The following is a 142,024-nucleotide window of genomic DNA, read 5'->3' on the forward strand; positions in this document are numbered from 1 at the left end:
AGTTTAAAGCAGGTGTTCATGATTCCTCTTTGCTGCATTCTATCAGGACTCTTTTTGGTGCCAACAACGCAGCTCCATTTCAAAACTGCTCAGACTGCGATTCACCGACAGAAACCGATCACATATCTGTATGGTTTTTCAGGGATATCTTTACTACATGTATTTCTGGTACATGCTTGGTGGACAGAGGGATCGAAGTGAGGTTAGGGGAATACATCGTACAAGTCAAACATTTCAAGAAAGACAGGGGCAAAGTCTTGGATTTATATTTATTAGTAACTGACTTTCACGTGGTAAAGAGGAGGGAGCATGAAGAGCCTAGGAAATAAAACTAGGATTATGGACAACCATTACTGCTTAGGGTTGCGATTGATTTAGTAAATCAGTGATCGTTGTCACAACATCCTACAGCACTGTGTTGGATCATCTCATGTCATGTCATGTCCAACCAAGCGTCCACAACCTGGGACATCGAGTGGAAACCACAGTTTGAGACGAAGAAAAGCAGAAAATTATTATATTTGAGAAGATATAGGCCAGCAAATGTTTCACATTTTTGTGACTAATTGACTTATTGCAGTCTGTCAAGGTGCCCCAAGGTAAAAATATGCTGCTCCCCCCCCCCCTCCAAAGCTTCCAGTAAGTCCTGTCCAACCAAACCTCCCATGCTGCAATAATACCTAGTACATCTTAGTCTGTGGTGATTTGACTAAACACAAACTTTATTTGGCACCATGTTCTACTTGAGAACAGTATAAACTAAAATAACGAGGTTCTTACAATTAGTTTGACCCAGGGCGCCACCACAAGACCAGACTTAGTTGATATTATATTTTAATGGTGAACACAACATAAGACATTAATACCTAATCAAACTGATTTAGACATGACCTATGGATCTGAGACAGTAGCCCACTCTGTCTGTTGGTAGTCCAGCCCTGAAAGTAGCATGGGCATTTCACCTCTGAGAGGTGCTTATAGGGATCCCCTTTATATTTACAATGAGGTGTCCCTTAGGAGGCATTGGCAGCTATTTTCCATCTTTGAAGCCACTGTTTGAAAGTCATTCCTCCTTTACTGGCTTCAGGGAGGACATGCTGGACTGGTTGATCCCACCTACATGTATAAACACACAAAAAAGAGAGTTAGGCAGAAAGCTAGACCATAGACTCCTAAGTAAAAATAAAAACACTAAAATAGAAAGAATGTGATGAAAATAAAAAAAGTTTGTACTTAAGTTTAATTTTTTTTAACAATTCATATGTCAAGGTGTAATTATCTTATATTTGGTCATTATTACTGTCATTTTACTCAACACATTTTAACAAGAGCATTTTGATGTTGAAATATGCCAAATAAATACAAAATCACATGGAAAAAATTTACACTGAATTCAATGTACTGAGTTCCACTGTTACACCATAAAAATAAAAATTGAAGTTGGTTGTATGGTACAAAATAGCAGCACTGAACAACATTTTGTTAAACAATGCAACCATATATTCATATATAATCAAAGTATAATTTTAGTGAGCTCATTGTTGCACAGTGATTTTGTCTTTTAGGTTGTCGGACACATCGGCTGGTTCCACAGTAAACAGCTCAATGAATATTTTCACTTACTTTTAATGATCTGTAATATAACACCAAATTGTTCTGGCACAGTCGGAAAATAGTAGGGTTTGGACAAATTGCACACTTTTACTTTTTCCGGTTCTAGCAGCTGTCCAGCAACAACAAGGCTCCTTCACATTCTCCTGAATGAGGTTTGAGCTTCTTAGCTGTTAACTTACTCACCACAAATCTTGCCTGCATAACATTGCCTCTGTCAGAATGTGATCTTATGAAAGCTGCTTGTTGGGAACATAAACAGTGGTGAAACTATGACAATAGACCCCAGTTGAATTCTCCTCTCCAGACATTTCTGACTGCCATAACAATGCTAAATGCGATGGATCCATTGGTATAAAACTTCAGAAATGTGCCTCACCAGTATGAGATGGCGGTTTTGACTTGGTCTCCATAAGAAATCCCCTGTGCACAACGTTGGGTGAGGCCTCGGACTCTTGGTACCAGACTCTTCAGAAGCTTCTGATCCTCCTGTACAACTCTGGACAGCAAGGCTAAGAGACACAATGAGGACAGACAGCAGATTTGTTGTTACTAAAATGGATCACAGTTCCTAAACCTTCTTTTTGCCAAGATTACATAAATTCTTCATCAAGAAGTACATGTACAAACAAAAACTGCACTTGAGTATGACAGAAAAATATTCTCTGTAGATAAGTTCCTCTGATTACCTTTTTGATCAGATGCATGCAACATTTCTGTTTCCTTCTGTATTTTCTGAAGAGTAGCAGAGTGAAGTTGCAATAACTGACGGAGGAAACGTAACTCAAGCTGCTGAGAGCGAGCGTGTGAACACAAATCCTCTGGAGCCTAAAGGGCAAGAAGGAGATACATTAGTCGGGGTCAAAGAACAAGACAAGATACATTGAATTCCATTACAAATAAAATGTACATTAGATCAAATCAAAACTTATACAATTGTTTGGTAAACTAGAAGACGCTCTCTAGAAGCAAAGTCACAGTGGCCTAGAGTAAACAGGTTTCCACTACCAAACATTAAATGCAAAGTTATGCAGCAAAATTTCATTAAGATGGAAAGTAAAATGCTGAGTTCAAGTGTTTTGTTACAATGTTAGAATTTGAGGAATGATAATGACACTGGAGCCAAAAGATACAAGTAACTGAGCCATAAGTTCTATAATGATGAGCTGGTTCCAAAGATGTAAAATAAGAACGAGTACAACATTCAATCTATGAAACTGAATGGTTTAATGTCACAACTAATGGATGGGGGGAGCTGTTCAACAGAGCCATAAGTAGCAATAACCACAGACACACTTCCTTTCAAAAGAAAAACTGAGACTGAATGTATTGTGTTGGGGGACATAATTAGAACAATACTAACAGAAGTGGTATTTTGCTGTTTTGTTACATTTAGTATAAATGTTGTTCAGTCTTAAGGAGACCTTGCTGATATATTATACGTCAACACTCACCTTGTACAGGGGGAAGGCCAGGCTCTGACACATGCTACTGAAGGATGAGGACTGCAGGCGATGTATGGACAGGCATGATGCAGGGATTCTCTGCATTCTGAAACCGGGAGATTTTAAATGTTCAATTTTTCTTCCACAGTTGTCACCACTTGATGAAAAATAACTTTTCTTGTGCACTCTACTCTAAAGTCAAATGCTTTAGACGACTACAGGTGGAGCCATGTGCGTACCACTGTTGAAATAAGGTATTTTACTGACAGATGTTTTTGCTCTGCCTTTCTCCTCCCCCTCCCTCCATGAAATTGTAGTTTAAAACCAAATCAAAGTAATACGGATTTCCTCAGTTTCTTTGTTAGTTTAGGAAACTTTTTTGTGCAATAAAAATAAAATGTAATTGTTTATGTGCTGCTGATCTGAATGAAGTTTAGCCCTTTCAGTAGCAGACTGCTTTCTCTTACCCTTCAACAGTCCTGCGGTCCAGAGCAAAGAGGGAAACCATTCCAAACTGTCTGGCATCTTTTGAAATAGAGTTCCTTAGACTGTTGGCTGCAGCAGTGACGTCATCAAACTGTGGCACCAGTTGATTCTGGAGGAAATCCTGTAACTGAAAGATAACGGAGGGATAGACATCTTCAAAATATATAAAGAAATTTGATTCTTCGTGACAAGTATTGAACGCTAAAAGAGAACAAAACATTTCCTTTTATCGCAGCATGGAACAAATTCTATAAACAATCCGTCTACTTAGTTGTCACAGATGAAGAACATCCTCACCTCTCTGTGCAGATGGATGACCTCTTTCTTGGCTGTGGAGTTCCCTTTAATCAGACCTCTGATCTCCTCCTGTCTGAGAACCTGCAGAGACACAGCCCAACAACAACTTTGATGATTTACGTTTCACACATATCGACAGCTCTGCATTTCAAGATGATGAAAATCTGGTTAATCAAGATGCACCTCTCATCACACAAGAGTGCTAACAGAGTGAGATTTTTATAGCATGATAACCGTCTCAAAAAATATCACAGTAACACGCTATCTGGTATTTCACAATTATCATGAGTTATAATGACCCTTAAAAGGAATGAAAACAGAAGCGTTATCGATTGACCATATTTGTTGCCATGTTACCAGAAGTGCAGGAGGAAGTAGTCACATCCTTTGCTTAAGTAAAACTAACTATAGCTCACTGTAAGAGTTACTCTGTTACAGTTATAATTTTTCATACTGAACAAAATGCTTGATTCAATAGTGACGTTAAAAGGCTACATGAGAAGTCTTATACTGTCAATTGTGACTCACCACTAGCTGTCTGAAGTCCAGAATGCTTTGCCACTGGCTGCGGAGGTTTCTGAGAGCCTCCTGGCGGCTTCTAGCGTGTTGGTCCAGTTGGATACAGCGATCTCTGATGTGATCTCTGGCTGCTGCCTTCATCACACCCTGGAGTTCCAGCTCTACAACGGACCTGACAACAACACAGATCAAATCAATCTTTAATTTGAGTTATTCTTGCAAATGGTAACACAAATAATTCCAGGAATTTTTATAAACAGAGGAAAAACAAATAATGAGACTAGGTTACACTTTAAGGAGAGTTATGAGGACTATTTTACCCTAAACTATACTACATTTATTTGACAGCAAACACCTGCTGCTATCGTGGGCTCAAATCCAAAATCCCCCTGTCCCGGTGTCTTTAGAGGGAGGCAGCAGTTTTGGGGAAAGATATGAAGCTGGGCCCGACGTCCAAGTCAGATTTCAGGCCCAGTAGATGCAATGTTAAGTTCATCATTTTAACCTCTTAGAGATAGATTATTACTATTAAATCCACGCAGCGCCTTGGATCATGTAGAGTTCAGTCACCTAAAAGTCAATATTAAGTTACCTATGATATTATGGGCTGATGTGTTGTCATATTTCTTGTCAAAGGTGTTTGATTGACTATTACTAATGGACTAGAAAAGAATAGAAAATGTTTCAAGTGATTTTTAAATCTTTGAATATATCGTTTCTGGAATGTATGACCTGGTCAATAAACTGCAGTGAGTGGACTCACATCGCCAAAGTGTCATTGTTGAGTTCATCAGCAATACAAGACACTTCCAGCTCAGCCTCCTTCTTGCGGGCCTGCAGTTGATTTTTGAGCTGCTGGACTCTGGAGCGAGTCTGGGCCAGTTCCACCAAACTCTGCTCTACATCCTCCCAAGCATCCTGGAAAAGCACAGAAAAATATTTTACTCAGAAATGTCAAAAACACATGAGCATGTGTTGTTTTAGTCTGAACTTTCTGAATATTAATTGTATGCTAGTGTTTAAATTAAAAACCTGTAAGAGGCTCTTAACCGGGGGCAACTCATTATCCTCTTCTGCTGACATGTCCAGCAATTGATTGCTGTCATAGCGGAACCTGCAATAAACAGGCCAAAAAGGTACTGTAGTAAAAAAAAACATTTAATTAAATAATCTGAAAACATGACATTAATATGGTGGTGTTTCTTACCGCAGAGCTGTCACATCCCGAGTCACATCCAGAGAAGCCAGTTTGTCCTCCAGTTCCTTCTGTTCTCTGGAAGCCAAATATTGTAATGCTGACAGAACATGGTTTGGAGGGTAACCACCCAACACGTTCTGATGCAAAGACAAGAAACAACATGGTCATTCAAAGTGAAAATCAAAGACAGATCACACACAAGTACCAAATTACGTACAGAAAAATAACAAAAAACACACCAACCTCCACAGCACTCAACCAGTACTGAAACATGGCAATCCTCTGTTCACGAGTCATACTGAGACAGAAAGAGGAAATAAGCAATTAATTTAAAAAAAAGTTGAACATATTGTAAAAGCAAAAGGAATTGATTTCTCAAATACTGTTATCCACTGTAGTCCTTACTGTTTGGCTGCTGAGTGCCCCGTTTTCAGTTCACTCTCTTGTAAAGACTGATAGAAGTGGACCCTGTCGTCACACAGCTCTCTGACTTCACGCTGACAGAAGAAAATAAAATTAATTATGAGAAATTTCCTTCTATCAGCAGCTGATGTGGTACAGACATTGCGATCAGATGTCTCAGATGTTTGTCTTGACCATCTTTTCTTTTCTAAGTATCTAAGTGAAAAGACCAGCAGTCATTTTTAGCTTTTTCGTCATTCTGATTTGTCTCTTACGTCCACACATACTATTTATTTTAACACTGCACCTGTTAGATAAACTTCACTTTAAACTCTACTCAGTAAAATACAGAACAAATTTAGGCAGCTCTCACCATGACTTGCGCTTCCGAGGTGGATTTGGAGTTGAGGTTGTCACCATCACTGCTACTTGAAGACTTATCAAACAGAACCTCAATCTCTGCTTTCCTACAACACACAATGCAGACCATTTTTTTATTAAATATGAACTACCATCTGATTTACATGCAGTTGTATAAATTTACTAATTTCCATATGGCTTCAACTTAAATTTTCCCTGCCTCACCTGGCCATCTGTTCCAGTGCCTGACAGTGCACACTGATCTTTTGTGTATCATCAGATAGCACATTGCAGCCCAGGACACAGCGCTGCCTGAAGGCCTGGAGAAGCAGCTCTCTGCGCCGACTATCCTCCACCTGGGACCAGGTACGACTGATAGATTGTTCTGTTGAACAATGACAGAATTAACAGTCTAATGCAAAGTCACTTAGTTTATTTTACATTTGTGAAATAGATAAATATTTATATTTTACATGCACACAATTTATTTAAAGCATATAGCATTATTTAAATACTGTCAAAACATATGACCCACTTCCACAGCATGTAATGGACTAACCTTGTGTGGCCAGCTGTTCCTCGGTTCCACTGATCTGTGAATCCAGGTGACTGATCTCAGCCTTCATCTGCTCTATCTTCCTCTGAAGCTCTCTTTGCTTTGCAGCCTCACTCTGGCCCTCAGTCTGCTTTAGCTGCACATGTGAAAAACAACACCAGTAGGTTAAAGCACATATCATTTAACTAATAGCTTTAACACAGCAATTCAAAATATCCACATTGTATATCATTCAGAGTGTGACTACTAGTGAGAAATGAAGAGGGAAAGAAAACAAGTTGTGGCCTACCTCTTTGTCCTGAAGAACTTTGTACCTTGAAAATCAAAATGTCAAGGAATTTACCAGACAACCGCTGAACTGATAGTGGTCCCAGCTGCATAGGGAAATTCAGTGTCTGAACGTTTGAAGTTTTCATTATAGAGTACTAATACAAGCTTGAAAATGTTTTTTTTGTGTGCCCTTAAATCAGGTTTTCTAAAAATGTATGGGCAAAAGGATGTTTTACAGATAACATATATATATCTATATTGGTGCTATACAAACTACAGAGTTGTGACACTGTTTTAAAACGGTGCTGTACTTCCCTTTCTTATCACTTATCGGCTGAAACACCGGCCAATACAATATACCTAGTATGAGATAATATTGACAGATGTATCATCCAGGTGAAATTACCAGTCTGGATCTGAGTAACATGGACATTATACTGACGGTGGACGGTTTGAGTCTGAAAGGATACCATTGCAGATTCCCACGCATGATCCTCGCGTTCCTGGAAAAGCAGAAACAGGCATTAACCTACAATCAAGTGTAAATAGGGATGATATTCAATTTATTTTAGGGACTAAGATATTTATCAGATGCTATATAGATTATATATAGAGAGATAAAGAGAGAGAGAGAGAGAGAGAGAGAGAGAGAGAGAGAGAGAGAGAGAGAGAGATTATGAGAAGGGATACAATAAAGCAACACTAATCTAATAATAAATAAATGATCCATAGGATAAAGAACCGGACAGTGTTCAGACTGACCTCTGATGGAAGACGTGTTCGATGGCATATTTCCATATTGACTTCCCTGTCCCAACACAGAGCCTAGAAAACAAATGACCAGCGTTACTTCAACTCTGGAAAGCAGGTGTTGCCTGTAACAACCTCTGCTCTTCAGTGTCAGGTACAGTGGGAGATCAGGAGACAGGTGGATACACACGTTTTGAAGTAGCTGTCATTTGGCAGACTGTCCGGGGGCAGGTTGAACTCTTCTGTCGCCCATCGCCTCAGCTCCTGGACGAGACTCCTGTCCGCCATCACAACAACAAGCTAGCTGCTGCAGCTAACTCTCAGTTGGTCTGAACGAGCCACTGATACCTGGTGTAACGTTGTTAATCACAATCCTCTGTCTGTCGCTGCCCTTAAATAAAACATGTCTCTCAGTTAATAAACCTACTTTCACCCGGTTATTGGTTATATATTTCTGAAATAATCAAACTTTCAACTTCCCGCCGGTTGTCCCTATTTCCGGTGACGAATGGTCATATCCGCGGACACAGCGCCGCCGCTGGTGGAAGTTGGTTATTGTCGAATGTTGTTGAGCAGTGTAAACAGTTGTTTTTCCATTCTGACTCCAAACGTAACCATTAGCTGAACCCAGAACAGTTTAGACACGAACCAAAAGTTATGTACTTTTCAACATACAATTGTTGAAGCTGCTTCAGGTGTAGTTATTTAACTTTACCACATTATGTTGGCGGCTGTATTTCTGTTCGACTGACTCACATTATAGAGATGTTGTTTGTCCTTTTCAGTCTGCCCTCATTGGTATAGGTAAAATGGTTCAAGAAAAATAAGACCTCAACTGAAATTTATTTACATTACTGTATCAATGATATGTAAGATTCATTGCAGGTTCAGTTTTTGTCAATTAATCTAAATTATAGCACTGAAATTTATCATGAAAACACGTTTTCATATTATGTAAATGAGCTGCATTTGTATTCCGGCTACAAAATTATAGTTGTTAACCACTATAAAACATAATCTAACAATATAATTTCAACTAAATTAAATCAAGTTTGAGAAAATAAAATAAATGAAAAAAAGGAACTAAACACAAAGTCACACCTTGTTTTATTTCGTCCTTAACTACAAAGAATCAATCATGTAGTGTACGTCTCAATGCACAGCATTAGACTTTCAAAACACAGGAGGAAACTGCATAATTTCAACCAACTACTTTTCAAGCTTAGTAGTCGCAGGATCACGGTAAACATGGTGCACACACTGTAGAAGGCTTAGGAGGTGATTCTGTTTAGTTTGTATGTTTAAGTCCTATTTTTCTCCATTGAATCTAATTTCTCCAATACAGATGATTCATACACTGAATGTTGACCATATAACAAGTGCATTAAATAAATTAAACCTGAGTTAAACAAAACCTAAAAATGCTCTCCCCACATTTAAAGTCCGAAGTATGGAAAACATTATCACAACATTTTTAAGGCCCATGATTATTTGTTACAAAAAATACAAAATGGAAAATAACCTATATTTTTTAAAAGTAAAGAAAAATTACAATCATAGTGAGAGCATACGTGTCAAAAAGAATTTCCCAAACAAATGTTAGTGTCAAAAATATATATCTCAGTTGTTGCTGATGCCTTTTCCTCGGTGAAAAATGTCCCGAGATGCCTCAGATTGTAATGTCTGTCCTTAGCACCATGTTTATGAATAGTCCATTGATGACGCTGTGATCCACTCAATGTTGAATTTCTAAACAGCGATTTGAAGTTAACGTATTCTGGTGAAGAGATTTAAAACTGATACAGATTCCTGAAACAAAAGAAACAGAAACTCAGATAATTATTTTGCAGATTCACGGAAAGTACTGAATATTATTCCAACATAAAGTGCTTTCTCACCTTCGTTGACCTTGTTTTGTTGAAAACATTCCAGAAGCGTAGGGTCTCATCTCCAGCTCCTGTCACTATCGCCTCGCCATCCGGGGACATCGCCTGAAAACATTAAACATTTATGAGACCTGCTGCCAGATTTTCTGGCAAAGATGGCTGGCTTTTAGAATTAATGTGACCAGCACCGAAATCTCATACATATACTGACCAGGTAGAGGACTCTATACGAGTGTCCTGTGAGCTTGGCCACCTGCGTGAGAGCCGGATATTTCCACACCAAGATTTGGTTCTGAGAATAGCCATGGGTGCTCACCTGAAAAGAGATACATAATTATAATCCATGGTGCTGTGAAATCTGTGCTGTGTGTAAAATGATATCTGTTAAACATAACACCATTCAGTTAGAAACTATTGAATTACTGCAAACCAAAAGACCCCTATTGTATACAGATAGTTGTGCTCAACAATGCATCCTACACTGTGTGAGAGTGAAAGGGCATGCTTCCCCCAGAGCAAAGTATTCACAGTATCACAACCGTATACTAAGAACACCATTGATGTCTACGATCCTCGGTTAAGGATGCAAAAGAATAAAGATGTAATTGGCGATACAACACGCCCTATAATGGTTTCATGTTTGAATATAAATGTGCCTTGATATCCACAGTAACAGTGATGGTGACTTTAAGAGTTTATAGAGAGTTTTATTCTAAAATTAAGCAGTGTAAGTAAAAAGACTGATCTTTACAAATTCATATGAATCAGGTACAAATAGAAATAGAAAAAGACAAAATAATCAATTGCATAAGTATTTTCCTCATTTGCTTACTACAAATGTGTCCAGTGTGTATCTAGAGTCACTCACCAGCTCATTAGCATGCTTGGACCAGGCCAGGTTGCAAACCTGTGAGCCTGTGTCCATACATTGCAGCGGCTGCGACGTCAGAGTGTTCCAAAATCGGATGCAGCGGTCGGCAGTGCCGCCTCCAGACGCCAGCAGGCCGTGCTGATGGGGGGACCAGGCGATGGCTTTAACTGCGGCCAGGTGATCCATGTAGGTCTGCACTGGGCTCAGCGAGGAGTGGTTCCACACCAGCAACTGACGTGACGAAATGACAAATCAAACCTTTATTAATGAGTAACTCAAAATAAAACAGATAAATAAAGACAGAGACAGGATTATAAATATATATATATAAATATAAATATAAATATATCAACTGCACCTTGTTGTCATTTCCACCAGAAGCGAGCAGCTGATGGTCAGTGCTCCACTTTAACCCACACACTTCCTGTCTGTGTCCCTGCAGCCGCCTCTCTGACTGCAGTGGAGGCGTCCGTATGTCTCTTTGAAGAATCATACGATCACGGCTTCCTGAAGACAACTGGTCTGCATTCCACGCTAAAGCTCCTTTAGAGAGAGCAACATGATCACACTTTCAACATATGACTAAAAACCTAATTTTCAAAAGACATCTATCAATTATGAAGAATATCGGGTATTTATTTGACCTACTGCTTTTTTATTTAAAATAATTTGTTTGTATTGTGTCTTTAAGATTCCTGTTGAGTCATTCTATGACCCTCACTTTGTGTCTGTAAACACAGAAACTGTTCATACCAACTCTGGCGGTGTGTCCTTCCAAGGCAAAGAGTTTCTTCCCAGCGCCAGCATCCCAGATCTGAACATATCCTTTGTGAGTTCCCACTGCGACCAAGTTACCCTAAAAACATAAAGAATCATTTGACAAACAAAAACTATTTGTACCAAACGTTCTGATGGCAGTCAGCTGTGTATTTACCCTTTCAGACCAACCAACTGATGTGACCGAGTCTCCCTCCACTGACAGATCACACAACCTTGTTACCTGAGGAAAAGCCAGATTAACTATTGTACAGCAAAATAATGAATTCTTCTAAAAATACAAATATATTTTTATAAATAATCTTACAGTTTAAGACCAAGTTTAAAACACAGTGTATTACCTGGCTGGTACAGGCACTCCACAGGTAAACACATGTGCCCAGCCCGACACTGAGGACGTTGAGGGAGGACCAATCCACTAAGTTGAGATAAAAGTCATCCTGCAGCTCCGGAGCATCGAGCACCTTAAAGGGGATCTTTGAGAACTTGCGTGTTGGCTTCCTTGGCGAACGTAACAATTTTTGACTGAAGCGGAAAAAGTTGGACACGATGAAATCCTGATGCTAAAATGTATCTGTTTCTCTTTACAATGCAATCCACAAAAACCATTACCTTTTGTTGCTGACAGGTGATAAGGAGTATGGCGAGATGTTCGTGCCATTGTCAAGAGACGTTGTTTCGGTGTTGAGTGAATACTGTAAAGAATACAAAGGCAGACATTATATTTTCTACCAGCTTCATTGTTCTACTCAATGATTTTGTAGTTCTGCTCCTGTTTAGGACTCCAAGAGCGTATTCCATTTGTCTCTGTTCTGATGTGATAAATGTGCCACATAATTCAGTATATACAGTATGTGAGATGTTCATACAGTGAAGAGACTCCTCGTTTCAGGGGTGGATGGCTGCAGACGTCTGTCCTCCGTCTGCGGGTCCTGGATCCTTTCTATTCCTGCTCCCAGCAGCTCATTCTTCAGCAAAGCAGAATAGGCCAGCCCATCTGCTGCACGCACAAAAATATAATGAAATTCATTTATAGTCTAAAAACAAATATAATACCACAATCTTAGCTGTATATAGGAAACTAACAGAATTTCCAAAACAACCTTTAAAATGTTTACCTTTGACGTTATCAGTAGTGGCATCTTTAGATTTTCTGCTCTGAATTGGTGACTTTTCGTTTTCCTAATTAAAAAGCCATTGATGTCATTGATTTGAGGTAGACATAACATCCAACTGTATCAACTTCTCCCAGACACACTGTTACCGTTTTGAAATGTGTAATATACATGAAAACAAAATGTTCCCTGACAAAAGTCCAGATAACAAGAGATCAATAACTTCCCCCACAGCATGTTCTTACATTTATCCTGTGGAAGTTGATATTCCAGTTGGCCCCTGCTCTGGTGGGTATAAACCTGTCTCCAAGCTTACTGGGCGAGGATAATGGGGAACCAGTGGGTGTCCGACGATGGAGACCGCGTGTCGATTTCTGCAAAACAAACACATTATAATAAAGTGTTTTTACTTCTTTAAGATTGGCCCATTTTTTTTAAATTCTAATATACAGTTCAGTGTAAAGGTCTTAGGCACTTAAGATGATCTCATTTTCATCCATCAGTCATCAGAGAGGCCTCTGATCAGCCCTACATACAAATATCTTCGAGGCAAAAAGGGGTCCTGCAACAGATTTTATGGCCCAGACAGAATCTTGAGACAGAAGACATTGACTGAGAGCCTAAAGAAACAGAACAACTGAGGCCAGCTCTGCAAGATGCTTCAAGCAATTTAACTGCTATCTACCTTGAAAAAGTGCAGTGTTACAAATTTAACTGATAATGTTTCAAAGGAAAAAATATAGATTTTGTTGTTTTGTTATACTGCAGATTGTATGAAGTTACCCGGCAAATCGTGATCTATTCATGGAAATATATTTTGAAACATCCTCACAGTTATGTTCAATACTGATTATTATCCAACACAACACTGACAAAGGTTTAGTGTAGGTCTGAAAACTTTTGGATGATTAATGGCAACAAGAAATGGAAAGAGCAAAGAAAATAAATATTGGACTTACAGCAGGACTCAAGTTGTCATTTTGAATGTTAATTTGGCGGAAGAGGCGATGTTCATATTCTGGATCCATCTTAGACACTGATCCTACAGCCATAGAATGGGAAAACAATCCTGGCAAATACAAGAATGAAAACACGTTCAAAAATAGGTCTGGATCAGTGTTACTGCTCTCGGATCTTTGACCTTTTCTCTATCGACTGACATATATAAATAAACTTATAAACAGTATAATGCTTATGAGTCATGCAAGAATAGTGAGAAGGTTTAACACATAATTGATTGAAGTCAGATTCGTTTTGGTGTTTATCAGGTGTTTGCTATTCTCTGTTCTGTTCAAATCAGTCTTTAAGCTTAAAAGAAATATTAATATGACTTTTATCGTGATTATTATCGATATCAACAGGCATGATTATTTTTAACTTGATATAAATACCGACCTTATCGCCCACCCCTAGTATCTTATATTGAAGAATTACAAAAGGAATCCAAATGATTTAGCAGTATCCTGATTTCAATCTGTTAAACCAATATTTGTGGACTTACAATCCAACATGAAATAAAGACATTAGGATATTTTGAAGACATCTATTTGAGATTTAGCTTGATAATAACGCTTCATTAAACCATTAAACCCTCATAGGAAGCTTAATATTAGAGAAAGTGATGACATGAAGTCTGTATGACTTAATATTTCACTCAAACGCTTCCAAAAAGCAGAATCACTAAGTCAACCAGTGCCTTTGAACCAGTTCGAATTAAAAGCTCGATAATGTCGTGAGAAGGACTGTGTCAACATTTCTATCTTCAGTCATGCTTCTATTTAAAAACTCCCAGGCCAACTAGCTTTAGCAAACTTAGCTCACGGCTAATTTGGCTAGTGGCTAACTTAGCAAGTGGTCGTGTTCACTTTGCTGCAGGAAACGTACCAGAGCCGCCGCGCAGCGCCGCCCACAGACCGGACACCGACCCAGACCGGACACCGACACAGGACTGAGATGTGGTGGATCACAGCAACAACTGATGATAATACAAGTTTTTCACTGTCAGAGGAAGGTTTGTGTTTACTTCTGTTTATTGATGACGTGAAGAGGTGCATTATGGGATGTTTCAAACACACCCTTCCATCCGGTGACGTGACGTTTACGTCATGAATCAAAACAAGGAAGAACAACTTATTTTTGTTATCAGTGTACGTTCTACAGTATAATGGCAATTCATTAATGTCATATATAGAAACACACAATTTAGACAACTCAAAAACGTGGATACTAACAAGAAGATCAATGAAATGAGATTAAAAATCAAATCAAATATATATTTATGAGGCTACTTTTAATCATAAGGCATCCAGGATTCTTAGTAGACTAATAGTGATGACCGTAAAATGGAGGCTGTGTTCTGTGTGTCATGGTGTGTTTCATGCTGTGTTTTTTATTCAGGATTCCTCAGTGCTTTAAATTTTTTCATTGAAACTGAAGTGTCATGGCAGAGTTTCAAACATAGGGGGCGTAGTAGTTCCATTCTTAAACTCTCCAGGCACGTTGGTGTGTAGACTGAACAAACTTTAAGCCTCGTGTACAGATGAACTTATCTTTACCAGCCCTTCTCTTACAGGCTAAAGCTTCACGTATTGAAATAAAACACATATGGGTGAATTCTGACCACCAACAACAGCACATTAAGATGATTATGATTTGTGTGCAAAAAACAAAGTGAAAGAATATGACCTGATGACCAAGAGGAGGAATTCACCTTCCACATCGTTCAGTACGAAACGTGTTTTCTGCAGCGTGTAATTTAATGTCTTGCTCTATGACACTTCCATAAGGTGGATGCCTGCTGTCCATGGGATGATAGAATAATATTCCTATCCCAGCCTCAAAACTATTTTTATTTTGCCATTAAATTAAAGAGAATCAGCATCAGTATCAGAATTATTTTCTTGGCCAAGTATATTTTCCACATACAGGATTTTGACATGGTGTGGTTGGTGCATAGGATATAAAATAACAATATATATCAGTAGACAAAGCATTAACTGAAAATTGGCAAAAGAGCAAATATTAACATATAGCGAAAAATAAAAATAAGAGACCAATGTTTTATGAAATAGAACAACAAGTTATTTGGGCAAGTGCGGTACTAAGGTGCAACGATTTGTAATTAGGGACACAATAAAAGACACTGCTTAGACAACACAGAACACTCCATGTGTTGGACAAAATCACAGTAGATCACCATTTTGTTTGAAGTGTTAATTTGAAGCTGGAATTTCTAAAATATGTATCTTCTTTGGAGATCCAGGACAGTTTCAGTCGGTCTGCCGGAGTAGTAGTCATTCAATTGGGCAGAAGCTGATGAACATGAGCTGATGAACTTTAGCAAGATAATGGGTCAGTGATAAATCTCCTACTTTAACACATTAATACAGAGACATTGTGAGTTGTTCCAATGGAAAAAATGAGTGCCAAATTAAAAGGAAATGATAAAAACTTTATGGATCTAAACATGGAGAGCCACTTCATGCTTAAATTAAACTAGAGCAACTGTCTCACTGACAACTTTGTGTGCAACTTTATTATGACTTGTTTACCCTTACCGCCATCCCATGAGCCCTTGCATCCCTGAGGGTCAACAACACAGGGCTTCTTAGTGTAACCTGCTAAATATTTATAAAGATAATATTTACCAAAATAATAATAACAAAATACCACACATCTCAGAAGCAGATTAGCTTGCACACGGTGGTAATGTATGTAGCCCACACCAACACAATGGTCACACTGGGATCTATATTTTACAAACAAAAAGTCATGATAAAAACGTACAATTTAGAAAAACAGAGGACAGTGAGATTAGTGAGATTCAGTGAGATTGTAACTGTGCTGTGTTAAAAAGCTGCAGACTTGTGATGAGATGTGTGATGATCTCATCACCTGTGCAGCCTGGTTTTTGGTTCCTGACAGTTCGGTTGTATTTTTAGATTTGATGGCTTGGCCCTCTTCCTTCTTTAGATTATTCTGTAACAGGATTATCGATTCACTGTGTGTGTGTGTGTGTGTGTGTGTGTGTGTGTGTGTGTGTGTGTGTGTGTGTGTGTGTGTGTGTTTGTGTGTGTGTGTCAGTGTCCATGTGTGTGTGTGCATGTGTATGTGTGCCATACTGTGTATGTGTGCATGCATGTGTGATAAATGTTTTGAGTTTGTTTACACATTTTTTGTTGTGCTCATCCCAAACCAACCCCCCCCACCCACTCCTGAATGTACTCTCCTCTCACCAGCCTCGTCTGCACAATGGAGTGGTCTCTGAGTTTTGCTGCTAATGACCATGTAGCTGTAACAAAAGACTGAGCTCTGTGCCTTTAATGTTGTCAAGTGTAGTGATAATAATCACACACGGAGCGCAAAGGGCCCCCCCCCCCCCCCGTGAACTTCAATGTGTGTCTGAGCGAGCCTATAGAAATGTAGCACATCAGACACACAACATAGTTCTGCAAGTGTGAAGGAAGCACCCCCTCCACCACACACACACACACACACACACACACACACACACACACACACACACACACACACACACACACACACACACACACACACACACACACACACACACTTTGTCTGTCTGTCTATCTGTCTCCTTCACACAGACACACCCACATAAGACTGGCGCCAACGACCAAATCCCCCCTCATGCCCCCCCTTTAACTGACCTCTAATTATGTCATGCGAAAAAGCTGTGTCCCATTGAAAAGCTCTCTTAATCAAACCCAATTAATTCCGCTGTTTTCCCTTATTATCCTTTGCAAGGAACGCGTCTTTCCAATAAGACTGTTAACTCCAGCCTTGGCCCTTTCAGATCTACTGGGGTGCAGGAGCGAAATAATAGACTGCACAATTAATCAATTAGTCAGTACGGCCTCAGTTGTTCTTATTGAACACAGGAACCGTGGAGCAGAGCGGTGCAGTGGCTCTGGGCTCCCTCCAAATCTTCCTTAGCTACTTTTAACTTGAAATACGTGCATCCTCAACTCTGTGACCTTTAGAGTTAGACTATATGGGAAATTATACTAGAGTTGCTCACCTCATGATATTGCATCATTATTGATCAGTTTCTTTTCTGCTCTTATGATTCTCCTATAATTCCTATAGGCACCTGTAAATGTCTCCACTTTCTTGCAGAATTGTGTTCAGTGTCGTGGGGCTGGTCTAAGGTCAGTGATTGTCATCAGATTTCATGATGATTAAAAAACAAATTCAGAGTAACAGAGAATAGAGTAGCTTACACAAATGATACATGGTGCAGAAGTGCAGGAGAACATGCATTTTTTATAACAATAATAATAAATAAAGTGTCTCATATCAGACCAAATCTTTAGGTCATCAAGCTTCATTCAATCTCAAGTAAAGTGCAGTCAAGGTACATTTGCTGAAGAAGGGTATATAGATTCAGCCAAAATCTGCAGGAATAGCTGAATAGCCACATGTTGAGTTCAGAATATTTATCACATTTACTCCAGTATGTTCCAGGGTCAAGAACAATTTCAATGTGCAAGTGTCAAGGCTTTACTCTGCATATGTTTTGATTATGTGTAGCCTTATGCCTCTGGTACCTGAAAGGCTCAAGGTTGGTTCTGCTTAATGCAACAATCACCTCATTGTGATGTTAAGAGAAAGAATAAGGTTGAGTATCAGACTTTTGCATTTTATCCCCTAATAACTCTGTATTTTTCCCAACCATTTTTATTCAACAAGAAACTGATTGACTTGCTGCACAGTACAGATTTCCACATAAAATCTGGTAATGTTTTGGAAGAGCACATGGAGAGTTGAAGGAATCAGCTTCGGGACTTGTTAGAGACTGACTTTTAAAAATGCCTCTTCAATTGTATGTGGTTCATGTTTGAATCCATTTTTGATTGTGTCTCCATCAGAACTTCTCTTTCAACTTGACGTGCTGTTGCTCTTTTTCCCATGCTTTTCATTGTGCCCTGCACTCTGGCTCAACGCATGCCTACCCCGGCCCCTGGCTGTGGCCATAGCCCCGACTTGGCCCCGACTGAGCAGTGCCAAGCTGTCCAGCAGTTAGTTAGTGTCTCTTCAGGCCCAGCTCGGCCCGGCCTGGCCTGGGTACTAATCCCCGGGGCTGTCAGAGGACCCCGCTCTGAACTCATCCTGCAACACAGGAAAACGCTCTAATTGGGGGATTTTCTACATCATTAACCCTGATGAGCAGCCACCCCACCCTCCCTCCCTCTCTCTCTCTCTCTCTCTCTCTCTCTCTTCCTCTCCACTCTTACTTCTCCTTGCTCTCCCATTCCGTCTCCCTCACTTTACTGCAGCTTAATCTCTCTCTTAATGTTTCTCTTTTTACTTTCTCTCACTCTGACTTCCTCACATTCTCTGTCTCTCCTTTCATCTTCACAACTCCAGAGCATTTTTTTCTTTATCCTACAGTGGTAGAGTTGTTGAAAACACCAGGGAAGATACAACCTCATCAACTTGAATCAACATGTAAAAGTATTGAAGGGCCAAAAGTTTCTATGATTATCCCTGGGATGTAAGTTCCAATATTTCTTTCTTGTTGTCCTCCTTCTCAAATCAAGTTCTGTCTTGTGAGTCATAACTGATTTTATTTTTGTTTCATGTCAACACCTGCCCTCAATATAGCACCGATACATTTAACTCAAAATAACTACTTGTGAGTGTTGAAAACCCATAAAAAGCTCATTTAAACATTTGCCTAAATGATAAAAGACTCTTTTAACCATTTTTATGAAAGAATATTCTGTCCACACAAGATAAAGGTACAGGTTGCTGGAAGTGTCTTTACAAAATATGTTATTGTGTACGAAAATATTGAAAAAAATCTATAGATGCCAAATTAAATGATTGGAAGAATAGACTCAACTTGAGAAACAAGGTATTCGAGAGGCAATTTGGGAATCAGCATAATAATCTCTCATCCAGATGTTTAGAAGAGGTGTCTTTGGCATCTAGAAATGACTCCAGATCATTGCTGTTGTTTATTCAACTTCTGTGCTTTGTTTTGGGTATTTATGTTTGGGATATAATTGGATGCTCAGCTCTCCATCTCAAATTGTAAAACTGGAGCTCAACAACAACAACACAACACTGACAAAATATGTCTCTGTTATTTCCACTACAGCTTCTCCATATGGTCCCAGAAGTGAGGTACGTCCATCTGTCCAGGAAAGTGATTCACACGCTGAGGAGAGCAGCCAGCACGGCGGCACCGGTCACTCTGTGAACATGTGTTGCAGCGGCTCAGCCTGCCGGCCTGCCCGCCTGCCTGGGGGCAATTAGGGAGCCGGGCCCTGTGGTCAGAGGCCCCCCTGGGAAGCGCTGATTGATTGGAGTCTCATCTTCCTAACAGGCTGGCACCCTGCCACCAAACCATGGAAAAGCAGGGAGGATTGGGAGGGGTAGAAAAAAGAAAGAGCTCTTATACGACAGAGAGACGAAGTACAAGTAGGAAAAGAGAGAAAAATGTCTCTGCCCGTGCATGTCAGATGATAACGATTATATTGTAGTAATCTTGGATTGCTCTTTAGACTTAGTGAGGTGAAGAAAAAAAACAGTGACCACGTGGGAATGGGTGCACAGGTCAACATGAAAGCACTGCAGTGAGAAAACAGAGATACGGCTTCTATCAAACTATATTTATTTTCAGATTGTCATTCTTTCCAGAATATGGACATCGATGATCCAGAAAAAATCCAAAAAGAAAGAAAATAATGAAATCACTAAGACAGATATAACTACGACATGTAAGAAAACAACCATAGGAAACAATATTCTGTGCATTTTCACATAAAAAAAAACAAATCAAAACTGGGATCTAGTGCAGTTTTGTCCATTATCTAAACTTTGGCTTATTCTTTGTCCAAAAATCACATATGTAGCATCCTAGAGAAGCTCTTAGTGTGCAAGGTAATCCTTATTTCCTCCGGGGTCCTGGCATCTTCAAGCAGGGGGTCTAAACATCACTAACAAACAACAATAAACAACAAACAAACTACATGATGACTGATCATGAGCAGCCGATGTAAGGCTGTGTTTTCCCTCTCTAAACAGGACTTTTCAATCAACCAGAAATGACCAAATGTTGTTTTCTTTGTCGCTGCATTCACGACTTCCCGTCAGAACAATTTTCAAATCATATTAAAGTGAAATATCACAACCATATAATGGGAATTTATGGGGGGAATGGGTCTCCTTTAAAAACTATACATATCAAAAATAAAGAGGATTCTGAAATTGCACTTTAAGATGAAGGAGTCTCTCCTTCTCTTCCAAATCCAAGTCGAAAAAGTTACCGATCAACTTTTCTTGGCATGTTCAGTTCTGTGAGACGCTCTGAATCATAAACATCCTGATACATTGAGCTCAAAAGAAACAAACTGTGTCTGTACCTTGAGCATAATTAGAGGTTATGTCTGTAACAGATGGTCCACAACCAATATAGTGTCACTAATGAGCGTAGCAGCTACGATCCATGTTTCTCCTCCTGTGATTGAGAGAGAACCATTTTCCATGAAAAATGGTTACAAGGGCCTATTTAGTGCAGCCTGAGACCGTTTCCAACCCCCCCCTCCTCATTTTCAGACAAAGAGGATGCACTTGGATCAATTGTGCTGAACAAAGACGAAACTATGTGGGGTGACGCATCACACAGGGCTCTTTCTGCTGCCCCGCACGTACACGCAGCCACCCAACTCTGAACTGCCAACAGGTTTTCTCCTCCAACAGCCACTCAAGCAAAAAAAAAGAGGGTTGCTCCTCTCACCAGCCTCCCTCTTTTCCTTCCTTCCTCCCCTCGTTCATTAAAGCATCTCGGCAGAAAAAGATTATCATCGTGCAGGATTGTTTCTTTTCTTTTTTTTTTGGTATATTATCTGCAGCTCTGGTCCTCTGTAGAAGGAGGCATCAGATCTCTGATTCTTGTTTCCTGCCACACAAATATGTTTTTTAGACTTAATGGCGCCGTGAATGGCGTCCCTGTACATTGAGAACTATGAGCTGTCATTTTCCTCCAGTCATACCAGGGTATCTATGAGCTTCAGGTTCAAATACCTAAACCATACTGTAAGTGGGAGATGAACTGAAAACCAGTCAAATAGCTGCTAGAAATCAACAGTTCACTTGCAGTCACAGTCATGTGTCTCAGTGTGTGGATTTTCCTGAAAAAGCTGCTCTCGCATTAAAATGAGACTGAAAGTTCATTCACAAAATTCGCAGAGACTCTGATCAGCTGACCCATGAAAATTCGACAATTGGATTAATTAGTAAAAACACAAACTGGCTGATGAAAATGGGAAAAGTAAAGAAGGTATGACAGAATGTGATGCGTTGTCCCACTCAGTCAATCTGAGGGTTGAAAATGATCTCAGAAAGAGTGCTGAGAAGAATTTAAACAACTACAGCAGTGCCTCGTTTAGGAGATTTTCATATTTTGACATGTCTTACATATAAGTTCAAAGTATGATTTCCCCACCGGCCAATATCAGCATACAAACTGAGTATGGGTCGACCATTGAGGTGGAGCATGTCTGTAGTTTCTTATAAAACATGGTTGATATGGAAATAAAATTGCGCAGGGTGCAAATTTCGTTTTGAGAAACTGCCACGAAGAAGACATTTGCCGACAATTTACAGCACCCAAAGCATCAGTAACTCCTCTGCTTCATGTCCTTGAGATGAGAAAAACTGAAAAACAATATAAGAAAGTTCAAACTAAACGTCTCAAAGTCTTCAGAGCTCAAAATCCTTTTCATCTGCTCTGTGGGTGACACCTTTCCAACACTGTACTCAATGTTTGTCACCCTGATACCCAAGAATTGTTTTTATTAATCATCTCCTTTTCCCAGTGTCTCTCACACAGGTTGCCAGGTTTGTTGGTCACATGGGTTGCCAGGTCTTGTCCATAGACTGGATGTGTTCTTTTGCTTTCATTCTCAGTACAGCGATGCTCGAGCTGCGCTGCTCCACGTCCTCCAGAGGGTATTTCTCGGGGTACTGTGCTTGACACTGGTAAGGAGGCGGAGCCATACTCTGCATCCCCTGACCCATGGATGGATGAGGATGAGAGTGCGGATGAGAGTGAGGATGAGAGTGAGGATGAGGATGAGGAGGATGGGGATTGGAGTTGAGGAAGCCGTGGCTGGGGTAGCTGGGCTGGAGGCCTTGAGGTGGACCCATGAACCCGGGGATGCTGTGGACCGGCGTGGCACTGGACAGGGGAGAGGTCAGCCAGGGGTCCAAGGGGAGGGAGTTGGCCATCGGACCCATGCTGTGAACTGGTGCTTGGCGGTTGAAGGACAGCATGGGAGAGTCGTGGAGCTTCATAGTGCTGGCGTCCATTTTTTCCTGCCGACGCCACTTAGCTCTGCGGTTCTGGAACCAGACCTGGACCAGGACAAAATCAAAATGATATTACCATGATAGAAAGGAGAAATGCATTCTGGGTGTCATGGAAGGACAGTCAGTATGTGTTTAAATATGTTCTCAATAAATAAGTTTGTTGTTGGAAGCCAGCCGCAGGTGCATCCACGCTATTGTCCAATATAGTGTTAAATAAAAACATCCTCTGACATTATTGGACTTTTTTGTTCACACATTGTTTCTGTTTCGTATGTGACGCAATCCCCATAACAACTGACCAAACCACAACCCCCATGATCACATGGTGATTTGGCTGGAAGGTCAGGGAATTTTCAGTGGGTAAACTCTCCTTTTGTTCTGCTTTGTATTTAGTTTCTACCGTCCATCATCAGTTGCAGTTGCTGTGTGCCAGTCTTTAAGATGCCATTCAGTCTTAAGCCTTAGGTAATCTAAAGAGGGCCCTGCCTGCAGTTGAGCCCTGCACCTACTTGGCTATTCACCTCCATGACATCAGGACTATGTATGTTTTAAACACTTGGAAACACTCATTGAAGTTACGTAACTTCTAGTGCAATCTCCTCACCGGAACTATGACCAACCAAAGCCCAACGGCTTTCCACTTTACGTAAGAGCACCTCACATTATTAAACACCACTTTAACTCTTATGATAAACTGTCAACTGTCAACATAGTGCAATAGAACCCTCATATAAGAGAAAACAATATAAAAATGAAATTCAACCTTAAAAATAGGCCGTGAATATTATAAATGTAAATAAAAAAAATAATTGTGTTTATGAATGAAAAGAGGTTAATAATTCTCCGGCCAAATGATCTCTGTGATGTTGACCGTGAAAACTTAAAACTTGCTGTATACACTCTGATGTGGTGGTTTCTCGTACCTGAACTCGGACCTCAGGCAGGTTCACCTTCATGGCCAGCTCCTCTCGGCTGTACACGTCTGGGTAGTGGGACTTCTCGAAGGCACGCTCCAGCTCATGCAGCTGGTAAGTGGTGAATGTGGTGCGGTTGCGCCTGTGCTTCTTCTTGGGCTGCTCTTCCTTGCAGAGCTCCGGAGACTTGCCGTCGTCACTGTCGACGCTCTTCCTCGCCTCACTCAGTTCGTCATCGCACTTATTTGTGAATAAGCCAGTGTCTGTTCAGCAAAGGAGACAAATAAATCAGGAGTGGGTATTTCATTTATATGTAGTTTTTAACAATCTACCCAGTATTCTTTATTTGTAGGTGCTAAAATCCAGAGGAAAGTAAAAACTGAATGGGTAGTTAATATTAAGAACGTAGTGCCCACTTTCCAGTAGAGCAAACATTAGTTTGACACCTGCAACAATAGGCTACTGTAGGTCAGTGAAGCAAGCAATCCCCTGAACTTCAATGAAGCTCAAAAACATTCCTAATCGGATTAAAGAAAAAGAAAAGAAGAAAAAGTGTTTTCCAGGGTTTATCTTCTGAAACAGTAAACTGTGTTTAGAAAGACATTCAAAAACATTTAAAAAGAGTTCTTTGAACTCACCGGCAAATCACATTGTTATAATAAACTACTTCAGTAAGATGTATAGTTTTAGTTCAAGTGCAAGTGAAACCCGTCACCATGTGATGGCACCAGCCAGTGACAAGCAACTGTCCACGGATGCTACAACACTTTTACTGCAACTCAACTCCTCATCATCATTCCAGGAAAAAAACTCCCTCAGACGTCTGTTCTATTTCTCCCATGAATATCTAACCTTCAATAACATCTTTTGTATATCAAGATGTGTGACACTTTACATCAAGATATCACCACCTTTGGTGTTAAACACAGCCAAATTATTTTTGATTTGGAGTTGTGCATCTGTCCACCCGTTGAATCAAAGTTCAATAGTCACTCTCTTTTAGCTCTGGGTTTGTTCTCCATCTTTAAAATAAACCCACTAGTTGCTAAGTTGGTTCGTAGCTTGATGCCTAGCAGGGGCTGTGTGGTGGGGTTTTACACTTTCGCTGAAAGCAGCTGCCTGATGATAGTCAAAACTGATGCTACGACTTCAGTTCAAATGCATCGGGGGAAAAAAAGTTGTAGTTTTTATGTTTGCATCAAGTTACTGCTCCTACAGTCGATGATGAACCTACATGTTTGACCAGAGTAAGGTTAAAGGTCAAACTACTCATTATGGTCGTTGGTAGGTGAGGTTTTGTCCTCATCATTGTTCCCTGCATGTTGACGAGACCTTCGGACCTTCACTGTCCTTTCACTGCTGCAGCGAAACAACTGCCAGTGTATGTATGTAAATGTGAGCTTGTTTCTGTTAATAGGATGTGGTGAAGGAGAGAAAGGAGGGGGTCACTGTGGCCTTTCAACTGGCAAACGGGAGCAGAGGCGAAGGCAGAGCAGGGATTTTCGGGGGTTCATTTATCCACCTCTCATTAAGCAGCTATGACAAAGGCCAGGCTCTGACAAAGGCAGAGGTCAGGTCTGGTTCAGTGACCAGCTCTTGGCCTGTCAGCCCATCACAGTCGCCAGTCTGAAGGCTGCCCACTGTTTATCAGCCAGCAGAACATCTCAGTACAGAGAGGGGGGGGCGACTGACACCGAACTCTGAAAAGTTGCTCATTCGGGGGGAACTGGGCTGACTTCACTGGATAGCTACACACAAAAGGGTGATGTCATCGGTGTTGATGTACCTTAATAATCAAGTAAACTAACATCCGCCTGGATCCAGCTACTCATTTTAATCACTCATGTCCATCTCCGGCCGATGGACATTATCAGATTTTTCTTGTTCCTGCCACAAAATCACCAACCCACTGCCAGGTTCTGCATTTGGAAATATTTTCTGATTAAACGCGATAAATTTGATCCTGAGATGGAATGATAACAACAGCACCCGAATGAACTACTGTACAATCTAATCTGCACGGAAGAGAAGATTAGGGGAATTCCACAAGGGGATGGGATTGTGCTCTGGGACATAAACCCCCCTACACCATCTTGTTCTGTGATTTATCTCTCAATCTCAGCCGGCCGCACTTCACACAGCAAATGCAACCGGCTCTGCCTGGCAACAGTGTGTAACGCATGGATCCTGAATCTGACGGTTCGAGCTTTGAAATGGATGCAAATGGCATGGAAATGCTCCACCAACATACAAAATACAACTGTACTGGAAGTGCTGCATTTAAATGGGTCAGATTTTTTAAATTTATTAGTTGCACTGTCTAACAAACAAAGGCTAAAGCAATAAATGAAAATGTGTATCTGCATTTCTGGGTGATTTATGGATACTGCTCAATCTGTTTTTGTTTCATCTATAAGTTTTAAAGAAAGTTTTTAAATGTGTGCTGAACCTGTTTTACATGCAGTCTGATACCTTTCCTCATCTTTTTGTGAAGAAGCATCAGGGCCTAGATATTTAAGTTTATATGATTTAAGATGACCGACACATTCGGGTTCTTGCTTGCACCATTAAAAACTGAATCTGTGGTTTAGTCAGTGGTCCAAGTTTTTTTAGGATTTATGATCTTTGCTCATAAGTTTCAATAACTTGCTTTGTTGCAGTAAAATTATTTAAATCTCACCCGGCTTTCAAAGACCAGAGGGGCCCCTGTATGATCAATACTCTGAACCATTGCCAATGACTTGGATTGAAACTAATAAGTGTCCTATAGAAAACTCTGCTTTGTCCGAATGGAAGTCAGCATCATCCTCATCCTCAGCCTGACTCACCGTGGTACTGCTGCTGCTCTGTGCTGCCATTTCTCAAAGAGACCAGGTGCCCGCTGTAGGACGGGTGTGATGAGGGTTCCTGCAGCTTCCCATTGGACTCCACCAGGCCCTCTATGTCCACTTTATGGGGTCCAGGGGCCCCAGCAGGACTGAGCAGGGGGTCCTGGTCTTTGCTGAAACCGAGAATGACATCGATGCTGTGGACGCGGCCCCCTGCAGCGAAGCCCCCACCTTTGCCCATCTCGTGGAAGTTGCTGGGCGAGAGGCAGCTGTCGTCCACCATGCTCATGGTATCCAGGGATAAATGCATCAGAGCGTCTGGGCACTCACCTGGCCTGAGGTCAGAGGAAAGGGGCTTAAATGAAAGACTGAACGTACTGTAAAAGGTCAGCAACAGCCAGGTCACCTGGGATGACTGTTCATGCTTCCATCTATCTGAACCTGTTTAAACCCAGCATAATCGCAGGGGGTCGAGAGGCTCTCTCTCAGACTCAGTCAGTGTGTAATTCAAAATGTGCTGAAGGAAACTAAACGCACACGAGTTACAAATGAATTATCACTTTTGTATTGAGCGGTCACTGCAGCTTTAAATATTAATGTGAGTTAACTTCATTATTAGACATAAACTTTTTAATTTTCCTAGAGTAAAACCAAAACCCTACTACACATAAAAGCAAACACAGATGCAATATTCTTGAGTCTCTCTATTAGAATGTTATTGTAAATAATTTATTTGATTATTATACTAATAGTATCGCTTATTTCTATCACTTTTCATGCTGTGAACTTGTAACAAATATAATTAGGATCCAAATCTTTTTGGGAACAGCAACTATGGAGTTATCTGCAGTTATTTAGTTTCATATGCATTTCATTCACAGCTAATGTTAACTTTGAATAAATTAGTTTCTGAAACAATACATTACGAAAAAATAGGAGAAAATTAACTGCAGAGGAAAATTCTGGCACACTAGGTGCATTTTGCTGATGTTAATTAAGATGCACTGTCTCTAATTGATGAACATTATATATAGCGAGTAAGTGAAGTAAATGAAGGAGTTGGAATTGCAAAGATTGTGCACAGAATAGATTCAGTAATAATTTATGTATTAATTGTGTTCCGTCATGCTCATTCTAAGAGCAGCAGGAGTATTTGGAGTTGTAGTAAAAAGCCCTAAAGTCCTGAGCATCAGTGTTTGTATGTTAAGTCCAGTTTCCCTGATTTGCTTGCTGAGCTCATTTTTCCGGATGCAAGCATCTTCAGTATGTACATGCAAACACAGTTGAACTCCAGCTTGAGTGAAAGTAGAATAAAAACAGATCCTACCTCTTGGAAGTAAATACGCTGAAGTATTGAAGCTGCTGGTGCCAGTCCTCCACCTGTTCCCCCTCCAACTTCACTCCTCCACAGATCCGCTATGCGCTCCGCTCACCTTGCATCTCTCTCTAAATAATTTCTCTGTATTGGACAAACAGTCCTGACGACAACATCAACAACAACAACAAAAAAACCACACTGCAATAAAGTGCAGGTAAATCAAAGCAGCCCACTGCAGAGGACGGTCAACACACGAGCCGAGCACTCCAGCTCAGAGAGGAGAGAGAAAGAGGAGGCAGACACAGAGGGAGAGGTGGACAAAGCTGAGGGGGGGCGTAGGAGGTGAAACGAGGGGATTAGGAAAGGGTTGTTAATTGGGATCCTTCCCCTTTAAGAGTGATTGGCAGCTGTTTTCTGCTCAAGTAATTGTTTTAAATGTCGTTTTCCATTCACCCCCACAGGAGGAGGCCCGGCCTAATGATTCCCCGACAAGACTTCCTTTCATAATTTTTTGTTTGGTTGTAAAGACAAAAAGAAAAAAAAACATTGGGGTTTTCACCGAGCAAAGCAAACCTCCCGGTGTTATTGTGTGGAACTACATGAAAAGGGAAACTTTGTAATGATAATACATGAGCTGAAATCCAGTCTAAAAATACGGATTATCTTCATATAACAAGCTGATGAAAGACCTGTTGATTTAAAAGGGCAACGAATATATGTGATTGAACCGATCCAGGAAAAGGTTTTGTTCTTAAATGTAGTTCCTTTAATAATAAAACAAGTTACAGAGGGAGAATGACATCTATCTTCAGAAATGTTTTATTTTGTGTTACACTTTTGCATGAAATGTCTGGATTGAATCTCTGTCTACTCTGACATGACACAATGCCATAGTGAGGAATCTTGTTTGTCAACTGCAAACTTGTTATCAACAAGTCAATTGTTGAGGTGTAGAAGAGAATACAAAACGATTAAATAGATATTCGCTTTGAAATGATTGACTTAACAAACTACGTTTGAAAGAAAAAGTATGAATCCTCATCTCTGCTTGAGATCAAACTACATGAGACGATACTAGCTCAACGAAGTTGAATCTCCAACCAAACCAAAGTAGTGGTGATGCATTGTGGATAATGTAGGCACCAGGTTTTAAGAAGAAATAAGATTTTGTGGAATGATAACAGACTGATTCTGATTCTGGTCCTGCCAAGTAAATTTTACACCTTTTATTATTTAATTCTTCTTGGGTCTAAAGAAGAATTAAACTGAGATAAACTGAGTTAAATCATTTTATTACTCTCAACCATTGAAAAACCACTGTGCGTCCATATCCAGGCCAGTATATAAAGACACATTGTGTTTTTTAACTGGTGGGCTGGTGTATACTGTCACTGAAGTACTGCCACAGTAGCTCGTAGTTATTTTAATAGAAGAGAGTGAAAGAAAGTACTTGGAGGATATGTTGTCAGGTTGTAACAGAGGAAAATCTTATCAGAGTCACGATTTGCATAGTACAATAAATTGACTCAATTGTCTTTTGTTTAGTTAAATAATTTAATTTAATTACCACCTGAATTTCAAAGGTGAAAACCAGTGTGTAATACAATATGAACACACAATATAGTGCCAATGACCGACAGTCTTGTTAAAGATGACTCTTGTAGTCAACAAGCTTAGGGAGTAATGATCACTCATTCACCCCCTCATGATCGTGTTAATACATTTCTGTCCCTCAGCTCTGCCTCTGTTTTTATAATTGAGCATAAATTGGTTAAAAAGGAGCAGTGTAGTTATCAAGCTGCTTAGTTTTATCAGATGACAATGTAAGTCCCCCTGATCCTATTAGCGGTAAAAAGCCGCTAATGTGTAAATGCGCAGTGTCAGCTTACTGAGGGAGGTGAAGGGGGCGGAGGGAGGGAGGGAGAAAAAGAAAAGGAAGAGGGGAGGAGAGAGGAAGAGAGGGGGAGAAAAAAAAGGTGAGGTGGAGGGAAGAGTGAGGTGGTGTTACAGGGAAGGTATTCATGTGATTTACTGGCTCTCTGTCATGGAAAAGCACACACATACATACATACACACAGGCATCTCTCCTCTGTGATTGGTTCCTCTGCTGGGTGAGGCCGTGAATAAAAGTGTTGGAATTCTTTTAACATTGACGTTTGATATCACTGATGCCACCCTGCCTCCAAAGACATGTGAACGAACTGTTGGCAGAAAGGCCATGAACGCACCGCTGCTGACATCCAAATAAAAACCGTCCTACCAGTTCCAAGTTTCAAGTTTTGTTTGTCATATGCAGATCACACAGAGGAAACCTGTCAGCTCAGCAGGGCAATAGTTCAATACAATTTAAATAAAAGCAAGGTAAAAAAGGGCTTACTCTAAAAATGTCAAATGCCATACAATACAAACTAAGAATATATACATTCGAAGGTGCTTGAACTGTATGGACTTTGTGTGAATAGTTATTGCAGCATGTGTGTGCATCAGTTCACATTTCAAAATAAAGTGCAAACAGGCAGGAAGTAGCTTGTGCTATAGAAGCCTTTTCTATTGTTAAAGCCTAGAATTAAATTAAAAGGAATCAATAAATCCTCTTGTTTAACAAAGTTAAATCAACATTTTTGACTCAGTTGACAGAAAAACACCCTCATGCACACTCTAAACGTACAAATGCAAACATTTCCCTTTTAAAAACATTGTGATTCCAATTTTACTGTCAGACGTTTAACGTTTCAATTTGGTGGAGTCGAAGGCAGGGGTACCAGTTCATCACAGGGGGGACAAACAATCCTTCACTCTTACATTCACACATCAGGGTCAGTGTAGAGAGGCTAACATTAACACTGAGCACCTGGAGAAAACCTGGACAGACACTGGGAGAACAGGGTAATCAGATCCTCCATCATGGCTTAGAGGTCATGGACTAAGTTCTATGATGACCCTATGGTTAGCTCTTTAAAGCTAATGGCATCTCATGACTAAAGCCCCAAGTTTGGGAAAATATTGTTTGTGAGGTGAGTACTTACTAACAAGTTAAATGACAGCAGACAGAGATGAATCCTTCTATTTCAATTGAAGCGGACATATAGAGTTAAAGTAGTGTCCCTCTGTGAGGCAGGCACCTTGGATTAGAGAGACAGGTGGCTGCTCTTTACCTTGGTTTCATGAGTTAAAGTGCCCCCCCCCCCGCGTTCTGTACAAAGTAGCAGCTTGCCATGATCATCCTTTCTTATCCTATCAGCTGATAATATGACAGCATTGTGAAAGATCTTTGCCTTGGTAAAGCTGGATCTTCCTGTTGTTGCATTATAGGAACCAGCCCACAATCAGATTATTGTACTTTGCATATTGGGTCGTTTGGAACAACCAGTGGATGACAAGGAGTTTGAATTTCCAACAGTGAAAGAGACGAGATGAGGTGAAAACTGGTCTTTTCTCTGTAATCTGCCGTAATTCCACTCTTGGTCTTGTACGGTCAGAGCTGTTCACTTGTAAGAGCCATGATGTACACTGCGTGGAGCCTGACCTACTAACCTACTGGACAGTATGTCCTGGGCTTAACATATTTCACACATAGTCCTTCATACGCTCATCCGATTGACTTCCGACTTGGCAGATGTTCTGCTGAAGATCTGAAGAAGAGCTGTCTCGACTGTGAGGGTCTCGGGATAAGTTATAACCTAGAGCCTAACTGTAACTTTCCATTTATTTTTAAGTGCACTCTTCTGTCATCATGGTGACAATCACAACCATTTGATGCATCACTTGGATTATTTATAATAATGTCACAAACCCACAGACACATTTTGAAGAGGCAATACGTAGGTGATGGGCGACACAGGAAATAAAGATGTTATATGAAAGCAGCATGTTAATGTCAGAGCTAATTTAGTCAACTTTCACTGAAGAAAAGGTGCAGATAAATAAATTATATTTCTATAAGTTAATTGCCATCACCATTGAATAAGGTATAGTACTTATTGTTTCTGACACAGAAGAAAGCATCTTCCCAGGAATGATCATCTACTCAGACCCAGCAGTATTTTAGGAAGAGCACATTATGTACTTAGGCTCAGAGAGCATGTTTTTTTCTTAACCTCAGACCTCCTTGGTTCTTAGCCTCAGACCACAATCTACTTAAAACTATAGCCACGGTAAGTGACGGTGACAGAAGAAGAATTCAATGAAAGCGGGTGAGTTTAAGGGAAAAGGTCACTTCAGCAAACTCTTGCTTGTTTTTGATATCGAATAGTTTCACGCAGGATTTCTTCCCTCCATCATTCCCAGCCTCCTGCGTGGAGTCCTCAGGACAAACTCTGTTATTCACTTACAATAAATCCTTTGCTAATCATCTCCATTCTCTTAATCTGTGTTCACATCTTGGACCTGAATCTGAATGGTTATATTCATCTCATACAGGAATGCGAGGCATTATTTATGCAAGCTTACAAAACAATATATACATTGGTTCAAAGAAGCTGCCCACATGAATATGTAGGACCCATCGAGTTGCTACCTCATAAATAAGCTTTGTTAATAAATTTAAAGGCTTGAGAATAAAAAAATTGAGCATAAAGGAGGAAGATCATAATAAATCATTCAAAGAAACATATTAATCAATCCAAGAACAAATCCCACTTTAACCTCATAGTTATTGTTTCATTGAATCTTTGTCAGACATCATAAATGCTTTTCACTCCTTCCACTGCATGGCCAGCTCTGACCTTCCCTCTAAATCTTGTCTCTCCTTAGGAGCAGCTGAAAGCAACAGCTGACGGCTCACTCTCTGTTTACCTCTGCCAGTGGATCAGCAGATTAAGTCTCACTAAGTATTAATCGAGTGAACACCTTAGACCCACTAAGAAAATCATCCCTGCTCCCCCATTAACATATGGGTACTGGTACAAAAAGCAGATCCCTACATCAGTGCTCCAAAAACACACGACAAGCAAGGAGGGGGAAAAAAAAAATCCTCCACCAAATAACGTATAACTCATCCCCTTTAAAGACAGCAAATCTTTTATTATGTATTTTATTTTATTTTTTACATTTGCCCCCTTAATAAATCCTTGTGCAGGAAATTGCTGCTCATCCCATTAGAGAGCTTCAGGGAAACCCAGCAGCTTGAACAAATTGCGGAGCCACGTCAGCGCTGCATGATAACAGCAGATAAAGGATCAAGCCTCAATTTGGGGTCCATCCCCTGGGGCACAGACTAAAAACCAGGCTTAAACAGACTTAAAGTGAAATGACATCTTTAATTTAGTCTTGTGACGTGACAATAATCCAAAAAAGGAGGTTTCGAATGTGGCATGTGATGAGCTTGAAAAGTGTATTAATCTTACATTTCATTGCATGTCTATTAGATGTGAAATTAGTGATATATGTCTTCTAATAAATATAATAATTTAACTTTATATGTAAAATAATAAAACTCCAGTCGAACAATAAGAAAGCATGAAACATTCTGTACCCGCAAAAGTCCCAAGAGCTCCCTAGAGATGAGGGAAGTGGAAAGCAGATAACACGAGGTCGTTCCTAATCTCAAAATCCAAATACAGACGGAACAGAAATGAGTAACAAATAACGAATTTCCTTTAGATTAAGTCTGACAAAACAAATTCAGTTTAAATTCGCTGAATTAAAATTGAAAGAAATGAATCAAAGTAATCCCCTCTATTGTCCTAACCAGTGGAGTGTGGAGCACAAAGTGGCAACAACAGGTTTGGTTTCTTAGATGAGTTAATATTAAACATCTGTCATTCACAGAAGTCAAATAGCTACTGTATTGAGCAAAGGACTAAAGAGTATTTGCTGAAAATGAGCAGCCACACTTCTCCCAATCATCTAGCAAAAACATTATCTTTTTTTTAAGACCAACTTTACTTGTTATCGACCAGAAATGACATCAAATATGTGTCGTACTAAGCCCTGAGGCCGTGAGCCTAATGCTGGGGATACAAGCAGATTGTAGTGATCTGGGGATTAAACCCAGGATGAGCATTTGTCTTCTTTCGTCATTTCATCTATTTTCTGACATCTCTCCCTGACATTACCTGCAATTACCACTTTCTACTCCACATTTTAGACCTGACATTCAAACAAGGGACATATCATCATGAGATTTAAAATCAATATAAAAATGTTTCAAAAAACATTACAAGACTCGACTGTATAATCATGATGCTTTACAATATTTCCTAAGGGTGATACTGGTGCTTTGGGTTTTTCTTACTGTCAAGAAATCCCAAGAAAAGACAATAAATCCACACTGTAAGGACGCGTCTTCACTCACAATCCGGAAAAGAAGGATTATATCCTGGATACGAAAATCGAGTGCATTCAGAGTCTGCGCAGTAGCAGTCGCTCAACGCTCAACCAATTGGGAGTCAGTCTCAGCTGTCAATCATTTCATATTTTTATAGCATCAAATGACTAAATAAAATAAAATTAACATTTTGACATAAATCGTTGTGATAAGATAGAGCTAAAATGACAAAAAACATAATTTATGTGTGACTTTTGAGTTTGGCTCATATCACATCTGCTACCAGGGAGGGGGCGGGATCTATGATATGTACTGCAGCCAACCACCAGGTGGTGATCAAGCCGCTTTGGCTTCACTTTTAGAGATCTTTCATTTTGTCCATCTTTATATATAGTCCATGGCTTCAAAGGTATTAAGCCAAAAAAGTGAACATTAGAATTAATCGTGTGTGCACGTTTTCATGGCAATCCATCCAGTGGTTGAGATCTTTAAGACGATTGGGATTTATCCTCTGAGGAGGAGGATTATCTGTCTCATGAAAATCCATCCAACAGCCTCAGTACTAAAATGACCACGTCAGGATATGATTCAACCATTTTTGCTTTGCTCAGACCCACTGAAACAAAGTTATTATGTTCAAGCCTCCAACTACAAAATCTTTTCTGGCATTACATCAGACCAGAATCATTGTCTTGTCATATCCAAAGGAATCCCGTTAGACTGTTGGGTGCAAAGGAACATTTACGCTGGATCTTTTTGTGTGATGCACAATGAGCAGGTTAGTTGTTTCCACCATTGTGAGTTAAAGACCAGGATCAGCATCCCGAGCCAGACTGGATCCCATCCCGACGCTCTGACCCAGGGCCCGGGCTGTGTGTCCCCATCACCCGCTCAAGTTTCTCCCTCAGTTTGTGGAAGGCAGGTCTTCTGCGCGGCTCCTGCTCCCAGCAAATGGTCATTAGGGAGTAAACGCCAGGAGGACAATCTTCGGGAGCCTCCATCCGATAACCTCCCTCCACTCTTTCCTTTACCTCCTTCAAAGACTGCATGATCAGGGAGCAACAAGGAAGGAGGAAGGAAGTGGGGGTAGAGAGGGAGGAGTGGAAGGTGTGGTGACATCAGTAAATAATACGAAACAAGCTCAATAAACATTTGTGTGGCTGCACAGCAATTACAAAAAAAGCCTTGCAATTCTTTTTGCAAACAGAAAGTTAGGTTTCTTCTGGCACTGTGCGGGAGAGTATTTTGAAATCACAGATACTAAACACACACACACACACACACATACACACAAACTTCCTCTTTGTCATTTTGACGCTGGTCCCTCAGTTTGTCTTCTCTGCCAGATAACAGCAGATAACAAATTACCAGGTGCTGAGTTTAATTGAGGGTACAATAAACTTGACTCAAATGAATTAACCTGTTGAGCAGACAGTGATTAGGAGATAATCATCTACATTTAAAAGGACACCACCACCTTATGTATTGTGCAAAAGAGACATCAAGGCCTCAGTGTGCCAACTGTCCCTTCCTTTAATGCTGCCTGATCCTGCCGTCCTCGCTGAACCATTGGCCAAGACACAAATCACCTGTAGTCAGGGAGCAGGGATTAAAAGACAGAGCAGAGCAAACAGGGCCCTGTTTAAGTAGCACACTTCCTTTTCAGTCTCTCCATTAAAGTTTCAACATGATCCCTGTTGGGTCAACCTGTTGTCTCTTACACCAAGAGTCCTCTGACCTCTGTGACACCGGTAAAGATTAAGCTCTTCTTCCTACCAACACAAAGATTTTATAAAAGTAGATTAGACTACCTAAGAAAAAAGCGATTATTCCACCATGTTGCCCTTTCACAATGTACTGTAACAGTAGAGGCTCCCCTGTGAAGTCTCTCTGATAAACCTCTCTCCTTGGTGACGCGGGACAATGATGTCAATGACCTGAGGCGATTTCCTGCTCAGACATGCTAAGTCAATCCCGTGATGACGTCCTAGTGACCAATCTGACCACTCGGCTTGGCTTCTTTTCAACTGACACACCTTCTGTGTGATAAGACATGAATCCTGACATGACATGGTACAGGAGTTAGGTAACAAGCCTGCTACTCCTTCCTGCTGCTGTGGGCTCAGAGGGGAGTCAGTTCATATTCCCGTCATCATCTCTGTTCTATTAGAGCCGAGTTGTCAAAACCCAGAGGGATTAGGAGATGACTTTACGCCGCCGGCACACACAAAACAAATCAGATTATTTGGTGCCTTCCCAGTAAACTGAGGTTGTAAACATTGTAACGGCTGATTTTAGATCATTTTCAGATTAGAATGATCATATAAATACAGCAGGACATGCTTATAACAAGTTTTAACTTTTTTAAATGTTATCATCCCTCCAGTTTGTCATTAGTGTTTATTTAATGTCAGATATTGAGTATTGAGTGATTCTGTAATTCATTGCCAGGGATAACAGGTAAATCCCTGCATATCTATACACTGCAAACAAAACGGTGTCTGGCATCTTGTTACTTACTGGGGAAAAGTTGAGTAGCTTTGGCAAAATCAAACTTGTTGCTGTTGAAATGTGGGATAAATAATAATCTCAAGAAATCCAAAATATCCAAAAGCACCACTTCATTACCTGATTATTATTACTGTGACATTTCGTACAAAATGTACATATGGTTTGCAAGTTTTAATAAGGAAACAAAATCTACTCTTAATTCAAATTTCTTGAAAAACAAAACATCCTGAAAGACGGACATACTGATCACTGTGAATAATAATATAAAATAATATAATAGGGGTTGGATGATAACTGTCCTATGTCACCGAGGATCAGCAAGCAATGGTCCATATGTTCTGGTCATGTGACTCAATGTTGGAAGTGTATTCATCTATATGCAACAAAACAATATACCCCGATCCATGCATGGTGAAATTTGCTGTTTCTCTATCCCGACAAACATAGCATCACGTCATACCAGTCAAATACTGTGACATGTAGTTCAGTGACAGTATTATAATTATTCCTGATTAGATAAAAGCCTGATGCTGTGGATCAAACCAGTTATGCTGTGTCTCCTCCACTCTGATCATCACTTAAATGACATAGAAGAAGCTGGTTTCCCTGTTTTGATCATGTGGTGAGGCTGTTCATCTGACCTGATTTTGTTTTTCTCTTTTTCTCGAGTGCAAACATTCTGCACACACCCTTCGTACACCCTGCACTGTGCAGCTGCTGTTGTCCCCCCCCCCCCCCCCCCCACTGCTTCTGTCCTTCAGTATCCCTGCGTGACTTTACAGCTGCTACTGAAACAGTCCATCACCAAACAACTGTACAGTACGACAAACTGCTTCTGCCACTCAAATATTATACGTTATATACAAAGGGAGTCTGTGCTTCTACAGCTGTCTAACTTTCCTGTACTTGTCTCTGCTTGTACTTTTGGAGGGGTTGTTTTGAGTCTGTTGTTATTGTTGATATCGTAATTTGTTTTTGCTGAATCAAGGAAATCTGAGTGTATAAAGTGTTCGGGATTTATCATGAGTAGATCCTTGTAGATGTCATATAGGGGTGACCTCTCAATATCAACTTTTGTCATTCATAAGCACAGACACCTGAGATGGGGGAGTGCAGTTTCTCAGACACATATTTGATGATGTAAACACACACACACACACACACACACACACACACACACACACACACACACACACACACACACACACACACACACACACACACCAACAGTGACATTTATTAGTGCTACATACCATCTTCGGGTACGGCAGGCGACCGTATGAGAAGATCTCCCACAGAAGAACACCGTAACTCCAGACATCTGACTTTGTGGAGAATTTCTGCACGATGAGATAAACAGTTTGTACTTTCTGTATGTAGACACTTTATAAAAGGAACTACTTAGTAAAGGGATTATGAGGGGGGGGGGGGGGGGGGGTTAACCTAGCAAGTATTCAAAGTCTGAAATCCTGATAAAAGACAAGATACACTGAAGAAAGATTTGCAAAGGGTCCTCACACCAACCTGGTCTTACTTCATGGATTAACATGGATTATCGGGATTTAATGAATGATTTTTTAATAGGGTTATATATATATTTTAAAAAGTGATTCATGGCCACCCTTCTTTTATGCTTCATTTTAATCTAAATTCTCTATAAACACACACAACAGGATGTAATGATATAGGTTCATAAACAGATACGGAATGTTAACGTTATAAGTAGTAGTAGTAGTAGCAAAATTAATGATAATAATAATAATAATAATAATAATAATAATAATAATAATAATAATAATAATAATAATAATAATAATAATAATAATTAATAACTAATAACGGGGAAAAGGAAAGCTCTTCACACCTCTTTCTTCAGAGCTTCGGGGGCGGTCCATTTGACCGGCAGCTTGATGTTGTCTGACACCTTGGAGTCCAGCTTGGTCAGACCGAAGTCGCTGACCTTGGCCACGCTGTCGTCAGAGACCAGGACGTTGCGAGCTGCCAAGTCTCTGTGAACCAGCTTCTTAGACTCCAGGTACTCCATCCCTTCACACACGTCACTGCAGCAGCAAAACACGCAAAGCCACACAAACAGGTCTCAGGTGACCTTCATGAAGCACACTGTTCAAACACTGTACGCTGCCCATCTGTCCACACTGTGTACACTCTGCACACAGTGTGCTATTTGCTATGGAGAACACCCACAGAATCAAAATGATCATTTTAAAATTCTCGCTCGAACTCACAGTGCAAAGTGGAGCAGCTGAGCGTAGGTGACAACCGAGCGTCCCCTTGTCCTGAGAAAATTAACGAGGTTTCCCTGCAACACAAAATCAAACGATACAACACATCAGTAATGTTCCGTAAGAGGAGTTCTCTACACACTGCAAGCTGGGGGCAACTATTGGATGCTCCAGTATATCTGAATATTAACTGCTTTCTATCTAACATATCACATAACTCCACTTTGATTTCTATTTCAGTTACTCTACATTGTTATCTGTTCTTATTGTGAGAATGCTGATATGGAGAAACCACTGACAGACATGTTAACTGTACCTTGCTCATGAGCTCTGTGACGATATGGAGGCCTTTGTGAGGAATGACGCCCAACAGACGCACCAGGTTCTTATGCTGGAGCTTCCTGGGAAACACAAATTCACAAAGTAAGTACAGTAATGGAAACACAGAGTTGATTGTGGTGATTCATTCTTCACACGGTTTTGGCAGGAGCTGAATATTTTAGAGTGCTGAAATGTTCTCACGTCATAACTGCTGTCTCCTGCAGGAAGGCCTGGGCTGTGACGTCACATTTTATGGTCTTTACTGCCACCTTCTGGCCCATGTACTCTCCTTCATGTACAGCTGCGGTGACAGTGACACATTATTTACCCCTCATAGATCTTCTGTATGACAGCACTTTACTTCTCTTGAGAAACATGCTCTAAATCTACTTCCGCTGCAAACCCTGTGAGGCCACAGAGATTATAAAACCACTAAGAGGGAACAAAATAAAATAAAAATCTCACCACCAAACTCCCCCTCTCCGATATTCTCCCCCAGTGTGAGCTTTGCGATGTCCAGCAGCCATCCACCTGAGGAGGAGAGACACATGAATCTAAACCTGCCTCTCTCTTTTACTTTCTCTTTTTGGTCATCGCTGTGAATATTTGATATTCTAAAAAGGACTGCTGATGATTAATTCAAATCATTTCAGGGGTAAACCCACTTTTTTCAGTCCTTCTGACGAAAGGCACTCTTGCTCCAATACCATTTTCTTTGGACACAGTTTTAAATATGAGACTTACTTTTGGACAGCTCCAACTCAGCCGACTTGGCTCCTTGTTTTGGTCTGGGCTTGAGAAGAGTCGTAGCAATGGAGCCTTTGTATTTCGAGTAGAACTGCAGAGACGGAAACACAACAGCAGATATTCATCACACACATCTGTGGGCATGTGACACATCAGGGCTGGGCCGCAGCTTTCACCGGGGCCACAAACTTATGAAAGGAGACTACTTCAAGAAGTCGCTGCACAATGTGTTTTGAAAGCATATTTGTTAGTTTGTATAATCGTTAGTATCTGTTCAAATATGATTATTGTCTATATTCATTATAGACATTCAGTTATTTATACGATTTTTTTTTATTTAGAACGTCTGTGATTTCCTCTCCATGTTCATACTTGTCATTAAAATGTTACCACAATAACACATTTATTGCTTTCTCTCGCTTAAAATAATAATCACAAGCTCATTGAATCATTGGCACAGAGAGTTTGAGCTGTGCGTCAGTACACTCAGTACTCAGGAAGCCATATGATCACTGTGGTCAGGACTGCGGCCTGATGAGGAAACAATGCTCAACATTAACCTAGAAAGTAAGACACACTGCACCACAGGAAATGTGTCGAGATACTGGTCGGTGTCTAAAGGTAGAAGTATAGTATATAAATTGGAGTTCATGCAGAGCGACACATTAAAGTCTGGTTTGGTACAGTCAGCCGTCTGCAGGCACAGGGTCACAGAAGTTACAGGAGGACATGATTCAGCCTGAATATTGACGCAGACCGTCGTTGCAACGTCTTCACAGGAACTTGTCGGCCACTCTGACTCAGACCTGACGCCATCTGTGGCCCGCTGATAAGGTGCTGCAGCTAACTGTGGGAAGTGGGTCTCTGAACCTCACTGCAGCTGAGCTTACAGTGCAACCCCCATGAGGTTTCCGGTATGTGTTTTAGGCTGACACATGAAGTGAAAGTTGACACTGGTGGGGTTTAGGCCCACTATGGCTTACAATGATCAGACATCTGTGTGTGATCCAGATTATGGCCTTTGTGTTAACATGAGAGTGAGCATGAGACACGTTTCCCTACAGATGCTTTCAGTCTGTTGTGCCAGCACTTCAGTCTCAATTTAAATATTCCACGGCTTTGGGAGTCCTCAGACTTTTGTGTTTTAATGAATGGATTAAATTGAATCAACAGGAAATTTGGCTCACAGATACGTTTCCTCCAGTGCTATCATGGGGGTCGATTTTATATTAAAAAATCTGATTAAAAATATTAAATTTTATGAAAAAAAATTTAAATCTTTCTGTTAATCATCTGATGGCCCATCACATGGCCCATCACAGCCCCGGGTTAGAACCTGCATGCCTAGGGGATTCAACTAAATGTATTAATCGATAATTGATGCTGCTGTCCCAATTGTGAAGAGGTCAAAACTCCTGGAGCCACAGGCCACAAGGCAAACAGCTCTGCCCTCACACAAAATTATTTTTTACTGCAAACTTATTTGCTTCTCTGTATACACCTCAGAAGTAGATGGATTTGTGCCTGGAAGCCCTTCACTGAAGTCCGTTACATGAGAGTGACTTTTTGAATAATGCACATCGAGTCCTCAGGCAATACAATTTACAATTCTCCTCACAGATGTCGTGAACACTGCAGCTGGACTTGTTCAAGTCTTTTTTCCCACTTCATCTTCTCTCACCTCGATCATGTCGATAAGGTTGTAGAAAAACTGCGTGTTGTCGATAGTCAGCTGTTTGTCCTGATAAATCACTCGGTAGTGGACGACCGCTCCAGAGACGCTGACGCACAGGACGTAGTCACCGGGATGGCGGATCGACTCTCGCACCAGGAACAGGCCGTCCTCAGCCGGCTGCAGCTTACTCACCGCCTCTGGACCAGAGATCTTCCCATGGAACCAGCTGATGAAAGACAGCACAGGGTGAATCATGCTGATACTGTTTCTGTTTGGGTTCAAACAGGAGGTGATTGCATTGGACCAGTAGTTGATTTTTGTAGGGGAGGACATCGCCTTTAAATGAAAAATACAAAACATCCCTCCCACTCAACTCATCCCCTCTCAGTCATAGTGCGGCATGTTCGGATAGAGAGTTAATTTGTGTGTGCAGGTAAACTTCTTATAGTCTGTAGGTGCTCCTAAAGTAATCACAGGATCGCCATTGTATTTGTAAAAGTTGAAACCGAATGGCAACAAAAATCCGCCCTCTCCCACACAAACACACTGAGGATCCGTCAGATTGACCATCAGCATCACCAGGAGTGATACAATTATATTGGTACAACAGTGCCTTAAAACATCCATAAAGACGTTGCAGTCTTTGGTAGATACCACATTCCCTGTTACTCTCCCAAGTAAAATTCACACCAAGTTTGGTTAATGTGGGGTGAGGATTTTTTGACTGATCACTTACTGCACAGGACTAACCAACATTTGGCAGCTAACTCATTAAAATGGGATGTTAGAGTGATTAATACTCCTAATACTCAGGGTTTGTTTGCACCTCCAAAGGCAACCCACACAGAGTGGTCACAAGATTGGTTTTCCTGTGAGAAGCTTGAAGAGAAACACTTGCAATATTCACAAGATGAAGCTTACGGCATGAGGCTGAGGCTGGGGTTGACACGTAGAGCCTCCCTCTCACGGACACTGGTGGAGTTGATGAGCCCCTCGTTTCCTGTGGTGTTGTGTCTGGCCTTGTAAAAACCCTTCCTCTGAAAAACAGCAATCGGTGTTAGGTCAAACGGTGACTCACAAAGAGGAAGTACATGTACATAAGAATGAACTGTGCTTTGGATTCAGCCCGACAGTACCGTGCTAATGTCCACAATAGTGAAGATGTCTCCTTTGTGATAGGCCAGTTCTCCAGGTTTGGCTTTTCTGTGGTCTCCTTTGGCCACACACTGAGTCCCAGCAGTCCAGCTCATCTGCAGAGACAATTAGGAAACAGCCCAATCTTTATAATATATCTGAAATAAAGGCAGTCAGAATTTACAGGCTTGTTATGGTTATTAAACAGCTAATTTTGAATAATCTGTAATTGTCATGGTATATATAGAGGAAGTAAGAGCAGAAACTCTAAGTCTAAGTTCACTGACTTCATTGTTAATTTCAGGAGCATCAACCTGCTTAATTTAAATCATCATTTCTATACAATCCATGATTTAAACCCACTGGTTCTCAAAAAATGTTGATGTTGTCAAAAAAGATGACCCAGTGGTCAGCACATAACTTCCTGTATCTGCCGTTCAAAATCCAAATTCTCTGGTAGAGTCATGTAACCACCATTTCATGACATACGTGGGCAGAACTGCTCTGCCACTAAAGAACAGGGAAACCACAGATTTCCATGACAAGGGAAGTAACTCATGAAAAAGGATCCTGCCGGACTTTTGGTGAAATTAATATCAACCTGATTGCAACAAAAACTTCCACCTGGTCACCCCCACTGCTTCAAACCCCATTGGGATTGATCAGTCGTAGAAAGTTAAAGTGTTCATCTAAATGTTTAGTTTTGAATTTAGACATTGGAGCTTTACCAACTATTGTACTGTTACTACTGTAGAACCTATTAGATATTTATGGACCCCCATTATAATGTAGGACTACACTGGGAAAATAATTGACAATGTACCCTAGAGCTAGAGGGTCGACATTAATCTACTAGTTTTTATTCAATCAGGTTAGTCCCATGGAGATCAAAAACCTCATATACAAAGAAGACCTGGCCAACTCAGTCACAGTTTCAATAGCAGAAGGAATTCAACAAACACAATAACATTATCATATAAAACAATTGTACACAGACGACCTGTACTCAAGAGATTCCAGAAAACTTCAATACCAGAAACACTGGCTTCCATCTCTACGCCTACACGCTGATCTCGTTGTATTAAAATGACTTAAATCTAATTCGAATTATTAAAAAATTTCAAATTAAATGAAACTCAAATATGTAGCTATTGTTTTAGATCTCTAAAATTAATTTCAACAGGTAAACTTTGACACCACATCAAATCAGGGTTTTGAACGTGCTCCTACACACTGTCCCATGTTCCGTGTACATACCTTTGCCATGAACAGGACAAGGGCTGGATGATTCTGCTTGGATCACCTGTAAAGGGAAAAAAAGGGGGGGGGGGGGGGGGGGTCTATGAACACATCTGAATAGCATTTAGCTGCTGTGCACGGTGTGTGTTACTGTCTAATGTCTGGATTTGTGCATGTCGAGGAAAACAAAACAACGAGAATGATACAGGTCGATACAATAAAACAATCGAGATGTTGTGTACAGATGTTGACATGTGTACAGATGTTGACATGTGTCTGACTGCTCGTGTCGCAGGGATTTAAAGTAACAAGCAGCTGGACGCCTCCCTGACAGCTTGTTCAGTGTGGATGCTGGTGGACATGAATGTTTCAGTACCTGCAGCTCTGTCTCTGTCTCCGTCTCTCTGGACAGACGCTGACAGCCTCCTGTCCTCTCCTCTGTAAACTGCACGAAAACAAGCGCACGAGTTCAGGTCCTCTCCGTTTCATTCAGCGGTGACGTCCCCTCTCCTCTTCTTCATCTGCCCGTATCGACAGGAGCACATCCAATAATAGTCCCGATCCAGATGTGCCTGCAGCTCCAGCTGCTGCTGCTGCTGCTCGCGCGCCGGACTCCGTCTGTCAGGGCCACTTCCTGGATATTTAGGAATATGTCGTTTATATTTAATGAGGCGACGTAAGAAGTGACGCTGGTGGAGTGAGGGACTTCTCGTTTGTTGTCGGTCTCTTGACAATGTGTCTAAAACGGAACAATGACACACACACACGCGCGCAAACACGTGTCTCTTATGAGGACCACCACTGGCATAATGTATTCCCTTGCCCCTTACCCTAACCATCACGATTAAGTCTAACCCTATAACCTAAACCTTGTTCTAACCCGAAAACCAAGTCTTAACCTTCATAACGCCGGCATAATGATGTTTATAGACAAAATTGGTCCTAACTATAGAAAGACAATCATGCGTGCACGCGCACGCACACACACACAGTCGTGCCCCCTTGACTTCAGACATTGCATTGCTTTCCTTTAGACTTACTTTAACCTTAAACCTTCTTACTACTTTGCCTGATATTAACTTTATCCTTCATTTTAATTTAACACTTACCTTAACCTTATCCTAACATCAACCTAATCCAAACCTTAAACTTTACCATATATTTTATTGTATTCTTTAACTTTAACCTTTATCATAACCTTCAACCAATTCCTAACCTTTTACATGGTTTTTAACCAATCTATATCATTAACCGAACCCTAATTTTAACCTAACCTCTACTATAATCCTAACCTGGTTTTAAACCTTAACCTACAATCTGCCTGTGTAAAAAGATTAAGGTGCACAACAGGAGTAATGAGAAAACACACACAAACAAAAACACAGGAAACAAAGTGGCTTAAAAGTGTTTTAATATGTCCTCCCTCAATTTTAGGCAACACTACAAAGACATTCAAATAAAAGGACAGCAACTGTTCACGCTTTTTGTTTCAACAATACAAAATAATCTTCAGAAATAAAATAAGCAATACTTATATATATGATACTCTTAAATGAAAATCTAACTTAAAACGGCACAATAAATCTCTCGCATCAACTTTTAAGCCTTCGGGTCTGTGCAACCATTTCTTCCCTGTCCTACATCTGTGTGAAATAAAATCTTTACAATGTTAACCAGACAAAAGAAAAAACATGTTCCCCTTTACTCTTTCTTCTGTTACACACCACAGGATGCAGGCACAAGGAAGAAAGTCAAAGACTATAACTAATTTTGTTTCTCATTACAGTAGATATTCAGTCTCATTTTTATGACTAAAGCTTCTCTTTTCTGCTAACCAGACTGTGGAAGAAAAAAAGATTACTAGGCATATTATTTCAATGACAAGACCATGGCTGCAAACAGTAACACTGCCATTTCTTAAGTGCTTCATTTTCTCCGCATGCTACAGACTGTGCAACGTAACACTCGCTCCCCTCCAAGACAGAATGACTCTTCAGTGTGACCTTTGCAGAAAAAAGAACCCATGGGGGATGTTGCACGAAGCAGAGCTTGTGTGTCTTTGTAGATTTCTGATAAAAACCTCTCCAACGCATTTACGGGGTTGGGGGGGATTTTAGTCGAGTCTTTATATTGGATCCAAGTGGAGCGGGGCCTTTGGTTACATTTAAACACTCTTCAGTCAAATTTCTTGCAGGTTTTCATCGCACATCAGGAGGAAATGTTGAGACAGTTTACAGGAGAGGGTGTGAAGAGTTCAGAAGGTCATTCAACAGAACCGCCCTCTTTTATAACCAATGAGTCAACTCCGGCACAAAGAACATCACAGTAACATACGTGTTCCTGAACATGGCTCTGTTGTGACAGGATCGCGGATGATGAAACCAGGTCTGAACAGTCAGCCTTGAATGATCTCACAGCTTCAACAGCTTAAACCCTCATCATTTGATTTTAAAAACAAACCAGCTGAAAATCGCATTTCAGTGTACAGGAGTCATGCACCGACATCTGTTCAGTGACTCATGACTCGTGTCAAGATGTTAATATCGAACTGGCCTAAAGAGCAGTAGAGTTCAAACTCTGAAAATAAAGCATAAGGTGCTTCTGATATAATAATAGCAGAGGCTCTAATATCATAGAAAACAGAACAACTGTAGTGCTTTCACTATTGTGAATAAACAAGGGAGTGATGGTCAGTACTTGTGCAATTATACTAAAATGGAATGATGCAGTCAGTAACTTTCAGGATGCGTTTTCTTTAACGGAGCCAATTTTCTCTGCAAAGTTTCAGACACACGACATCTGCAGGAAATCACGACACAGGAGGAAGGATTTGCGGTATAGATTCTCAAACTTCAGTCCTCTTCCTCCAACACACTATTCCTAATAATTCAAGAGCAGACATGTAACATGTAGTGTCAGTTATATTCATATGTGTATAGCTGCGTGTTAGGATTGTTTTCAAGATAAGAACATTTTAGAGTTGTGACACTGTACCAGTCTCTAAACTAGCAGACGCCTCCGCTCTGGGAAGCGGGGGTCAAGCACTTTCTGCCTCCTCCTTCTTGTCTTTTTTGCCCTCCCCCTCTCCCTCCACCTCCCCCATGTCGCTGACGTCCCGTCGGCGTTTGCGGTTGCGAGCGCTGGCCTTGGACGCGGGCAGGGACTCCATGCCCAAGACCTTGTGGATCTGACGGAACGCGAGCAGCCGCAGAGCATGCTGGAACCAAAGAAAACAGAGATGGGAAATTTGTATTTGTAGAGCTACATATTTCTTCATAAGAAACTTGGATATTTAAATTTGACAACTGACAGTGCATAGTGACACAAAACACAGGGAAAAGATGATGCATTTAAATGTAAAACCAGTGAGCTGTAATACCCAACAAGTTGTCCAATTTTATTTGATTATCTTGCTTACACCTACTCAATAATTACAATTATATATACATCCCATATAAATAACTAATCTGTTTTTCTATTTAAAACATGATTATATATAGTACTTTGCACTCGCCATTTCCTCTTCACACCTTCCTGAGACATCTTCACAGCTCTTAAATTAGCTTTTCAGTTTCAGTCTCGTTTCCTCCAGTTTCCTCCTCCTGTCTGCAGCTCTACACTCACTCTACAGTTTCACTATTGCTAACATTAATTTAAAAAGTCTTTCACCGCACTGTCTCTCAATTTGCACGTCCATATTCACACAAATATCAAACCAATTTGGAATTATTTTTATGTGGATCTCACTTAGCAGCTGCTTTTTTCAGGTGACTGACTCCAGGCCAAACATGTTGCAGGTTAAACTACCTGGTTACTTAAAAGTAACCCACACTTCTGAGCCAATCAAATTCAGAGGCCATGGTATCAATGGGGTGTGTATTGGTACCTGTGCACTGGCCGTTATGTCCTCTCTGTCTTGAAGCATCATGGTTCCCAAAGCATCTGTTGATTCCTTCTCACAGGGGTCCATCAACCCCGGTCCGTCTGAGTAAGAGGACAAGAAAACAAGCATATAAGACCAAGTCAAAACTTTGTACAAGATTTCAATACAGACATATTCCAAACAAAGCTGTTCCTCATATTCAAGTTTTTCTGTTTACTACAGCAGAGGCAGAAAATGGTGAATTAAAGGTTCAGTTAGTAGAATTAAGGGACATCTAGGTGTGAAGTTGCATGTTGCAGCTGAATCCTCCTGACCTCACCCTCCCCTTCCAAACATGTTAGAGAGCCTGTGGTAGACTTCATTTGTCGTAAAAACTCATAAGGTGTTTAGTTTGTCCAGTTTGGGCTACTGTAAAAAAAGCAAAAAAACATGGCGGCCTTCGTAGAGAGGACCTGTTACCGATGTTAATATAAAGTATTTAAATATACAGGGACCATTCGAGAGGAAAGAAAAAAAACAATTCGTACCCGTTAGATGAAACACCCTAGTGAAACACCACTAGGATCATTTTATATTCAATTTCTGCCGATGGTTCCCTTTCACCTAAATCTTACACACTGGACCTTTAATGTCTTAAAGCTGATATTGATTTTCCAACTAAATGAAATGGGACAAGAAACATTGTCTTGAAAGTTATACCAACTGTTTGACAAGTCATAAAATGTAGAAGTTGTCTGAAGCATAGCAGTGTTGCCATATTCACTGGTTAGTACATTCACTTCTTTCTAGGTAATTTGGTGTGGGAAACTTGTTTTGGATGATTTGTGATAATTCCGTCCCCTTTTTGAAACGTTTGGGTGATTTCCATCATATCCTCTGATCTAAGCGGTGTGATGACACCGTGACTCACGTCAATTAAGTTGCACAATCGAGTTGAAATCTCTCTTATTCCAAATCATTATCACGTCAGAGCTATGTGATAGAAGCACTATGACTCATATTTAAGTAAAACCTTGATGTTGATTGCAGAATTATCTCAATGCTTTAATGTCAGTTTACTGATACATGTATGAAATAATCTGTGTTTGCTCGTCTCATTCAGCTTGTCTGACCTGGCAGCAAGATGCCTGTGGAGATGCACTCCAGGACTCTGCGCATGGCCTCCCCCGGGCTCAGTGGACCTGAAGCACTGCTGATCACCTTCTCCACCAGCAGCTCCATCGCCTGAAGGCAAACACAGAGAGATACTGGTATGATTCAGGTTGCTTATAAATAATGCAACTTTTCCATGTCTTGACTCTTGTTTGAAAACACTATGTGAGGAGGACATTTGGTGTCCTCTCGGCGTCTCCTTACATAAGATGTATGTATGAATTGATGCATTAAAAATGAAGTAGAGTCCTTGCTGTGGGTAAGCTGTTACAAGGGTGATACAACATGAGCTGCATCATTTCACTTATTGGCGTTTACGCCAATAAACAGAACACAATACAGACAAGTTAAAAAATATATATATTTTAAATAGACAAAACATATGAGACAAGTGACGCACTTACCCAGCTGGGCAGCTTCGCCCAGGTGGGCACCCGCTGACATAAATCTCTCAGCAGCCGAATGATGATCACACAGGACTGCAGCCCATTGGCTCGAGCCTTCAGAAATAACAGCAATCAAATAATAAAAAGGCTTTTGTTAAGATAGAGAATAAATTGTGAAAATAAAAATATGATTAAACATATAAAAGGTGAGTGAAAGTATAAATTGGAAAGTATTATATAGGATTCAACTGTAGAATATATCCTGCTTTGTAAATAGAGATTCTAGACCAAAATAAATAATCTTCATACTAGAATTTAATCAAAGAAAAAAACATGAGAACATGAACAAAAGGAGAAAACAGGAAGAACCTTGAATTCCACATTAATGAGCTAAAGTGGTTCTTCTTTGCAACCACAAAGACAGAGTCCTATTAAACGCCTAAAAAAAGGAAGTGAGATCATAACTATCTCAGCATCACTGATTCAATTCAGATGTATTTAAGGACCAACAGGGGTTCTGTAACTGGAATACGTTAATGAAATAACATTTTTAATAGTATTTGTTACAACCTGGGTAAAAGGCCGAGAGACACGGCTTTGTGATGCATTTACCTGAAACCATTTGGCGTGACGGAGCGCTGCCAGGTATTCCAGACATTTCCTCTTATTCAGAAGATCAGGAGGATCCTTCTCAGCCACATCTGCTGGATACAACACGTACTGACTCATTACTTACAGTCAAAAATACAGCACAACTCAAATGACGACTGCAGCGCATAATAAGTGTTGATACTGCTGATGTACACTCGCTGATCAGGGATGAGACTATAAACAGCCACTGGATAAGCATGTGTATCTGATGTGACCAGACATTTCCTCGAATCCTAAGAAACTGCTGGTTGTTTGGTGAAAAAAACAAAACAAGGGTAAGATATGAAAGAAAAAGTATGTGACCATAAAATGAGGAAGACTAGAATCTCTTTAGGTTTTACAGATATTTTCTGAATGGAGGAAAATAGCAAAGAAAACGTAAATTAGCACAAGTGTGTTTCTTTTGGGAGTGGAAGGTTATAGATACATGCAAAAAAGAAGGAATCCAATGCATTCAAAAGGTGGTTAGTTTAGATTAAAGACACTAATCCCCATTTAATTGGTTGGGAAGATGGGGAACATGGTACAGACGTAAACTTTCTATGGACAGACATTTTCACATGTCAAACTCTGGTGTAACCAATAACTTTGATAATGTCCTCATTCCATTGTGTGTGTTTTATTGTCAGAGCTGAAGCACAGACCATGTTTGTCCGCTGAGCTTATTGGGGCCATTTATAATGTTATTAGTTACACCTGCACTTAATTCTGTTATCACAAGTCAAAATGTCTTTATGATAAAGGCGTTTCAAATGTATTTATTTATCAAGCTTTCCTGATTTATCATAATGAATTTCATCCCTCATCATAAAGAATTTCCTCCCTCATCATATTGTTTCCAGTTCAGAATTTACTAAAGGCTTCATCATGGAAATGTACCTACTAATTTTCACAGTAAGTTAGAATTTCCCCTTCAATAAACTCCAAATTAAACTTTTGGATTTCCTCTATTTTGCATCTGAACCTCTTCTTTGTATGAGCGACTTTCCCAGACATTTTACAATGAATCCAAAATGTCTCATCTGCCACTTGGGAGCATTTAACAACTGAACCATGGACTTTCTGTAGATACTGACGATACAAAAAATGAACCGTCAAATAGCAGATAAAGGCACAGGACTGAAGAAACCGCTCTCCATATTTTAAAGGATAGATTCACAATTTTTCAAATTTGCCTTTAAACAATACTGGCCACAAAGAGATCCCTTCATAATGACCTTTCATTGTAAGTGATGGGGGATGAACTCAGTGGATACCGCTTTTGTTGTGCGTGTTCATGCAAAAAGCGTGCAGACTAAACCCACTCTCTGGACAAACAACTCAGGGGTTATTCATATGGGAAAACAATCTCAAGTAGTAAAGTAACATTATTAAAGAAAATCCATCCATGCTGTTTTGAGTTATTTTTGACCAGTCACGCAGTAAAAATTTACAATTTGCCTAGACACTTTTTTTTATAAAATGTATACTTTGGGTTTTATTGATGCCCCGTTGTGAAAGAATATTAATATGAACTACAGGAAATTTAAAATAAAAATATTGTAACTCTGAAAAAAGCTAATCTCAGACAACTGAAGGCTCTTTCTGATTCATTCAGATAAAATGGGGATGTCTTCATGCAGAAAAGAAAAGGACTGTGGGTTTTGTCACTTCCATTGAAATCGCATTAGGAAAAGATCCATAAATGACCAGTATGAACATCTATCAAAACCTGTTTCAATAAAAACTGGCTATGGTTTCAAGACAAGCTTGGAAAATGTTTTGCCTATCATTTAAAGTACATTTCATTAAAAAAGCAAACAATTTAAATTAAAGTCAAATATATTCAACACAATGGGACAAAGCCTAGGCAAAATGTGTGACACTAAAAACAAAGAATTCAAAATGATGCCAAGTCTCTGCTTGATTTAGAAATGACTATAAAAAAAAGTTTGTGTACAGATTAAAGACAAAAAAACAAGACTGCTCATCTATAAATGACTAATAACAGGTTTGTCCAAACAATCAGTGTGTGGTCTCTGGTGACTGCTAAGGTTATATTACACAACATCAGCCTTGGGACTTTCCACACTTCCATGTTCGCCACAACTGCAGCAACACCAGAGGATATTAGCTTTCTTACAGGGGAAATGCATCACAAAAACAAAGTCACTTGTTTGAAGTCTACACTACCATACCACTTAGAATCAAAGACCCATATTTATCATGCCTCTCCGAGCAGGGAGTTTTCACTGAGTCCCTCTAACGATGAATCCAGAGGGGTTTCCTGCTCTGAAAAGCTTAAGAAACATGGGCTACCTGGTTGCTTTAACTTTTCTATTCTTAGTGGTATGTGTACAAGTGTGGTCTTCAGGTCTGCCTTCGGCTTGCCTAGGTCTGCTGATACAGAACTGGGGAACTGATCAACAAACCCAAACAAAATGTAAAAATATAAAAAGACAATAGGCCACAGAAAAACATTTCTACCATGTTTTCCACATGACATCATATTGCTGACAGTGGTTGGAGCAGGAGGAGGAGTGTTTGCGACACAATGATCTTGGAAATTCCCTGAACTTCTAAATGAGGGAAAAAATAGCAATGGATTTAAGGTCATTTTGTGACTTTTGTGGTCTTGATCATTGTGAGGCGACAAAATGACACTCCAACACCTTGTTGTTGATAATGCCACAGTATGTTGCAGGGATGAGAGACGAAGGAACGGGAAGTCGTTGGACCTCAAAATCCCCCCGTAGGTATCATCGCAAAAATGCAACAAAGTAACGAGTAACAAGACTTTTCAAATAGTTCATTAGAGTAATTCCATCCCTGGGCATTATCTGAACATTGACAACTTCAGTCCAAAGGATTTATCTGAGCATGTGTTCATGAAATAAACACACCCTCGTGGCATAGAAAGGTCGGAGAGCCCGGCTTTTGATTCCCATGATGTGGAAAAGAAAGACATTGGGATCTAGTGTAACTGCAAAAAATGGGGGGAAATGAAAAGAGTGGGACAAATGAATATGCGAGTTTGTTCTTATTTTAGGGGTTAAAGAGAAATATAAATAAATGTGGGCTTAGTTAAAGTCCCACTTCAAATTTTTGGGTTTTTTAAGCCTAAACTTTTGCTGCTAACGGGTGGAGAGGAAGCAAGTAATATATATATATATATATATATGTATATATAGTGTATTACACACATTGCTGACAGTTGGTTGTCTGGTACTGAAAGCTTTGGCTTCTCTAACCTTTCTCAGCCGCTTTTTCTTCTGCCTGCTTGTCCTTCTCAGAAGCAGGGTCCTCCCTCATCAGCGGCGAGGTGAGAGAAATGGTCACCTGCATTTTGGGCTCCTTGCTTGAAAATATGACGATGTTCGCCTCCTCGGGGTGAGCCTGCACCTCATACTGATCTTCAGAAAATGTCTGCCGGTTAAAAGGACACTTGGGATTACTCACTACAGAGGAGGAGGGGTGTCGGGGCAGAGAATAGCCTTGTTTGGGTTACAGGGCAGTACTGTGGTGTTTTCAACCCTGGGTTTTCTTTCTCTTGAGGATGGGATCATAGTTCCCTTATTCAAACAGGGTCACTAACGAGAACAATATAATTTCTCAACAATATCTTTGCTATAGTTAGGTTTAAGACGATAGGGGGGCAGTTAAAGAAAAACAAATCCCCAACTCACTCTGTAGGATTCAGGTGTCATAACCAGGCAGTAAATCTAAAGATCAGCGAAAAGCACCCTTAATGAAACACTCATTACAGCTGAAATAGGAGGGAGGAAGAGTGAGGAATTAAAACACTGCACAACCTTGTATGTAGATACCAAACCTCTTCTGTGGACCCTAAATAGAAATTCAAATGATTCTCCTTTCCAGCAGTTTTGTCATTTGTGAACATGGAAAAAACCACCCAAATGTGGAATCCACACATTTAAGATATAATATCTTAATAAAAGTAAGTAGCTTTACTTTAGTTTAGGGATCTTGATACTAAGAAACATGAGGAATGTATATCCCTTAACGACTGAGCAGTCAACAGTCTACTATGGAAAAGGTTCATTGTCATCATTTTCAAAAATTCATTGGAATTGGAGAACAAACAGCTCAGGCTGTGGAGAGATTCTTACATGTTCACTAATGGTAAATGAACTGCTGGAGCATATGAACCCAAAAAGCATGAAGGAAGTCCTGGGGTTTTTCTGGTTTGGTCCTGACTGATAAAATTGAAGTTACTTCATCACAACATTCAAATAATACATTTTAGTTGCTTTCATGGTAAGAACTTCTTGTTTCCATTCTCTTTGTTACGGAACCCTTCCGTCTCCCAGTCCCTCAATATCCTGCTCCCATGATACAAGTCATGAGGCGATGCATGATGCAGAACACGTTCCTCTTTTTATCTACTGCACCTGGTTATATTTTCCCAAGGATCTTTATTTTTGAGGTTTTTCTATATGATCCCACTGATTGTTATTCTTATAATTTAAGATAATACTTTGAATGTGGGAAAGTCAGTGTTGTGAAATGTATTTAATTTAATACAACCCCCCCTTCCAAAACCTCATACACAGCATGGAAAGAGGAAAACAGTGACTTTCAGGGTCCTGATGAGGTAATCTTACCGCCAGTTCCTTGGGCAGCTGTTTGCTGATGTTTGTCAGCAAAGAAATCGTGGGTTTCTGAGCAGTCAGAAGGATGAGCTCCACGTTTCGGTCCTCACGAAGCAGCAGGCCTTTGGCCAGGATGCCAACCCTCATCACACCTTTTAGCAGCCGGGCTGAATTCTCAGCGCTTTCAGAGGAAAAAAGAGTAAGGGCTTGCATGGCTGGTTTGACATTTTAATGTCTTATCTTATATCTTGAGGTGAACTTCAGCAGATTTCCTGTGAATCCCTATTTGTAGAAAATTATCCATACATACATGAGTCAACTTAGACCACCGTCTAAATCGGTTGCATTTGTAGCAACGTGATAGCTCTGTGTCTAAACACAGAGTCATAATGAACATTTTATTAATGCATGACTTCTATTTTTGCCTGACCACACATTCTGCATTCATATTTGATAGTCTTGCATCTCAGTGCAGCTCTTTGGTTAAGTCAAGACAACAAAAGAGCTTTTAGGCGTAAACAATCCCAGTCTTTGTTTTTATCAATATTCCTAGTGGAGAACAAACACTCAATTAAAATTTCATATCACGCTGAAAGTGAACAAAAATATCATGTTTTTTAGTGCTGTCACAGTATTTTTACAATGTGCTGGAAAAGTACTGATATGAATCCTAAAACTGAATCATTATTGTTACTACTGGTGTTGTAACTTTAATATCATTCACTCAGTCGCATGCAGAGGAATCGTAGTGTTTCTCCTGCCGGACGACTTTTACCACCAATTCAACGACTGTGAGATTTAAAAATATTAAAACATGGAGGTGCTGCAGCTGCCCGGCGACCAAATTAAACATTCACAGTGGTTGTTGGAAAAAATGTGAATCAGTCCATATTTACACTCTAAATATAAATAGAGATGATTTTGCTCTGTAGCTACCATCACAAGAAAGCAGCATCCAGCTAAGATGTGTGTATTTGCCAACAGTCACATTTTACCTTTTATCGTCTCCTTCTTCAGAAGCAGCAGGGGCAACAACTGGCGTCCCCTTCTCCAACAGGGAGTCAGACACCAGCTTTAGGGCTCTCTCCGTGTGGGAGACGATCCTCTGAACGGCCTGTAGCTCGTCTTCCACTGGGTAAATGGTGGAGTGCTTGGCCATGATGTGGCGGTCATCAGGGGAGTCAGGCCGACGCACGCACGTCTTAAGGGAGAGGGGAGAATACATGATAACCCCTCTGTCTCAGTGAAAGTTAGTTTTTATATCTATTATTGTCTTTAAAAAAAAATGAGAAGTGAAGTTCTGGAGCTCACCAGTAGAGGGGGCACCGGCATACCAGGGCGGCTCATTAGTGGTGGAGGAGCCATCCTGCGTCTCTGCTCCCCCCAGTACATCTGCTCCTCCTCCATTCTCCTCCAATACATGTCCTCCTCATACCGCCTGCAGGAGAGAAACATTTAAATGGCATTCAGTTCATTTAAATGTTGTTTATTCCCATAGGGAAATACCATGTTTGTCATGAAAAGTACACAAGAGTCCATCAAAGTACTATTCTGAAAGAATTCTCTGATCTAAAGGAAATGATACAAAAGGGTAATTTGTCAAAACATGCGTTAGCTGAGGAGAGTCTAAAGTTATAAGATTTGTATTTCTTGTAAGAGAAGAACTATGACTCAGGCCTGATATAAACAACATTGTAAATACAGGAAACTTCTTGAAGTGGTGACCTCTGTCAGCTGATGAACTTTACTAGCTTCCCCTCTGCTAATATTACCCGATGATGCATCTTCCTCATATTTCCCTTGTTAGTCTGTTCTGTGTTTACCAAGGAAATCTTGTTTTTGAGTTTGAGTCTCTGACTAAGATCTCTGGCCTCTGACCTCATCTCCATGTGCCAGCGCTGCTCGTCGTCCCTCTGTCTCTTCAGCACGGCCTTCTGCTTCTGCTTCTTCAGCTTGCTCTCCTGCAGCTTCCTGGCCCGGTTACTGGGCTTGATCTCCACAGGAAGTTCTGGGTTCACTTTCTTCTACAGAGACCCAGAGAATGTAATGTGACAGTCGACATGTGATCTAACCCCTGTGTCTTGGCATGCCCACACAACTGCAGTATATATTAGTATTGCAATAATAATATTGAACATTTCTCTCAAAATCCCACGGCACACCATTTTGGAATCACTGGTCTAGACTGTGACAGTCCACCATAGTCTAATTGGTCTTACCACAGTTTCATAATGATCCAAAAAGATTTAAACACTTCTCATTATAAAATAAAATAGAATTTACTTAGAATTTTGCACTGTTGCATTAGCTGCAGCTCTTTTCCCTTTTCTCTCTCTCACTAAAACATTGACCCGTCTTTCATAGTCGAGCTTGCCATCAGCAGCAACAGGAGAAATAGTTCTGCCAGAACACAACACCTGCCATTTGGGTGTGGGTGAGAATGTACCCAGCCCCCCCATGGGGCAGCTCCGATTACATATAGAATCTTAAGACCGCAGATAATAACTGAACTGCCTTGTTCTGTTGCTTTCCACTCTAAAGAAAACCTCAAGCATCTCAACTTTCCTCATGCCTGCTTATCGCTCTGGGTAACTAGTCAGACAGGATCTTGGCTCAGTGAATCTTCCTCACCTTGTACTGCAGTCTGTGCCTTCTTCCCTTCAGGTGCATGTCTTTAGCATTGGGGTCGTTGAAGCTGCACTCACACAGTTTACAGTGAAATCGAATAACTTTGCCTTCGTCGTTACGAACCTGAAAAAGAAAAGACAGTGGGGGGTGAATACAGAATAGTGCAGGATGTGTGAGTGACACAGAGGAGTTGATACACAAAAGGCTAGATAAAAGTAGGAATCTTGACGATATTTTCCTGCCCACCTCCTCTACATAGTCGTGTCCCACTGGCTGGATGTCACCCAGGCCACCTTCTCTGTCGAAATCCTCATCATCACTCTGAGACTCGTACTTCTGAAGTGAATGTACCGTGGGCACCTCCACCTTCGCAGGCACCACCGCTGCTACTACTGGTAGTGTCACAGCTGGAGTGCTGACAGGCTTAGTGGCTGCGAGGAAGACAAGACATTATAGATTAGAGAGTTCAATTTCAGGTATTTTAATTGCCCATGAATCTGAAGAAAAACATCCAACTTATAATTTATATTTCTAGTTCTTTTGCAGGCCGATACATTTAGAAATATGAATTATCGATTGGAATTAACTATCCAACGTCTTAAAATCAAAGGAGTACATTATTAAAACAATTTCAAGTTTTTGGATTGGTCGATTTGTGAATTTGAGGAGAGCAAATTACTTATTTTATTTTACAAGTGAATTTGTTAAGTGACCAAGATTAAAAAAGGGCTTTAGTTTTCTGAAAATTGCCTCTGAAGTTGAGTAAGAGCTTCTACTTAAAGGTTCAGGGTGTAGAATTTAGTGACATCTAGTGGTGAGGATGCATGTTGCAGCTGAATACACCTCACCCTCTCCTTCCAAACATGAGAGAGAACCTGTGGTAACCTTAATTTGTCATAAAAACTCAAAAGGTGTTAAGTTTGTCCAGTTTGGATGAATGTAAAAAAACATGGCAGCCTTCGTGGAGAGGACTCACTCCCTCTAAATATAAAGTATTTAAATATAAAGGGCCCATACTAGGGTAAAGAAAACAACAATTCATCCCACTAAACTTTATTATTAAAAATCCCCTCTCTGCTAATATTATACGAAATACGACAGCGATGACACAGCTACCAAAATTATGTCTTTTAACTATTAATTTAGATGTAGATTGGGCCATGTGTGCACTGAGCATCTCTGTTGTGGAGGTAAATACTATAAAATTCTCATAGTGGAGCAGTGGGTAATCCCAAACAAATTAACTGGATCGGGGGAAAACCAGTTCTATTTATCTACATGAGAAATCACCAAACTTACAAATGACCGTTATTTTGGAAGGAGCTGCTCTCCTGACCGGTGGTGTAGTTTTAGCCATGGCGTGTACAGACACCTGTTTTGGTGTTGCAGCGGGAGTGGAAGTGGTTGAGGCCAAGGCAGGAGTGGAGGTTGGGACTGGAGGTTTCCCAGCTATCGAGGTTGTGACGACTGGAGCAGAATTCACCAACACGGGCTCAGTGGAAGGTATAGGTTTGCCAAGCTTGGTGTGAAGTTTCACCACCTTTCCAGGAATGACAAAGGGAGACAGAGGGAGATACGTCCATTTAAGGCTGCTGATATTTAATCCCATCGCAGTTCCCTCAGGGAGGTTTTGTCCTTAGACTCTGACAGACGTCAGATGAGTACACGTCATCTAAAAAAAGCCTCATAAGTTCTTCTCCAGCTGAGATCATGATTAGTATTCTCTCACTCACACACACAGTCAATCTTCTCTGTAGCAGTGGAGCAGGTGTAATGACCCAAAGCTCAATTAACATAAATACAAATGAGCAAGATGATGGTGACACTTAATCCAACAAGTTTGAGAAGTTTCTCCTGCTGGAATCTCTTAGAGCCAAATTGTCAAATGTCGCTTTTTGAATGAACTAAATATGTTGGTTGTGTTACTGAACTGTACAAGATGTTATTGTGTGAAAATGTTAAGTTTGCAGACACACGAAACAAACAGCAGTAGATCAATGTGTTGTGTTTTTACAAGAGTAGGTCACACTGAAATCTTTACTCCTCACATCATGCTTTTAGTTAAACGTTTTCTTGCCTTGCATTCAGAGCATTTAACCATTTCACAGGGATTTTCTCTGGTGTGCAGTCACTACTTCCATCATATTTTCATCATGCAACAACCCATGCTCCAGTTTGGTACAATAACATGGTTTAAATTATTAGTAAAATTTGAAATAGTAATAATAATTGTTGGGAAATTAACAGTTTCATCACTAAAACAAAACAGATATTGAGAGACTTAAAGAACACAGTAAAAGCAGGTAAATACAACTTACCTTCTGGTGTTTGGCCCCACGGATATGGGCGGCGTAGGCGTCCACTCCAGTGCAGGAGACGTCGCATAACTCACAACGAAGCTGAGTCTGGATCCCCCTGGGCCCGTTCGTGGTCCCCGACTGTCCCCCAGACTTCAGGGCTGCCTCCTTCTTCTTATGTTTCTGACCCTCCAGGTGCTCCCGGTATGTCTGGTGCAGGAAATCACACCAGTTAACTTTCTTTTTGTCATGTTGATGAAATAATTCAATATAATTATCACAGGCAACTGATGATACAAAGCACTAAAGAGACAATCCACCATCTGCTCTTAACTGAGATCATTTTTTTATTAGTTTATGTCTTTTGCTGCTCAGTTATGCACAACAGAATGGCCCTGTTATAAAGACCCTTAAAAATTAAATCTTGTTAATTCCACCTCATTTCTAATCTCTTACCTGAGGGCCTGCACAGCTGATCTTGCAAATGTCGCAGTAGTGGAGCTGCGGTTGCTTTGGAGGCCCTTTGGGTTTCTGCAGCTTGTTTTGGTGAAATGTTGGCCTTTTGTAGGCGTTTCCTGCCGGGGCTGTGACCATGTTGCTCCCTGAGTTGCTCCAGGATGAGCTTGTGAGTTGCTTGAGCGGAGGCTGGATTTGAGCCTTGGGCTGCTGTGGCTGTTGAGGCTGCTGTAGTGGAGGCTGCGGCTGGGCGAGAGTCTGCTGGGCCGGCTGGTAATAGGAGGGGGTTGATGTGGAGGTGTAGCCAGTTGTATCATAATTGGAGTAGCTTAGGCCTGAAGGTGAGAAGGTAGAGGAAGACAGTGAGGACCGAGAGTTATTGAATATTATTAATTAACAAGAAATGTAGAGGTCTTCAAGGTGAGGTGTGGAAAACCAACACATCTTTTAGAGAGAACAGCTAATGCAACTCCTGCAAGAAGCTAGTGGTGGTGGTGGTGCACTGCTCTACTGTGCAGCGACACCTGTACAAATATGATGGAATCATGTTAGTCATTTGAAGGAAGGATTTCCTGCATCCTCAGCAAAAAATTCAGCATCAGAAGTTTGCAAAGGAAAAGCTAAACAGGCCAGATGCATTTTAAAAACAAGTCATACGGAGCAATGAAGTTAAATTTAAACTTTCTAGCTGCAATGAGTCAATGAATGTTTGGAGAAAGAAGGGTGCAGCATTTCATGAAAGAAAACCTCGCAATCTGTGAAGAACAAGGTGAATTGATCATGCTTTGGTCTTGTGTTGCAGCCAGTGACACTGGAACATTTCACTAGTAGAGGGAGGAAAGGATTTGAGTAAATACCAGCAAATTTCGCCGAACTAACATCACACTGTCTGGGATGGAAAATAATCCTCATACATTCCTAAAAATCCACATTGGACTAGATCAGGAGAGAGTTGTGCCATGGCCCCAGCCCCGACCGTAGGACCATTGAAAATCTGTGGATAGACCTCAACAGAGCAGTGCACGCAAGTCCAAGAACTAGAAGACCTTTTCGAGGAAGACTAAAAGACTTGACAAGCTGTGTCGAAAGAGGTGCATACAGGACGTCTAAAATTGTATTTTCCTGTTGAAACAGTAAAAGATGGCATTAAAGTAATGTTGCAAAAAATTTTAGAAATTTGTCTCTTCCCCTTTATGCCTTTTTGTATATCAGATCATCTTTTACATGTGTGATATTTCCAGTAACCTTTGACCATTGTATATCAATGATCTTTAATCGTTTAATTTTACCTGAGTAGGAAGTGGCTGCAACGCTGGAGCTGAAGGAGGAGCCAAGGGTGTAGGATGAAATGGGAGTGGGGGGCTGCTGGACAGTAGTGGTCACTGGGTAGATGTTGTAGGTGGTGGCCACAGAGCTGGATGGAGCCAGAGGTTTCAGGGCCGTTACCTGCCTCTGGGGAGGAGGAGGCTGGCTGTACACGGTGGTTGGTGCTGGACTGTAAGCACTCTTCACTCCGACTGATAGAGAGAGAAATGGAAGGGGCAAGGGGGAGAGAGTAGAGGTGTAGAGGAAGGGCATCAGAGAGATCTGAAACTCAACCACATCCTCTGGGACTGTCAGAGGTTTTTTGGCAGAGCCGGCAGGATCCTGGTTTCTCCAGCAGAGGAGCCGCAGATCACATTTCATACATATCAAATTACCCTTCTAAGTGCAAAATAAAAAATACTGAGAATGATGACCAACAAATCCCACAGCAAGACCGAAGTGTGTGTTTGTTTGTGTGTGTGTGTGTGTGTGTGTGTCTCATGCTCTACACTGTCACCTGGAACACTAGTTATACAATAGACACTCAATATTTTTGGAGCGACTTTTAAAAGTGTGTTTATTGCCTCTTCACATGAAATAATTGGCCGATGCTTTCTGCCTAATTTCATGGTTTACCTTGGTAGCAGCAGTCACACAGTGAGTCCAAATCATCTTGCGGTGGACAAATGTTTCAAACAGCCCATAATTGCACAGTGTTAAGGGGCTTAGCACTAAAAGTGTTTAGGACACCCAGTTCAACCTCATTATCAAGTACTGTAGGACTGTGTTTGAAATCATATGGACAAATTGTGCATTAGTTTTAAATTATTTTAAACCAGACTTTTTGAAAAGTGACAAGTCTAGTGAGTCAGTGTGTCATGGTGACACAACAGTCAGTATATTTTTACATTTCTGTGCTGCATCAACTTGTCACTTGATTAAATCACAATATTAAACTAAGATCATTCTATAAAAACAACAAAAGCTGTTTGGCCAAGAAGAGATTAGTATTTTTAATTATCACACAGCGGAATTGACTGAACCTTTGTTTACAACATGATAGTACAAATAACTCACCAGTCTGGTAGTAATTCTCTGTGGGTGCCCTCTGAGCTGAGACTATACTTGTCTGGTAGTACTGCTTATTATCATACGTGGTCACAGCAGCAGGGCGTCCGTAACTGTAGTTGTCCTGCTGGAAATTACAAGAGAGGATTCAAACCAATTAAAAAACAGGTACCTGCAATTAACATATTAACTGTGCACATAATCATTTTTTAAATACGGGTAGTTTTTTTTGTGACGGTCAGAATGTCGTGATGACAATCGGTGCAGAAGCTGCATGCGTTGCTTTCTGCCCTATGTATAATGCATTTAAAAGTCACATTATAGGACTCAAACCCACAAGACCACATCATGCAATAAGCAGGTGAATGGCAGAAATCATGAAGGAAGCAGAGAGAGGCTGACCGTGTCTGAATAGACCTGGTACGTCTGTGGGGTGGTGGTGGGCTGCGGCGGGGCCGGGGGGTCCGGCTGCCTGTAGGCGTAGTCAGGAGGGGCCTGGTGGGTCTGATAAGCAGGGTAAGGGGCGGAGACCACGGGACGCGCTGCCTGGACCGGAGCTGGAGAGTAGGATGCAGTCACTGCATGAGCCACAGCCGGAGCCTGCTGGACACTGTAACTGGCTGTGGAGGGATGGGAGTAGGCCGGGGGAGGCTGGGTACTGAAGGAGAGGAGAGGGAGGGAAATTAAAAGAAGCAATACAATAAACTGCAGACTCTCTACAACCTTATCCAGGAGGAGTCCCTCCACTAGTGCAAGAAAAGCTTGTTTCTGTCATTAAAGTCCAACAGAACACAAACAGTCTTCACAGCATCATCCGTCTCTATCTGTGGGACACAGGTTGTGCCCAAACTATGTTTGCCTGCTTTTTTAAAGAGCACTAAAAAGGCAATCTGTGATCAAGTTACTTACATCAATACCAAGCCCTAAAACAACCTGCTAGATGATATCCACTAGCAACCCTGATGGCTAATCAACCCTGATGGCTAATCAACAGCAGGACTGGCTTATAGTGACTGAACAGTGCCTCAGTGAGGAGGATCATTTTAACTCAGTTTAATCTTGTGTTTTGTTACAAACATATTTTACTGCATGATGTCTTCAAATAATAACAATAATAATAATAATATATTTTTATAAAAAAACATTTCTAATAGAACCTATCTAAACACATTTATAAGGTTCTTTACTAAATACAAGGGAATATAACAGCACAGAACTAAACAAGACAAGACAAATTAAGAAAGGTTGTCAAAGTGTTAACATGTCTAATCTCCACAGGCAAACAGTTCCAAAGCCTCAGGGCCCTGATGGCTCAACCCTTAGATTACAGTTTGGAGTATAGGGAGTTAGCAGCTCTGTAATATATCTGTGGGATCGACCACAATGAGCTTTAGAAATCATTTCAACTGGCGGCCAGTGAAGGGAGGCCGAAGTTTGAGAGATGTGAGTCCTGCACTTAGTGTTGGGTATAAGATGCAGACATTAGTCACTGGCAAGGCCACAAGTGTCAGGACAAACAAGAACATGAGTGGGCTCAAATTAAATGATGGCTCAAGGTCATAAAAGAGTGACAACGCGGATTCGTTATCACAGAAAAATATCCAGGATCCAAAGTAAGAACAAAATAGTAGACAGACAAATCCACACAACCAGTGACAAGTGAGAAATTACATTTTCCAATAAGTCTGTGCATTGTCTGTGGAGCTTCCTCTATAGAAATGCCTGTGATTTAATCAACTCGTTGAGTGGACGAGTCTGTGAATACTGAGGAGACACGGACTGAGTTTCTAAGATCTAATTGTTGAATCATGGAAGTCCTACATACCGTGCAGTGAAAGGACTTCTCAACATAATGGTCAAATCAATAAGTTCAGTTTTACACTGTGCTCTTGACCGGCTCGTCTGCCTGCAACTAAAACTGCCCACAGACTCTGTTGATAACAATTTGTAACTGTAAAATGATTTGAGTTAATCATCTATCTGATTTTGCTGTTTTATATATACCATTGTAGTCAGCATTTTGATATCTGTGGATTTGTGATGTCATTGTGAGAAAGTAAAATTCATGGGCAATAAAATGTTATTGATAAATTTGTCTTATAATTAAATTTCTGGATAAATCATTCCTGTCATATGGTTTTAAGCAAATTTACACACACACTGTAACTCTGCACTTCAGTATCACAGGATGGGTAAAACTCGAATAATTACTAAGATGGGTGAAATAAAATAACCTTCACCTCCCTTTGGCTATTTTAAAGTAAATATGCCAAAAGTAAGCTGTGATTACAACACTGAAAATCTGTATGATGAGAAGCACCCGGTTTAACATAAGCAAACAGACAACGATTAAAGAGACTCTTGAATGAGTGAGCAGTGCTACAGTGAGAACTATGTGGCCTCTTGCCTTTGCCCTGCAAAACAATATATTGAGTAAGAGCGAAAGACACAGAAACTTGTTTACAAGTTGTAGAGCTAGAGACATGCTGATAATGACAGGAAGCCTATTAAGTACTATTACTAAAAATAACTTAATTTGTATGACCTCTGTTCCTTGAATTCCTGGATTTGATGTGTCAGATTGAAGGATTTTAAGGACTCCTCAGGATTATCTGCAGAACTCACTGCAGCTCTGCAGCTCCAACACACTGACACACACAGAAATCTAGTGTTTTGTTAAATCAATGACTGAGGTTAACACAGATCCTGCAGACTGATCCTCTATGAGCTCTGATCTAATGAAGAGTTTGGTGATTACACATGAATCGACCTATCAATGACTCCTGATCACCTGTCAAACTCACAGACCACATGTTTGTCAGTCTGATCGATGCTCTTTCACCCGTTTCTCCCTGTTGACATCGTCTTGCCATTAAACATTTACCCACAACAAACACAGTGAGTGAGACACAGGGGCTTCAACGGGGTAGCAGCAGGGCCAGCCCCCCTCTCCCACCCGCCCCCACCGGCCGCAGGTCACAGCTGCAGCCGCCTGACACCTCCTGTCACTGACTCGCTAAGAGAAGCGGTGAGGGGGCTGGGCCGTCGGCAGCAGCTGTCTGAGCGAGGTCGAGCCGGGGTTCACCTAATGTCAGGCAGCATGTCGTGAGGCGACGGCCCTGCGGACCCAGCGAGCTAATGCTAACAAAGCTACGCTGCCTCTCCACGCAGCGAAGCCCCACCACTGACCGAGTCACCGCCGATAAGCGGCCGCCACTGACACCCGGGGCCCGGCGGGCACGCTGACACCGGCCGGCTCCGCTTGAATTACCTGTACTGAGGGGCGGCGGCATGTGTGAAGCCGAAATAGTTGCTTGCAGCCATCTTGGCATCTCCAGTACAGTCAGTGGGGAAACAGCAGACAGCAGCAGAGAGGCTGAGGCTGACCGTCAAGATGGTTCACCTCCCGTCGGCCCCTGCGACACCAGTGCACACAGGAAGTACGTCACAGAGAAAGAGAGAGATAGTTTATTTTAACTGTGGTTTTTGTCTACATTGTTATTTATACTTTAGCAACACATATAAATGTCAGTAGAGTTTATTGGAAATAAAGAAAAGTTAATTGAATTGAAAGAGAGAGAGAAAAATAAGATATGAGAGACAGAGAGTAAAAGTATTGATACAATAGTAGTTGTCTAGTTTTCGCTTTTCCCCCCTGTTCTTTATATTTAAATGGCACAATGGTGTTTTTATCCAGCTATATAAGCTGCTGATAGTAAGTGTTCTCCTGGCTTGACAAAATGTGATATACATAAACATGTATATCTGGCAGCTCAACATTATTTTGTGTTTAAATTCTTTCCAATGACAAATGGGTTCAGCTCTAAAGTCACATACTGCTGTTACAATTATAGACATATGTATGTAAGATATTAATCGTTAAAATTAAAAGCAGGTGATATGAAACAGGTAACGTGCAAGTCTCTTAAAATCCTACTTAAGTACACAAAGTAATTGTACTTAGGTCCATTGCACCACTGCAGTGAGCTTGTTTTGTGTGTTTGTGCACGTGTCATTTCAGGTCTGCAACATGATTTAAAGAGATAAAACACGTAACGCTATGATCGGCTATGATACGTAAATCCCGAAGCGAAGGCGGAAGTAAGTACAAGTGATTCCTCTCGTCTCTCCTGCACAGGCTCCTGCCGTATCAGCTGCATGTCAGTCACGCTTGCACCGAGTTGCTGTCTAATGCAAATCAAACCAGAGGCTGCGACTCTGAAGCCAGAAGATTTAAACTGAGCATCATCTTTATATCCTAACTCAGTGTTAGAGGAAACATCTGCACACCTCTTTCTTACAGACTGTAAAAAATGACCTTGGGTTTTGCAGGCAGCGTCTCAGCGGTAGCACACAATTAGAAAATAAACAAAATTAAATTAAACTATTTACATATTATTAAACTTCTGGGGGTTACTACTGCCACCAGATGCACAAGCATCCTTTCAATAGATAGGGGCATGTTGTAGAAACATGCAGAGTAAGTCAGAGTGCTCTGCAGGGAAACTGGTGGGGTGATATGATTGGTCGTGTGCAAGTGAAGTCAGGGGGAGAATAATGAATATGTGTTGGAAGAGTTGGGGCAAGAGAGACGTGGTGGGGAGACCGAGAGGGAGGGAGGGGGGGGGGGGGGGGGGGGAGTGCTCTGCATGGAGACTGATGCTGTTGCCAGGGAACAGCAACCACATATAGAGGACCACTGAAAATAGCTGCAGGTTCCATCTAATGGAGTAAAGGGACACAGAGACTGGTGCTCAAATGTTTTTCCCCCCACGTTGAGGTTAGGTATTTAAGCAAAATCCAGAAAAGCTGCCTCCCCAGAAAGGATGTGGATGCAGGACTGGAAATGAATTAGAGGTAAGGAGGGGGAAATGGTTGTCCAATCAGAGGCTGAGAAAAAAGGGGGAGATAAAGAGTGAAATCATGATTCCAGAGCAGAAGCAGCCTCATTTAAGGAATTTGTATCTGGGTTGGTGTGGATGCAGGAGCTGAGAAGCACTGCTGTCGGCTCGCTCTTCACGGCCAGTCTTTCTCCAACAAAGGTGGCCAGAGGCGGAGGAGACCAGTAGGAGGAGGGAGGGTCCATCACAGACAGAGGTGCCCCCTGTCTCCAGACACCTGCTGCTGGCGAGCGGCTGATATTGAGGACACTGTACGACTGTGTCTGTGCATGAGTGTGTGTTTGTGTGTGTGTGTGTGCATGTGAATTAGCCAAAGACAGAGAGCAGGGTGAGGGGGAGATTTCAGCCCGACCGATGCTCCCCTGCAGGCGTGAGGGGATCAGGACTCTCTTCCCTCGCATCTTTGCATCTGTGTCCCAGCAGGAGGAGGAGGGAGGACGCACAGGCACGGACCACAGAGAGGGTTTCGAGGGGATCTTGCACCGCTCATGTGAGTCGACGTCCATGCATTTCTAATCTGCTTGCACCTTTTACACCTTGCATGAAAAGGGAAGGCAGTGGGAACCTTTGACTCTGTACTGGTAATGTGCTGCATATGTTTTTTCCAGCATTCATATTTCTACAATATATGACTGGAATGACAACAATGGTTGTACATGAACAGTGTGTTTAAATTACCTGTTGTAGGTTATAGACACATTTAATAATATGTTATATAATGATATATATATATTTATAGTCCATATTATCACTCGTGTTTGCTTCTTTTCCTGCCGAAATACTTCCCCTATATAAAACATGGCCGTCCTATAGCTTATACTCAACCTTAAGTGTTGCTGCCAAAACCACTAAAACCAATTGCCACTGTCGTTGACTCTTTGTGTTGCAGCATGGTTGTCATAATCCCACTCCTGGCAGGTTGTACCACATTTAGTCACGGTATCAAGTATAACCTTTATCACCGACTGGGAATCCTCCGTCATTCAGACACTGGGGATCTTTATATATAAGCAGAGAAGTACAATAGGACTTAACGTGCAGTTAAACAGCCACAGTTCACCAGCCAGTGCAGACCTGTGCTGCTGTTATTCATGTGCCACCATTGCATTGTGATACTGCAGCTGAATGTCAGCATCAAACCATGGAAACAAAGAGGCAAGAGTGCATCTAGAAACGCTTTTGATAATGCACGTGTTAACACATTAGTATTAAATCTATGTTGCTCTGCTGACTATTGTTATTTTCTTAGGGAAACCATCTTCACAAGCCTGTTGTGGTTTCTCAAAACCCCTGCACACTGTTTTAACTTTGTTTCACTCTCCAGTTTTCTTAATATATGTAATGTGCAAATAACCTTTTTTCTGCATGTTTTTTCCCCCAAAATCTTCATCACTATGTGAGTTCTGGTTTGAACTGAAGATTTTTCTATTAAAACCATTGGTTAAATGAAGCACGAGTGTGAACAGAGATCAAAAAGTCGGTGGCTGCATCAGTCGGGTGGAATTAAGCAGCAGCGAGCAGGGGGATTAAATGGGCTGAAAGTTGTCGTCCACCCTGGCCTCTTGAATTCCAACCAGCAGCGACTTCATATGTAATATTTGACTTTCATGAGAATAGAGCCGCAGAAAATGGGCTCTTTCCGACTCCGTCACATGCCTCTCACATGTGCCCCGGTGGGCAGGGTTATAAAAAGCCACGTGACCATGCAGCGTTGGTATCAGCCCCTAGATTGTATTGAAATTGTTCATTATTTGGGGAGAAAAATCCTCCCACAATGCCAACTTTTCAAACACGTGTCTCTGTGGTGCAGCCTGTTGTGAGGACACTCATTTCATTTGACAGCTTTCATCTGTTGTAAAGGATTTTCATTGAGAAGTGGTTCCTCTCTTGTCACCTGCAGGCCCCTGCTCTCCTCTCTGAGGGATGGGCACCACAGAGGCGACTCTACGCATGGAGAACATGGAAGTGAAAGACGAGTGGCAGGATGAAGACTTCCCCAGGTGGGTTCCTTTTTCATTTCTATTGGTCATCATCTGTTCTGCTCCATTACTGTCAAATATAGGACTGACGTTGAAGGTTGAGAATATACTGAAGAGAAGAGAAGCTTAACGCATCTCTGTGAGCTGTGGGTGTTCATGCCACGTGGCACATGTTTATGAATGTGTGTTTGTACGAGTATATTTGAGTTTAAAGGTAAATATTTAACTATCTAAGACTAAATATGCAGTTAATTACAGTTTGACTACTAGTTACCATTATAGGCTGAGTTGTATGACTTTCAGTTTGGTTTACTTTGTGTAGACTCATTGATATTTATATACATGTGTGCTGTGACTCTACCAAAGACGTTATGTTTTCATCTGTGTTTGTTTGTCATGACATTATGCACATGGTTGTGGTAAAGAAAGAACACAAAGATTTTCTTTAGCATTGTCCTACCGGGCAGTTTTTCTTTTACATTTTCATTCCTTTCTCAGAGAATAAGGATTGAATCTTGATGAAAAAAGCCAGGCATGTTTCATGGACTAATGAGTATGTTCAATCTGATTAACATGAAATGTGGATCCAGTGAATTTAAATGCGGTTCCATAAGGGGACATGCTGAGCTTTGGTGGAGATACAGTGCCTTGCATAAGTATTCACCCCCCTTGGACTTTTTCCCATTATGTACTGTTACTAACTGGAATTCAAATAGACTTAAATAAACTTTTTCCCGTTTGATCAACAAAACATGCATAGTACTTTGGAGGTGCAAAATAAATTTTATTGTGACACAAACAATAATGAGAACAAAAAAGTTGACATCTGTTGGGTGCATAAGTATTCACCCCCCTGTGTCAATACTTGGTAGAACCCCCTTTCGCTGCAATTACAGCTGCAAGTCTTATGGGGTATGTCTCTACCAGCTTTGCACATCTAGAGATGGAAAGGTTTGTCCATTCTTCTTGGCAAAAAAGATGAAGCTCAGTCAGATTGGATGGAGACCGTCTGTGAACCGCAATCTTCAAGTCTTGCCATAGATTCTCTGTTGGATTGAGGTCTGGGCTTTGACTGGGCCATTTTAAGACATTAACATTCTTTAATCCAAACCATTCCTTTGTAGCTCTGGCTGTATGTTTAGGGTCATTGTCCTGCTGGAAGATGAACCTCCGCCCCAGTCTCAAGTCTTTTGCAGACTGCATCAGATTTCTTCAAGGATTTCCCTGTATTTGGCTCCATCCATCTTTCCCTCTATTCTGACCAGTTTCCCTGTACCTGCTGAAGAGAAGCATCCCCACAGCATGATGCTACCACCACCATGTTTCACTGTTGGGATGGTGTGCTCAGGGTGATGGGCAGTGTTGGGTTTTCGCCACACATAGCGTTTTGCATTGAGGCCAAAAAGTTCAATTTTGGTCTCATCTGACCAGAGCACCTTCTTCCACATGTTTGCTGTGTCTCCCACATGGCTTCTGGCAAACTCCAAACGGGATTTTTTATGGATCCCTTTCAACAATGGCTTTCTTCTTGCGACTCTTCCATAAAGGCCAGATTTGTGGAGTAGACGACTAATAGTTGTCCTGTGGACAGATTCTCCCACCTCAGCTGTGGATCTCTGCAACTCCTCCAGAGTAACCATGGGCCTCCTGGTTGCTTCTCTGATTAGTTTTCTCCTTGTCCGACTCTTCAGTTTGGGTGGAGGGCCTCCTCTTGGTAGGTTTGCGGTTGTGCCATATTCTTTCCATTTTCTTATGATGGATTTTATGGTGCTCAGAGAGATGTTCAAAGCTCTGGATATTTTTTTATAACCTAACCCTGCTTCATATTTCTCCACAACTTTATCCCTGACCTGTTTGGTGATCTCCTTGGTCTTCATGATGCTGTTTGTTCAGTAATGATCTCCAACAAACTCTGAGTCCGTCACAGAACAGGTGTATTTATACTGAGATTAAATTGCAGACAGGTGGACCCTATTTACTAATTATGTGACTTGCAAATGTGACTTGTGAATGCAATTGGTCGCACCAGATCTTTGTTAGGGGTTTCACAGTAAAGGGGGTGAATACATATGCACTCAACACTTTTCAGATTTTTATTTGTAAATAATTGTGAAATCCATGTAATATTTCCCCCCACTTCCAAATGATGCACTATTTTGTGTTGGTCCATTACATAAACTCACGATGAAATAAATTTTAATCTGTGGTTATACCATGACAAAATGTAGAAAAGTCCAAAGGGGGTGAATACTTATGCAAGGCACTGTAAGTGCTCGAGTGACATTCTGCTTGAAATATTGACACTTTCTATTTTGGGAACTATTGATAGCCTTGTATTGTGTACGTTCTGCTTTCTGTGCATTAATAGGGCAATATTTAAACTGTATATCTATCCTCGTGTGAAATGATTAGTACAATGAGCTTTAAGGTCAGGCTGACATTTGATTTGATGTTCAGTGAGAGGCTCTGAAATAGGAAATCTGATCGATGGTCTGTCGCAGCAGGAGAGGAAACTGAGAAAAATTATTCATGCCATACATTTTATGTCAGTGCAATCAAAACAAAAGCAATTTAGAAATTGCAGGCATGGTGTTTGATGATGAGAGGTTTGAATGAAACTCTTGATGCGCAGAAAAAGAGCAGTCAAGAGAGAGACGTGTGATGCTAGTTGGTGCTGAGCTCCCTTCTCCCTCCCTCCTCCTCCTCATCCTCCTCCTCCCTCCTCCTCCTCGGATGGGAAGCAGGAAGCCAGGGAGCAGGTGCACTGTGGTCTCAGTCTACGTCATGTGACGCAGCAGCAGCCACTGATCAACAACACAGCATCGCCAGGAAAATGGTGGCAGGATTTTTGGTTAAAGGCAAACAGAGGCTGAGGAGTATTCAGCAGCAGATGGATTATTGAGGTGTAGCCTCAGAGTGCTACTCGTCCCCCGTCAGCTCAGAAGACTGTGAATGGTTCAACAAAGCAAACACAGAGGTGTGTGAGGTTAAAAGGCTCATTTGAATCGGCTCTTGACAAAACCAGTATCCTTTTGAAGGTAAGCATCATCAGTTCATCCTGATATTGATGTAGCTGCGCGACAAAGCAGCCATTATAAAAAGAGATTCTCTTGCTATTGTTGAAAGAATAAACCCCCATCAGTCTGTTATGTTCATAGAAAGGGGCTTCGATTCTGACAAAGGGGGTGTTGGACTGTTATTCAGTGCAAGGCTCCTCAGGGAATAGATTCAGAATGTTCAGCTGTGGTTGTGTCTCTGGGCTAAAGCCAGTGTTGTTGGCTGAGGAAGGGCACACACAGACAAACACACACACACACACACACACACACACTGTCAAGCACTGTGCGCCTGCAGATGGGTGGGAGAAGCAGTTGACTTTCACAGGAATGCAGCTAAAAACTGCCCCCTGCTGAATAACAGTGCGCTGTAGCTCCCCGCTGCAGCTCTATTAACACTTAACTGTACGAGTCTATTTTCAGTGCTGTGGTCTCTTTCGGTGTTGTTACTGATCGACACTAAACCACTCACGAAAGGCCATCTCCAATCAATCAATCAAACTTCATTTATAAAGCAGCTTGCGATCAAATCTAATGTGATTCAAAGTGGTTTACATGTGACTGACTAAACGCAGGGTGTTCAAAGGTATTTTAATGGGTAAACTGATTTTAGAGACCAGTTCATACCATTAATAATAAAAAAAGATAACAATAAAATATAAACAAGCAGTAAAAATAAAAAATGAAAAATGATTACATAAATTCCTTACAGGCAACTTCATAAGTATAACGTCAATAAAACCTAAATACATAAAAATATATGATAAGGATCCATATTGAATATTGGGTAAAATATACACTATTATTATTTAAAACAAATAAACTTGATAAAACACTACAATAAAGCCAGACTAAATGGCTTTTTATTTCATGTTAAATAATGTGCAAAGGTTAATTCACACACAAACACACACACTCACTTATATTAAGAGCAAGATGTTGACCTTTGACCATAGGTTGTCAACAGTAAATAACAGAGCTTTGTGGACACACAGAAGCCTTCTTCTCCTCTCTTCCACTCGTCTCTTTGTCATTCCTCCCCCTTTCCCCTCCATTAAATTTTCCGCCCTCTGTAATCTTCATCTCTCCCCAAAGAGATGGTAATTACCGTCTCTATCCTCTTCAGCTCGCAGCTCTTTTTAGTGCGTATAGCCAGATCAGGGACAACATCCATGTCTAATCCTATTCACAATGTTACATTTTGCTGGGTGGACAAAGTCATAGAGACCATAGCATGTTGGAGAACAAAAAAAAAATTCTGATTATTAATATTTATGCTTGCTTTACTTTAATTTTGATTTAGACTCACAGACTCACACTTATTTGGCAGAACTTTGACTTTGGGTTGTATTAGTATACAGTATATTTAATATTGAACCATATATTATTTTTAGCTAAGTCATGGTTGTTTATTTGTGCGTGTTTCCCTACAGACCACTACCAGAGTACGGAGACATGGATCCCTCCTGTGGTCTCACAGACAACAGAGGCTGTAAGTGTCACTGACAACTGGATCATCACTGATGGACGGATGAGTTCCTTCATGGTTTCAGATACAGTCTCCTCTCTTCACCTCTCCTCTGCAGCTCCCCCTAACTCCCTGAACGTGAGCCCTTCCGGAGGAGGAGATGGCGGCGGGTCTTCATCCCACCGTAAGCGGCGCACGTTGCTCGCCCCGGATATGAACCTGTCCCTGGATCACAGTGAGGGCTCTCTGCTGTCAGAGGACTTCCTGGACACACCGGACGATCTGGACATCAACGTTGATGACATGGATACACCAGACGAGACGGACTCACTGGAGTTCATCACCAATGGGAATGAGTTGGAGTGGGAAGGTCAGAGGTTACAAATATATTTGCACTCCTGTCAACTATACCTTTTATTCGATTTTATAACTCTCACTCAATATAACTCAGATTCAATATTATGTTTTCAGGTCATCTGAATACTGAGATCAGTTTCTCATGTACTGTATTAAGAATCTATATTTATTATCTAAATTCAACATAATGCATATCAGACTATTTGCTGAGGTTTGTAGAAATAGTGGAATCTTAAATCTAATATTAACTTTCCAATTCTAGTGTTTTATCTGATTTATTTCTTTGTTTCACTTAATCTTAATCTGATGGAATTTGGAATTAATTAATTTATGTTTCGGTACTTTTTATGTTAATATTTAAAAAATGTCATGTAAAACTGCATAAAATGAAGTCTTATATATATATATGGGTATATATATATATATATATATATGTATACTAGGATCAAGAAGGCATTTTTTTTATTGCACAACCCATACCCAATATGCTTTTACAATCTGAAAGCTGCATGCACAGAATGCGGGTGAAACTATATTTACATTTAGATTTAATCAAAACCTAACAAAGCACATACTGATTTTAATCCTTAGGAAGAAACACAAATATACACAAACATAATTTCGTTAAAGCTAGTGATACTTTAATCAATCACTCAGAATCTCTCTTAAAAGGAATAGACAATACATTTTACTCTTGGGACTGTGCAGGCTGTTGCATATTAAAGAAAATCCTATCTTTGTGTCTTTTTGTGTTCAGACGACACTCCGGTGGCCTCGGCCAAGGCAGGTCCCGCTAACGGCTCAGGAGAAGTGGACGAAGAGGGGAACACCAACAATGGACGCCTCTGGAGAACAGTAGTGATCGGCGAACAGGAGCATCGTATTGACATGCAGGTCATCAGACCCTACGTACGGGTCATCACACACGGAGGTCAGTGAAATCCATTTGATAACTCAATGAAGGCCTTACTCTCTAAATAAATATAAAAGATTAATTTATTCAGTAAAACAGACAACCTTTATTATTAATATATTACAACGTCATTATCAGGTAAACACCAGTGAGACAGACATAAAGATCTCATCATACCTCAGTTAACTTTTGCTGCTTTAACACTGTCTGTGATTTACTGGATCTTCTCTCATCAGGATATTACGGAGAGGGTCTCAATGCCATCATTGTGTTCTCCGCCTGTTACCTGCCTGACAGCAGCTGTCCAGATTATCACTACATCATGGAAAACCTCTTCCTGTGAGTTAAACACGACTGACTTTTACATTTCAAGTGCCAGCTTTGATGTCATACATGAATGGATTATCTATATAAATTTAAGCTCCCAAATCAGAGCTGACTGACCTACGTTCACCTTGTGGGAAATTGGACAAACGGTTCTCTAAGTGATCCTTTCATGATCCTTTTTCTTTACATACAATCATTCTGAAATGAGTGTTTAACCAATCTCCCCCCATCTGTCCTCCAGGTACATGGTGAGCAGCCTGGAGATGCTGGTGGCTGAAGATTATCTGATCATTTACATGAACGGAGCCACGCCTCGCAGTAAGATGCCCGGGATCAGCTGGCTCAAGAAATGTTACCAGATGATTGACAGAAGGTGAGGAAAAGGAGAAGCTACAGGAAAACAAACTGCTGACGACTTTTAGATGAAAGATCTGCCGACTGAATGGAGCTGTTGTTTGTGTTGTGATGGCAGATTGAGGAAGAACCTGAAGTCCCTGGTCATCGCTCATCCAACGTGGTTCATACGAACAGTCCTGGCTATTTCCAGGCCTTTTATCAGGTGATACACACAGACACCAATGACTGTATGGTTAAAGTGAGGAATCCCCAAATTCCTGTGCACAAGTTAGAATGCTTTTTGTTATTCTGATCAACGTCCACATGAATTATAGATATCTCTGTCATAGCTAATTAAGGCCCTTTAAGTTAATGATGGCCCTGCACATTTTGGACTGAATATTATCATATCTTTTTATTACACAAACTCTTTAAGTTACAATTTCAAAGAGGTTTAATGTGTTGACAACTGCCTTTTACACTCAAATGTAACACAAACTGTTCATTGATACATTATCAGTACTATGATGTTAACCTATGATTGTGTTGTTGTTTCCTCCTCATCCATCCACAGTGTGAAGTTCATGAATAAGATCCAGTATGTCCACAGTCTGGATGAACTGGCCGAGATCGTCCCCATGGAGCACGTCCACGTCCCAGAGTGTGTGGTGCAGTAAGTGTCTCTGACCACTAGATGGAGAAGTCGAGCTACAGGAGTGATTCTCAACCTGTGGGCAGTTGTGATACTCCTGCTGTATGTCTTCTGTAAAATGATTATTTCAATGTTATTTAATTGAGAGCGAAATTAAATTAATAATGCAAGTTTTCTGTAAATGGGCTGAGACGGAAGGATTTACTTTGTGAATTCAGGATATAACAGTGTCACTCATTTTCAGATTTGACGAGGAGAGGATTAATGTCCGGAGGGAAAGGTAAAATAGATCCATAATTGTTTTTTCTAATTTCGATAACAGCACTCAACTACATAAAAATACAATAGCTATAAAGAATGACACTCACACTGTCTGTGCCTGCAGGATGGAGCAGGAGCAGAGGCAGCAGGAGCAGCAACACTCAGTCCCTCAGGAGACAGTGAAAAAGTCTGCAAGGTACCAGTCCTCACTGGATTTAATTTCATATTTAACATTTATCTATTTGGGAAACTGTCTTCATATATGTGTGTGTATTTTTTCTCTCATTTTCAGGCCAAAGTCGGTGATAGCAGATCAATAGTTGTGAGAAGGACAGAACTCTGCAGGTGGGTAGTTTCCTCCACTTCTTTATTTATTATCCACAAGATGGCACTGTTTTTTTAAATGGAACCTCAACGTTACTGAATGCATTTCAAACTTGCAGCAATTCCACATTCCTGAGTAATGTTTTTATATATTTTAATACAGAAACAGGATTTAGAGCAGAGTTACATATTTCAAAGAGACTTTCTTAGATTGCATTAATTGGAATAGAATACTTGTATGCTGTAATGCTGCTTCAGACTTTATCTGAGCACAAGTTGTGGTATGTGCATGGGAAAGACATCAACACATCAACAGACCTTCTAAGTGGAGTTTGCATGTTCGTACTTCGGCTTCCTCCCACAGCCCAAACACATTCTGATTGGCTTCAGGTTGACTCTAGGATTGACCTTCATAATTAGCAGTGAGTTAATGGATGAATGTTGAGGATCTTTTGGGATCTTTGCTTGAGTTTAATCAAAGTTCTTAAGTTTTTCCTGCAGACAGCACGAGTTTGTAGTCGATGCAACACAGAACAAACCTTGAGGGAGAGCAAATGTCTGAAGAGCTGGTGTAAAATTGTGTCTATCGGGTCCAAAACGAAGGCAGCGTGATACGAACGGGATTTACATAGACAGCCCCCAGGAGTAAGTCCTATCCACAGCCACATAGAGTCTGAGTGTTAAAGAGTCTGAGCTGGTTTGAACCTGCTGGTTTAAGAATTTAAACGGTAGCGTGCTGTAGCTGTCTGTCCTGCTGATAAAGGTCAAACGACTGAAATTCCAATGATAGTGTATCCAGTGTGTCACGGGGTCAACATACAGAGACATACAATCATTCAAACTCACATTCACACCTAAGATCAATTTAGATTCTCCAATTCACCTCAGCCTAACACCTGCATGTGTTTGGACTGTGGGAGGAAGCCGGAGCTCCTGGAAAAATCTCCCAATAGACACGAGGAAAACATATACTCCAAAAAGAAACCCCCCAGCTTGGACTTGATTCTTTATGTATAACTCAAAATAATATCAGGCGGGGACAAAGTTCATAAATACATTTTATGGAATTACTAATTTTAATTTGATCGTTACTTATTGTTAATGTATTTATTTGACTTTAGCCTTAAAAGCAACATGTTTCTCATGTTACACTGTTTTGTAATTTTCATCTACCAACATCTCCTTCTCCTTTTAGCCAGGATGTGACTTAGGTGTTGAGAATGAAACCTTTGATTAAGAAGCAGCTTCCTTATCCCACCAACATCCAGCTGAAGATTTGTGCCATCGTCCTCCAGTTGAAGCTCTGAAAGCTCCATCTTTAATCCCTCTGTCTGGAACCCTGGAACCATCTTGTTCTTTCTCTGTGGGAGGTGTAGATATCACTGGGGAAGACGCTGCTCCACTGAGCTTCAGAACTTTGCAAGAACTGTTTCTTGATGAAAACTGTGTTCATCAGTTCATTACCCCGCTGTGTGGTCTCCCATATTGACATGTTGCATCATCCTGAGGCTCTATAAGCCGGGAACAAGGACAGAAAATCACTCTTCAATAACTAAAATAGTAGAAAGTTGTTAATAGGAGTAAATTCACTGCATTACCATAAAAAATGCAGATGTTTGTTTGAAATCAAAGTTGATTTAAGAGTTCTTTGCAACCTTTTCATTTGACAAGAGGGAGGTCTGACTTACACCTGAGGGGTTGAATAGAAACTGTGCTAGTGTCTGTGTGACATCACCAGATCACTGTGATAACACATATTTATACTGACGCTGGTGTGTCAATGTAATGCAGATATAATAATGATGTTACTCCATATGATCAGAGGCCTTCATCTTTTATTTTGTTTGCCACATAGCTGCTGTATACGTCAAATGCTCTCTTATTGTATTGACATTTTGAAGATGTTGAAATGTACTAACACTCTCCGACATATAGGGATCATTTAAAGTTCTTCTTCCGGATCTCACCGTTTCCTCTGTAGTCTTCCATCTGTCGTGTGACCTTATGTCACGATGTGCCTCAGTTCTCTGTGTGTTCATAATCATACATGTTTTAAGCTACCTGCACATTGATGAGTCTATTTTGTGTCACATGTGGCCACACAACAGATTTCATGATGTCATTATTTTGTGTCATACAGCCTACATATTCTGTGTATGGAAAATAGTTACCCACGAGATACAGAATAATGTGTGAAATCTGTGTGTAAGTGACGGCAGTCTAGACAAAATAGACTGATGTTGCATTTTATGCTTCTTTCACAGAGTTTCTTAAATGTCTACAATAAGCAGAACATGTCTAAATCATTTATAATAGACTTCATTCTAACAGTGAGCAGGATAACATTGTTTTCAATTACTTACCATATGTTCATTAGAAAAAACAATGTTTAAAATGTACATTTTAATTTAAATTTGAGCTGACATTTGTTGTCAGCTCAGATTGTGGAAACATTTTATCACTGCGGACGATGCATGATAATATGCAGCCTCTTCAAGGAAGGTCGCAGCTGAGGCATTTGGATCTCAATACAGAGGGATGCCGTTAATGTAGCGTATTCTTATATTCTTCCTGAAACAAGTCTTATTTGACATGTGCATTTCTTTTTTGCATGTATAATGCAATTGAATAGACATTTTCTGGGGATTCCTCCAATTCTTTCTCATCTTCAATTATTGTAGCAGGAGGAGAAGGAGATTTTATTTTTGTAAAGAACTGCCTGTATACTGTTGATATGTTTTGCACTGTAGGATTTTCTTCAATTTTATCATGAAAACTAGAGACTGTGATAGATTTATGTTTAGCTGTGTTTGTGTTGTTGTAAGAGGAGCATGACTGATATCATGCAGTTGTGTAGCTGTAAGTTCAGCAGGGACACACTTAAGTGTCTTGATAAAAAAACTAGGACTCATGACATATCTGTTTCTAAACAGCTATTTCAATTGCGATGCTCCTTTTCTTCTGTTGCCTTTCTGTTGTGGGAATGTTCAAGAAAAGGTTTTAACTTTTCACTTCTTTTCAGTCATTTCTGGATGTGATGATCACAGTAAATCAAACCTGAGCCGTTACATCAAACATATATGATCCCAGTACAGCAGCCATAGCCTGTTATATAAGGAAGGTTGTTCTGTTTATATATTTTTGGCTGAACTGAGTGCCTATTTTTGAGCTTAAAGAGAATCATATTAAGTAGAGGAATGTAAAGTTTAGCCTTTTTAGTTGTTAGGATTTATAGGTTATCTTAGTTAAGTTAAACCTGGTACCATTGCCAGGGTTTGCTGATGTGACCTGCTGTCCTTAACAGAAAAGCACAATGTCTAGATTATTACAAATAGTTTGCCTACCATTTGTCTGCTGTAAAACGTTCGCTCGGATTTAAATGGGAAAGATTATTCTTTCTAGGTCGCCATGATTGTTTCTTCCATGTAAATATAAGTCAATAAATTGTTGCTCCCAAATTCTGCTGTGGTGTTTGTTTATAGACCAGTAAAAAGCAAAATATATTTTACTCAAAAAATTAATATTGGACTGTCATGCTTCATCAACTCTAAGATTAACTGAGTTAAACTTAAAGTATAATAGTTTATTTATTGAAATTCATGTGCTCTAAAAGACAATTCAATTTGCTGTCATGCTTTCAATCACATATTTCTTTTGTCATTTTTTTAGTTTAGGTCTTAAGTTTTAATTCTTGTGAGTACATATTTGGAAAATAGGAATATGTGTGGGAAGATACATTTTAATCTTGGGATCATGTTATTTCAATACAATTATAGCTAGCTCCTTTCCTTAGTATTCTCAATAGTGTAACTACTGAGTTGATAAAAGAGGGAAAAGGGAACCACCGCTATACAGCAATTTGTCCAGCCATTCATAAATGAATCCATAAATGAATCCATCCATATCTGTTATGAGGGATGTGTGATGAGCTGAAGCCAATCCCAGCTGACTTTGGTCGAGAGGCGGGGTACACCCTGTACTGGTTGCCAGTATATCACAGGGCTGACATATAGACAAACAACAAACAGCCATGTAATTTTAGCATGTAATCAACTAACAAACATTGCTGTTACACATTCATACGGGTTCGTAACACAGAGCAGCAGAGGATCTGTTCATATGAATGAGGTAATGCTTGTTTCCAAAATAAATATCCTTTTTCATTGTTTCTCACAAGAGAAGATCCCCAGTGATGATGTAATGCTTTCCTCTAGAAAAAGACATGTATGTGCTCAAGGACATGTTACTGCGGGGTTGTCTTTTCTGTGTGAAGCCACCACTTCCAGAGATGCTCAGGCAGGACTGTGATCATGTCATGTCCCCTCAAAGCTCCAAAAATGTCCTTTCTTGGATTCACAGAGCCCTTTGACATCATGATGATGTGAGATGAAAGGTCCTCACTGGTCAACCCACCAACCTTCTCCTTTACACCTAACACGTCATGGAGAGCCCCTGACCTATGACCTATGCCCTCTGACGCACACAAATAGAAACACCCGTGACACAGACACACACAGACTGGGAAAGAAAGCCGAGGCAGGGAGAAAGGTGCAGAAAGTGATTATATCCAGACGCTCACAGAAACCAAACAATGTCCACAAACAATTGATACTATTCGATCTGGAACATAAATTGCCGATAATACTCTGAGCTTTCTCTATATTGTTTGGACTCACATGTGGTGACTCATATCCTCATTTGACTGATTTCCTATGAAGTTAGGTCTCACTGTGGAGGTTACGAATAGATTAATAACTAAAGCAGTGGATAAATCCAAAGCTGATGAGTAGCTGTGTGTGAAAAAGTTCATCTCACATATACACACACATATACAATACAATCTAATGCAGTATGAAATAGAAAATGTGAAAATGGAATATACAACGTTAGATAAAGTTTACTTAAATAGCATTAGATGGTTGATTTAAATATTAACAGGTAACTCAAGTTGTATATTTCTATAACTGGATATAATAGTTTTTAGTTTTATTTAGGTTTGTAACCATCCTGGAAAACTCAAGATTTTAAATGTATGTCTGTAGCATCAGTAGTTTTTCACCTCAGCAGCTGGATCAGCAGCTGGATTAGTTCCTGATCAACTTCCGCTTCCCTGACACACACCGACAGCTGCCAGACAATCCCGTGCAAAGATTGGCTGGCGGCCAGAGCTCCTGCTGGCTCTGATTGGCTGCCTCGCGGGGGGCACGTAGCAGGGGAGGTGGAAAAAGAGCGCGAGCACGTAAAAACACGAGAACGTCGCGTGCTGCCTTTGCCGTGACGTGGTGTGACGCGTGTTGTATATAAAGCGCGGAGCCTCCCGGTGCCAGGGACCGAGCAGCAGGAGAAGCGGGTCTAGAACCGGACACACAGCACACTCTCTGCAGAGACGGACCCGGGACCAGTTCGATCCTCCATCTCTCTTTACGTGTCGTTTGTAAACAGCCTCTTCAGCTCCCGTAGAACTGGACGAGCCGGAAGCGACGAAGAAAATGAAATACATCATTGGAATTGGCGGGTAAGTCTGTTTTCTTTATGTTTAAATCTAACAGATGAGTATTGGCTTATGTTATGAATGTTTGATAACATGTGTAACTAACTGAAACACCACAATGTCACAGCTACACCTACAAGTTTAAACTAGTCCGTGTAGTGATGGAGTCTGACGTCTGGTGCCTTCATCTCAAAGCAAACTAGTGTTTAAAGTAAAAGTTATTAAATTACATAGATTAGCTCCTCTCTGGTTATCAGCGGTTGAAACTCTGTCCACGGTCGTTATCGGCTGCCCGCCAGAAAACGTGGGAGCCGGGCGGTGACACCGGGTTTCAAGTCGTGTCCGCGTTTGGCCGCTGTTGACATAAATCGAGCGGGACTTTTGAAAATTCACCGCCGAGTTCCCGGTTGGAAAAGTGGAGGGAGAGTTCAGATCAGTGGAGAGTCCCCAGACAAAGACAGGTCCACGTGCACATGAGCATCTATAAGTCAGCTGTAAATCATGATCTCACACGTTTATTGTATTTAGTATTTAACACTGATGTGAACAGCGATGTGTTTTTTATTATTCAACCCCGCATGTCCTTATTAAAATGCTGCTGTTCACCACAGTGGGTCCTTACATGTTTACTTAACTTTGTGTTACTAATTATTATGTCGTTTAACTTGACCTTTTTTTTTATCATATGTACTAAAATAACTAGTTTAAACCATGAGGCGCCACAGTCACATTTTCTGGTGCAAAGATGCTTCTATTCCACAATTTAATTTAAAAAATAATGTTGGCCTGGTTGTAAGTCAGCAGTGTGTTATCACTTTTTTCATTTTCACACAACAGTAATGTGCCTTTTTTTAATCAGCTCCATTTGTCTATTTAAATGTTGCTGCTGATCACAATCTATTTAAATTCAGCCCGTGTTTACTTGACTTGTTGTTCACATTATACAACAAAAATTACCTGCGATATAAACAAGACACATTTTAAATTTTTCTGTTTCAAGATTGCCACAGATGCTTGTTTACAAACAAATTGTTGCAGGAAGTTATTAATGCTTTTCTGTCGCTTTTCTGCTTTCAGAGTCACTAACGGTGGCAAAACCACCCTGACCAACAAGCTGATCAAGACTTTGCCCAACTGCTGTGTTGTGCACCAGGATGACTTTTTCAAGGTGAGTTTTAGCAGATGGACATTTCATAGAATTGTTCTCTCTGATGAACATTGCATGTTAGTGCTCCCTCGAATGTAATCGTTCTATGCTGTAGATATGGGAATCTCTAGGTCTATGCAGATTAGTCTTTCTCCTGCTTTTCTTTCCTGTATCCCCTTTTAATTTCTTAGTAGTTTTACTCGTGTTCAGATTTTAACATCTGCAATCTATTTTACATTTCCTTGTTTCTTATTTTAATCAAGCAGTGCACTTAGCAATAGCTTGCTTTACTTAGTCCATTCCCAAAGTAGTGAGCCTTTTCCACCTTTATGTGTGTGTCCTCTTTGTCCTAACTCTTGCATGTGAGTGTGGACTGCAAGTGTTCAGAGCTGTGAGGTTGCCGCAGTGTTTTACTGGTGACTGTTATTTCAGAAACCTGATCAGATAGAAGTCGGGAAGGATGGCTTTAGACAATGGGATGGTAAGACTTCACTGAAGACTGCCAGTGTCTCATTGTTGACCTTACATTCACATACCATGTACTATAGCAATATTACATACACGTAAGGCCCTTAAAATGCACAACATGAAGTTGAAAAGAACCTCCAGAGACAACAAACAAACACATTCCCAATATTTTACAGCCTTTGTTTGACTCTGTTCTAATCTTCCCTTGCTTTGCTCTCTACCAATCTTCCTCTACAGTCATCACAGCAATGGATATGGAGGCCATGACCAACACAGTGAAAGGATGGATAGAGAACCCTGTGAAGTTCGCCCGCTCTCATGGTGTCACGCTGTATTCCCCCTCAGTTGTGGCTGACCCAGACGACCAGATCCACATCCTGATCGTGGAGGGCTTCCTGCTATACAACTACCTGTAAGTTCATACATATATTTTATTCTTTACATTGACTCGTTTCATCTTGAGGAACTCCTCTAACCTGACAATATAGTTTGTACAAAGACATGAAGGCTTAAGTCCTAGAGCCACCCACTTGAATAATTGTGGTCTGTAGCTCCACAGAAGCATAGTTCATACGTGTGGTCTATTTATAGATTAATACGTTGTGTCACTTTAACACATTGACAGCAGAATTGTCTGTGGTGGGGAACAGGGCGTCTTGTTCTCTAAAATTTCGGAGAAATTCATGACAACAAACACTCTGCTGTGTTATTTCTGTTGAGTCACATGATTAGTTTCCTTCAACCGGCACATGTACATAGACCCCTGCATGTAGACTCGGGGCGGGCTCTGCAGTGCGAGATAAGGTGTTCAGCAGAAAGAGGCTCTAGAGTTGTCCTTAAGAGTTGGGGCCGGGTGGTTGATACCGTGTGCTGGAAACTGAAAGTGGAGCACGCTGCAGAGATGTAGATAAGAAACAGTCTGAACTGTTTTATGACTTTACTCCTTTTACTCTAGTTTGTTTAAAAGTCTCTCATGACATGGTTCTTCTCCCCTCTAGGCCCCTGCTGGATGTTTTCAACAAGTGCTATTACATCTCAGTTCCCTATGAGGAAAGCAAAAGAAGGAGGAGGTGAGATTATTCCCGAAATGTTTGTTTATATTTCATCACGCATATTTGTATGTTCAGTGAATTTTTTTCCTGAGAAGTTTTTAACCTGTATCTTACGTGTTGTTATTAGTACAAGGCAGTACACTGTCCCCGACCCTCCCGGCCTGTTTGATGGCCACGTCTGGCCCATGTACCTGAAGCACAGGAATGAGATGGAGGACAACTGCTTGAATATTGGTATGTTACAGCTGTGTTGATTTGTCCAGATTATTATTATTTTTAAAGATAATTGCTCATATTTTCTTTGTGAAATTCAGTGTAATCTGTTTGTTTAGAAGGTCCCGACAGTTTTAGTTTTTTTCTCATCTGATGCCTTCCTGTCTGTTACAGAGTACCTGGATGGAATGAAAACCAAGGAGGAGATCTACAACCAGGTGTATGAAGACATTCAGAACAACCTGCTCAATCGTTTATAGGTAATAAACCAACCACTGTTGGTAGTAGTATTGTACAATCATATAGTGAAGTGAGAGACAATTTAAATAAAGAAATCCCTGTTGGAACCCTGTTTGTATAGATTACACGTGCACAACCTGGTCTGACCCCGTGTTCTCTTCTTTCTTGCAGCAGGAAGACTCCTCTCCATCCCTGTACAGAATTTGTAAATAGTCCTGAGGGTTCTTTTTTTTAAGGATGTTTTTTTTAATCTAATTTTATTATTTGTGTATATATAGCAGAGCAATGTTAACTTATCATTGTCTTTTTATCATCTTCAGATGATCAATTTTTGTTTTTCCTGGAAACATGATTCTACTGATCCTCTTTTACTGTTATCTGTAAGCACTGATTTGTACTGGACCATATGTTCGCCCATTGCATTCTCCTACAAATAAATGTATTTGTTGCTGTTTGCTGATACAGAAAATCAAGCATTTGTGTTTTCTTTAATCACCCATATAAATGTATTGGCAGCGGACATGAAGCTAGTGTTCAGTTTCATTATCTCTCGTAATGGCAACTTTATCAGACTTTATTAAGACAGCTCAGTCTTACCTAGAAGAGAATTTGAGTCATGAATGAAGTGATGCCATTTTACAACCAATCAACATATCACATTGTACATTTGCAAATTCTTAGCTGTACAATTTACCACACATCAATCATTCTGCATTCAAATGAATAACATTAAGAGTTCTTTGAGGAATTACTCCATCTACTCAATATCACTTGAATGTCCGGGTGGGGTGAGTCAATCACAGTTGACATAGGGTGAGAGGCAGTGTAAACCTTTGATGGGTTAGCATATCTCAGGGCTGAAATGGAGACAAACAACGATTCACAGTCAATTTGAAGTCTCAAGTGAACCTAACCCAATCTGGATGTGTTTGGATTGTTGGATGAAACCGGTGTGAAACGCTCAGACGTGGGAAAAACTTTCAGACTCCACACGAAGACCCTGGACCTGTCAGACCTCGGAACGGTGGCTGTGGATTCCCAACCTGTTTAATTAGACTCAAACAGAGTTGAGGAACAGTTATCGGAACCATTTCTGATTAACTTTGATTAACTGTTTAATAAAAAAAAAAAAAGGGTTGGGGGCAATTTTTAAAGAGGGTAGTAAGAACCTGTTTAGTCAGGAGTTTCAGATTAGAAGAAAGTGGGTCCTTTTCCTCTGGACCTACCACACAGGATTTAAATCTAGTTAAACTCAAATTATTCTGAATTAGAGAATCTAAACAACCCGTATGAACTACTTCCAGGTTCGGCCAATTTCCCCTCGTATCTTTTTTAGAGACAGGAACGATTGTGAAAACCCCTGTATCTGTTCTGGGCGGGGGTTTCATCTCTGAAATAGCTGCCTTCACTCGAGTCAATGAGTAGGTCACAGACTAACCACAAGGTTTAGGATATTAGTGGTGGATTTAGATTTCTGGAGGCCCAGCGTACGTGCTGACATCACCCAATGTTCCCTGCACGTATAAATAGGCCAGAATAATTTCTCATTTCCCCCTGAGGGAATACCTCGACTTGACACGGCGTAGACAGTGTGAACTTCAACTTATCATACCGCAGCTAAATATGGAAAAGGGTCAGGTAGGGGCAGTGTATTTTAAGGGTCTTCATTTCCAACGTGAATGGAAGTCAAGACATATTTTAATTAGTAAAACAAAGCAGTGTCTATATGTCAAAGTCATGTGTATTTGTATAGTTGTTGGGACTCTCTCACATGTGATTTTGAGTCCCAGTACAGGAAACATGAGGCTACAAATTATTCGACAGAGGCAGTTTCGTTTTAGATTTTTTTTTAATAATTTAAGCACGAGCCAAGGTTATTCTTTCAATTGGAGTGTCAGTAGTAGCCTCCTTCCCGTATTCGGACACCTTTTACAGTAACGACCTGTATTTTGGTTCGACGTGCCATCAGCAGTGGGTACATGTAATCTATCATGTGCGTGTCATGTGGAAATAGGGTTGACGAGGTGATCGCTGTGACGCTCTAGCAGATGGACGTAGACTGAACCACACCGGCCTGGACTGCCGGTGCTAAAAATGACAGCAGCATGTGTGAGGTCAGTGAAACCACACACACGCAGGCAGGCCCTCACTCAGGTGGATGTGTTCAACAACGACAAACACAAACCAGGATTCTGATGCGCCTAATTCAGCACCTCACGCTAAAAAAGGCCTGAGTGAAGCAATGGCTTTATTATTGCACTGTGCTTTAGAGCTAAGGAGGAACCTTTGAGAAAACAAATCCAATTTGGAAGTTTTCCTGGACAAACCTGACCTCATTACCCACTGAAGCACCTCCATCGTGACCGAGGGTAAATCTGGAGTCAGGTGTTCTTCCTGTGGATGTGGGTTGTTTTATGATGTTAGTACTGAGCCGATCCTTTGGTCACACATGCAGAACACACCACAGCGCAGGTGCATGTGTGAAGAGTCGCCCCATTCTTGTTTTTATGGCTGTTGAATCCCATTCATATCATTCATCACATTGTCACAACGAGGACACAATGTGCACAAGGTGTATCAGTACTGTACTTAAACTTAAAAAACACTTACCATACACCCGCAGAGGTTGTCCCGCAGACGAGGTGGAAAGTTGTTGCTGTTTCCAAGGCCAAAAATAAACCTCAAATGTGATGTGGGTTTAAAATGAGTCATTTTAAATGCACACTATTAATAAACAAATGAGTACATTGCATACTTGGAAAAACAAACAAAAAGTACATTTAAAAGTAGTGTACAGTTACTGATTACAGATTATTGTACATTTCTTTGAACACTTCCTGTTTATGTAACTTAATACTTGTAGTCTACTGTGTTTCAGAGGCAAATGTACTTAACTATATTGACCTAGTAGCTATATCTAGAAGGTACTGTGCAGAAAGGGCTTTATAATGAAGTAGTAGGAGAAAAGGTGAGTCCAAACGATAAGGATTGTTTGTCTGGACTCTTTCTGTCGGAGTAATAAATGATTCTCCACTTCTCAACCACTCAAAGCGGCATTCACTCACTTCATACAGCACCTTTAGACACTCCTGTCACACAGATAGCACAATCTGGGGCTCAGCATCTTGCCCGAGGGCACTTCAGACTGCAGACTGAATTTACCAGGGATCGAACCACCGACCCTCTAATTTCTGCTCAGCCCTCTTTATCTTCTGGGTCGCAGCCGCCCGATGTTACACGATGTTTTTGAAACGGACATTTTCTTGTGAAAATATGTCAGGCACAAATCATCATTATATCCTGCATATGTAATAACAGGTTGGTGTTTATGACATAGGCCATGTTATTGAATTATTCTCTATAATGCAGCCAAGTTTAACTTCTTCTTTATTGTGTAACATCTATAGTAATGCATCTTATGTGACAGGTTGATCATGTGTTTTAGTTACTATAACTGATATATTAATGTAGTGGAGTAAAACCAAACTATAACCCCCTCTCAGAAGAACCACAGTAGGATAAAAACACTCCAATTAAAGTTAGTACTTGAGTATTTCACTAAATCTACTCTGTTAGCCTCGGGACAGTCAGTTAAGTAATACTGAGCCGGGGTTAAGAGTTTAGTGCCTTGGCCAAGAGACCTCTCTTTAGATCCAAACATATTTTAATGGAAACTATCCAGCCATTGTTCAGTGAAGGTGTCAGATACCTCATGTGGGGCATGGGGTGCTTGGAGAGGTGGAGGTTTGAATGACCTGCACCTTGTGATTGTGTGCCTCCACTCACACACACACACACACATGCACACACACACACACACACACACTCGCACACGCACGCATGCAAACACACAACCAGTCACACTACCCTACTCCTGTTTCTCACACTCACTCATGAGTTAAGGCTCACTCATTGCTGAAAGGCCCTGAGTGCCTACCAGTGTGTGTGGGTATATTTGGAGGGCATCAGTGTTTGTGGCGTTGGTGCAGGAGCGGACACAGGAAGCTTCGTACAGTACGACCTCCTCTAATCCTCAGGGTGCCTCGTGCATTCAGGGGCCTGCTGCCACGCACCTGGCTACCAGTGTGTCGACACGTAGCTGCAGCCACAGATGGAGTGGCAGCGGGGGCATGGGAGGACCTCTCACCTACTTAGGGCAGTCAACAGCCTTTTCATTACCAGTATAAACAGACAGCTACATGCAGGCCTGTCAGAAAAAACCCTGAACTACCTGAATCTGGTGACTCTAGTTTTCTTTGCGTTACTGTTCAGGTGTCACACAGGGTTTCTTCAGGTGTGGAAAATGCTCAAAAGTGTGCAGACTAGAGAAGACGATCCCAGAGTGTCTTCTAAATGTTGTTTTGGGCCGCCGTATTTTAAAAAGGCTCCCTGTTTTGAATTGATTAGAAATTGATCAGCATTCTTTGTCTCTCAGGGCCATGAGGCTCTGAACGACCTGCCCAAGGAGATCATGTCAGCTGAGCCAGTATCTCTCAAGTCCATCATTACCGCAAACTTTTATCAGAAAGCCCTCCCTGATTTTATTTTAAATTTAATTTCCCTATTTACCTCTTCACATACCGTATTGGTTTTGATGTATCAAATCGTTTTTAGCTCTTTAAACCCGATGCTTTTGACTAGTGTCTATTATTTTGCTGTCATTGTTAATCACTTTGTAATGTGGGTTTTAAATAGTGCTCTATTGATTAAGTTGTATTATTATTGTTATCGTTATTATTAATAGGGATTATCTTCATGTCATCTTTGTCTTTCTCTTCATTCATGTTGAAAACTGAAGAGGCCGTGACGTGTGACACCTGCTGAAGTCACGAGACTAAATCAGTTAAAGTTGAAGACAGTCTGTGAGGATACACTGCCATCGTGTGGTGGAGAGGTGGAACAGGTCCTCAGTGGGCAGACTGAATCCAGTCCTGTCACTTCGGACTCTCAACACCATCAAACACTATCATATTAACAATATAAACTCAAGCACCTCCATCCACCTTCAGTCTCAGGACTTTGGGTCCCGGACTGTTCAATACACGTTTAATCCATATGAAATCTGAAGTGCTCCACAGCCACTACATAGATCTGTTTCCTCTTTTAGACTGTGACTACAATGCAGTTAAGGACACATACATGTTTGAATGAAACTCTTGTTAATGGAGGACCCCACTGTCTGTGTATCAATTTTCCGAAGATTTAATGAAGAAATGTTGAGATACTTAAAAGGAAAGTTTTCATTCTGTTACTAATACTACAATGAACATGTATCTAAACTTGCTTTTAATTTGCTCAAATATACAACAGTAAAATCTTCTGAAACTTGACATACAGACGGGGGGGGGGGGGGGGGGGGGGGGGGGGGGAAGGGGGTCACCATGAACAAGGTTCAGGTGAAACATCTGTGTCACCTTTAAAGGGTTTTTAACATGAGCGTTTTCAGTGCCATGATCATAATGAAGAAGTTGCACAATTTTGCCTTTAATTTTCATACGAAATAAATATATATTATATTCCCTTAAATTATTATAAATATTTGTTCATTTCTTTTGTGGAAATCAAACCAATCTTTCATAATAAGTTTCATTAAACCTTCAGTAAGTAGCCAAGAACCTGTACCGTAAGACCATGAGTAGACCAGAAGGGACGCATCAATTTTCAAAGTGCGGCTGGCACGACCGGGTTTTCACAAACCACGGACCACATGACCACTGTACCTCACTACTTATGACACACTCAAATGTTCTTCGTTAATCTCTCGTCAGATAGAGACGGCATCGCACCGAGCCATGGAGAAGCTTGTGTTGGTCTTCCTCCTTTGTTTTCTGGTGTGTTTGGGCACAGCTCAGCAACATTTACGCGCAGGTGTGGGACCGTGGAGACACCGGATTCAGTGGGAGAACAACGGTCAGATGTACAGTCTGCTGAGCACCGGGACCCAGTACCGCTCCCCAGCACAGACCAGGAGACGCACCCAGCTTTTACTAACGACTAAGAACAGTTTCAACAGAGTGAACCTTCCTTTAGCGCCCAGTCGACCCACCAGAACCAGAGCCGGACTCCCAGGGAACGCAGTCTGGGTTCACCCACTCCAAAACGACCTCGGTCCAGTGGATGCATCTGTCCTTAGTGCTGATGCTGGACAGTATTTACTCGCCCAGGGCCGACCAGGGTCACCCGGGCGGTCTCCACTAAGAATGATCCCTGCCGGAGAGGCTGTGCCTTCGGGATACCGTCCACACCAGGGTCCGTTGAATAGCACCGCTGCCGCACTCCAGGAGTTCTCTGGCAGCGGGGTCCCGCGAGGTGGTCGGAGTACACCAGGAACTGAAGCTGGTGCACAACAAGTCCCCGAGAGCTCTGATTCAAATGCCCGGGCACCTGCCACATCTGGGTCGGTCTCCATGGCTGAGGATGGCGGCAATGCGCGTCGCATCCTTCAGCAAACCCGTGTGGTTGAGGCGCCCGTTGCGCACAGTGCGCCCTCGCAGACAAGACTCACCCCGGAGTCAAACGTAGTTCCCACTGCGCCGTCCGGCAACTCTGTAGAAATACACTTTGGTCCCAGGCCGGATCAGGCACGGACTACAAGTGACCCAAGAGATCCGCACAGTATCCATCACAGGAACTCGGTTTTCTACAACGTTTACCCACCAGATCGCAGGAACAGGATCACAGCGCGTCCTCCGCCAGGAACCGGCTATGGCACCAGGTTCTTCCACAATGGTGAGGCAGAGACATGAGATACAGAGACCACCGTGTGTGCAAGCAGTTGGCTAAACACAGGGTTGATATTCACCTCCATCATAATACAAATACACAGGGAGACATTGAGAGACCAATACAGAATTGTGGTAAAATCTCATGAATGGCAACAATTTCATCAAGTATAGAAGAGCTAATTATTTAAAGTGAAACTGATATTGTTCCTGTATCTCAACTAATAGCCCCCTTAAACTTAAATCCGATTTTTTTCAGAGCTCTGCCGAGGGGCTTACTTTGACATTTACATTTTAATTCCCTCCCTTTATGCACTTTTTAGGGCATTTTTATAATAGTCAGGGTTAATGTGTCTCAAGATGAAAATAAAGTCTCCAGTATGAAAATCTCTAAGTGAAGTTAAAATGAGATGATAAAAGTTATTTGTTATTAATCTGAATTGATGGAGAAATTATGTTTTTATGTTTTGAAAATGTCAAGAACAGTAGACTTCTCTAGTCAATATTTAAGTATTCATGTATTTGATACTCATCATATAAAATTGTATTACTTGTTTAACATGATTCCCTTGTTTCAGTGACAGCCTGAATAATGTGATTGTTCCTGTTCATTATGTGTAAACTCTCTATTCAATTCATAACGAGTCACTGTTTCTATCTGGGTCCTGATACACATGCATGATTTTGAGGTTGATTTGATTTCTGCAGGTCTTCCCGACTTGGTTCCTGATCCTTATTACATCCAGGCTGCCTCTTACATCCAGAGAGTGCAGATGTATGCACTCCGCTGTGCTGCTGAAGAGAACTGTCTGTCCAGGTACTCCTCTTTATTTGAAAGTATCAGTTTGTCGGGCAAGTGATAACATTTAATTATATAATCTGTTATTCAATCAATGTTTCTATAAGTAATGTTTAATGACTCCTAAATTGCAAAGGTTCCTGTGGAATGTCTAAAATAATGAAATTCAGCAGCCGAATGATATTTTTACTGACAAAAATCAATGGGGTTCACGTGTATGAATAAAAGCACGACAGCCACTCAGTATTTCTTTGAGGTTTGTTGCCACATCAGGATGTGCGTCGGCCTCTGTCCTGTTTGGACGTTACAGCTGAATGACAGAGCGGCTGGACACAAACCTGGCAGCCGCCCGAGCTTCTCTCCTCTGATCTGAGCTGCCACTCTGCCAAGTAAAACAAGCTCTGAAGTGAGAGTCAAAGGATTCCTGAGGTGAACACAAGAACTACTGAGGCAAGACCAGAAACCACCTCTGCCACCGTGGCGGTGGATCTACGTTTGTCTTCCGGTCTGTGGTGGAAGAGACAAGGCTCACTGTGCAGTGAAGTGCTGTTTGCACTGATGGTTAATGTGATGTAAAGATGCCATTGGCAAGAAACACAAGCGGCAGGTCGCTCAGTGGTTCAGGTTTCCTAAGATCTGTCCTCGTTAGTCTCCTGCTTCCTTTTCCCTCAGGTCCGCGTATCATCCAAGTGTGAGCGACCTCGACTACAGGGTCCTGCTGAGGTTCCCACAGCGCGTGAAGAACCAAGGAACAGCTGACTTCCTCCCAGTGAAGCCCAGACATGACTGGGAGTGGCACAGCTGTCACCAGTGAGTTCAATTGGGAGATATATCTCTAAAGTATATATTTGAAGAACTTTGAGGCTCTATTGGATATTTGAACATATAGGTCTGTTTTAGATGTGAGGAAATAAGGTGACTGTACAAGACCAGGACCCATTTGCATCACTCATGTGGCTCTTTCTCTGTCTCCCTGCAGACATTACCACAGCATGGAGGCCTTTAGTAACTACGACCTGCTGGACGTCTCCACCGGACAGAAGGTGGCTGAGGGACACAAGGCCAGCTTCTGTCTGGAGGACACGTCATGTGACCGGGGAGTACGTCGGCGCTTTGCCTGCACCGCTCACACACAGGTTGGTCGGCAGCGTCTATGGTTAATTCAGTTTTCCATTGATCGTCCAATATCATCGATATTTTCATTATTTCCTACTTGTTGGGTTGTTTCCTGTGTTTAAATGTAAAATGATTGATCTGGATGATATTTAGAAATGCACACAATTCTTCCCTCAAGCAAAAAAGAAGGTGATTGATGTGAGTCTGTGTTTGTCTCAGGGGCTCGGTCCTGGTTGCTATGATACGTATCACGCAAACATCGACTGCCAGTGGATCGACATCACTGATGTGCCGCCAGGAAACTACATACTCAAGGTGGGGGGGGGGAGCGTAGATCTGCGGTCAGATGTCCAGTGTGTTTTCTGTCGACTGGGCTCAAATATCTACATTTCATATCTTGTTGTGTTGTATTTCAGGTGACAGTGAATCCCTCCCAGCTCGTCCAGGAGTCGGACTTCTCCAACAACGAGGTTCTCTGTGACATCACATACACAGGAGGCTATGTCCAGGCTAGGAACTGCAGGATCACAGTGTAAGTGAGAGACTGACAGAGTTCTCACATCTGAATCAGAAACACCAGCTAACCACTGGTGTCTGTTGTTTGTTTCTACAGGAGCTGACCTGACTGAAGACGACAACTTCACCACAGAAATATGTAGTATATATATATATATAAGTGTTTACTGTTATCATAATTATCTCTGTTTGTATTTATGACATGATATATTATAGCGTCAGACAAGCTGGAGTGATGCTGTCTTTTTTGTTGGATTAAAGATTTTCAACTGGTATTTGCTCAATTCACTCAAAACAGAACAAAAACAGTCCTAAAAATGATTTAATTTGTACCATGTGACTGAATCAGTGTTTACTCAAAAGGAATCTGTGATGCTCTTCTTCTTTGAAATTTAAAAGCCTTTTCTTTTATTTGACCAAAGTTCCTCTGTTAAATGTATATGTATCATGGACAATGTATGTTACAATACAGAAAAAGCAAATACTCATATATATGAATTTAGAGCATAATTCTGTGTAGATTTTTCCAGCAGTGTCTCTGAAAATGTTTAGTTTGAAGGGTTTTAAATGGTTGAAAGGTTGTCTGCATTTTTATTGTATTTTTAATAAAGATTGTTTTAAGTTTTTTGGGAAACAAAAGTACTATTGAAGACTATTTTTCCCTTTGGATTCTAAAGATCGATGGGTTTAAAGCTTATTATATAAATAAAATTAAAATGATAATAAAAGGTATTCAGTTCAGTTCAATTTTCAGAGCCAAATCATAACCTAATAAGGTCATGACCTTAAATTTATAGAGAAACCCACCAGTTCCCACAATGAGGAAGCACTTTGGCGACTTGTGCCGACTTGTTCCAGATTTGTGCCGCGACAGATATTAAAGGATATAATAATAAAGAAACATGAAAACAATCGTGTGAATGCTGACACCAGTGGAGGATCTAAGATTCTGAATCAAGGGTCATAAAGGGGTCACAATTAACACAGAAGGGCCCAATAAACTTTACGTCCAACATCCAGGCAAAATTCCGGATTCAGTGAGGTGCATGTTTAAGTCCTTCCTTGTTCTCTATACCTTTGAGCAAAACCACACATCATTAAATATATTTGGAAAATATGGCCTCACCCCTCAGTCCTCCCCTGGCTCACATGAATAATGGCTATGGTTGAAATAATTTGAACAAATATGAACCATGAAGCCATTCCACTGCCTAGCTACCATCAACAACCTGTCCATAATGACTAACCTGAGCCGGTGGTACATTTCTTGAATGCCTTTGGAAGAACACACCTCAGAGAGACACGTGTGAAAATGATTCCACTTTGCACGTTTACATCTGTGGGAAGCAGCAGCAGGGGACGTCCATCCACTGTGCACCACCGGCCTGCTGTTGTTGCATACTTTTCATGTTGTGTTAAAGTGGATGAGTGATTGAGAAAACATTTATCCACCTGACAGCGGCTCCAGATGAGGTGTCTGGGAAGAGTCTCGCTCAGTTTGCACTTTGTCACCAGATTTATTCTGCGTGATTGGTCAATGTATAAATAATCACCACAACATTTATTTTTACAGTGGCGATGTTTGCTGTCCAGCACGAATACATGTCCTCACTGTGTTACTACGTTAAATATACGACAGGAAGAGCTTTTTTACTGTTTATGACCCTCATTTGTTTCAGCACCACATTTCTCTTTCCATGTGTATCGTGTCGAATCTTTATTTGACAAACAGGAACTCCTCTAATGCATTAAACCCAGGGTGTGACGGATTTGTGCCTCAACAGAAACTTTGTAAAGGTATTTTTGAAGTCGAGGATTTCCACTACTTTCATGCCAAAAGAAGGAAATGAAAAGGGGATGAAAAAGGAAGCAGGTTCAGGATGTGCTTGAGTTGAATATATAGGCAGGTCGGTGCCGAGGTCATGGAGTGTGTTACTGTGACACAATTATTACAATTACACACAGTACATGACTGTATAAACAAGTAGAAGGTTTGTGAATAAATTGAGAATTGAAACACTGTTACGGTGCTGGAAGATCCTGTTCAGATACTTTATTTAAATAAAGTTACAATCATGTCAAAATAAATCCTGCATAAAAAGGTTATGTTTTCGTCTACATTTGTTTGGAGCTGGATTACACAAAAACTAGAGGACAGTTTTCCTTGCAACTCTGTGAATAGGTATGATGTGGGACAAAAAAAACACACATGTTTTGGGGACTGATATTTATCAGTGCGTGCAGTTTTGTGCAGATCCAAATAAAAATTCAGACATATTGAATTTTAAAGTGGTCCTTGGTGGAGGTATGTGCTCTCCGAGTGCCAGTCTTCTCATCTCAAGTCCTGTAGTTCCTAATTTACGGTCCAGCTTCTCAAAGAATCACAAGATACAGTAAATGTTGGGGGATTGAAGAAAAAACAATGTTATGACTAATAAATTTGTATCGATTATTCCGCTTGTCTTCTCTAGTTTGGGGCTTTTTTGGGAAATTCTGGATAATTTGATTTATTTAGAGTTTGAACGAATAGTTTGGATGAGAAATAAAGTATTTAGATATTTTATATGTCAGGGAAATGTAAAAGTATTTAGTAGTTTTCTTTGTCGAATAAACGTAAAATCTTTGGAAAAACAGCAGCATTTCCATTGAACTACAGTGGAGTAAAGTATCATTTGAAAATACCCATGTCCCTCAAAACTACAGTTAAAAGCCTCAGTTACTTTCACATGACGAGGATGATAGTGTTACGCGGATGGAAGGGATGAAAAGGCATCAAGAATTAAAATCTCAGTTTATCCACAGCACACTGGGTATGAACCCATTTTACCAATCCCCAGATTTCCCTCATCCTCTTATCCAAACATGGCCTCTCCGTCGAGCCCTCACCATCTTTGGTCAGAACGCCCTCGGGCTGAGCCCCCTGATGGGAACTTGAGTGTGACAGAGGGTCAGGACCGATTCTCCTCCGCCCGCTCCAGGTGCTGTTTGCTCAGAGCAGACCAGTGTGCTATAAGCCTGCGGGGCGTGCAGGATGGGGAGAGGTCCCGGTCGCTCCTGCTGGAGATGACAGGGAGGAGAGAAATTCCACAGATCCGCAGACGGCCAGGAAAACCGGACTGCAAACCGCTGACATCAGCAGCACCACGGCTAAACCATTATTATCGCAAGCTGAGTGTCTGTGAGGCCGAGCCCAAAAGGTCTGAGTGTCTGAGACTCCACGTCAACAAGTGTCAGAGCCAACAGGCGAGAATGCAGGGACACATGATGGAGGGCAGTTTGCTGCAGGCACCAGCTTCAGCCTTCCTCCTCCAGAAATCCACCTTTAAATTATGAACCTGAGTTGAAGAGACTGGAATCCAAGATAGATTTGAATTCTTTGTTTTGTTCAGCATCTTATTCCCATCAAATAGTCCTGTTACTGTGATGTCGATGAATGTGTTTGCAAACATTTTCCTATTTACAAATACAGCAGAGACAACATTAGCAGCATTAGTCTTTATTCTGAGTCATGTTTCTGACTGTCTGATTTAACTCCTGTATAAAAGTTCGATAATCTAATTGATTTGTTCCTCAAAATATAAATTTAAAGGAAAAAACTAAATAAAAAAATATTATAGATGCAGACCCCTTAAATGTGATTTATTATTCAGATCCATTTATTATTCCCTGGGAAAGTGGTGAAAATGTCAGAAAAGCTCAATCAAAAATTGACTGGACCTGGAACTTTTGCCTGAATGTAAATGTTCTTTCTTTACCCATTATATATCCTTCTACCAAGTTTTGTGGAAATCAGTAGTTTTTGTGTAATGTTTTTGTGTAAATAATGTCCCTTTAATGATGAGCAGTATTGCTTTGTGCAATTTCAATGCATCAGATTTTTCATATATTTACATATCTTAAAAAGCTGGATTAAGGATTCACATAATATGAGTTCATCAAGATGCACATGCAGAAAGAGATGAACCCAGGAATAGTCAACGCCATCTGACAGGCTAATCAACATCATGCAGTGTTTGACTGAATCAACATCCATCAGCCTAATTAACACTTTTATATCAACGTGAATTCATCAGCTCCATTAGTGGATACATCAGAATTCAATTAATTAATCTGCCAATGATGTGAAGTTGTTTTGTTAATCAACCAACAAACAGGAAGAGAGACTTGTGTTGAGTTTGAATTCTGGTTTGACAAAAACAGATTGGAACGTTGTTTTTCCTGCTCAGACATGTTTTCCTCTCTGTCGCTGTTCATCAAACAAACCTTCTAAATTAACACTACACATAAATTTGTAACTACTGACGTACTGAAGTGTTTTTAACGCTCCCCGCTGAGAGTGTAAAGTCTGGACTTTGAATTTGCACCATTGGTGGGACGATTTGACGCCACACGTTCTGTTTGTGGTCTGTGTTTACTTTTGTTTATGGCAAAGAGAAGAAGCTGTTTGTGAGAGCGCAGTGGAAATGACTGAATATTTCTTCTCCTCCTGGTTTTACACAGCTGACATCCTGAAGGAGGAAGTAGTGTTTACCTGGGCAGGACGAGGACTTACTCAGTCCGACCGTGTACAAGTCATCACAGACCAAACTGCTTTCCCTGTCTGAAATAGAAGAATATGAGCCTAATGGTGCCTGTACTTTCCCTCCCGTCACTGCTGTGTAAATATTAACACACTCAACAGGTTGTGTGAGTGAACACAAGCTGTTATTAATCCTGTTAAACTTTGGGTTGAGAAATGGGACTGGAGGGGGAGGAGGTCTGGATGGGCCTCTTCGGAGCAGACAGCTAATATGTTCTATATTCTCAAACTGTTTTGTGGTTTTTACACATGAGTGTCCGACAATGTTCAGGGCTCTCGTCTCGCACCGAACATCTGTTACGCTTCACCAGCAGGAATGCTTGATGGTACACATACAGACATGTGGGAGCAGACACAAGACTGACGATGTCTCAAATGTTGTGCTGCTGTGAAAACAAGAGGAATGTACATGTCTGCTGGCAGGTAAATGTGGATTTTGGAAGGATGGATGATGTTCATACTGGGGGATTATGTACCACAGACCTGGATCCAAGCCCGACAAGGCCCAAGAATTCTGAGCTGGCCATTCAAGACGAGTCGAGATCATATATGTGTGTGTTTGTGTGTGTAAAAACTAACTCAACAAACATAGAGTTGGCAGGAATATTCTATCTATCTATTTTTCTATCTATCTATCTATCTATCGATCTATCTATCTATCTATCTATCTATCTATCTATCTATCTATCTATCTATCTATCTATCTATCTATCTATCTATCTATCTATCTCTCTCTCTATCTATCTATCTATCTATCTTTTATTTAATGACATTAAATATTTGAAAACCTCTGACAGTATTTGTAGTAGTTTTCTCTTATATAAATCCAGATTTACTTGTTTCAGTAGTCGAACCTGTTTTGCTGGATGTAGAATTTTGCAATTTAGATTTGGCTGTTGGAGGGCGACACCGTGCGGCCAGAAATGGTAGCATCACATTCCAGAAAAAGAAAAACATTTCTTTACTACTTTCTGTAGTATAATTTTTCTCGACAGCAAACCGTTTTTAATTGAAAAAAAAATTTTACGTCATGTGAAGTCGAGACACTATTAATTTATTTTTGTCAGGGTTTTCTTTATTCGGTTTCGGTTTGGTCTGTGACGCGGCAGGCGACGTCACTCTCAGTGGACGCAGCACAGGGGGAAAGCGGAGCGGCCACTTTGATCGGCTCACATAGGACAGCAGGAAGAGATGGCACCTGCAATCACCTGCCGTGTTATGACCTGGATGTTTGTGTTCGTGTTGGTTTCCTCTCTCGTCCCGACCGCGGCCTCGGCCGAGCGGACGAAGACGGTGGAGTTCAACGTGAAACCTGGAGGAGTCGTGCACACGTTCAGCCAGAGCATAGTGAGTGACAGTAGGAAGTGTGGGTCTTTACTTGACTCTGTTGGCTCAGATATTAAAACAGCAGCTCACACACAGACTTTTAACTTAATTTATACATGTATAATTCATTTTGGTTTGTCCTCTGTGAGCTAGATTGCAGTCCAATAACCGTCTACGTTATTGTTATTACTCCATTGTCGCGTATTAGCCTTATATGAGAGTACTAGCACCATCTGCAAACACATCACGATCTGCTATTTGCGTAGAAGTCACGTTTCCGTCATGCAACGTATGTTTATTTCATATATTTGACCTTAAAAACCACAAAAATTAAAAGAACTACATCCAGCTGGAGTTGCGGCGTGATGGCGTCACGGCCGCTGAGAGGCTGACACGTCGCTGCCACAGCGGCTCCGCTGATTGGCTGAGCTTCAGTGAATGAGAGCTGCTGTTCTGGTTTGACAGGAAGTGTGAATGGAATTCCTGTTCAACAAACACTGTCATCGATTCACTCTTTGTTTTTATATTGTTTTTAAAGCATCATTGCATTTAATTGCAACACATACCCATCACAACCAGCTCTATGTCATAGCAATTCAAGCACAGATGTCACTAGTAACATGGATGGTTGCTGCATAATAAGATGTAAGTTATTATTTTAAGAATATAAGCAATGAGGACATTTTCTGTATCCTAATATCAATATTCTATGGGATTTAACAGTTAAAATCTGTCCAATTTCAATAACATATATGTGCAAGCCTGTTACACTGTATATACCCTGTTTACATTTATTTTATTATCCATATTTCCTTTGCTGCTCTTACAACTCAAATTTCCCCCATAGTGGGAATAATAAAGGATTGTTTTATCTTATAGCTTATTTCTTATATCTAATCTTGCAAGGCTTTCAATGTAGATTTAGTTCTCAACCCCAATTTATCACTGATTCCTCCTTCAGCAGATGTGAAACTGGTGCATGCAAATAAAATTAAAGCTACAACTTACATCTGTTTTTGTTATTGATTAGTCTGTTTAGTATTTTTTCCATTACTCGATCAATCCATTAATCTACTAAACAAGGCGACTTTTAGCTTCGTTCAACCAACAATCAAAAAGCAGTAAATTATCATGTCTTAAAAACAATTGAATTATTTAATCAAAAGAATAGTTACTTATTATTTTTCTGTCAGTCGGGTTAAACTAACGGTTTCAGCTTTAAAGGAACATTAGCCATGTTTAATGTCAAAATAAACCTGTGAAGTTATTTTCAACAATCAAACACTGTTACTGAGCAACAGAATGTATTTTCCCTCTTGTTCAGGTTCAGCCTGTGGCACAAATAATTAAAAGATTAATGAAGTGTTGTTGTTAAACTAATTGATCGCTTAAGAATGAATGTAATATGTAGGATCTATGCTCTAACTGCCTCTCTTTTATTGCAGATGGATTATGAATGTTCATTTACTTATGCTTCACAAGGGGGAACCAATGAGGTGAGTTTCTCTCTCTCTCTCTCTCTCTCTCTCTCTCTTCTATCTTCTCTCTCTCTGTATCTTTATCAGCTGATTACTGATTCACCACTTTATTAAATCTTTGATTACAGCAGAATATAAACAGAATTTCTCGTTTGTGTTTGTGCCTACAGCAATGGCTGATGAGTGTGGGCCTGAGTGATGAGGACACTCTGTTTTCCTGTTCTGTCTGGAGGTGAGACACACACACACACAAATACACACTCAGCGGCTGCAGAGCTATCTGTGCTGACTTCTTCAGTTCAGTGACCCTGATGTTCAGTCCGTTTATCTTCAGTTAAATTCTGTCCCATCTGTTTGGGGTTACTGATTTTAGTTAGTTGTGACCGTCACAAAGGTTAGAAAGAGACAAAATAAACCCACAGATGTTCCAACACCATTTAAATATATTCATGACTGATTTCATAAGTGTGGGAATGAATGCAAATGACTTAAGAGTTGATAACAAATATTTCTTCTTCATTTCTTCCAGGCCTCAGGGGAAATCATACTTGTTTTTCACTCAGTTCAAAGCTGAACTGAAGGGAACCAAAATTGAATATGCCAACGCATATGTAAGTATAAAGAAACACTGTTTGGATTTTTTTCTACTGTAGCTGACTTTAAAAACGGCCAATAATGTTAACTAACCGTTCAGTAAAGAAACTAGAATGCCACTTGGTAGAGCACACACCTCTGCAAAGGCAAAGCAAATTCTGCCTTTGCAGAGGTGTTAAAATGTTAAAAATAACCTTTAAAATTTTCCCTGACCCATACTGCATCCTTCCACCAAGCTTTGTGGAAATCCGTTCTGTAGGTTTGTGTAATCCTGCAAACAAACACAGACGAGAACATTACCTCCTTGGTGAAGATAATTAAGGGTAACCACAAATGACATGGCTTGTGTTCCAGTCACTTACATCTGGGAATGATTGGTTGGATCATAGAACAACTTAAATGTCACGGTAATTCAACTTAAAATCAAGTTTCGATGAATGTTCATCTTGTGAAACACTAAGCTAACCCACTAAATTGTCTATCAGTTGCATCTCCCTTGTCGTCAGTGTTGTAAGATGTTGGAAGCCAGATTGCACCACAACCTGCACACTATAGTTTTAATGCTGTGGGTGCAACACAGGATGAACCCTCCCCTGTGTTTTTGCTCCTCAGCTCTTCTCCTGAATGATTAGTTGGACTGGAGCTTTTGCTGGACAGCAAAAAGCTCACAGGACTCCACTCGCTAACAAAGACAAAGTGCAGTAATGAGTTTTTCCTTGATATTACCTCGTTGCTCCAGGCTCCCTGTCAGTGATGAGATTAAAGCTGGCCATACTGGGCCCAAATAAGTTAAGAGGTTAGAATCTAATGTGTCTGCACAAATGTCAGAAAACCAAGGCTTAATATTGTTGATGAACATTTTAGCATAGCTTGCAAGTAATAACCATCGCCCTATACACCGGCAGTGCAGCAGTACATTAGTCAGGGTGAGGGGTAAAATGCAAGGCAGGTTTGTTTGTCCAGCAGTTTCCTCACTTGATTGAAAATAGAGGGAAACGGCTGTCAGCTTGTTATCTTGGTTTCTGAGTCTATTGTCTTGCAGCTGTGGGTCTCGTTCCTGGACATGCATGTGTGAATGCATGTGCTATTCATGCATAAAGAGGTCCTTGTGTTTCTAAATTCAGCCGATCAGACCTTTGTGCTGTCAAACTTGCTGAGATCCGGAGGCATGTCACCACACCTGCAACTAACTGTTATTTTCACCATCAACTAATGTGTTGGTTATTTTTCTAATCAAACAAGTGAAAAGCAGCAAATGCTTCAATTTTGTGCAGGTTAACAGTGGATTAATTGTTTCAGCTCTTGATTTAAGAACATTTTTACCCAACCACAAGTGAATGTTATCCAATTCACAGTCTATAAAATGTCAGCATCTTTAAAGTTTTCCTTTTTCCGCTCAAGTCTCTGCTGACTTCTTTTAACCTGATGAGTAAGAGATATCTGAAATTAAAATTCCAGTGTGTAGGATTTAAGGGGATTAAGCGACGTTTAAATATATATTGGGAATTTAACATGTTTCTACAGAAGCCCGGAACAGACTCTAAGGATGATGGCCTTTGACATTTGTTATCTTGATGCACTGTAGGTCTTCCCACATGCTTTAAAGGGGAGGTTGAGCTGAGGGGTTTTCAATGTAAAATGACACTTCCCCACTAGATGACACTGAATCCTACACACTGATCCATTAAATGTCTCCTAACACCAACAGAGACAGAGCAGTGTAATGTCGTCCCTCACACTTTGGACGTGTCTTTTTGCTTTAATTAACAACCCCTAATGTCAAACCTATGTCTCCATGGAAACCCATTATGTGCTCCCCGTGTTCCTGTACATTTAAAATCCATTGCCCTCTAATGCTGCATCGGTCCATACTGGCTCGTACCAACTCTGACAAACCAACACACACAAATACATTAAGAAAAAAATAAAAAACTTTATTTGTCCTGGAAGTCGGGCTCTGAATGGTCGTGTCTCTGCACGTAATGTTTTACGGAAGGTTAAAGTCTGGACTGTGTCTGAGCTCAGTCACTCGGTGGAGGTCTGCGTATCTGATGTGGTCATCGCTGAAGTTCACCTTGACACGCCTCCTTCCTGCAGTAAGGACAGTAGTGTCACTCTGTCATTAGTGAGAGCACATGTTCCATCCTCCTGCTCCGGCTCTGAGCCCTGCAAACAGAAAACCAACACACATACCACTTCACTATGATGGGACAGGAATAACCTCGCATACACCCCCACACAGCAGCTCCTTGACCTTGTCGTCACATCCTCCAGCTTTCCCAGCCCGTCTGCTGTTCCGCCTCTCATCCTGTTTATTTTTCTCTCTTTCTCCTTGTTCCTTTCCTTCTCCTCCTCCTCCTCTTCATCACCGCCGCTGTGTGTGACTCCAGTCCCAGACTGCCGGGGCAGGACAGAGTGACGTGCCTCTGAGGCCGGACGAATTCACCATTGGAGACGCAACAGGTGAGGAATTGATCAACTCCCACTGCTTGTCACTCTGACTCCCTCGCCCTCTCTCCATCACACTGCGAGCCCCCTGCTGACTTCCTTCTTAAGAATAAGCATTTGTTTCAGCAGGGAGTGGGTTGCCACTTTGTCCCTTTAGCTTTATTTGTTCTTATTCAGTTTCAGCAGAAAATCTCCACTCCGGGTCTTCAGTTCCAGACTGTAATTAGCAAGTCAAACTGAACAGAAATGTACAATAACTTCATTTTCTGCAGATGAGGCTGAAAATAAATTCAGCCATGATCCTTAGGGATTGAGTCCTAAACAGTTGGGTATCACCTAAATGTACCTTTTAGTTGCTATAGAAGTACTTCAATTAAGTAGCTTGTAACTTGCCTACATATGAACCAAATATATTTAGTAAGCTGCCGATTATCCACACGGGGGAGCTGTTCAATCATTGATTCACCAGCTTTCACAAAGACTAACCAGCACCACCTATTCTAAACAGAAGTAACTGCAGCTTAGACCTACCTACAACATTTAACTTCCCTTCAAAACAAAAATATTTTTTTAATTCGCGATATCGGAAGGTTAGGCTAAACTAGCTGTTTCCCTTAACCTTTCGTCTAAATGCTAAAATGGGCTATCCCCATCCTGTCTCTAGCTCTGTACAGATATGATACTCACGCTTTTGGAAATCCTTTAGTTGTCTTACATTGCTTATTATCTCTTTATCATCCCTGTAACCTAACCTTTTTCATTTTCTTTGTACAACTGGTAAGGACCCTCATCCTCTTTCATCCAAGTGAATGTAAAGAACAGCAGATACGCTGTGAGCGGAATGATCACTATGGTCTCACTTATCCAGCAAATAATATGCTCTAGTGAACAGGACTATTACATTTTCACAACCTCACACCTCTGACACAACAGCAGCTCTAATAAGAAAACAAATTCAGCTGTATCACTCGTTGCCTGCAGGTGCCACAAGTGGGGGGGGGGGGGGGGGGGGGGGGTGGATGCAGCAGCTATAACGAGCTACAGGGATGACGTAGTGTTGTAGGCCAAGCCAGAAGTTAGCATCCGGCTCATATCTCAACAAAGAGGCTACAGGGTTTTTCCACTGGCCTTTAGATAGATGCAAAAATACGAACTGTGACAAACACAAGCTTACAGTACTTAAACATTTTAATCAGCCAGAAAAAAAAAAACTCTTTCTGTTTTTTTAAGCCTAAAAGCAGTTGTCAGAAATAAATTACTGATTATATAAACAAACTACATCACTGTTGCTATTGAGCTTCCAAACAATTCTAACTTAGTTTGATTTGAGGCACTTACATCTTCTGCAAGAACTTTTCTACTTGGAAAGTTAGTAATTGTTCAGAAGAGTGTTAGTATAAACACAACGAGGGTGTGTAGGTAGACTCATCTGTTTTAATGTGTCTCGTGAGCCCATCAGCCTCCGTAGCCCCATTTGGTCGCTTAAAGCTTTAAAAAATCATGAGTGAAGAAGTAATAACTATATTTTTTTGTCATAGAATAAAAATTGAAAATCTCTTGAGTTTGTGTGAAACGCAGACCTTATTTCAGACCAATTAAAAAAACACCAACTTTCAGAAAAAAGGGAACCAGAAGTTTTACAATTACCAACTTATTCCCAGTTCAGGGACATAATCTTCCAGCACTGAATTACTTCCCTTGCCTATAGATGGCGCACATCTACATCTGCTGTTTTAAATCGCCTGCTGCTGTTACTGTTCTTGGCAACAGGCAGCAGGTTGGACTCTGAAACTGCTGCCTCTGCAGCTCTGCAGTCAGACGATGCTGGCTGGGTTCAGGTGCTTGTGAATCGCTGACACTGTTTGTCCTTATTTTTGTAATAATCTTGTCTCTGACAGCAATTTACTCTCTCTCCTGACTTCTAGTGACCCACAATGACGGCAAGTTCAACGCTCAACTCTCCAAACTGACGGCCATCGGACGGACACGGCACGACGAGCTGTAACTGGTCAGAAGCCTGACTCGGCTAGGGTCACGTTTTGACCAATGGGAGCAGCTGGATGAGCTCTGAGCTGGGCCTCTCTCTTTCAGCTCAGCGGTCAATGAAGGAAGGATCTGAATCCTGACTGACAACCAAAATTGGACATAGGATGATACTGATGTTGCCTTTGCAGCACCTTCTGTGTCAGAACATTAAATACTGTACCCGGTTATTCTCTTACCTCAGTAGATTTATGCTTCTTGGGAAGAAAATAATAAAACTAGGAAGCGTCAGTTGAGTTTCCAGATTTTTTTTTTTTTTTAACATAGTGTCCTAGTTAAAATTCTGCCATAAGATAAAGTGCTTCTATAGTTGTTTCTTACTTTTTGAGGCTATACGATTTTCAGTGAATAAATCTGCCCTGATCCACAGGGGACGTATGTGAATGTACAGAGGATTGGTGTGTGGGGGTTTGTTGAGTATAGATAACACATTTAGAGTCAGGAGGGATTTATCCTTCTTGTGTAATCCTGAGAGGAAAGTGAGTAATCCCCCTGTATCATCGTGGCACACACATAAACAATTACATTTTTTTCCTCAATCTCATTCCGCTCTGAGCTGCTCTTGAGACGACACCACGGTCTCTTGTCTGTTTATCTTCATCTGTTCCAGATAACTGAAAGCATCACATTTGATTCCCCGATATCACAATTCTGTATTATTTGTGAAAACTTAGTGGCTTCATCATGTGGAATTAAGAGAACATTAAACACGGTCATGTTTCTGAGCACGCTAAAGGAGTTTTGGATAAATAAAAAATAAATAAATAAAAAGCCTCTGGATTCCTGAAAGATTTTTTTTCTTTCTGGTGCACACAAGACAACAAATCGAACCCACCAGAAAGTCTTATTGACCGGCACGTCAGATCAAAAGCTCAGACTGGAAGAACTGAGGAATCAGGCATGCCGGTCCTCATTTTACACAGTTTTGTTCTTACACCATCAGAATCAAAAAGGGATAATGAGTTCTTAAACAGGATAAAAATATATCATAGTTTGGGACAGAAATAGTTTAAATCGGTTATAGTTTAATAGAAATATCCTCATTACACGCCTGTAGCTAACAATTCAATAATGGTCACAAAAGTCCCTTATTCTGCTATTTCTTTAAACCCACTCTTTTCTAATTCTGTGACATTTTACTGAACTTTCCGTTTCTTTGTGTGAAATTTAACCAAAGCTAAATATAGTGTGTGCACAGACGCTTTGCTTTCATCCTTTAGTGTCACGTGTGGATCAGCGAGGATATTGTGCATGTTTCAGAAGTACGTCATTATTCTAAGGGTCCCTCTGGTCCCTCGCTCCTCTCCCGGCTCTTATGGAGGGGGCAGGATTACCTCTATCTTTCCTACACTGATCCGGCCTTGTTATATCCACACAAGTGTCCAGAGGCTGAGGTCTGGGGATTTATTTCAGATTTGACTCTGTGGTCTGAACAACTTCCTGAGGTTCGTACCTTGTTTGGCCTCGGTTTGGTTTCTCTCGTCTGTCCTCTGGAGTTGAGGAAATGCTCAACTGGGATGATTGTTGTGTGTCCCTTTTTGTCACCATCAAGACGTCACATCAGGAAGTACCCACGTCCATATCCTGACCGGGAAATAAAAGAAAAATACACAAGATGTTACTTATTTTCTTATCTCCTTTTTGTTTTCTACTTCGTGATCGTTTATGATTCATGATGACATGTGATGTATGTTTCAGTAAAGACATGTTGTCACTGCTCTGGAGATGAGTCTGTGTTTTTTGTCTTGTTGTGTGAGATCTCAGTGATCTGATGGAACCCCCCCAGGGCTCATCAAAGGATAAACATGAAAGAGAAAGTGCCAGTCAGTAAATATTCTGAGCACTGTCAGAGCTTTGAGGAGAGAACATTTCTAACAGTTTTACCATCAGAATTAATATATTCCTAATTAAACTCAATTAAAAAACCATGTTTCCAGCGTACAAATGAGACTTCACATGAAACTTGGTATTGAAATGAATATTACGAAGATATTGCTTCGGAAAGTACTGTGAGCGTACTCAATTAACATATATTGTTCTCAGATAAATGTTTGCATGAGATAAAGCCCTTCCATTGTTTCTTGTTAATTTCTGGGGAGCGAGGCTTTGCAGGGAGGATCTACTAAATCCTGAGCTTTTATATACAGTCTGTGATCCAGAGGCACAAATGGGAATGTATAGAGCACTGATCTTTGTGGGCTTATAGAGATATAGTGTCCAGGGATTTATTCATTTTATGTTAAGCCAAGAGAAAATCATTATACTCGATTGTCCTCAATTGGCATCCGTGGTTTATCATTTGTAATACAACTGCGAGTGATGTAGCAGAAAAATGGAGCAACGACTGTAACTATTAAAACCCCTGAATTTATTGCGAGGAAATCTGTTGCGTAGTCGCACTTTGACAGAGCCGAGTTTCATTGAGATCACAACACATGAGCCGTGCCAAGAAACTCCCACGGTCTCCTGCTTGTAATTAATGCATCGTATAGCAAAGCTGTGGCACTTCCAGAGTCTAATTTCCATTTTTTTTTGGCCTCGTGGAAACAAAATTTGACACTTTGTTCCCAGGATGGTTGTTCCATTGAGTCATAAGTCTCTGCAGCACAATAGCTCTTTGTTTAGCATCTGTGCATCTGTGTGTGTGTGTGTGTGTGTGTGTGTGTGTGTGCGACTCGGAGCTTCCTCTATGCTGTCATCCAGCCACTAAACAAATGCTAACCATCAGGTACCTTTCCCCTCGCTGTACGGCCATAAAAACAATATATACACTCAATGCTGCAGAGCACGTGCTTGGTTTACAATGGCCTCCATCCACAAGCTTTGATCAGGAGCATTTATATTCATTGTAGCAGCATTTATCTGGCCGGTCCACCACTTGAGACTGAAGTAAAAGCTATTGTGTCGATTTCCATGAACCTTTACTCCGATACTCCTGCTGCCCAACTAGTTTCAGTGATTCTAAACTTTTTGTTCTTGGGGAATAACAAATTAAAAAAGAAGAGCTTTAGCTTTTCCGACTTCACCTTTTTGTTTATTGTCTTACAAGTGCTCAGTTGGATCTTGTGACCTGTCATCATCAGGTAAACATTTTCAATTGGCTAATTAACTAAAGTCAGCATGCTAGCTCTGGTGAACCTGCCTAACATGTTTGCATTTGGCACAAAACACCTCTGTGTTAGAACAGCCTCACCGAGCCACTAGCTGTCTGCGACTTTCCCATAAGCGAGATCAATAAAATATACAGTCATTTACCAGAGGTGACGTGTGCAAAGTTTGATGAGTTTTGGAGTTGTTAGCTTCTCAAAAATGGGTCAAAAGTAAAAAGAAAAGAAAGAAAATAAGATACTTAATATGCTCCATGCACCATTCAGTGCTCGGGCCCTAATAACAACAGCTTTATCCTAAAAGACAAAAGATGGCTTTGAGGTGCAGTAACCTTTCAGAGAGGATGACATCAAATGACTTATTCGATCTCCTGTATTCGGTGCTGTATGTAATCAATCCGGGACTCCGGCGTATTTTTTCCTTCTTCCCTCTCGCACACACCTGCCCCCTGCTTCTCTCTCTTTGCATCTCCTGACATGTGGAGGGGAACAGATGGAGATAGCGGCCGGGTCGGTCAAGCCAGAAGCAGCAAAGGAGAGGGGATTTTTACTCAGTGAAGGGAACAACGGAAGGCCAGCTGCCCCCCCCCCCCCCCCCTCCCTACCTGGCATCGCTAACTTTTCTGTCCCCTCATCTGTCGCAGATCTCTGACCTCTCTGACCCTGCGTGTGTCTTTTGAACTACTGAGCCAAAGTGGCCCGAGGTGCACCCAGTCCTCATTGTATCATCTCAACCCCTGGCAGCAGTTATCCGACCCAGACAAAACAGACGCGTGTGAGAGGAAGTGTCTGGGTGCATGGGAAGAAGTCAACCCAAAGTAATGCGCCCTCACTTCGTCGCATCGTCTTACAATAATTACAATTTTCCTCATAGTTCTTTCTAATTAGAGCTTCTCCTTTGCCCTTTAACAGTGCGAGCTGCAGGGCGAAGTGAGCATCTGTACGGCGGCTCTTGTTAGTAGATCAGTAACCCAGACAGCTGTTACGACGCCCTGTGTATGTTCCGTGTACTCGAGAGATGTGTCAAGAAGAGGAGAGAGGGAAAAAGACGTCAGCAGAGCCAAGCTGTTCCTCCTGACATACTCACCCCGGGTTGCATCTCTGTCCTGTCACCTTGGAAACTTGGTCTTAGTTTAACTTGGCGAGCCCTTAAATCACTCCTCCCTCCTGCAGACCCCGTGGCTGGAGCTTTGAATGTGGCTCAGTTTGATCGGCCTCCCACTCCTGCTGCCCGTCTCACACCGTGGTCGAGAGCAGCTTTCTCTTCTCTGGATACGGAGGCGCTTTGCGGGTCTCCTTCACTTTCTTTGTGTGGTCAGAGAGTCTGTGGTGGGGGTAAGGTGGTGGTTTGCGACCTCGTCGACCTTGCGCCATTGACGGTTTAGCCGTGGCTGCAGAGGCAGTGCACACCTGGGACTTTGCGTGAACAGGTCCTGCCGAGGACGCTCGCTTCTCTCTCTCAACGCTGGTCGCCGTTTGAGTTTGTGAGTCTGTGGGTGGGCAGCTGGCAGATGGAGGCTGGGCCGATGATGGAGGGAGCGAGCCAGCACATGGGTGGTCGCGCTGTGGGGTCTGGTAAGAACCTACTTTGGTCTCGATGATGACAGACGGGCTGAGGGCAGGGGGTGGGTGAGGCTTTGGAGACAGCGGGGAGGGAGGGGAGACAGAGCTGACCCGGATGAAGGACGATGGACCAGGGGATTGAGGCCGAGAAACTGGGCTTCTGGAGGGATGGAGGTTTACTGTGAGAGGGGAGAGACCAGGAGTGGGGGGTCGGACGGGGAGGTTTCTTTGGTGAGGCAGTGTAAGGTCATGGGGGGAGAGGTTCTGCAGTTGACTTGGCCTAGATGAAGGGGGGTTATTGCTGTACGGCAGCATTCCACCTTTTCTGGGAGAAGACCCAAGAGTACAGGCGAAGCGCAGAGTTCGGCCCCTCTCGGATGAGGACACCGGGCACAGCTGCACACTGGGTGGAGACTGGCCCCTGCTATGGTGACCTCTCCTGAGGGTGCCAGATGAGTTAGTGGTTCCTGGCTGCTCTCCAGGCTTTGAGAGCCTCTGACGGGTGCTGCATATTGTCACCTCGGAGTCTGAGCTGGAGCTGCTGTCGCTGGGAGGCTCGGCCCGGTCGCCTCCTCCAGGGCCCTGCTCCTCCTCGTTCAGATCGATGGACGAGGTTAGATGGTCGATCTGCTGCACAACCTAGAAAAAAAAAACAATGATGGAGGGAGTGCAATGTGAGGATTGATAATAAAGACTGGTAAAATAATAGAAACGCTCCACTGACTGTACACAGGCAGATCTGTTTACTTCTCATGAGGAGAACTATGAATGAACAGTGTTAATGAAAGTAAAGCTCTCTGTAGTTCTGAATGGAGCTTTATGAACTGGACTGTGAAAGATGTGGTTGTTACCTGGCAGACAGGGTTTAATCATTCAGTTGCATTATGGGACATGTAGGATCCAGCCTTTCTGGAGCTTGACCTCAACCAGGTGTGTGTGTGTGTGTGTTCCTGTACTTATATCTTTGTGAGGACCAAGTGTAGACCTTACAAAGGGAGGACATTTTGGGAAAGTGAGGACATTTTGACCGCTCCTCACTTTTTCAATGACACTTGTGTTTTCAGATGTCGCATTTTGTTCAACCAACAGTATCATACCAAAGATATTCACTTTATAGTCATCAAATAAATAAAAGCAACACGTCTTCACATTTGAGAAATTTGAAACAGAGAATATTTAAATCTTTTACATAACAAATGACTCATACGATCATGAACGTCCGCCATTTTGGGTTGATTCTTCAACACTATATTATTATTATGAGAAGAGTGTTCTTTCATTTGGAGAAGCAAAGGACGCGGTATCCTCTAGATAGTAATAAATATCTAAAATGATAGAGTTTTGGGTGATTAATTCTTCTGCATTAGGCTGCATTTATAATTTAGAGCATATTTGCAGTCGACTCTCAGCAGATGTATTGCACTAATCTGTGAGCAAGTCACATGAGCTTGTAGTACTTAGTGCAAAAATGTTTACCTCAGCCTTTAGAGGATGAGAGCACCATTACTGGAAATGTGTAAGCTAAATTTAAGTGGGTTTCCCTTCTAATAACTCTCAGTGGATAGTGTGTAATATATCATACACAGGCAAACCAGTATATCTATGCATGTTTTTGAATGTTTGCAGAGTGTACAGTATGCACATACACACATATTCACACAGTCGCGTGGGTGGACACACAAACACACACATGATCCAAAAAAAGCCAGGCAAGAGATTGTAGAAAATTTCACTGGGGAAAATGTTTGACCCAGCTCTCCACCTGCTCAACGTGTACAGATAAATCCTCGGCCTCTGCAAGAACAAATGAAATATTGTTTTGTTCCCTGTGTTCAACAGCATCCTTGCCGATGTCAAAAGATGACCTGGTTTGTCTCTTTTTTATGCCGTAGCTTTTCGGGCAAGGCATTTCAAATTAATACTTTGAAGTACAGTCTGTGTGTGTGTGTGTGTGTGTGTGTGTGTGTGTGTGTGTGTGTGCGTGTGTGTGTGTGTGTGTGTGTGTGTGTTTGTGTGTGCGAACGTCTAGTGACTGTGGGCAGGTGCTGCTTGTTAATGTCAGGAATCAGACAAGATAAAAGAGCAGAGGACCCTGGTTTTTCGTCTGCTGCTCCCTTGAGTGTTTATAAAGACAACCTTTCTGACCCCTCAGGTCTTCACGTACGATGCTGATGGGTGCTAAGGGATGTGTTTTCCTTTCATTTTCATTTAACTCTTTCAGTTTAACCTTGCTGTTGTGTTCCTTGAAGTTCTGAGTCATAATGCAGCGTCTGCTTTGCCCAATTTCCCCAGCAGAGGATCCCTGTGTGAGCTTTGCCTTCCTGACTTCCTGATGCTTTCTTCTCTCACCGTGTGTGAGTCTTAAATGTTGCTGTAATATTTGTGTAGTCCCAGTCTAAAACGCTTCAGAGGCTCACTCCAATTTCTTTTTGTAAAACGGATTTATTATTTAACAAAACTGAGGGTTGCTGCTCATGCAACAGAATGATAAAACAGGGCTTTGAAATAAATATGCTGCCAAAGTCTTCTCTGGTGCCTTATCTTCTTTTGATCTGTCATCTCTGTTGTTCAAATTTGGGACTTTCTATCACAGTGCCGGTTTGCTACCCTCTCATCCCACCGTATACGCTCTTTCATCAGTGCTATATTAATACTGTCACACGAAAGAAAGAAAAAACCCGCAGCCAGGATGATGAGGTTATAGCACCTCGGGTTTAGCTGCGACCCCCGCAGATGGGAGATCAAATGGCAGGAGGCGAGATTTTTTCCATGTCACTTTTTTTTTCCAGATGAGGAGCGCGAGTTGGGAGATACTCGGACATAAATGGATTATAAGAAAGCCTCGGACACTATCCAGCTGCATGGGCCCGGAGCAGCATCTGTCAATAGGGAGGGAGAATGGAGGGAGAGATGAGGAGGGCATGAGGGAGTGGGGGATGATGAGAGGGAGGCTTTGCCTAATGTCACACAGCGTAATCTCAGCAATCTGTGAATGCAAGTAAATAGTCTCATTCACCTCAATAGAAATGTCTGCATGAGTAGGTTCGGCGACAGAGACGACAGAGAAGAGTTGGAGAAACAGTTTGCGGGCTGCGGCGGATCCGTGCATCCCTGCTGCTGACTTTTTAATGCATGTTAAATTCTGCCGAGGAAGTGCATTTGTAGTCTGTATTGTTATCCATGAGGGTACCAGCCCTCCAATGTTTTTTTTGCACAAGCATGAAAATTTCCAGAAAGAGAAATATGTCTGAATAATTGAGAGACGATTCAGTAACTTTTGACTATCGTCAGTTTTTTGGTCAGTGCCTGGAAAGCAATGTGATGATTGAGCAGGTGAAATGGTTGGGTATGAGACATTCTAGCCTTGTTGTGTCTTTTCTTATCAATAAAAATCTGTCACCTCACCTCTCTCATTTCCTGGTGCACGTCCCTCAGCGCTGTGAGCACCTGCTCCAGGTTGAACATCACCCGTTTGATCTGATTTCGAACTGCCTTCCTGCTGCAGCCCGCCTCCTTCCTCCCCGGCTCCCCTTCACTCTTTGGTCTGCGCCTGAGTGGCGTCTGCTTCTGGCCCAGGACGGCGATGTGCTCCGACACCGGCCTGGGTTTCCTTGGGCGACGTTGCACAGGTGGTGCTCTCAGCGCTGTCAGGTCTCTGTGGCTCTGGGAGTTCCTGCTCTGTTGTTTGATGTAGCTGAAGCTGGAGCTGAAGCCGTGCTGCCTCTCGATAAGTCCCTGAGTATCCGGGCTGACCCAGCTGGATGAGTGCAGGTCTCTCTGGCGGTAAGTGGTTTGGCTGGCGTAGTCCCACACCTTCTCCCTCCTGTCCTCCATACACAGCACGACAGGCACCTCACAGTTCAGGTCCTCAGTGAGCAGTGTGGGAACAGGAACCGGAGGGGGTACCACCAGTGGCCCGTATTTCTTCGCTGTGGTGCTGGTCCTGTCATTCTGTGAGTGAAGGAGGCTCAGCTGACCACTGTGGTTCCTCACCAATGTGTGGTTCTCCTTAGCAGAAGTAAAGCTGTTTACCGGACCCTGTGGCCCATCCCCTGGGCTGACTTGTGCGTTGGGGTCTGGGTCTAAATCTGGAGATTGGTTCCACCTGACAGGACTCTCCTCCCTCTGCTTCCCCTGACTCACAGGCAGGATGTGGGGCCCCCTCAGCACCACCGGTAGCATCTTCGCCATGCCCACGCCATTGCACTGCAAGTCCCCCTTCTTTGTACGGCCCTTTCCTGGGAAGGAGAAGAACCCGATCCCCTTGGCTTTCTCCAGCGGGGTCAGGCTGCCGGGGGCTTCAGGGTTGGGTTTCTGCGGCCTGTTGAGCCCCAGGTCACTGCTGTGGTGGGACTTCAGACTGTTGCGCAGCCATGGGATGAAGTGAGGGGCGTGCGGCTTGAAGCCTTTCTGCTCCCCAGGAGCTGGATCCCTGCTCTCAGAGAACATGGTGATGGAGGGTGTCCAGCAGCCTCACAGAAAGATGAAGAAGCGGAAGAGGTACAGGAGGACTCCTGAGACACAGAGAGCTTCCTCCTCTTTTTCCATGAATCTCCCCCTACCTTTGCCATCAACATAGACTCTATCCGCTCTGTCTGAAGTCTATGTTCCCCTCTCCTACTCTTTCTCCAAAACTTTTATCCGCTTTTTCCCAGCTCGGCTCAGATCCCACCCATCTACCCCCCTGTCCCTGATGAAGCCTGCTTCTGTTTTTTATCGCCCTGCCTTTTCCCCTTCTTCTTCTCCCTCTCCTGCTGCTTCTCCTCCCACTATCCTCTCCGTTGTAGTGCTCTTGAGCCCCTCACCCCCTCATCGGGCCGGCCTTGGAGATGCCGATGGCCTCACTCCCCTCGTCTTCTCTCTCTGCCTGCCTGCGTATCACTGGTTCAGTAGCACTGGAGGCTTCCCGTCTCTCACTCCCTCTCTCTCCCTCTCTCTCTCTCTCTCTCTCTCTCTCTCTCTCTCTCTCTCTCTCTCTCTCTCTCTCTCTCTCTCTCCCCCCGCACTGCACTGCGCCGCTGCCTCCTATCCCTGCTCTTTCTTCCTCCCACTCCCTCTCACTGCTCTAACTCCCTTTCTCTATTTCCCTCTCCTCTCCCCATCTGTCTCTTCTCGGCTCTCATCTGAAAACCCCTCATCAGCCTCTGTCTTTGCAACTCTCCGCTCGTTTGCTCCCCCCCCCCCCCCCCCCCCCGTCACTCTGCCTCCCTTCTCCCTCCCCACCTTCCATTTGCCAGAGAGAGCAGCTGAACTTCAATCAAGACGCCAGCATTATTAATCCCCCGTTAGCCAATGTATATCCATGTGATTCCCCCTGCCACTGTTCTCATCTGATTACTCCTTCCCCGGCTCAGCCCTCCACAATTAAATGCTGCTTATAGGATACCAGAGGGGCTTTAGAGGAGTAGGGGAGGATGACAGCAGGGAGGGATGGAGGAGGAACAGTGGGGAGGCACAGGGGCACATAATTGCGACCTACAAGATCACAGATCAGCGGCAGTTGGACAGAAACTATAAGCTGCCCCTGGCTGCAGTGGCGCACACTCTCCCTGGTTTATTGTCAGCAAACAGTGTCACGTAACATCCCAGTTGTTTCCCTTGTTTTATTGTCTGCAGCACATCCAACTTCCATTTGTTCCAATTTTACCGAGACAGCTGCTATTTTCGGGTTTCTCATTCACATCCTAATTCTTGGCTGTCTGGATTAGATTTCTCGTGTCTGACAAGCCCAGAGATGCCTCCTAGGTGCCTCCACAGTCAACTGCCGCCGCATGCATGAGTCCCCCTCCTCACTGGCAGCATCCGAAATGAAAAGACGGCAGCGGAGCCGCACAACAGCGCTGACAGTTCGCTGTCACTCAGCAGCGAGACGCACAAGGCATCCGTCTTGCCGTTAGTCAGCATTGGCAATCTACTCCTCTGGTAGTGCCCTGTTGGAATGTGCCGTCACTCATATTTTACTCTACAGGTACATGTTGAGGAGGATGGGGGAGAGAAAACAGCAGCAGGCTTAATCTGCAGGCTAAGAAGATTCCTGCCTACATGTGGATGGACTGCTGTATGAACACGAGTCTGGATTTTAAAAAAAACAATAAAGAGTGGAAGTAATAGAGCGGCCACTCTTAATCCTGCAGAGCTTTCAGTTCCTGCACGACACAGTGATGCCCACAGCCACAGTGTGTTTCTACGTAACAGTTGGAGGTTGCTTCTGTATTTAAAGATGAATCCCTGAATGCACCGTTCATCTATACATGTCCACATTATCATGTTTAGAAGATTTTATCATCATGAAGTTTTCACACACACACACACACACAAACACACACAAACAAACGCACACACTTCTCTTAATAGCTAAAGTAAAACATGTTTGCAGAATATTCTTATGTCAGAGCTCACTTCCATTCATATTACATCCATGCACGTTCACAGAAATATAAGAAATAAAGAGATATCTGATTTTGATTAGATGGTGTATATACTGGATCAAAGATAGGGTTGGGGATTTTACAGGCTATACTTTGGATATTTGCAGCAGATACATCACACCCCCTCCCATCAGCCCTCTGTCAAAGCTGCTCCCCCCCAACCTCACATGAGCGCGCACAGACTGACAACTGCTGGAGGCCGACATTTCCGTGACTCGCTCGCTAACTTCTGACCATCGTCTCTGCTCGAGCGGTGCGTGTCTCCCCGGCTGAAGACTCCAGTCATGCTCAGTGAGAGCACAGGCCGGCAGGTTGATTAGCCAACGATTTTATTGGGTCTGAATGAAATGATACATGGCTGTGTTTGTTACTTTCCATCTAGAGCCACAGACACCCGAATTTTGTCGTATTTATTTGATGGCTATTGGGTCATGAAGAGGATTTGAACAATTAAGATAAAAAGAGTTTCAGAAACAAATGACCAACCCCGTCTCTCAAGAAATATACAATGAATACAGTGGGTGGCACAGAGCACCTCACAACCCCTCCCAGCGAGAAGGTTCTCAGTTCCAATCCCAGTTTCGGCTGGGCTCTTTTCGTGTGGAGTTTGCATGTTCTCTGTTCTTTTCATAGCATACTCCAGTTTCCTCTAGAGACATCAGATTTGGGTTAAATTAACTGTAAACTCTAAATTGTCCATAGGTTAAGGTTCGGGGTAAGGGTTAGGTGTGAATGGTTGCTTGTCTCTTTACGTTGACCCTGTGATGCACTGACTACCTGTCCTGGATGAACGCCGCCTCCTCCCCGGCTGGTGTTGGCTCCAGTCCTTCTGCAATATAAGCAGCTCAGTTAATGGGAGAATGGATGGAAAATAAACATAAACCCTAAAATGTGAACATAACTCAGATAAAGAAGAAAAGCTCCATTAAGTTCAAACCTTTATCTTCCCTTTTATCTTCCTAAACCTCTCCTGTTCCCCTGGCCCCCTACCCCCCACTCATCAACTTATTAGATAAAACGCACAGAGCAGGAAACCTCTGTGTGCCAGATGTGATATGAAGGGTTTCCAAATCACATTATGCCGTGGGAGTCTGTCCTGTAAGATATATCTTATCCCTCCCTAATGAAATGAATTGGTTAGATCATGTGGCCACATTTTGGAGGCAAGTAATAGATTTTTTTTTAATACTTAGCTGTGATGAGGCAGCAAGAGAGTAATTGTGGCTGTGCTGTGATGAGTGTACTTAATACTCCAGAGACTCCGAGTATGATTAATAAAGGCTCTGGCTCTGGTGGAGTGTTAAGGGTTTCTGAGCTGTTATTAAAGATGCAACCCAGAAAGATGCAAGTTTGGGGCTTAAAATGAAACATTAAAAAAAGCTGTCTGTGAGAGAGGACATTCATCACATGCATCTAGATATAAACGGTATGTTTTACTTTCATAGAGTCTAGTTGGTATAAAGGGGCAGGCACACACTCCTCTGCATCTCCATGTCCGCACAGCAGCTGGAAAAGGAGCTATCTTTCTCCCAGAAGGGTCATTTTACAAGTAAATATGAAATCACAGCACATCTGTTGTCTGTAATGCACGTGTATGAGATTTTTATGAAACAACGGCGCGGTTAAAAAAATCGGGGTTTTAGCAGAGCGGAGCAGCAGCTTGGAAACGGTTTGAAAGTGACTGCTGGGTAACATGAAGTCTTAATGGGCCACGTGTCCGTCACTGCTTCGTACGTGGTCTGTCGCCTGACAACAAAAACCAACACCCATGAGATCAGCTTTATCGGGAAAACTTGTATTAAACTTCTGTATATGTAAGCAGGGAGAGCGGGAGAGAAGCAAATACAAAATTAAACTTGCTGACACTTGGCAGAATGCTAATACAACCCGGTGGCGTCATAGTTAGGGTCTTATAACATCTCGTGACATTTAACGACATTTTCGAGCAGGATTTAGCTTCTTTGCATTGAGTTATTTTAGCAGCATCCTCAGATTTGCATATTGACCACAGCTTCGCGGTTCCGCCATATGCCAGGTTTTGACCTTGTCTTGTTTGATAAACTGGGGGATTAAGAGTCTGTTTCTCAAAGCTAAATAAACCCGATGAACCTATTTAGAGGAGCGTGGTTTTCACAGGACAGTGATGACATTTTCCACATTAACTTTTCTTCATAAAGGGAAAGCAAAGGCACATTATATTTGAGAGGTAATTATAACTGTGACAGTTATTTATTTCTGTTCACAATCAAATTATTTGTGTTGGGTATGATGGACACGGATGGACATATCATTATATAAGGTGCATTTTCAATTTAATTCATTGTTGGGGAAGGACAAGAACCATGTTGCTTCTTCCTACTCCTTTTTGGCCAAACAATGGTAATGTTAATATCACTTATTAATCTGTTGATTATTTATTAGAGATTTCCTTATAACCATTTTAGTATGGTTTATACACGTGTATCTATCTATCTATCTATCTATCTATCTATCTATCTATCTATCTATCTGTCTGACACCTGTCTGCCTGGCTGTCGGTCCTCTCGTTTACTAAGTAAAAAAAAACAATGTGAACATGTACTGCACTGCTTTGTACAAATGTATTAGTGAAGAAAGTACAGCTGTTTACTGTGGTGGAGTACAAGTGAAAAGTACCTGGAAAACAAATCTAAATAATAAAAGGTATACATCCATAAAATGTACTTAAGTACAATATTGAGGTCATTGTACTTTGTTACATCCCATCACTTCCAATAAGTTGGAAATTGTAAGTTTGATTGAAAATATTTGAAAAGAAACCTTGCCTGAACATATTTTTTGTATGTGTGTGTGTGTGTGTGTTTGTGCATGTGTGTGTGCATGTGCGTGTGTGTATGTCTCCCTTTTCCTCCAATCAGCCACCCTCTTTGTGTGGTCCATAAATAACATGGCAGGGAACCACACAATCATTGCTCATTTTAAAGTCAATGTGGAATAATAAGTAGTCGTCACAGTTGCTTTCCATTTAGAGCCGACTGGAGCAGCCTCTCGAGTCTGGTCGCCTTCTCTCCATCCTTTATGTTAATTTGCGGTAAACGTGTGTGAAGGACTGAAGAACAAAAAAAAAAACTGTCTTTAAGTGTTTTGCTCGAACAAAAACTTGGCTTTTCAAACCCTTTCTGTCTGATTGTAGTATTCAGAATAGGTGGAACAGGCTGGTGCAGGGTGAAGAGGGACCCTGTCACCTTGCCTGTCGCCCCCTGCAGCTCTGCCTCTTTTTGTTTCGAGTCGTGTAACAGGCCGACTGCCCGCTGGGAAGCAGCAGAGCGTGCGTGCCACAACACTTCAGCTGCATACGTGTGTGGGTGTGTGTGTGGGTGTGTGTGTGTTTGCTGAACTTCCCTGCCACTGCAGATACAGTTTCCTGGTGGAATTTCTTTGAGGAGACAGACAAGAGAGAAAGAGGGAGAGGGAGCACATCACTGAACACCTTACGTAACCTGGTGGAAGAGATAGATGTTAAAGCGACGCTTTGAAAGCCAAAAGGCCTCGTGTCACTCCAAAATTTACCGTGCAAAATTGCTTTCAGTCACAGTGTGAAGGCCTCAGGGCGCTCGGAGAACTTTCTGCAGCCACCTGAGCAGCACAAATGTGCCGCTTGGAAAGGATTGTATGTGTTCACCCGACTGTATTTACATAAAGCAAAAAAAAATGAGCAGGGTCTTGAGAACACAATGTTCTTTTATTTTTTTTGGACGGTCTTAAATATGGAAGTGAGCAGATGCTGCCTTCCCTGAAGTGTCCAGTGTCATGCTGTTGATAATCCTCAGGGCTCCGGCACTGGAGTTCTGTTGTGAGTGTGTACAGTGCCGTCCTCTCATGTATATTTTTGTGTTGTTTGCTTTTCGATTCCGCTCCGCCGTGCTTTTCATCCTTGAACAACACATCAGTCAGGTGCTCTCCGAGGACTAGAGAGAGGAGGAAGAAGAGAGTGACGGGGGACATTGAGAAAGAGTCGAAGAGAGGCAGGGAAAAAGGGGAGGAAGACAGGAGAGGAGAAAGAAAGAAAAAAAGAGTTTTGAAAGACTTCGAACTTGGAAAGCTGACATCATAGCGGCGCCTGCCAGAGGGGAGAGCACCTTTAAGCATACTGGATGAGTGATGATGTGGAAGGACTACAAAAGCAAAGTAATACATAAGCAGTGCTCTGCCGGCTAACCTTCATGAGACTGGTGGTGAGGAAAAAATGGGAAATGCTCAAAAGGTCAGCGATGGCCTGGTGTAAAAGGCTTCACCCCTCTGAGCACACTGTTGGATCTGCACGTCAGCAACACACGGATTTTCATAGCAATGAGGTGACAGCATCAACAGGCGAGGAGTTGACTCAATCAACACGTGACAAAATGTTTTACATAATGTATGTAACCTCGCGCAATAATTCACACAGCGTCTGATGCAGGTATCTGCCGCTGAAAATATATACCCACCTCTCACATGAAGCTTCATTAATTTTTATTTGATTTAAAGGTACAATAAATATGTCATCATAGAAATAGCTGCATCATTAAGCACTTTCTGATTTCGTGCCACTCGTCTTTTGACACAATCCCCGTCCTGTTTCACTCATTCAGCCTTCAGAGGTCAAAACCTTCCCAGCATGGACGTGTTTTGCTTGTGACCTTCATCAGAGTCATCATAAACCTTTCTACAAGCATCATTTAACCAGGACACATATAAACCAGAATTATTGCCCTGGGGGTTGTATGGCCCCGCGACCAGTCCAAGTTCAGTCTATATCTTTTTTCTTGCCAGTCTCCTGACCACTGAAAATCTCTCGAAGGGAACTCTTGGAAATGTAGTCATAAGGAAGGCCAGACTGTGACCTTTGACATCCACAATCTAATGAGCTCATCTTTGAGTCCAGCTGAACATTTGTACCAAATTTGAAGAAATTCCCATATGGTGCTACCGACATGTTGCAGGCATTAACGTGATTTTTAAAGTCTCAGAAATCAGATTCGTCCAAGTGAACGTTGGTACTAAATTTGAAAGGATTCTGTGGAGGTGTTCCTGAGATATCGTGTTCACGAGGCAAAGAAATGTGCTTTGGAAAGTCACAGCGACCTTGACCTTTGACCTCTAACCAACGAATTCTATTACCAGTAAGGCAAAGTGAATGCTTGTACTAAATTTCGAGAGATTCCTTGAGGTGTTCTTCAGATATTTGGTTCACAAGAATGGGAAAGACAGACAACCAATAAACATAATGCCTCAAACCACTGGCAAATATACAATCAACCAATCATACACCTCCAATAAACATCAGCCAATGGGGCTGCTACAAAGACAGGGTAGGTCATATGGTCATGTGACGTCAGGCCAATTGCTGTCCCAGGCTTGTACAGAGGTAAGGGAGTGACATTAAAGTTGTGTTAAAGAAGTGTTACCGGAGCTTTGACCTCTTCAGCATCTTTTCTCATTGTGACAAAAACCTCCTGAGGCCTAAAAGGTTCCGTCACCGGCGTCTGATGAAGTTAATCTACAAATGTGACTGTGCGATGTTGTATGAGACCAGAATATATTGCCTGCTGTTTGAACACGATGCTGTGTGATTTGTTTTGGTGCACCACCCAGAACTCAAACATTAGGGTGTTTGAGCCCATGTTGACAGGCGGCCAGACTTAGCAGCAGTATGCCAAAACTAACTGTCTGTATCCTTGCGGTGATAGAGCGTGAAACACCGAGGCTCGGTTTGTCCTTTTGTTGCGGGGTTGTACGTGTACACAGCCGAGCAAGAGAATCATCCCTTTGTCATATTTGATCCTACAGAGAAGTACGCAGCAGCAGCTCTGCTCAACTTTTGTTTGCTTCAGGTTTTGAAGTCTGCAGCACAAATAACTCAGTGATCTGCGCTGGGAACATGAGTGGAGAGAGTAATGGCTCCTCCGCACGCTTCCATCTTTTCAACGCCCTCCTCCTTAGGATGCAGGACAGCTCCTCTGTAGTCACTTCATTATGTAGAAATGATAATTATGCCCCAGTGAAAGCTAGCTTCAACGAAATGTATTAGAGCCCTCAGTCACATCCACTGATAATCAAGTCGTGACAGTCAGTTGGAAATTTTAATTTTCTTAAAGTGTTTGAGACGCACAGACTGAGAGGAAAGTAATTAAAAAATAATAAATTTCAACTTTAGACGCACAAATCAAACAATTTCAGCGCTTGCACAACTACAATACAAACAAAGTAAAGTGGATGTCAGGGTGTTTTTACTTTATTTGACATGAGAAGAGGTGGAAGTACAGAGAAAGAATGGGTCACATCTGAGTCTTTGGTCTTAACTCTCTCAACTCACCAGTGCCTTTCCTTTAAATAAAAGAAATACATGTTGCAATGACCATTTGAGGAGAATTGGGCACTTGCTGCTGCAGCAGCCTTTCAAGTTTGCTGCAGGGAGGCCTTGCAGATGAGCCACAGGCCAAATTATCATTCCAGAGTCAAAGATTAAACTCAAACTGAATTCACGAGTATTACTCATGCTGAGCTTGAGCTGCAGGCCGAGCTGAATGTTCGAGTTTCCCAAAACAGTAGCAAGGAGTATTTCTGGCTCCCCGGCTTCCTGTTATACCTCTGACCGCTCTGTCGGAAGGCGGAAAGAAATGACCTAAACTTTGAATTGTTTGTCCGGCCGATGGGGGTTTTGTGTGTTTGCTTGCATGACTTCCTAACAATGCTGGGAGAGGGAGGAAGGGATTTTGCCGAGTAAATCCAGGTCAGACTTTCGTCAGATTACCCTTCTGATCAGACTGGAAAATTTCCAACATCGGACGTACCAATGGGAAGAAACAAAAAAGAAAAAAAGACAAGAAATGTATTGTTTTAAAAAAGTAGATTGTATTATATTTGTCGTGTCTGGATACAATGCAGAGAAACAAAAACAATGATATGTACATGAGCGAAAATACAAACAGTTCACAATCCTCAAAAACCAAAACACAAAATGAAACACATGCTTCATTTGAGGGCTTTAGTTAAAAAAAAGAGTTGAGGCTTCGGCAAAGGTTCCTAATCTTTCAATCGTGGTGGATTTTGAAACTAGGGAGATTTAAACTTAACCCTGAGATGTGGAGGGATTGGAGAAAATGGCATCCAAAAGACAATTAAAGTCATCGGTTCTCAAGGACTTAAAGAAAAGGATTAACGTCGAAGCCTCAGTCAGATTTAACAAACAAGAAGAAACTCAGGGAAGTCGTGTAAGAATTTTAAAAAAACGAACCGAAATCACCTTTGTCTCCATTAATCACCATTTGCAGGGTTTTAAGTATCAAGTGCATACTGTTGTCTGAAGTGTTCCTCTGAGGGGGCAATAAAAATGAAGGCGGCATTTGGAGTCGCATCAGTCACCTTATCTTTGGCAGAGCTGCTGTGGATGAAGTACAAGTTTCAGCAAACCTATCTGGAGAAGCACAGCGCTTATTACACAGCTCAATTTCCAATTCTCTCACAGGTATGCACACAAACACACACACACACACAGAATACAAAATGAGGCCGCAGCACAAAACAGGCTCCAAGTCAGGCTCAGTGATACAAACACACACAAAAAAAAAAACAGAGAGGGAAAGATGGCTATTATGTAAGGTTGTGTGAAATGTTCCGTCATAAGGAAGAAACACAAATGCTTTTAGTCCATTAAAAAGGATTTGCATCGTGCAAACAGAGACGGTTATGTCCATCACAAAACATGAAGGCTGCCATGTGAGGAAATGGAGGGACTAGTCGACGTAGGCAGGCTGCAGGCCATTATACAACCCCAGAGCCGGGAGCGATAATTGCAGAGGGAGAGTACAATCATGTACTGTGTTTGTCTCTGCTCTAATAACTAGGCCCGGCCCTGTCCACAGACACAGAGCTGCATGGGGAGTCTTTCTAGTTCACATCTATCCGATTTTAAACCCGAGTTGTTAGGATAAAGCCGAGGCAACACAACGCAGCTGACCCCAGTGCAACAACGTCCATTGTTTTACAGATTTTGATCTGGTCAAATAATGCTCAAGAAGTAATGATGAGCGCACAGTCAATGAGACGCTCGAGTCAGCGCTGGGACAATCAGCAATACACAGAACAATCAAATTGCTTCACGTTTACGGCCCCCTTATGACCCAAATCCTTCATCTTTGTTGTGGCGGCTATAAACCAGACCGTTAAAGGGCAAACTGGGTTTATAGGTGCCTTCTAAAACACAAGCCAAGCCTGGAGTGGAGTACAGTGCATGAGGGTGAGAGCTTCAAAATGCAGCCTAAGCAGGATTACTCGACCGCCATGCTTCACATGGTCTCACTGTTGCAGGAAAAGTACAGTACAGTACAGTACAGCGCTTCTTCAGGATTGAGTGCAATACTACTTTTTGAAAAACACAAAAACAAAACAAAAAAAAGAAATGCGATATTTCCTTGGGTATTTAGAAAAAGATGGAAACTCACTTTCTTTCCTCCTCTGTTACACCCGGAAACATTGTCGTCTATTAAAAAAGGCACCAAACAGAGATATAACTGAATATGTGTCTTTTTGATTATGTCACAGCACCAACGCAGCGCCCTTGGAATGAAGGGAAAACATGTTCAAGGCACAGTTGTCAAGGCTCCTACCCCTGAATATACTGAAGAGCATTAAGTTTTACATTCATTTAAAACAAAGAGGAAAAAATGCTGGGTTTTGTTTACTGTAAAATAACAGAAAGTCAGACGAGATAAAAAGAAAAAAAGAAAAAAAGTCTTTGGTCTAACTAGCAGAGAGAATTTCAGTGTTACAGTAATATGTGAAAGACACAAACACAAACTCAACAAATGGAAGTAGAAAAATGTTCACGATTGTCACCTTGGGAAAAAAACAACAACTAAAAGATGGTACATGAAGGGCGACTAGAGGTAAAGGTGCCTGAAGACGAGGCAAACGGGGTGGGGGGGTCAGAGGTTCCCGTCGTCGAGCATCTTGTTGACGCCGTTGCAGATCCTCAGCAGGTGGCCGCGATAAACCTCCGAGGGCCCGTAGAGAGCGGCCAGGAAGTCGCAGTCGGCAAAGTGATTGAAGACGTGGTTGACTCTCGCGTGGCTCTTGGCTGTCAGGTGGCGTTTGATGGCCTGGTGCAGCAGCTCGCGGCACTCGTTCAAAATGGCGCTCATGACGCGGCGGTCAAAGGTGAACTCTATCTGGTGGAAGCTGACCGCCGTCATGGCCAGAGTGTGGACTTTCTTCCTGTGAGACGAGAAGAGAGAGAGAGAGAGAGAGAGAGAGAGAGAGAGAGAGGAGAGAGAGAGAGAGGAGAGGCTGTCAGTTTCTAATTCTGACTGGGGCAGCAGACGCAAGTAAAAATAGAAAGTGCTGTCTTGTGATTTTCTTTGCAAAAGTTTTACTGCCCCCATATATCACTTATTGTATTGTTCTTCACAGCCATACAGCTCCATGCTAATACACCCACCTAGAGTTTTATTGTTTTAGTGGATGATATCTAAACTGATCTACTAAATTTGCTTCCATCAGCAGGCAACAATGATCGCGACCTTCTGACAAACAATTTTACATTTAATCATCTTGTAGAAACTTTTCATTGGAGCCACTTGAGAGTTTACATTTCTTTAAAGAAAATTGTTTAGATTGATTAAAAGCAAATAAAGTATTTTTGGGGAATTTGTACACTAAAAGGAAAGGTAGCAAGACTTTAAGTTAGAGGCTTCTGGTCATGATTACACACACACAAGCACAGATGGTGAAAACAATACAAACTCTGCAATTGATGTTGATAAAAACGAATTGTTTTAAAAAGGAAGTTATGTACTTTAACCATTTCCTGACAAACAACCGCTGGGCCATAAGACTTCCTGAGGTCTTATTGTCATGTAACTGAGCTTCACAAGTGTTGATAGGTTGAGTTTGGAAATGTTGACATAGCTCGAACATTAAGATCAGAACAACGCCCGTGTGCTTCTCTCTTTATAAATCAGATGAAACATATGAAAACTTTTTACGATGGGGTTATTTTTAAGAAAATGACTGATTAAATAGAAACTTGTCAATAGTCTCAGCCCACAGAAAAGCTCACAGATCAAACAAAGGTTTATGACATGAGCGACGGCCACACCACTGAAGATGAGTACAGCAGTTGTTTGTATGACAACCACAACGACAACAACTCAAAAGATTCAGACACATACTCTGACATGCCCGCTGAGCTGCCAGCAGGCTCAGTGAGTGAGAGAGGTGTTTGAAGAGGAGGATTTCCATGAGTAAGAGCCAGAATCCCTGCAGGCCAAGGGTAAAGACCGACAGCTTCCAGGGTAAATACAATGATTTCACAATACAAGCCAAAGGTTTAAGCTCTCAAATTGTTTTAATCTGCTTCGATTTTTGTGGGGCATTAGAAAATCCTCAGGTTTTACAAGGTTGTTGTTGTGACAGAGTCCCGCCTACCTGAAGTTGTCCACTAGGATCAGCTCCTCGCCGTTGAATTGGTTGTTTCTAAAGAGAACCCCCAGCTTCACCACCATCTTGATCAGGTTCTTGATGATCTTCTGGGACTCCTTGCGGTTTCGGGTGTACTCCTTGGTGACGCGGTACAGCTCGTCCAGCACATCGCTGCTGGTGTCGTCAATGAAGAGGCTGGCCATGCTCTTGGTGGCCATCTTGCTCATCAGCTTCTTCTGCGCCTGCAGGGCCAAGCTCTTGGTGCTGAAGGAGTCCATTGTCAGGTCTGGGTCAAGATGAGACAGAGGTAGGGGGGGGGGGGGGGGGGAAGGGAAAACAGTCAATGATTGTGATCTCGGACAATAGACAACTTTACCTCTGAGAGACCATTATTTTGAAGGTCTGTACGATGATTATGCAAAAACTACTCAAATGATTTCAACAGAACTTGGTGGAATGATGGAGCATATGCAAAGAGAGAACCCAAACAATTTTGCGTAGATCCAGATATAAGGCGTGTGGTTTTCTTTCCAGATATCCGGGGAATACTGCATCGATGTTGGATATGAATAACCTTTATTGAGGGGACTGATATCTGTTAGTGTATGCAATTTGTTGCAGCTGATTGAATATAAGGCGACTGGTGGGCCATGGCAGTGGAATGCGCTCTGCAGAGTGCCATTCTAGTTTCTTTCTGCAGAAACCCTCGTGAAATGATGTGTGAATACGTGTTTGTTCGCCTGTGTCCTATATTTGACGTTAAAACTAGAAATGAAGGGATGTTAGCCTCCCTTAGAAGTCTGCTTAAACCTTCTCATCGTGAAAGCAAAAGAGGGTCAAACATATTACCCTGACAGCAGGCAATGTGTAAGGTTATTGCAAATAGCATCTACACTAATACCGTTTAAACTGCAGGGCCAAGAGCTGTCCCCTTTATCAGATAATGAGCCGTGGCAGCTGTCAAATTAGTCCCAGCAACCCTCTGGCTTCCAGCGGGTACGAGGTAGTTGGTGAAGAATGTGTCACAGTGTGTGTAGGAGTGAAGTCAAGTTACAGACCGAGCGCTCACACACAAAGCAGACAATGTGATCTGGAGTCTGGACCCCAATAATCAGGATGCATTCAGTGAGCAGGTTGTGTTTGTGGGCGTGTGCGTGTGTGTGTGTGGTGTGTGTTTGTGTGTGTGTAGTGTGTGTGTGTGTGTGAAAGTCAGCAGCAGACAGTGTCAACTCATTCATGGCACGCGTCCTCCCTTGATTTATGTATGATGCCGCTTTCGACTGTGTGTTGATGTTTGTGTGTTGATGATTGTGTTACAGAGCGGAGTGTGACTCACTGAAAAGCTGCGCCCATGATGGAGGCTCATAAATAGGCTGGTGGTGGAGGGGGAGTGGGGGGGGGGGGCCTGGGGGGGTAGGTCTGCAGCACACCACATCATTCCATCGGCTGCATCTCAATGCACTCCGCAGGTCACTTCTGCAGGTTTGTACTGCGTTATTGAAATATAATACAAATCTACTTTCCCGTGCGCTCCCTCCTTCACCTTCACATATCTCCGCAGATAACCCGGGAGTAGAGGAGAGTCGGAGGGCAACGGAAAGCAATAATATTCGTCTGCGGATATTCAAGGTCCCGACGGGATGAATTACAATGACTGTGGTGATCCTCTGACTTTTGTTCGAGTGCCACATTCACATCAAAGGTTTCACCTGTGTCATACATCTCAATTTCTACTTGTTGGACAGACACAAAAGTAGTTACGGTTTTATGATCCCCTAAGGTTTCCTCTAGCGCCACCACAGGGTGGAAATACTGTAGAAATTTGATGATCCCAGAGGATGAATGTTTTTTTATCCAAACTAATTTGTCCAATACTTTGCAGTATGTGGCCGAATTCCTGCAAAACGTTGTTCTTTGTGTTTAGGGCCAATTTAAAAGGGGACATATTATGCCCATTTTACCACAGTTGATGTGGTTCCTTGAGGTCTTAATGAAATGTCTGTCACATATTTTGGTCAAAGTACCACAAGGATCATTTAAAACAGCCCTCCTCAGATTGACCTGTTTTGAGTGTTGACGTGTAGAAGCACTACAAAAGTGGAATTTTCATAATATGTCCCCTTTAAGTGTTTGAATGCAAAACTAACACAACAGACCTGGTAAATATTAGCTACTATTCCTGCGGTTATTAGCATTATCAAAGTTTTCATGTTGGCGCATATCAGCGAACCGATAAATTGGTCAAACTCTATTGAAGCCTAGAGAAATTGTTGACAATTACAAGTCAACACAGACAGCCTCCTTCAGCTCAGGGTTTAAATTTGATTTCTTCCCAACTAGTTGTGTAAAATGAAACGAAAAGATCAGCCCCCAGTTATAAACACACTGACACAGTTTCACATGATAACAACAGCGCTCCTGTACAGAAAACAGGAAGCAGGAAATAAGTCCAGGTCAGAGTCCAAAGAGGAACTCAACACTCCTTCAGATTCAAATCCATATTGTATCATCATTTATCGGATGTTCCCTCTCAAAAACTTTTTTTTCCAGAGACCAAAATGTGTGTTCTTCCCAATTTCTATTTTAAATGATAATGTTCCAATTTTAGTGAAGGTTTCCATATAACTACTTGTTTTAAGAGAAGATTCTATATTTGAGAATTAATTTGTAAGCCTAATCTTAGTGCATTATATAAATCCATAGGGACCAATATGACAAAATTATAACCTAGCTATACTGTGATGATTGCAAGTAATCAAGGAAATGCATGGGCAGACGTGTAAAACACTTCTTCACCTCAGGAACTGACGAACATAAAAGAAGACTCAACGGTCCAACCTTATTTCCTCCGTCTCACTATAACACTAAATGTAGCCTAATGGGTGGCTGCCATGGTGAATACAATGCAATTACATTCAAGCAAATTGCTCCATTCATATCACAATGGGGAATTAATCTTAATCCACATGGAAGCCACCCTGAAGCTAAACGGAGAATATATGTGATTGGCCAATTGCCTATCCTGGGGCTGGGGAACAATAGACAAATCGGAAGCAGGCAAAATGCTATTAGTGAGGCTGACAAAATGAGTGGTGACATATTCCTGCTGGGTGACTTGTGATTTTTACAGTTGCTGGTACTAGAAGGCGTGATACGTCTGTGACTTTCATTCCCCTCTCCCCCTCGCTCGCTCACTGCAATGCCTCTCCAAGAATATCAATAAGACTCCTTAGAGAGAGTGTCAGCAGGACGCTTCCCAAGGAGGAGACACATGGGGAGAGGCAGAGCAAAGGCACAGAGATAGAGAGGGGAAAAAGAAGAGTGTGTGCGTTTGTGTGTGTGCGTGTGTTAGTGTTATACATCAATCCTGAGATATCAGGAGGAGGTAGGTGGCTGAATGAGAGGTCATTTATACACTGTTTAATGCTGAATCTAGGTTTACTCCCTCTCTGTCTGTCTGTCTCTCTGTCTCGTTGCAGAAGCTGGAACGTTTCAGCGGGCCTGTGCCCATGATCGTAAACTTGCCGTCTGCACTTACAGAAAATCTTGATCTCCTGATGCAACGTGTTAGAAATGCATTACAAGGAGAAAGACACCAATGATCGGGCTGAAGAGAACACCACAAACAGAGCTTGAGATATATCTCTATGTGAGGGGCGACTGAAAACAATCACTTAGTCCTGCTGTCACCCTCTAATCACAATGGTCCGGAGGAGGAGAATCGCTCACAGCAACACATCGAGAGCGTCTGCATTCACCTCCCTCTCTCCCTCCCCACACCTCTGCTGATGGATGTACGGGGGTTTTTAAAAAGTGCAAAATGGATAATGGGCACATTAAGAAAAGCAACTTTTTTCTCAGATTGGAGGGCGATTTCATGGTGCTCATTAAATTCCACTCTCACTGGGGACCAGAGCCATCATAGCTGTCGGCTGCGGATGAATAAAAAGGGAGGAGTGATCGTCTTTCGTATCCATGAAAACAAACACTTGAAACGTGGCTGCACTTGTCGGTCTGATATTTCACTTTGAGCCGCAGAGTGCTATTAAAGACCCCTGGCTCTTATCTTCAGGATAGAGGGGAATCCTTACTGTGGCCTTCGCTTCCCCCCCCCTAATTCCCCCCATGGCAAGAAATATAAAGGCTTCCCGGGGGAAAAAAGGTCCTTATGGGACAAGTGCTCAGAGTGATGAAAGGTTTTTTGATCGTGGAATCATTTTTTCTTTTTTCTTGGTGACTTTGCAGCATTTGAGTGCTTAGTGCCAAATTTAAAAAGCCTGTGCAGTCCGGTGCCCAGGGACCGTCTGGCCAGCCCTGACACAGCATCTCCATAGTATTTATAGAGGGAAACTGTTAACGGATTCAAGGCAGAACAAGACATGACAGCGGCTCACACTGCTGTGTCGCTGCAAAACCACACAAGCCGCAGCCACCACAGCGCGCACAGCATCTGCACACCCGCACACATGTATGCCTACACATTACTGATAGGCCCACGCTTTACGAGCAGCTGAAAATGAAATGGAAAACAAAGACAGGCTGCGGCAGCCAACAGCTCCTCCACATAATTACAGCAGACAAGCTACAATCTCATCAATTCGCTCAAAACAAGCCAGCATAGATTCACTCACAAAGACAAGTGTGCAGAAGCTGCGCAAACATGACTCAGTGGGAAATGAAACCAGACCCTACGCAGTGCTGGATGGATGCCTCGTGACACTGAGGGAGTCTGGGTAATTCTCTCACCCTCCTGCAGGTGCAGAGGGCCTGTGAGAGTCTGGTGAAAAGCTGTATAAAGAGGCTGAGGTGATAAGGAAGTAACCTAAATGCTTTTAAGGATTACGGAAGAAGGGTCAGGTGAAGCTGGTAGGTGCTTCCTTATCCAGGTTTCATTTGTTCTGCCTCTTTGGACTTAAAGCCGGGTAAAGCGGATGTGCATTTGTGGAAAGAGAGGTATTACTGCTAGATGTCATTATATTCTAAAACATTTGAGACTGATGCAGTGGATAAGGTCTGCAATCCATCTGACAACCGAAACACATTGTACAACTAATTTGCCACTAATGACCCCATTTAAAATGTTTTTACCAGCCTTCATTAAACGATCACTTTAAAAAATACATATTACCAATTAATATACATCAACCCTACAAATAGGGCTTTTGCCATTAATGATTAATCTGTTAATCGTTTCTTTTATTGTTTGATCATTACTTTAACTTAGTGGTTTTCAACCTGTGGATTGTTTATAAGTTCAACGGATGAGATTTGTCTTTAACATAAGATTTATTTCTTGGGATATTTGTGTTGCTCAAAATCTGTTCAGGAAACACAAAAACTGGAAACAACTCCTCTGCTCTGGATGTAACAGTAATCCAAGTAGCAGCACCTCTGTAGCTGAATAATTTAAACATTATACCTCATTTGTTTGACCCTGCGCAGAAGCCGATGTGGTTTACAACAGACTGTTTCTCTGCTGGGAGCAGTGATGGCCCCAAAGTGCAGCCGGCCAGCTGCCGACTGTAACCTTATATTTACTTGACAAATATGATAGTGGCGTCTGTTTAGTTCCTCATCTGAAGCAAGAAAGTGAATCAGCACATTTCCCAAAATGTTGAAATATTACTTCAAACAAAACAAACTGACAAGGACAAAACAATGTTTAGCTAGACTGCTCATAACTCATGTTCATACCAACACTATCAACGAGGATCTTGACTTTCTTTTCAAGTCAAAGAAAATCTAAATGCCAAAGGATGTAGTGAAAATAGTGTCATAATATGTTGTTGGAGCTCAAGACCTTTAAATAAATGCTTGTTTGTCTAAATACCAGTGCAGAACACAAAGGTTCAACATTTTTATTTAACATTAATTGATTTTGAATGACCTATCAACTCTTTCAGTAATAGGATTTGTTTCTGTGACATTCAGAATTGGTAAAATACCAAGAGGGGAAGCTGTCGTCAACACGGAAATTCCGCACATTCCAGTTCATATCAACATGTTTGGGACTTTTTGGCTGCTGATATTTAGGAGCAAGCCAACATGATGTGAACGTGGCATCGAGCAGGATCCAGGTTAGGGTTTCTGCATCCATTGTTCTCACTTGTTAGTCAAACTAAAGCTGAGGTGTGACATGTGGGAAAAGGCCAAACATTGGATCCGCCCACTCCGAATGATGCCATCACACCTCATGAGGAAGAAGAGGCCACTATGCCCGAAATATCCCAGCTCTAATACATCCTTCCAATCTACACAGCTCAGTGCTTACTGATAACAGGCAGCACAAAGAGGAGACTAATAACAAGTGTGTTTCTACACTGCCTGGACACCACAAATTGAAAAGCTTTGGCAGAGGGTGCAGAACTTTCCATGACACGTCATCCTATAAGTGATTGGTTGATGGCAGCAGAAAGTGTCACGACTTTTCTGCTCTTCGGGGATCAGTGGCCGCATGGACCAGGGCACTGTGACCCTGAAAGAGACGGCAGAGAAAAGCTTCACTGCTACAGGGACAGGGCCAATTACTGTCAACAGCTCTGTGCTCCGCTGTGTCCTCACAATGACGTGTCAACATTCAGATGTGCCTTATTAACATCTTCTTCTTTCTTTCTTGATTTGAGTCCTTCACATCTTCAAGAACATCAACCTTGGCGACCCAGATGTCCCAGACATTAACCTGAGACGCCTCCAATTGGAGTCCAGCCGCTGACCTTTACCATCTGTCTCTCCACTCTCTATCCCTCCCCATGGCCTCTCTCCTGCTGTTTCCTGCTACTGTCCAACACATGCAAAATACCATAAATAGAATAATTTAATAGTCAAATAGTGGTCACAAATTTCTTTGACGCAACAGATACAAATAAAGATATTCAGTTTATTATCATGTAAGCATGTGACAGAAGCAAAACATGACATTTGAAATGCTGGAGCTAGAAGATTTGATATCTTTGCTTTGAATGTGTTTAATTAATTCAAAAATACTTCAGTGGAGGTGGAGTTGTTGTATTGAACTGAATTTGTATTTAGCTAAATTAACACAAAACAAATGCACAATGACATGCAGAATCAAATCAACATCTCTCATACAAAAGCTAAAAATGACTAAACATAACCTCAACTCAACCGAACAGCTAACGGAAGACATGTCAGAAGACCATGGGGCTGCCTCCATGTTGGGCTGTGCAGACCATGTCCTCTGAAGGAGGCCGCTCCTTCTACACGGCTACAGTGATGTGACGATTATGTGACTTTATTTGTGTAGCATCATTCATCCAAACATGTAGCCAAGTCCTACAGCTGACTAAAACCACTAAACACTGTCACTTTTGGGGACTTGACATAGGCTTACTTACCCTAACCCTCATTTCCTGAAGGCCTAATCCATCCACAACCCTCATCCTAACCTTACCCGCTGATGTGGTACAAAAAAAATGGTGATGAAAAAACAATGATTAAGTAAAATGCTAATAAAACACGGCCAATGTGTGAAAACAGAGTTGACGGTAAAACTGTCTTCGCTTTCCTGACACCAATCAAACTAAAAGCCAAACAGAACTGAACAGCTGCCAGAAAAACAAAATGACAAGAGTGGATAGAAAAAAAATTGTAAAGGAAAGGCTATGTTTTTTTTTTTATTACGGATGTCATTATAGAATCCTTATCAGCAAGTCTTGAATGAGACAAGTTCTTCCTCCACAGACACCACCCAGCTGCATGATATAATCCGTCTCTGGTTTGAGAAACAATAGACGGTCCCGGCTGTTATATAAGGTACATCCGTGCTTTGTGTTCAGAGAGGACGTGCAGCCACTCAAACGAGCTGTAAAACTGGAACCACTCCACTGTTAGGGAATCAACAGCAGGATTTCAGGACAACTGAATGCTCCCATTTCATCTTTCATCAAGTTTTGTAGTGTTCGTCTCGCTCTTCTCTTGAGATGTTGCATAACAGAGGAGGTGCTGACTGCTAATAACAGAGCCAGAGCCTTGAATGTTGTGCGGCACACAATTGGACAATATGTGGCAGGCTGAGAAGTTTGTGTAATGGCCTCACTCATCTGGCGCAGTAGCTCCGACACGAGTGCTGTATGTTTCACCCAGTACAGATGCATAACACATATGGGCACATACTACATACATGCATGTATGCTCTCGGTTTTGTAAATGATGCTTGTGTGCTGTCGTGTTCTCATCTTCCCACACAGTCATCATCTGTGAGGATGTGTGCGGATCCGCTGAGAGGAGGCAATTTGTGCCTCCCTCTCAGACACCATGCCCCATCCTACCCTTTTTAACAGTTTTCTTAGAGCTGCCAGAGCCCACTAGACAATTAATAATTAACGCATCAGCATATAAAGGATCGTGGATAAATTATTCAGCCTGCCGATTTGGACTAAAATAGACCGCAAGCTAGGAGGAGTGTGCTACGGTGCAACAGGTTGAGCCGGGCCAATGTGGGCCAGGGTTAAAAGATGGAATATCAGCAAATACAGTACAATACAGTGGCTGAGTTGATAATGTTCATTCAGAAACATCGGTCAGAGTTACACATGTGTAATCAGGCTGGGAATAGAGTCACTGCTGTGCTGCCTGAGGGCCAACACAACACACACACGGACAACATTTGCTCAAGCAGTGAAATTCATAAGTGGATAGTTGTTTTATCATTACAACTGAACGGACTCCAGATAACACAATTGTGAATAAAGAAAGACTGATAAAGAACAAATAACAAAAGAGCCAGGCCATGACTTCACTTTGATAATAGAATTAGCATCTTAACAGCACTGAAAATAATGAAAAACATAATCAAGGTGCTAACTGGGGCTCGAGCTATGACTGATGTCTGGGCTTATGACATTTTAATTAAGGCCACCATAAGAGCAGGGGACATTATGACTAATATTCTTCACCTCAAGCCCAGAGTGCATAATTTGTTAACTCAGAATGTTAATGGAATGGCAAATACCACTGTGCCTGGCTGCAGAAACAGCAGGGATGGAGCTCAGTGAAAACAGAGGGGGGCCGATCTGAGAGGACATGACTGTGACTAATACATGACTCGAGTGGGATCTCGATCGAGTCCGGTTTATTGGCAGATGACACCATCCCCTCGCTCTCTCCATTTCAAACAATGCCGTGATATTTGCAGGTCTCCGCTCTTTGAGACAGGGCCACATGCTCAGAGTGTTTGGGGTTTCCAGGGAAACTGGAGGCCACCTGCGTGTGTGTGGCTGAACTTTGCAGCCTAGTCGACGCAGGTCAAACACCGCTCTCGCCGTGTCAATGAGTTACCATGGCTTCTCCGCAGCAGGAGCACTGTCTCGAGCACTTCTGCTGCAATTTGAAGCTCTACCCTTAATAGCACGGCTTCGGGAATGTCTGGCAACGTGAATGTATTGTCCTTTTCTCAGAGCTGCTCAGGGAAGGGGATCTGCACCGATACAGTTACAGTGAAACACACATAAATGAGGCTCATCGGCCTCTGTCTAATCCTGCTGGGCAGCTATTGCACATTTGTATCTATTGTCTCGAGAACCATACTGTGTTGACACAATGACGAAGGCATTGTGAAGCACAGAGCTATGATTAATGATGAAATGCAAATAATCATTAAAACCAGTCATGGATGAAATCTAAAACAAATGGACTTTAATTGTACCTCATTGCACCATAGTGCGCTTTCATTTTCATGATGCCCACAGCAATGCACACGAACTTGAGCAGTAAGGGCTGGATAGGACAATTATTATTTCTATCATTGATTATCATGTTAATGAACCGCTTCATGTTTTATACAACAAAATGTCAGAAAGCAGTGAAATATGGTTATCACAAGCTCAAGGCAGCACCTTCAGATTGTTTATTTTCTGAGATATTCATGTGAGGATGGAGACATTCTTTCATTTAAAAAATAGTCGCAGGCAAAAAAACAATTGAGAGGGAGATTCTCTTATCACGATTTCCCCCAAAAAAGTTCTTTAGTTATTCCACGATATTCATTTTGGCCTTGCCTCAGCACACAGCTTCTCATCTGATGCTAACAACTGCAACAAAGACACAAAGGAAGCCATGGCAACTAAAACAGAGTGGGACGAACAAAAACACAAAATTATTTCACCACAGACACAGCTAATGCACGGGAGAGCAGCAAACACCAACTCCTAATCCAAGGCCATAATTCAGACGGCATGTCTGTTGAGGCTGCGCATAATAATGTGTGCTAGGACCTGCCAGAGCCCCGGCAGCACAGTGACGCTATTCATCCACACTCCAGCCTTGTTCTGGAGCGGGGCCTTACAACGTAAACACAGCAATGTGTTACAAAACATATCAGTGTTTGCAAAACATACGTCTTCCCACTTTGCCGTCTTGGTTTGCAGTGGATTACTACGTGTTTAAACAAGCAGGGACCACTCCATTTAATCACTCGTCAATTTCTTCTGAGAGAGTGAACAGAGGAGAGTTTGTACAATTTGTATTAACCACATAATACCTACATTACCTGGGTGGCTTCCAAATTCTGGAAGATGGACACACTTCACTGAAACTTTGAAATGTGAAATGAAAGCGATTACAAATTGCTTCTTATTCACCAAACGCAGACCAAAGCAGTAGACTTTGGATTGTATTGGTGCATGTGGGTGTGCCGACCGACCAGACGTCCAATGCTTATCAAAAAACAATAAAACCCGTGTGATATGAAAAACCTTTGTACCTGAGAGGTGATTGAATCAAAGCCTGACCGACATTATAGACGATACAAATCAGCCGATATCACCTTTTACCGAGATGTGAATATCTGGGTTTATTATGTGCTGATATAAAAACTTGTATATGACAGTATAAACCATGCAGAAAAGATGTGCATTCATGCTTACATTTTACGTTGTTAATGTTAGCATTTTCATATATAGTTTTTTATTTAGACCTAATCGAGGCGTTATCTAGACATATTGGGAATCGATGCCAATTTCTATAAATTGAACTCCCTAATATCGGTATCGCCCTCAACAAATGATCATTGGTCCAAACTCCAAACTAATGTCAGCTATTTAATATTGCTCTAATGAAACCTCCTAACCCTGGCCCCAGCAGCCGGTGATGGCCTCTCACCAAACCCACTGGAACCATGTTGGTTGCTTCATCCTCAGAATCTCGTCCGAACTGATAAGAAACAGACTTGGCTGTTACTTCCTCTGACTTCCTCTGGAAAACACAGCCTGTACAGAGAGAGAACCCGACCCAACAAACAAACACGAGTGCCACCAACTTCTCATGTGTGTGTATGTTGAGCGTGGGTAAAGGGGTGTGGGTGAGGTTTTCGGGTTCAAACAGACTCGGCAGTGTGGGGACCTCGGGCCTGGGACAAGGACCAGTAGCTGTGGTGGTTTGTTGTCAGTGGATCAGATGCTTCATTAAAACCCGCTGGAGCGTTCGAACCCGCCGGCGACGTGTTGCACTCACCTCGGTGTCCGGGCTCGGTGGCGTGTGTGTGTGTGGCGAGAGATGTCACGTTAATGCGGAGGAAACTTCTCAAGCCTTCATCCTGGCAGCGCAGGGACCCGTCGCTTCACAGCATGTTCCTGCTCGCGGGGTCGCTTTTAAGAAGAAGAAAATGTCCTCCTCTGCTCCGCAGCCTTGACCCAGGCACAGACGTGTGAATTATTCAGTGTTCTCCTCGCTCGGCCCCGCTGGTCAGATCGCTTACAAGAGTTGGTTGTAACTCGAGTCCTCCTCCCACTTGTAGGAAGGAAAAAAAAAAGAAGTTTCAAACTTGTGGGGGACCGGCGGATCACCGGATTGATGGAGGTCTGGACCAATGGGGGAGCCCCGAGTGGGCGTGGCACCGGCCCAATCAAGCCAGGCAGAGAAGAAAGGAGCGTTTTACAGCCAGCACCCCCCCCCCCCATTTAGTGTTTCCAGTAATTATCCTGGTCCACTCCGCGGTCCCCAGGGCTGGAAGTGTCCCGGAGGAAACGGTGCTGTGGGAACAATGAGCAGGAACTGTGTGCAGCGGTGTTTCTGTCCGGGACGGGATGATAGAGGGACCTGTTGAATTACACATGTTTGTTTGTTTTTCGGATTTACATGACCATTTACAGGACACTTACAAAATGTCATGTTATCATAATGTGACTGTGGTGATCTACCAACACTTCATTAGCCTTCACAGCATCTGAGAGGGGTGTGTGTGTGTGTGTGAGAGAGATGGGTGTCTGTGTGTGGGTGAGAGAGAGAGAGAGAGGTAATGGTTAGTGTGTGTGTGTGTGTGTGTGAGAGAGAGAGCGAAAGAGGGTGTGTGTGAGGGGGGGGGGGGGGGACTGGGTATGTATGTGTGTGCTTGTGAGTTCGAGTGTGTGAGAGAGAGAGTGTAGATGTGTTTGTGAGTGAGTATAAAAGAGAGTGTCTGTTTTTGTGAGAAAGTGTGTGCGTGTACTTGTACTTTTATATCCGTAAGGGCTAGGGAATGTAATGTGTCAATGGGTGTCCTCACTAATATATAAGTGTGTGTGTGTGTGTGTGTGTGTGTGTGTGTGTGTGTGTCACAGAGAAGAGAGAGACTTTGTCAGCGGATGTTTTCGGGAGAGAGGAAGTTTTCCCTCCTCTGTTTAATGAGGACACCGGAATTCCCGCGGTCAAAACAGCCGTCCATGCAAAATGATTGTTGTTTTGAACCTGATGTTAATGTACAGTAGTGATATTATTCAGTTTGAACCCTGACACCTTGGGCCAGTAACAGTATCATAATGAGCCACGCACCAAGCACAACGATATTTAATATATCTTGTACCGGAAGTCTATGTATTGTGTTTCTGAAAGTCTACCACCTTAATAATAAATTAACCACAGTGACAATAAAGTGTTCCTGCCCCTTAAGCACCTGTAGTGGTAAAGTGGATCTGCTGCGACCTCTGGTGGAATAATGTTTGTGTGTAATCTGGTAAGTCTCTCTAATGGAGATATATTCAATGTGCAAACATTTTACTATTTTTAGTTTTTCTGGAGGCTCTCCTTTGTCTCTACAACGAATAATACATGTGGTTGCAGGCTTTGGCTACACTTTAGGCCCAACTATTGTTCACAAACACTTGGTCTCAACACACAATAACAAATCATGAGCTTCTTCTTCTTCTTTGCTTAGTTTATTGGCAGGTGGCAACCAATGTCAAAGTGC

At 41.8% G+C, this 142,024-nt stretch overlaps 10 protein-coding genes across 17 annotated transcripts; 4 read left to right on the forward strand and 6 right to left on the reverse strand.

Annotated features, from left to right (window-relative positions):
* Nucleotides 1–255: 255 nt before the first annotated feature.
* Nucleotides 256–8,403, reverse strand: haus5 (HAUS augmin-like complex, subunit 5). Its single transcript, XM_053430577.1, has 19 exons — nt 8,085–8,403; nt 7,907–7,969; nt 7,615–7,647; nt 7,164–7,188; nt 6,878–7,010; nt 6,544–6,703; nt 6,332–6,425; nt 5,962–6,053; nt 5,800–5,854; nt 5,566–5,693; nt 5,391–5,472; nt 5,122–5,276; nt 4,368–4,530; nt 3,840–3,920; nt 3,524–3,669; nt 3,066–3,162; nt 2,301–2,439; nt 1,991–2,123; nt 256–1,116 (listed from the first exon to the last, which is right to left on the reverse strand). The coding sequence occupies exons 1-19, from the start codon at nt 8,180–8,182 to the stop codon at nt 1,014–1,016; spliced, it is 1,980 nt and encodes a 659-aa protein (XP_053286552.1). The 5' UTR covers nt 8,183–8,403; the 3' UTR covers nt 256–1,013.
* Nucleotides 8,404–8,984: 581 nt separating this feature from the next.
* On the reverse strand, nt 8,985–14,617 carry LOC128447769 (fizzy-related protein homolog). The gene is made up of 14 exons (XM_053430093.1): nt 14,428–14,617; nt 13,503–13,612; nt 12,789–12,917; nt 12,547–12,610; nt 12,298–12,428; nt 12,041–12,123; nt 11,770–11,953; nt 11,586–11,651; nt 11,405–11,507; nt 11,010–11,194; nt 10,649–10,882; nt 9,992–10,096; nt 9,793–9,885; nt 8,985–9,703 (listed from the first exon to the last, which is right to left on the reverse strand). Exons 2-14 carry the CDS (start codon nt 13,593–13,595, stop codon nt 9,662–9,664), a joined length of 1,512 nt encoding a protein of 503 aa, XP_053286068.1. The 5' UTR covers nt 13,596–13,612; nt 14,428–14,617; the 3' UTR covers nt 8,985–9,661.
* Nucleotides 14,618–20,168: 5,551 nt separating this feature from the next.
* rx1 (retinal homeobox gene 1) lies at nt 20,169–26,936 on the reverse strand. Its single transcript, XM_053430094.1, has 3 exons — nt 26,627–26,936; nt 23,808–24,061; nt 20,169–22,929 (listed from the first exon to the last, which is right to left on the reverse strand). The coding sequence occupies exons 1-3, from the start codon at nt 26,934–26,936 to the stop codon at nt 22,423–22,425; spliced, it is 1,071 nt and encodes a 356-aa protein (XP_053286069.1). The 3' UTR covers nt 20,169–22,422.
* A 6,246-nt stretch (nt 26,937–33,182) lies between these two features.
* matk (megakaryocyte-associated tyrosine kinase) lies at nt 33,183–44,769 on the reverse strand. Of its 2 annotated transcripts, none has more exons than XM_053430096.1 (13): nt 44,467–44,769; nt 44,101–44,146; nt 42,846–42,959; nt 42,631–42,746; nt 41,716–41,935; nt 40,032–40,125; nt 39,753–39,818; nt 39,489–39,588; nt 39,283–39,367; nt 38,970–39,043; nt 38,588–38,783; nt 37,977–38,063; nt 33,183–35,255 (listed from the first exon to the last, which is right to left on the reverse strand). In XM_053430096.1, exons 2-13 carry the CDS (start codon nt 44,107–44,109, stop codon nt 35,028–35,030), a joined length of 1,389 nt encoding a protein of 462 aa, XP_053286071.1. In that variant the 5' UTR covers nt 44,110–44,146; nt 44,467–44,769; the 3' UTR covers nt 33,183–35,027. The 2 variants fall into 2 exon arrangements, with proteins under 2 accessions (XP_053286071.1, XP_053286070.1); XM_053430095.1 differs by having other exon boundaries at nt 44,459–44,765.
* A 707-nt stretch (nt 44,770–45,476) lies between these two features.
* On the reverse strand, nt 45,477–65,933 carry zfr2 (zinc finger RNA binding protein 2). Of its 4 annotated transcripts, none has more exons than XM_053430128.1 (19): nt 65,772–65,933; nt 62,903–63,158; nt 62,510–62,624; nt 61,417–61,644; nt 60,128–60,462; nt 59,693–59,881; nt 58,674–58,914; nt 57,621–57,805; nt 57,378–57,497; nt 56,625–56,770; nt 56,058–56,184; nt 55,742–55,947; nt 54,759–54,927; nt 53,385–53,559; nt 50,116–50,204; nt 49,522–49,617; nt 49,078–49,189; nt 47,969–48,066; nt 45,477–47,299 (listed from the first exon to the last, which is right to left on the reverse strand). In XM_053430128.1, exons 1-19 carry the CDS (start codon nt 65,822–65,824, stop codon nt 47,120–47,122), a joined length of 3,120 nt encoding a protein of 1,039 aa, XP_053286103.1. In that variant the 5' UTR covers nt 65,825–65,933; the 3' UTR covers nt 45,477–47,119. The 4 variants fall into 4 exon arrangements, with proteins under 4 accessions (XP_053286103.1, XP_053286102.1, XP_053286101.1 ...); XM_053430127.1 differs by having other exon boundaries at nt 50,116–50,207; XM_053430126.1 differs by having other exon boundaries at nt 62,510–62,627.
* Nucleotides 65,934–67,137: 1,204 nt separating this feature from the next.
* atcaya (ATCAY kinesin light chain interacting caytaxin a) lies at nt 67,138–80,523 on the forward strand. Of its 4 annotated transcripts, XM_053430131.1 has the most exons (14): nt 67,138–67,357; nt 67,486–67,891; nt 69,302–69,401; nt 73,870–73,928; nt 74,023–74,274; nt 75,019–75,192; nt 75,411–75,513; nt 75,743–75,874; nt 75,974–76,060; nt 76,412–76,510; nt 76,734–76,769; nt 76,875–76,946; nt 77,043–77,095; nt 78,270–80,523. In XM_053430131.1, exons 3-13 carry the CDS (start codon nt 69,325–69,327, stop codon nt 77,068–77,070), a joined length of 1,119 nt encoding a protein of 372 aa, XP_053286106.1. In that variant the 5' UTR covers nt 67,138–67,357; nt 67,486–67,891; nt 69,302–69,324; the 3' UTR covers nt 77,071–77,095; nt 78,270–80,523. The 4 variants fall into 4 exon arrangements, with proteins under 4 accessions (XP_053286106.1, XP_053286104.1, XP_053286107.1 ...); XM_053430129.1 differs by having other exon boundaries at nt 67,138–67,891; XM_053430132.1 differs by having other exon boundaries at nt 67,138–67,891; nt 78,274–80,523.
* Nucleotides 80,524–82,331: 1,808 nt separating this feature from the next.
* On the forward strand, nt 82,332–86,158 carry mibp (muscle-specific beta 1 integrin binding protein). The gene is made up of 8 exons (XM_053431068.1): nt 82,332–82,589; nt 83,643–83,733; nt 84,145–84,193; nt 84,418–84,592; nt 85,179–85,250; nt 85,360–85,466; nt 85,620–85,705; nt 85,857–86,158. Exons 1-7 carry the CDS (start codon nt 82,564–82,566, stop codon nt 85,703–85,705), a joined length of 606 nt encoding a protein of 201 aa, XP_053287043.1. The 5' UTR covers nt 82,332–82,563; the 3' UTR covers nt 85,857–86,158.
* A 4,913-nt stretch (nt 86,159–91,071) lies between these two features.
* On the forward strand, nt 91,072–95,635 carry loxl5a (lysyl oxidase-like 5a). Its single transcript, XM_053431069.1, has 7 exons — nt 91,072–92,414; nt 93,116–93,224; nt 93,879–94,016; nt 94,186–94,342; nt 94,542–94,637; nt 94,739–94,854; nt 94,936–95,635. The coding sequence occupies exons 1-7, from the start codon at nt 91,478–91,480 to the stop codon at nt 94,940–94,942; spliced, it is 1,560 nt and encodes a 519-aa protein (XP_053287044.1). The 5' UTR covers nt 91,072–91,477; the 3' UTR covers nt 94,943–95,635.
* A 4,891-nt stretch (nt 95,636–100,526) lies between these two features.
* Nucleotides 100,527–108,080, forward strand: mydgf (myeloid-derived growth factor). The gene is made up of 6 exons (XM_053430877.1): nt 100,527–100,764; nt 102,189–102,239; nt 102,392–102,453; nt 102,751–102,832; nt 105,206–105,278; nt 107,189–108,080. The coding sequence occupies exons 1-6, from the start codon at nt 100,609–100,611 to the stop codon at nt 107,266–107,268; spliced, it is 504 nt and encodes a 167-aa protein (XP_053286852.1). The 5' UTR covers nt 100,527–100,608; the 3' UTR covers nt 107,269–108,080.
* A 17,177-nt stretch (nt 108,081–125,257) lies between these two features.
* On the reverse strand, nt 125,258–140,628 carry tnfaip8l1 (tumor necrosis factor, alpha-induced protein 8-like 1). The gene is made up of 3 exons (XM_053430905.1): nt 140,314–140,628; nt 128,851–129,130; nt 125,258–127,638 (listed from the first exon to the last, which is right to left on the reverse strand). The coding sequence occupies exons 2-3, from the start codon at nt 129,120–129,122 to the stop codon at nt 127,350–127,352; spliced, it is 561 nt and encodes a 186-aa protein (XP_053286880.1). The 5' UTR covers nt 129,123–129,130; nt 140,314–140,628; the 3' UTR covers nt 125,258–127,349.
* Between the last annotated feature and the right edge of the window lie 1,396 nt (nt 140,629–142,024).

The sequence above is a fragment of the Pleuronectes platessa genome, chromosome 9 (genome assembly GCF_947347685.1).
Source record: "Pleuronectes platessa chromosome 9, fPlePla1.1, whole genome shotgun sequence".
Lineage (NCBI taxonomy): Eukaryota > Metazoa > Chordata > Actinopteri > Pleuronectiformes > Pleuronectidae > Pleuronectes > Pleuronectes platessa.

Bases quoted from the DNA above. Each gene is read 5' to 3' on its own strand.
- haus5 (XM_053430577.1), bottom strand. From the start codon at position 8,182: ATGGCGGACAGGAGTCTCGTCCAGGAGCTGAGGCGATGGGCGACAGAA. The intron at 7,189-7,614 runs GTATCCTTTCAG...TTGATTTTCAAG, and splicing joins ATGCGTGGGAATCTGCAATG to GTACAAAGTTCTTCAGGACA. The intron at 1,117-1,990 runs GTGAGGCACATT...TTATACATGTAG, and splicing joins AAAACCGCCATCTCATACTG to GTGGGATCAACCAGTCCAGC.
- LOC128447769 (XM_053430093.1), bottom strand. From the start codon at position 13,595: ATGGCTGTAGGATCAGTGTCTAAGATGGATCCAGAATATGAACATCGC. The intron at 12,918-13,502 runs GTAAGTCCAATA...TTTGTTTTGCAG, and splicing joins ATGACAACTTGAGTCCTGCT to AAATCGACACGCGGTCTCCA. The intron at 12,611-12,788 runs GTAAGAACATGC...CTTTTTAATTAG, and splicing joins TCAACTTCCACAGGATAAAT to GAAAACGAAAAGTCACCAAT.
- rx1 (XM_053430094.1), bottom strand. From the start codon at position 26,936: ATGCATTTATCCCTGGATACCATGAGCATGGTGGACGACAGCTGCCTC. The intron at 24,062-26,626 runs GTGAGTCAGGCT...TTTGCTGAACAG, and splicing joins AGAGCAGCAGCAGTACCACG to ACACTGGCTTATTCACAAAT. The intron at 22,930-23,807 runs GTACGAGAAACC...GTCCTGGTCCAG, and splicing joins TGCCTGAGGTCCGAGTTCAG to GTCTGGTTCCAGAACCGCAG.
- matk (XM_053430096.1), bottom strand. The intron at 42,747-42,845 runs GTACTGTCGGGC...GCTGTTTTTCAG, and splicing joins CTATTGTGGACATTAGCACG to AGGAAGGGTTTTTACAAGGC. The intron at 39,368-39,488 runs GTGAGAACATTT...TGTGTTTCCCAG, and splicing joins CAGGAGACAGCAGTTATGAC to GAAGCTCCAGCATAAGAACC.
- zfr2 (XM_053430125.1), bottom strand. From the start codon at position 65,824: ATGGCTGCAAGCAACTATTTCGGCTTCACACATGCCGCCGCCCCTCAG. The intron at 55,948-56,057 runs GTGAGCTCCAGA...CTCTCCCTTAAG, and splicing joins TGCCGGTGCCCCCTCTACTG to ACGTGCGTGCGTCGGCCTGA. The intron at 48,067-49,077 runs GTCAGACAAGCT...CCTCTTACTCAG, and splicing joins CACAGGCATCTTGCTGCCAG to ACGGACCGGGGTTGATGGAC.
- atcaya (XM_053430129.1), top strand. From the start codon at position 69,325: ATGGGCACCACAGAGGCGACTCTACGCATGGAGAACATGGAAGTGAAA. The intron at 76,770-76,874 runs GTAAAATAGATC...CTGTGCCTGCAG, and splicing joins ATTAATGTCCGGAGGGAAAG to GATGGAGCAGGAGCAGAGGC. The intron at 76,947-77,042 runs GTACCAGTCCTC...TCTCATTTTCAG, and splicing joins ACAGTGAAAAAGTCTGCAAG to GCCAAAGTCGGTGATAGCAG.
- mibp (XM_053431068.1), top strand. From the start codon at position 82,564: ATGAAATACATCATTGGAATTGGCGG. The intron at 84,194-84,417 runs GTAAGACTTCAC...CTTCCTCTACAG, and splicing joins TGGCTTTAGACAATGGGATG to TCATCACAGCAATGGATATG. The intron at 85,467-85,619 runs GTATGTTACAGC...TGTCTGTTACAG, and splicing joins GGACAACTGCTTGAATATTG to AGTACCTGGATGGAATGAAA.
- loxl5a (XM_053431069.1), top strand. From the start codon at position 91,478: ATGGAGAAGCTTGTGTTGGTCTTCCTCCTTTGTTTTCTGGTGTGTTTG. The intron at 93,225-93,878 runs GTACTCCTCTTT...CTTTTCCCTCAG, and splicing joins GAAGAGAACTGTCTGTCCAG to GTCCGCGTATCATCCAAGTG. The intron at 94,017-94,185 runs GTGAGTTCAATT...GTCTCCCTGCAG, and splicing joins GAGTGGCACAGCTGTCACCA to ACATTACCACAGCATGGAGG.
- mydgf (XM_053430877.1), top strand. From the start codon at position 100,609: ATGGCACCTGCAATCACCTGCCGTGTTATGACCTGGATGTTTGTGTTC. The intron at 102,240-102,391 runs GTGAGTTTCTCT...TTGTGCCTACAG, and splicing joins CACAAGGGGGAACCAATGAG to CAATGGCTGATGAGTGTGGG. The intron at 102,833-105,205 runs GTAAGTATAAAG...GTGTGACTCCAG, and splicing joins TTGAATATGCCAACGCATAT to TCCCAGACTGCCGGGGCAGG.
- tnfaip8l1 (XM_053430905.1), bottom strand. From the start codon at position 129,122: ATGGACTCCTTCAGCACCAAGAGCTTGGCCCTGCAGGCGCAGAAGAAG. The intron at 127,639-128,850 runs GTAGGCGGGACT...CTCGTCTCACAG, and splicing joins ATCCTAGTGGACAACTTCAG to GAAGAAAGTCCACACTCTGG.